Source organism: Heterodontus francisci, chromosome 11 (genome assembly GCF_036365525.1).
Source record: "Heterodontus francisci isolate sHetFra1 chromosome 11, sHetFra1.hap1, whole genome shotgun sequence".
NCBI lineage: Eukaryota > Metazoa > Chordata > Chondrichthyes > Heterodontiformes > Heterodontidae > Heterodontus > Heterodontus francisci.
In genome coordinates, this window is record NC_090381.1 from 95975647 (window position 1) to 96087281 (window position 111635).

Genomic DNA, 111635 nt, shown 5'->3' on the forward strand with positions numbered 1-111635 from the left:
TGCCATTTCTCTATTTCCCATTATAAATTCTCCTAACTCTGCCTGTAATGGACCCACATTCGTCTTAGCCAAACATTTCCTTTTTACGTACCTATAGAAGCTTTTACGGTCTGTTTTTATATTTTTTGCTAGTTTACATTCATATTCTATTCTCCCTTTCTTTATCAGTTTCTTAGTCCTCCTTTGCTGTATTCTAAAATCCTCCCAATCAGTGGTTTACTACTATTTCTGGCAACTTTATAGGCCTTTTCTTTTAATCTTATACAATCATTAACTTCCTTTTTTAGCCATGGTACGTTTACTTTTGCGGTTTTTGTGCCTTGGAGGAATGTATAGTTTCTGTAAACTATGTAATAATTCTTTGAAGACTATACATTGCCTATGTAATGTCATATCTTTTCATGTATTTTCCCAATCCACCTCAGCCACTTTGTCCCTCATACCTTCATAGTTTCCTTTGTTCAAATTTAACACCCTGACTTCAGATTGAACTACGTCACTTTCAAACATAATGTAAAATTCTATCATATTATGGTCACTTCTTCCTAAAGGTTCTTTTACAACAAGATTCTTAATTAGCACTTTCTCATTACATAATACTAGATCTAAAATAGCCTGTTCTCCAGTCGGTTCCTCAACACACTGCTCTAGAAAACCAACCATAACACAAGAAACTTGACCTCCACAGCATTAGTGCTCACTCGGTTTACTATGTGCAGATTGAAGTCACCCATAATTACTGTATTACCCATGCTAGATGCTTCTCTAATCTCCTGATTAATACCATGCCCCACACTACCACTGCTGTTTGGTGGCCTATAAACAACCTACCAATGTTTGCTGCCCTTTGCTGTTTCTTAGCTCCACCCAAACAGATTTGACATTTTGTTCTTCCGATCTGAGATCCTCCCTTACTAATGTACTGATCCCATCCCTTATTATCACCTTGGTGGGTTTGCATTCAGTCTTAGATTCAGGGTCACAAGCTGGTGAGAGCATCACATACATGCCTGAGCAGCTGACGGAGGCTGTGACAGATGAGGCTACTGACAGTCTGAGGACTGTGGGTGGCCAGGCCCATTCTGAACCTTCTGATGACGAGCCTCTGGTGTCAACACAGGACATGCTGGAGTTGCAGAGAGACTAAGGCAACATCTGGCGGAGATACCAGAGGCCATGCACAGCCATGAGTGGATGATGGAGGAGTCCATCCATGCCATGAGTACTGCTATGTCTGAGGCATGTGAGTGCATGGCTTTTTCCATCAAGAGTTTGACGACCCTCATGGAGAGCTAGATCCCACAGATGCACGCAGACCTGCACACCATCGCCTCGGCAATGAACTGAATGCAGCTGTGCAAGGTGAGAGAAGGCCAAGGTGCCTGGAGTCTTCTCCAGGTCTTCGCCGTTCTCTGGTCAGCAGGGAGGTTCAAGTGAGCCTTGAAAGGGAGGAGGAGAGGCTGACCCCTACAGCTGGGGGCTCTCCTCAGGGCACACTGAGTGTGGACAGTGACTCCTCAGCCCCTCAGCCTGTTGAGCCCAGCTGCAGTAGTCCTGACGACTGAGGAGTGTCCTGCACCTGTGAAGCAACCCTTCAGACAGCCAGGGCCATCCAGGCCCCAGGCAGCCAGAGGATGGCTGCCAAAGTCATCCCAGGCCAAGGGGCAGCCTGATCAGCTTGTCTCCAGCCCAGCAGTGAGCACAGGGATCAGACCTTGTAGAAGTACTCGTAAACATATAAAGAAGAGCACCTAGACGCACTTGGGGATTCACAGGTTTATTACTTCTGCCCTTTTATATTGTTCTCTGGACTTTTTTCAAACTGATCACATTCATTGTTGTCAAATGCCCATTCTGTCATGCCTGAATTGGGAGATTCTGCCATCAGCTTTACTCCCTCCATGGGCTGCCAATGTAGGCGTGGGCTGTGTTTGGTTAACGTCTCCGATGTGCCAGAGCGGGTGGTGCTGCTGGGTGTTAGGAACGGAATTGAGACATATTGAGAAAGGAGGCAACAGGCGGAAATACAGTGAGTTGTCTATTTATTGAGTCCACTTTGAGAGGCCATAATGATGGCAGGAATTGGGTATGTATCAGATTGTCCCTTGCACTCTCAATGGCCCTGCTCTCCGCTGCAAGGGAATCGTTACGCAGTGTTGCCTTCTCATTATCCTCATCCTCCTCATTGATGAGGACTGGTGGTCAATCATGTCATCCAGTGCTAGATTGTGCAGAGCACAGCAGACCACCGTAATACATAAGACCCTCGCAGGGACATGCTACAGGGCCCCACCGGATCAGTACATGCATCAGAATCTTATCTTCAGCCTGCTTGATAGTAGTTCGGGTGGAGCAGTGGCAATTGTTGTACCTCTCCTCTGCTGCAGTGTGAGGGTTCCTCACAGCTGTGAGTAGCCATGTCTTCAGTGGCTGGCTGCTGTCCCTGAGAATCCATCCTTGACAGCGAGTGGGGGGCCTCACAAGCTGTGGCACTTGGTACTGTGGAAGTATGTAGGCGTCGTGGCTGCTTCCTGGGAAGTGGCTACACACCCGCAGAAAACATTTTTGGTGGTCACAGACCAGTTGAACATTGATGGAATTGAAGCCCTTCCTGTTGATGAAGGCGGGTTGTTCGGTGGGATCCTTGATGGCCACATGCATGCAGTCGATCACACATTGCTCCGAACCCGATGGCCCTCTCGGCCTGACTGTCAGGGTCAGTCCAGTAGCACACACGGTTGCTGGCCCTCTTGAACAGGGCATTAGTTACCCTCTTGATGTAGTGGTGTGCTGCTGCCTGGGAGACCCCACACATGTCCCCAGTGGATCCCTGGAAAGATCCAAACATGTAAAAGTTGAGTGCCATAGTGATCTGCAGGGCCACAGGCATTGGGTGTCCACTGAAGCCCATAGATCACAACTCGTCCTGCTGCATGGCGCATAAAATGGTGACAGGGTCCCTGGACAACTGCATTAGCTGAGGTGAGTCCGGTATACGCTTTGGCACAGGTGGGCCCTTCTTGGTGTGGCCGACTGCTGCTGCTGCTCCCCTCTTGAGCTTCACGGGCAGGCGGAGTTGCATCCTGGCCCTCCCTCCATCTCAGCTGCAGCTGCGTGGTATGAGGGTCCACAAAGATGGTGTGTATGAGACCCATGCCAGCTGATCATTGGCTCTCCAGGGTTTGCTGCCTAGCAAAGATGAACTTGCCTTGGCATCTTTCCCTTTGTTACTCCCTTTGGAATACACACTGATGTCTTGTCAGTGGCTACCCGTGCAGAGTGCCCAGCACTGCCGGCTGACAATGGCCTCTGATCCCCCCCCCCCCCCCTTTTTCCCTATCCACTGCTCCCCATGGCTGCATTCCTGAGGCAACATTGAGGCCTCACCTCTGTGCCGCAACCTTTCAATGGCCAGGGATCAGAAGGCACGTGATCCCCGCCCATTGTTGACTAAATTACAAACCCCCCATTGAATTGTGATCACTTCAGTGCAAATATATTGAAACAACCTGTTCAGCAATTTAAATTGCTGTGTCCGGGCAGCAACGCCGCCTTGGAGCTTTCCCACCGTTGACAAAATCTGGAACCTACGTCGCTACATTAGGTTACCGGGCAAACACATCCCTCCCTATTCTTCAGGCACCCCACCACCATGTCTCCATTCCTGCTCCTGCTAAGCTCACAAAATTCCGCCTCTCGTGTGCATTGCAATTCCACTCTCTCTGTCAGCCTCCATTATCATGGGCCCAAGTTTCAACAAGATTTTATATTTGTAGGTGGGAACTGAATGAAAATAACTTCATAAATGTTATTTTTTTTAAAAATAAACTTACTCTAATTTGAAGAAAATAATTAAACAAGTGTCTGTGCAGGTTTTTCTCCCACAATTTTGCGTGTGAAAAGCCCAGTAAAATCATTCAGCCTCAATCCTAATTGTTGCATTGGAGACTGATTTTGCACAAGCTGAGAGTCCCAACTGAATCTGAAATATGTTCTCACTGTTTCCTAGCTTGAAAACTGCAACTATGCTGTTGAACTGGGTAAAACCAAGGCCAGCTTTTCCCTTGTGGGTATTGGTGGGAAAGACTTGAATGATGGCAATCCAACACTTACACTGGCACTAGTCTGGCAGCTCATGAGAAGGTAAGGGAAACTCTTGTTGATTCAGTCATGTAGATTTTTAGAAGACAAAAATTCTTCTGGCTGCTTTGGCAATATGGTCTTTCAAGGGTTGTGTATAGATTTGAGATTATACAGAAACATCTAAAGAGTTAATATTCTGAAAGCTAAGCTCATTTGTTTTGAGGAATGTTCTTTGGAAAGATGTTGGGATTCATGGAATAAATAAATTTGATGAATTTTTACTTGGAAAGAGATGGTTGTTATTGAACACATGATTACCACTTTTGCACTCCTGAATGAATGATATTTTTCTGTAGAATACTGAGGGCACAGATTTCTATCCTCCACAGTGGCGCGTTGGTTAGCACCGCAGCCTCACAGCTCCAGCGACCCGGGTTCAATTCTGGGTACTGCCTGTGTGGAGTTTGCAAGTTCTCCCTGTGTGTGCGTGGGTTTCCTCCGGGCGCTCCGGTTTCCTCCCACGTGCCAAAGACTTGCAGGGTGATAGGTTAATTGGCCATTATAAATTGCCCCTAGTGGTAGGTGGTAGGGAAATATAGGGACAGGTGGGGATGTGGTAGGAATATGGAATTAGGGTAGGATTAGTATAAGTGGGTGGTTGATGGTCGGCACAGACTCGGTGGGCCGAAGGGCCTGTTTCAGTGCTGTATCTCTAAACTAAACTAAACATATATAAGACTTAAGAGTTTTAACATCCCTGGAGTAGGTAGGTTGGTAATAAATGAGTAGTAATTATTAAGCCAGACGTATGAGATTCATTTCCAACTCAATGTGGTATCTTTTTCTCAAACTACTATTCAATGCAGTTTACATTGCATGCAGATTTGCATATCTACTATTGCTATCCCATTCACTAATGTGTGTTAAAACTAGTGTATAGCATTCTTAGCATCCATTTTTGTATGTGTATAGCTATTTTACAAATAAAACCTGCAATGACTATTTAAAAAGCAAAGGGTTCAGGAAACAAGCAGCCGTAATTAAGATTCTGATTGACTGTATCTTGCTCTTGAGAAAACCTTTGCATCATTTTTTTGTTGATTTTGAATGCTAGATTTTTTTTTTGTCCAGGGCCTGGAGCACATATGCACACCCACAAGTTTTGCTAGCATTTTCATCAGAGAGGTAGCTGAGGAGTAATTAGGCACTTAGTGAAAATGTAATCACAGGTTGGTTTTTTTTTAATTTTATTTTTATTCTTTTCAGGTCTCCACACACCATTCCCTAAGTAGTCAGTAGATTATTTGACATTGCAGGTTAGGCTGCTCTGGCCTCTGGGAAGTGTGGAAAAAGGGCCTATGGTGACGAGTTTGCCTTCTGCCTGCTGCATTTTCCCTCAGTCCCAAAGACAAAACACGTCTGGTGCCACCTCTTTCTCTCTGGATTTGAATGAAGTGCTGCCTAGTTATTGGTGGATTTTTATTACCATTCTATTGGATTATGGAAATCCGAATTTGCTTTTGTTCAGATGCAAATTATAAAAAGGCCACATCATGAAAGTGTTTAATCTTTTATCTTCCTCTTTTATTCTTTCAGGTATACTCTGAAGGTGCTGTCAGATCTTGGAGACGGATCTAAGGTGACAGATGAAATTATTATAAAATGGGTAAATGAGACCTTGGCAAATGCAAAGAAGAGCAGTTCAATTACTAGCTTCAAGGTAAATGCAGAATTTGAGATATTGTGGCTTACCCAATTTGGCTTTAGGTTTAAATCGGGAAATTGCTTACCTGCACTGCCTCCCATTGACATCACAAAGGCTGAAATATAAGTTAGCAACTAGCATATTTGTTACCTAGAATTTAACGGCTATTATAAAGGCACACAATAGAACTGAAGATAACTTCTGTTGTGCTCCTTCCTCTTGCTCTCACGTCTTTACAGCAATGTTTCTTGTCTGTCATGTACATCAAATTTGTTGAATGCATTATGACCGTTGAGCTATCTGCCAAATTTCAAACTTCTTCCTCATGTTTAGGTTTCCTTTTTTCTTCTTTGTAATTGATTTTTTCCCCTCTTTGCAATTGACTATTTTCTACTTCCATTGTTCATCAATCATTTAATGCAAGTGTGTTTTCCCAACTTCAATTTTCTGCCCAATTACAATCTAGTTGGAAGATTTGTCTGAGGCACAGTTCTCTAACCATCTGCTTATACATTTATATAAATTATAATTTATGCAAATAACCTTTATAATAAGTGTACAGTTCTGCCATTCAAGGAAATAAAATCACAAACTTAACCCATTCCATCTTCTAATCACAACAAATATTCATCCCCCGCACCATTCATAACATGATGCACCGAGCTGGGTCACATGGCCATACAGGGTTTGTGGAGGTGTGGATTCATTGCTGTTTATAATCCTTTGAAACCAGTTGTTTACCTAGGTCTTTTGTACTTTTGTTGGCAGTCTGTTCCAAATAATCTGCTGCAACCCTGAAATCTGACTTGCTTGAGAATTGTTAAGCAGTACTCCATTCTAAATGTCCCAGGCTATTTTCCCCTTGCTTAAATGGCAAATGGGAACAGTAAAGCAGTGGGCAAGATAATCATCCTTGGCAATGAATTCCATTGAAGTCAAGAGAATGAATTTTGTGCAGGTCGTTTTAACAGGCGGCCAATGCAGTACTGCCTGTTTTACACTGGCAAGATGAATTTCTACACCATTTATACATTTTTAAACTGTGTCCGTTTGACAACTATAATGTAATTGTGTAATTTGAGCTGCGGTGCATATTATATATGTACAGTTGGACACATTTATTTGCAACTCACTTAGTTGCAATTCCCATCTTAACATAAACATTTCTGAAGTTCTATTTTTCCCCTATACTTTCAATTGTGAAAAGTTGCTATATTACACTTTAATTTATTGTGATTCTCACTTAAGTGCAAGTCTGACGTGCAAAAATCCCACTTTAATGAGACTTGTCACCTTTGGACTTGAGGCTTTCACCTCTCAATCTGATCAATTCTTAAGCACATTGACCACTGAACCCAGATTGGAATATAGGTTGCATTACAACAAGACCCAGCTGTTCTGTTGTGCTCTTCCTTATCAAACCTGTGCAAAAATGAGTGAAAGTGAGAGAAAAGGAGTTTTACATAGTTGTTGTGCACTAACCAAATGGGCTTGAACAAGATGAAACCTCCTGTGATTCAGGAAAAATGCAAAATCTCACTGCTTTAAAAATGTGTAAACTTTTCCAATTGGTTACAAAAGCAGTGCTAGTGTTTAGATGACACTAACAATTCCAGAAAGTGGCTACAATCTTTGAATGCCAGGCGCCAGGCTGAGAAATCAGCGTAAGATTGTGGTGCTTTTCATGGATGCTGGTACTTGCCATGATGTGACTCTTAACCTTTCAAAGGAGATCCAATTTTTACAACAACTACTTGCATTTACATAGCACCTTTTACATAGTAAGTGTCCCAAGGCACATCACAGGAGTGTAATCAAACAAAAACTCATGCTGATACTGTGACTGGTGACTAAAAGCTTGGTGAAAGAGGTAAGTTTTAAGCAGCATCTAAAAGAGAGAGAGTTGGGGACACATGGAGGTTTAGGGAGGCAATTCCAGAACTTGGGGCGAGATGGTTGAAAGCACGGCTGTCAATCGTGGGGCGAGGAAGGTGGGGATGCATGAGGTCAGAACTGGAGGAACATAAAGTTCTCAGAGGGTTGTAGGGTTAAAGGAAATTACAAAGATAGGGAGGGACAATGCATTGTAGGGATTTGAACAGAAGGATGAGAAATTTAAATTGAAGCATTTGTGGAATGGGAGCCAATGTAAGTCATTGAACACAGGTGTAAATGGGCGAATGGAACCTGGTATAGTTTGGTATCTATAATGAAAGGATTCCCGATGGTTTGAATGAGGTTGAGTTTTATCTTTTTGTTTCAATAACAGTGACCTTTTTCATCTGTGGAAAGATGCCTGATGCAGAAATTTGTTGCTCTCTGAAAGACTCTGCATTCGTGGCTGCAGAGGATTTTAATAAAGATATGCCAGAGTTGGAAATTCACAAGTTAGAAAAGTTTATTTTGCACTGTGTGTTATCTCTCGATTCATTGAGTTAAAAGATGGCGAAACATTCGATGTATTTTTTTTACACTGGAAGAGCGAGTGCAGAGTTGGTGACTTCTGATCATCACCAATAAAAATATCACAGACCTCTTTACATAAACAAAAGCTCCTGCGATGTGAGCATTTATCTTTATATTTTAAGATGTTATACGGTATACACCCGTCTTGTAAAATGTTGTACAAAATTTAAGCAAATTAAGGTTGTTTTGCACCAGGCCAGCTTTTATTTTTATTGCTTCCCACTTTGTAGAAATTCACATTTTATCATAATTTGAAAAGCTATCTAGAGTGGTTGCAATTAAACAAGTTCCAGTGTATTATCCACTTGTTTAAAGGATTTATTTTTGTTGTTTATCCCCCAGGATAAATGCATTAGCACCAGTTTGCCTGTTATAGACTTGATAGATGCTATTCTACCTAATGCAATTCGCTATGACCTGGTGAAACAGACTGACTTCACAGATGTTGACAAGTTGAACAATGCTAAGTAAGTTTCATGTTCATGATCAGTAATTCTTAATGCTCTACCAATTAGTTAAAAAATGTAACTTCTGAATTGGGTTGGGAAATTCTTATTTTAAGTACTTTTGAGACTGTTGTTTTGGGCAATGTTAAAACTGCAAATTCTGGTCTCAAAATAATCTGTTTCACAAATTGAAAAAAAGACTTGCATTTATATGTCTCCTTTCACAACCAGTGGATCTCCCAAGGCACTTTACAGCAGTGAAGTATTTTTGAAGTGTTGTCACTGTTGTAATGTAGGAAACATGGCAGCCAATTTGTGCATAGAGAATTCCTACAAACAGCAATGTGATAACCAGATAATCTGTTTTTGTGTTTTGTGATTGTGTTTTTGATTGAGCGATAAATATTGGCCAAGACATTGAGGGTAACTCTCCTGCTCTTCTTTGAAATAGTGCCCTGGGATCTTTTATGTCTACCTGAGGGGGCAGATGGGGGCCTCAGTTAAATGTCTCATCCGAAAAACAGCATGTAATAGCTGAAACTAGCTGTTAGATATCCGTTTGATTCTTGTATTTTTATCTACCAGATTTGCTTGTATATTAGTAAACAAAAAAAATCAACTGAATTTATGTATTTCACCCAGCCTTTCTACTGATAAGTAAACAGGAGAAAATACTGCTTGAAATAAGATTTCCATCCCCTCTTTTCCCATCTCTCAAAGCCAATTAAGCGCAAACGGTCAGGTAAATAGACATCCTATTTTGAATTGCTTTTACTGTTTAAAGGAGGTCCAATTCCATTGTTGCTTAAGGAAGAGTAGGACTTATTGCTTTCCTCGTTATCCTTTGCGGCTAGTAGTCAGTAATACTAGCAATAACTGAAATGTCAGTGACAGAGATTTTATTGCTAAAATGTTGAAAGGCATCTTTAAAATGTTGGAGGCTGGGAAGACGTCAACAAAAATTAATGATGAACAAAATGTACTGCACCAAAGGTGGAATGGGCATAATAAAACTAGAAGCTGAAATGCAGGGCTGAGGAACAAAAGACACACTTTCCAGAAGTAGCACTCCTAACCTTAACTGAATACTCTTTTATGGTGTGCTTGTCTCTTTCAGATATGCCATTTCAGTAGCACGAAAGATAGGCACTCGTGTATATGCATTGCCTGAAGATCTGGTGGAAGTGAAGCCAAAGATGGTTATGACTGTATTTGCTTGCTTAATGGGAAAAGGATTGAAAAAGGTGTGAAGAGAACTGAGCACCTTGTTCACATTGATCCTGTCTGCCATATCAAACCAATTCAGCATCCTGCAATTTACGGAGTTTATCTGTCATTATATTTTTAAATCTGTTTTCAGCAGAGAATATGATATAATTGGGAACAATTTCAAAAACAAAAAGTAACTGGAAATTATTTTCATTCTTGAGCACTAAGTTAATTACAATCCTTGCATTTTAAATGTTCATGTATTGAATTTTCCATGTTGCTGTTAGATTAAAACTCTTACTTATTTCAGTTTATTTTTTATAACACATTATCCACCACACTTTTATCTCTTGTATTGCTTACAATGTACATGTGTCCAAAGTTCTTGTACTTAAGCATATTCATGATTGACCTGCTTTTTGAAAACAGCTGTTATTTTGTAAATTGCTTCTATTATAATTGAATTGCAAATATTTAAATTTGTACAATGGGTTCTGTGGAAGGAGTCAGAGTTATAATTCAATCTGTGGTTTTCATTAGGTTACATACAATCTAATCGTAACTTGAGTGGTTTGTGAATGCCTGCGGTGCCCTGAGATTGAATTACAGCTTTTAACTGCTGCCATAATTTCTGTTGTTGGATAACTACATAGTCATAGTTTAAATCTACAGGTATGCTTTGTTACTGAGAAGGTACAGTGGTGCCATCTGAACACATGGGTGCAAATACTGCTCCAACCGTGTTCACGAAATTATATAATGTTGATCACTATCTCCACAAAGCAGAATAATGTGCAATTCATATGTGACTATAAACTTTAATTCTAATAAACCTATAACTTATTTGGTAAGAAATTGCATGCTTGAATCAACATTTCTGTGAATTGTAGGCACTAATCTTTATATCTCAGTCTTATATTCATTATTATGATAAAGACTTTTGCACGAAAAATGATCGCATTTCTAAAAGTCACTGCTGCCCCTTGGTGAGATTTAGTAAAGATTTGACTACATAATGTGCTGATCTTTTAAAACTCATATAGTCCTAGAATGTTTTGTACTCAGTCAGACTCTGATTTTGTGTTCATATATTGTATTGTTCTTGTAGCAGGAATTGAAAACAATGAGTCATCAGAAAATGCATTGGTTTTATCGATGGTTTAGAATTGTGTTTGGCTCAGGATCTGTCTACTGTTGACTGCAGTAAGAGTACTCTATGCTGTTGCTTAGACAATAGTCATGTACTTGGTGTACATTACCATCTTATTAACTGCAGGAATTATATGCACAGATAGATGATATATCTTTATTATTGTTTGCAGTTCCGATTATAAGAAGCTCCTCTATGTAATCTGTTGCCTGAGTGTAACTGAATTGGAAATTTCATTAAATTCAGGGTTTCACAGCATATAGTTCCACAGATTTACAAGTAGCCTCTTTGTGTACGCCATTGCTTTAGATGATTTAAAAATTTTTTGGAGGGGTTGTTGCAAAACATTGTTCAAAATGCATGGTATTTGAATAGTTTACATAATCAATACCATTAGAGTAGCAACTAGTACAAGTAAAGTGAATCAATGTTAATTTAATATAGGGGGAAATGTTCCAACTTGCCACTCAGATAATAAATCACCCATTTCAGAAGAGCTGCAGTGTTGGAAACACTCGATTTTAAATAACCCTTGGCTGGTTTCTATAATGGATGATATTACGCAACATCAATTTTATGCTTGGGTAGCATGTTGAAAATCTACCCCCTTATCTGTCCTACAACTTCGTTCCATACGAGCAAGAGAGATAGTGTGGTGAAGGCAATGAAGGCTCTTTTTTTGTTTCCTGTTTGATGTATTAAAGCTGGAAATGGGAGCTGCCAGAGGTCACTATTTGGCCAGAGTGGCACAATTACCTTATTCTGATTAGATCATTGAAAAAGTAGCATATTCTGTTTTCAATACACCGTTAAAAACCTGATGAGAACATACCTGAGTGTGCCACTAATTTGGCATGTCATTTTTATTTTTATTATTTATCTCTTAGTGCAGTAGGGGACAAATCACTGCAATTGAATCAGTAAAGCTTATCACTGCCTGTTCTGAAAACAGACCAGCTTCAAGGTTAAATTTTAATATGTGAATTTATTAAGACCAAGTGGCCTGTAGAAGAGCTTCACTTTAGTTATAGCTCCATTTCAGTGATGGAATTTATTGTCTGATCTGTATAATGGAGCATTTAATGGTGAAAATCAGGCCGAGTAAACAGAGCTTTCATATGTAAATGTATGTAATTATATCGATATATATCAAAAATGAGTGATTTTCAAACACAAGGCTTAAATGACTCAACAAATAAAGAGATATCAATATATAACTGGCCTATTTATCTGTACCACAAACTCACTTTAGATTTTTATTAATTGTTCTGTTTTCTAGACCTTTGGAAAATTGTGTATACAGACACTTGGGCATGTAGGCACGTTCTAATGTTTTGGAGAGGATGCACAGGTTTTTTTGGATCACATACCAGATCCCTGGAACTGGCACTGCCTTTCTGTACCCTGGCATGGTTCCTGGTGTTGGTTTACCCAATTTGTTCCAATATCTGCAGAGCTACTAAAGACCTAGTGAGATGGGGCTAGGTGATTTTTGACAGTACCATCCTAGTCACGGAAACCTTTTTATAGTGTTACATTCTGCCATTATTCTTTTGCAGATATGATGTGCTTCTTGTCCCAGAAAGAAACACTCAGAAATTGGTTATCCGAGACTGACTTCCTCACTAGTGAATGAAGATCAAAGTCCAAAGGTCTAGGGCACACTTTGTGCTGATTTAATTGCAGTCTCTACAATCATCAACTGAGGAATTGTAAAGTTACAGATGGAAGTACATTTCAGACTGATACAAAGATAGAAACTAGATCTGTTAGCCTGAACTACCTCCAGAAGCTTATGCATACATTTCTTGAACCTAGCCTCATCATGGTGTATATGGCAACTGCCAGTGAACAGAAACTTCTTGAGAGCATTTCTATGATTTCTGAGATGAAAGAAACATGATATACTTAGTTGAATCTTTACCATTAGTCATGACATCAGTCATGTTCTGTACAAAATGATAGAAATGAACTTTGAACATGGAATTAATCTTTCTGCAATTAACAACATTAACTTTAGCTCTGATTTTTGCCTAAGAGTGTGGTGATTTAGCTTCCCAAGCCTCTAACTCATCACAGTTCCAATTCTCGACTCACTGATGCCTAACCAGGTGACAGAAAAGGATGTTTCACAATATGGGGATGCAAGAATACCCTGGTGATGTATGGGGAAACAACAAGGGCATGAAGGGTGCAAATTTCACCTCTGTAGTGCTGCCTTGCTGATACCCCTCCGGGGAGTGCATGTTGTGTCAGCAGCCACTTCTGGTGTGGCATGCTATCTTGAAAAGGGCATTTTTGCAAGTGTCCCCTGTGTGTGTGTGCGTGTGAGGGAAGCAGCTGAACCGATGATATCCCGACATCACACAACCATATTAGTTGAAATGTCCAAATTTGGACCATGCAGGTACATTGTACAAATTCAAATGTCACTCAACAAGGAACAGGCGCTCAGCTGCAAGAAGGGCTCAGCACTTGTGCTACTTAAAGGGCCAGGCACCCAATTGGCAGGTAAGGTGATTTTTAAGAACGTTTGCTATTGAAACGTGTCCAGAAGTACTGTGCAGTGTTTCTGGAGATGTTGTGATGAGTTTCTGGATTCGACAGGGAGTGTTGCTGCATCTTCACAGGGAGGGCTGAGGAAGCGTGTGGAGGCAGCAAGAGGTGGGTGTGAGGCTGACAGCATTGCTAAGGTGAAGTGGAGTATCTGATTGTGCATGAGAGTCCTGAGTGCCAGGGACTGCTAATGGGTGATTGATGGGATTGTGGTGCATTGAACAGTGTGAGGTTGGTGATGTGGTGGGTAGGACATATGACACTGGCCTTGACCACCCATGTGAAGTCATGAGACTTCTTGTGCCACTGCTGCCAGGTCCTTACTTGAGGAGGGATGTAGTTGCATTGGAGGCAGTTCAGAGGAGGTGCACTAGATTGATTCCAGAGATGAGGGGTTTGTCTTATGAAGAGAGATTGAGCAGTTTAGGCCTTCACTCTATAGTTTAGAAGAATGAGAGCAGATTTAATTGAGGTTTTTTTTTCTTTGGCCTCCTTGTCTCAAGAGACAATGGGTAAGCGCCTGGAGGTGGTCAGTGGTTTGTGAAGCAGCGCCTGGAGTGGCTATAAAGGCCAATTCGAGAGTGACAGACTCTTCCACAGGTGCTGTAGGTAAAATTGGTTGTCGGAGCTGTTACACATTTGGCTCTCTCCTTGCGCTTCTGTCTTTTTTCCTGCCAACAGCTAAGTCTCTTCTACTCGCCACGCTTTAGCCCCGCCTTTATGGCTGCCCACCAGCTCTGGCGATCGCTGGCAACTGACTCCCACGACTTGTGATCAATGTCACAGGACTTCATGTCGCGTTTGCAGACGTCTTTGAAGCGGAGACATGGACGGCCGGTGGGTCTGATACCAGTGATGAACTCGTTGTACAATGTGTCCTTGGGGATCCTGCCATCTTCCATGCGGCTCACATGGCCAAGCCATCTCAAGCACCGCTGGCTCAGTAGGGTGTATATGCTGGGGATGTTGGCCGCCTCGAGGACTTCTGCATTGGAGATACGGTCCTGCCACCTGATGCCAAGGAGGTATATAAGATGATTAAGGGGATTGACAAAGTAGACGTAGAGAGGATGTTTCCTCCTGTGGGGCATCTAAAACGAGAGGTCATAGTTTTAGGATATGGGGTAGCAGATTTAAAACAGAGATGAAGAGAAATTACTTCTCTCAAAGGGTCGTGAGTCTGTGGAATTCACTACCCCAGAGTGCGGTGGATGCCAGGACATTGAGTAAATTTGAGGAGATAAGACAGATTTTTTGATTAGTAATGAGTTAAAGGGTTATGGAGAACGGGCAGGAAACTGGAGTTGAGGCCGAGATGAGATCAGTTATGATCGTATTGAATGGTAGAACAGGCTCGAGGGACTGAATTGCCTACTCCTGCTCCTAGTTCTTATGTCCTTGGGTCCAGATGCCAGGTATTGACCTCCCTGGCCAACTGCTCCCAATCCCTTCTCAGCCTGATGGCCTCCTGACCCCTCTACCACCACCACCACCAACCCCCTTGGAACCATGGTGTTTCTTCTCCTGCCCACCTTCACCAAGGCCTCCAGTGCTGCATCCGTGACCGTCTGGCCCTCTCTCTGCCCTGGTCTTCCATTTTCCTTGTTTAGAATTGCAACATTAGCATTCAGCAGCAGCCTCCCGTCATTCAATGCAGCTTCCCTTTAAGATAGACTGCCTTTTAGAAAAGAATGCTGGTTGCACCATTTGCTATCCATGTTTTATGGCCTTCTCCTGACAGCATAGACAGAGGGCAGCACGGAAGCTATTTGGCCCCACACCACAATTGAGATGAATTCAATAAATTCAACAAGGGTTGGTCTTAATTTGCATTTGATCCCTATTGTTTACTTTTGCTGACTTCAACCAGTATTTTCCTCTGTAGAATAATTAGCATATCTTCACTACATTACAGGCAAGAAAATTTTGCAAAGCTGCACTCCAGCATTTCTTAGAGTATAGTTTGTACTGTTCCTACTATTGATATGAGCATACGAATTAGCAGGAATAGGCCACTTAGCTCCTCAAGCCCGATAACCTTCCATCCCCTTGCTTATCAAGAATCTATCTACCTCTGCCTTAAAAATATTCAAAGACTCTGCTAGCACTGCCTTTTGAGGAAGAGAATTCCAAAGACTCACGACCCTCAGAAAAAAATTCTCCTCATCTCTGTCTTAAATGGGCAACTCCTTACTTTTAAACAGTGACCCCTAGTTCTAGATTCTCCCACAAGGGGAAACATCCTTTCCACATCCACCCTGTCAAGACCCCTCAGGATCTTATATGTTTCAATCAAGTCACCTCTTACTCTTCTAAATTCCAGCAAATACAAGCCTAGCCTGTCCAATCTTTCCTCATAAGACAACCCGCCCATTCCAGGTATTAGTCTAGTAAACCTTCTCTGTACTGTCTCCAACGCATTTACATCCTTCCTTAAATAAGGAGACCAATACGGTACACAGTACTCCAGATGTGGTCTCACCAATACACTGTATTACTGAAGCATAACCTCCCTACTTTTGCATTCAATTCTCCTCTTAATAAATGAAAATAGTCTATTAGCTTTCCTAATTATTTGCTCTACCTGTATACTAACCTTATGCATTTCATGCACTAGGACACCAAGATCTCTCTGCACGTCAGAGCGCTGCAATCTCTCACCATTTAGATAATATGCTTTTTTAATTCTTCCTGCCAAAATGGACAATTTCACATTTTCCCACATCATACTCCATTTGCCAGAACTTTGCCCACTCACTTAACCTTTCTATATCCCTTTGTAGCCTCCTTATGTCCTCTTTACAACCTACTTTTCTATCTATCTTTGTGTCATCAGCAAATTTAGCAACCATACCTTCATTCCCTTCATCCAAATCATTTATATAAATTGTAAAAAGTTGAGGCCCCAGCACAGATCCCTGTGGCACATCTTGCCAACCAGAAAACGACCCATTTAGGCCTACTCTGTTTCCTGTTAGCTAGCCAATCTGCTACCCATGCTAATATGTTAACCCCCACACCATGACGTTTTATTTTCCGCAATAACCTTTGATGTGGGTGATATGTGGGGTACAATGAAAGCAAATTTACCAATTTTGTAGGTTGTGGCAAATCTCATCATCTTCTTTGGCCTCCTTGTCTCGAGAGCCAATGCGTAAGTACCTGTAGGTGGTCAGTGGTTTGTGAAGCAGCGCCTGGAATGGCTATAAAGGCCAATTCTAGAGTGACAGACACTTCCACAGGCGCTGCAGATAAAATTGGTTGGCGGGGCGGTTACACATTTTGCTCTCTCCTTGCGCTTCTGTCTTTTTTCCTGCCAACAGCCAAGTCTCTTCAACTCGCCACTCTTTAGTCCTACCTTTATGGCTGTCCACCAGCTCTGGCAATCACTGGCAACTGACTCCCACGACTTGTGATCAGTGTCACAGGACTTCATGTCGTGTTTGCAGATGTCTTGAAAGTGGAGACATGAACGGCCGATGGGTCTGATACCAGTGACAAGCTCGCTGTACAATGTGTCCTTGGGCATCCTGCCATCTTACGGGCGGCTCACATGGCCAAGCCGTCTATCCTGAGGCACAGTGTGGCTTTCGAGCAGAGAATTCCACCATTGACATGCTGTTCTCCCTTCACCAGCTACAGGAGAAATGCTGCGAACAACAGATGCCCCTCTACGTTGCTTTCATAGATCTCACCAAAGTCTTTGACCTCGTCAGCAGACATGGTCTCTTCAGACTACTAGCAAAGATAGGATGTCCACCAAAGCTACTAAGTATCATCACCTCATTCCATGACAATATGAAAGGCACAATTCAGCATAGCGGTGCCTCATCAGACCCCTTTCCTATCCTGAGTGGCATGAAACAGGGCTGTGTTCTCGCACCTACACTGTTTGGGATCATCTTCTCCCTGCTGCTCTCACGTGCGTTCAGGTCTTAAGGCATTTTCCTCCACACAAGATCAGATGGCAGGTTGTTCAACCTTGCTCGTCTAAAAGCGAAGACCAAAGTACGGAAAGTCCTCATCAGGGAACTCCTCTTTGCTGATGATGCATTAACATCCCACACAGAAGAGTGTCTGCAGAGACTCAGCGACAGGATTGTGGCTGCCTGCAACAAATCTGGCCTAACCATCAGCCTCAAGAAAACGAACATCATGGTAGAGGACGTCAGAAATGCCCCATCTAGCAATATCGGCGACCACGTTCTGGAAGTGGTTCAAGAGTTCACCTACCTAGGCTCAACTATCACCAGTAACCTGTCTCACGATGCAGAAATCAACAAGCGTATGGGAAAGGCATCCGCTGCTATGTCCAGACTAGCCAAGAGAGTGTGGGAAAATGGTGCACTGACACGGAACACAAAAGTCCGAGTGTATCAAGCCTGTGTCCTCAGTAGCTTGCTCTATGGCAGCGAGGCCTGGACAATGTATGTCAGCCAAGAACGACGTCTCAATTCATTCCATCTTTGCTGCCTCCGGAGAATCCTTGGCATCAGGTGGCAGGACCGTATCTCCAACTCAGAAGTCCTCGAGGCAGCCAACATCCCCAGCATATACACCCTACTGAGCCAGCGGCGCTTGAGATGGCAAATGTCATATTGGACCTAACATAGAAAGAGTTTACATTCAGATAGCACCTTTCATGATGGTCCAAATTGCTTTACAGCCAATAAAGTACTTTGAAGTGTAGTCACTGTTGTAGCATAGAAAACATGACAGCCAATTTGTGCACTGCAAACTCCCACAAACAGCAAGGAGATAATGACAGATAATCTGTTTTAGTGATGCTGGTTGAGGGATAACTAATGGCGTGGGCATTGTCAGGCGGGAAGCCAGCCAGCAGCATACTAATGAGGCTAGATAGTTAAAATTGCTGTGGCTTCATTCTGTCATGGATAGGTGGGAATCTAACTGAAACCAAAAGATTGTTAGCTGGAATGCTCATAGAATTAGAGGCAGCACCATGGCAGGGATAGGAAACAGGTCGAAACTTAGGTACCAGAGAGTTGAAATATTCTTGGATTGCAGGCAGTGTTATGACCAAGGCAGAAGTAATGCACTGTTAATTCAGTCCCACTACTCCACAGGTCATAGCATATTAGTAAAGTTTCCCACCTAACGGAAAGTAGCCAAATTAAACACTCTACTTGTCCCCCAGAATAAAGCACACCAAACCAGGTTTCTTTAAACAATAGCAAAATTAACTACTTATTAGTAAACTAAGTCTTTAACAATAATGAGATTACTCTATATGTGAAAAAGATTCTTTGAAAACTTCTTATTCTTCATAACCCTCATGCAGGGGATGGGCACAATCGAAATGTGGAGCTTATTCAGGGAGCAGCTACTGCGTGTCCTTGATAATTATGTACCTGTGAGGCAGGGAGGAAGTTGTCGAGCGAGGGAGCCATGGTTTACTAAACAAGTTGAAGCGCTTGTCAAAAGGAAGAAGAAGGCTTATGTTAGGATCAGACGTGAAGGCTCAGTTAGGGCACTTGAGAGTTACAAGCTAACCAGGAAGGATCTAAAGGGAGAGCTAAGAGCGAGGAGAGGACACGAGAAGTCATTGGCGGATAGGATCAAGGAAAACCCTAAGGCTTTCTATAGGTATATCAGGAATAAAAGAATGACTAGAGTTAGATTAGGGCCAATCAAGGATAGTAGTGGGAAGTTGTGTGTGGAATCAGAGGAGATAGGGGAAGCGTTAAATGAATATTTTTCGTCAGTATTTACAGTAGAGAAAGAAAATGTCGTCGAGGAGAATACTGAGATACAGACTACTAGGCTAGATGGGATTGAGGTTCACAAGGAGGAGGTGTTAGCAATTTTAGAAAGTGTGAAAATAGATAAGTCCCCTGGGCCAGATGGGATTTATCCTAGGATTCTCTGGGAAGCCAGGGAGGAGATTGCAGAGCCTTTGTCCTTGATCTTTATGTCGTCATTGTCGACAGGAATAGTGCCAGAAGACTGGAGGATAGCAAATGTTGTCCCCTTGTTCAAGAAGGGGAGTAGACACAGCCCTGGTAATTATAGACCTGTGAGCCTTACTTTGGTTGTGGGTAAAATGTTGGAAAAGGTTATAAGAGATGGGATTTATAATCATCTTGAAAAGAATACGTTCATTAGAGATAGCACGGTTTTGTGAAGGGTAGGTCGTGCCTTACAAACCTTATTGAGTTTTTTGAGAAGGTGACCAAACATGTGGATGAGGGTAAAGCCATGGATGTGGTGTATATGGATTTCAGTAAGGCGTTTGATAAGGTTCCCCACGGTAGGCTATTGCAGAAAATACGGAAGTATGGGATTGAAGGTGATTTAGTGCTTTGGATCAGAAATTGGTTAGCTGAAAGAGGACAGAAGGTGGTGGTTGATGGCAAATGTTCATCCTGGAGTTTAGTTATTAGTGGTGTACTGCAAGGATCTGTTTTGGGGCTACTGCTGTTTGTCATTTTTATAAATGACCTGGATGAGGGTGTAGAAGGGTGGGTTAGTAAATTTGCGGATGACACGAAGGTCGGTGGAGTTGTGGATAGTGCCGAAGGATATTGTAGGTTACAGAGGTACATAGATAGGCCGCAGAGCTGGGCTGAGAGATGGCAAATGGAGTTTAATGCGGAAAAGTGTGAGGTGATTCACTTTGGAAGGAGTAACAGGAATGCAGAGTACTGGGCTAATGGGAAGATTCTTGGTAGTGTAGATGAGCAGAGAGATCTTGGTGTCCAGGTACATAAATCCCTGAAAGTTGCCACCCAGGTTAATAGGGCTGTTAAGAAGGCATATGGTGTGTTAGCTTTTATTAGTAGGGGGATCGAGTTTCGGAGCCACGAGGTCATGCTGCAGCTGTACAAAACTCTGGTGCGGCCGCACCTGGAGTATTGCGTGCAGTTCTGGTGACCGCATTATAGGAAGGATGTGGAAGCTTTGGTAAGGGTGCAGAGGAGATTTACTAGGATGTTGCCTGGTATGGAGGGAAGGTCTTACGAGGAAAGGCTGAGGGACTTGAGGTTGTTTTCGTTGGAGAGGAGGAGGAGGAGAGGTGACTTAATAGAGATATATAAGATAATCAGAGGGTTAGATAGGGTGGATAGTGAGAGTCTTTTTCCTCGGATGGTGATGGCAAACACGAGGGGACATAGCTTTAAGTTGAGGGGTGATAGATATAGGACAGATGTCAGAGGTAGTTTCTTTACTCAGAGAGTAGTAGGGGCGTGGAACACCCTGCCTGCAACAGTAGTAGACTCGCCAACTTTAAGGGCATTTAAGTGGTCATTGGATAGACATATGGATGAAAATGGAATAGTGTAGGTCAGATGGTTTCACAGGTCGGCGCAACATCGAGGGCCGAAGGGCCTGTACTGCGCTGTAATGTTCTATGTAAAAACAAGAAATGCTGGAACCACTCAGCAGGTCTGGCAGCATCCGTGAAAAGAGAAGCAGAGTTAACGTTTCGGGTCAGTGACCCTTCTTCGGAAGAAGGGTCACTGACCCGAAACGTTAACTCTGCTTCTCTTTTCACAGATGCTGCCAGACCTGCTGAGTGGTTCCAGCATTTCTTGTTTTTATTTCAGATTTCCAGCATCCGTAGTATTTTGCTTTTAGTCTGGTAGGCTAAACTGTATTTACTTTAATGTAAGAAGCCTTACAGGTAAGGCAGATGAACTCAAGGTATATAAAATTATGACGGGCATAGATAGGGTAGATAGCCAGAGTGTGTTTCCCATGGTAGGGGTGACTAAAACTAGAGGGCATAGATTTAAGGTGAGAGGGAGGAGGTTTAAAGGGGATCAAAGGGGTAAATGTTTCACACAAAGAATAGTGGGTATTTGGAATGAGCTGCCTGAGGAGGTGGTGGAGGCAGGAACAGTAGCGACATTTAAGAGGCATCTGGACAGGTACTTGAATGAGCAAGGCATAGAGGGATATGGAATTAATGCAGGCAGGTGGGATTAGTATAGATAGGCATTATGGTCGGCATGGACGTGGTGGGCCGAAGGGCCTGTTTCTATTCTGTACGACTCTATGACTATGACTTCAATCAGTTTACACCACAACTAACTGAAAACAATGTTTAACCTCCAAACAGAGAGTCAACGTCCTGACCTCCATAAACCTTGACATGTGGTTGCTCCGTAGCCATTTTCTTCCCAGGTCACCAGGGGTTCTGCTGTTTCCTGAGCCCAAATCACAGGTGGCCTCCCATACAGCAGGCTTTCAAACAACATCTTGTCCTGTCGGTGAACTTGGTAAAAAAAAACACATCCATGGAATCTTTTCAGTTTTAATACAAGTCCTCAAAAAAAAAAAGAAATGGAAGCATTCTCGTAACACTATAGAAAGCTAAATAAGGATTTGTTACATTTTCTGCGGGTGGGTTCAATCAGGTCAAAGTATGGACAAGTGTACGGTAACTGCATCCCACTTTTTGCACTGCAGGAACACTGGGTGCAGCGGCTGCCTGCTGAAACCACATGTTCTGTGGCCCCTGGAAGTCAGCCAGGAAATCAATACCCAGCCAGGGATGTTTTACATGCACCACAGAGACAGCCTGCACCTAAATCATGCTGCAGGTGCTTCAAAACTCCACCCGCTATGGTGAGTGTCACAGATGGAACGTGCCTCCAATATTAGAGTGGATTCAAGGATGGAAACTCAGCTGTGGTCAATGCTGCATCTATGTGGCAGGCAAAATTCCCTCTCCCCACCCCAACTCCTACAGATGTTCTCTTGTCAGAGATAGGGTAAGAACGCCTTGGCCTGTTTGCCATGCCACTCTCTCCCTCACATGTCAATAACTTCATTGTTTGCATTTTCTAACTGGAAAACACAGGCGATATAATTAAAGGCTTTCTGTTTGCTTGAAAATTCAACATTTTCGAAAAATGAACACAAATTTGCTGAGAAAAGATCTTCTGTCTTAGCTTAATATGCTTTCTGATGGTTATAGAGAATAAAAGCTGCAACAGGTGTATAATCAATAGTGCCATTTTTCCTTTGTCTCTGTTGAATAAGCAACACAATGGTCTGGATTTTGCAGGCAGTGGTGAAGAAACAGCGCTTGCAGTTCACCTCACTGATAGTTGACCACAAACTTTTGTGGACTTGAGAGGGGAGAGTTGCTCTTATGCAGTGTCTGATCTACGGAAGCACCCTCCATTGGTGATTTGTGATGTCTGTGAGCAGGGCAAGGAACAGCAAGACTCTTCAACCAATCAGATTGAAGAATCTTCACCGAGACACACAGTATCTTAACTAGAAAGTATAAATTGGATTTACAACATGTGCAGGAATCAAAATAAAGATTGGGAAAGACAGATGGGATTAAAGGAGATCGATAAGAAAAAGTAAAAGAAAGATTATTTTAATTTAAAAAAAATCTCCAACACTCATTAACTTCTGAAGGAATGAGATGCCACACTTGTAAAATTGAATTTTCAAGGCCACCCTGGTTGATCAGTAGTAATTATCAATTATCAAACTGTTAAAAATTCACTTACTCCTGAATGCTCCAGCCTTAACTTGTTGTGGCATCTTTAATGGGGAAATAGCAGGGAAGTTCTATTGGTGAAGACTGTTAGAGAACACACAGTGGAGAATCTCTGACAGCAACTTCAGCATTTCTGCTTTAAACTGATCAAAATAGGAAGCTTTTCTCAGCAAACATCTTGAGTGGTTTATGGTTTAAAGAAATACATGGCCACCTAGTGGTAGAAGCTGGGTAACCCAAGAATATTGACTGGAATGTTGACTTTTGAATTTACAGTGGGAAAGGTTGACACAAAAGCGTGACCAAAAATGTGCTGACCAGAAGTAAAGTTTGTAGGCACGATGTGCATGCAAATCTGAGAATTTTAACACAATAGTTTTTATTTCTCTATAGCATGAAATGAAATAGTCATAATGGCACATAGGAGATAATTTGGCCCATCGAGTCCATGCCAGCTCACTGTCGAGCAATCCAATCATCTCTCGATTCCTGTAGCCCTGCAAATTTATTTCCCTTAAGTGCCCATCCAATTTCCTTTCAAAATCATTGATCATCTCTGCTTCCACTACACTCAGAGGCAGCGAGTTCCAGGTCCTCACATGCCCCGAACATCTCTTGTCCAAAACCTTAAATCTATGTCCCCTAGTCCTTGTACCATTTGCTAATGGGAACAGCTTTTCTTTGTCTACCTTATCTAAACCTGTCATCTTCCTGTACACCTCTATCAAATCTCCCCTCAATCTCTCTTGCTCCAGGGAGAACAATCCCAGTTTTTCCAATCTAAAATCCCTCATCCGTGGAACCATTCTGGTAAATCTCCTCTGCAACCTCTCAAGGACCCTCACATCCTTTCTGAAGTATGGTGACCAGAACTGGACGCAATACTCGAGTTGGGGCCTTTATAAATATTTAGCATAACTTCCCTGCATTTGTACTTCGTACCTCTATTTATGAAGCCAAAGATCCCAATGCTTTGCTGACCACTCTCTCAATATGTCCTGTCACCTTCAAGGATCTGTACACATGGACACTAAGGTCCCTCTGTCCCTGCACTCTCTTTAGAACTGTGCCATTAAGTCTATATTGCCTCTCCCTATCCCTTCTGCCAAAATGCATCACCTCACACTTCTCTGTATTAAATTTCATCTGCCATTTGTCTGTCCATTCTGCTAGCCTATCTATGTCCTGTTGCAGTCGATTTGTATCATCCTCATTGTTTGCCATACCTCCAAATTTGCTATCATTGGCAAATTTTGAAATTCTATTCTGCATTCCTATATCCAAGTCCTTTCTACATATATAAAAAGCAGTGGTCCTAGCACTGGCCCTTGGAGAATACCACTGTCTACCATCCTCCAGTCTGAAAAACGTCCATTTACCACGACTCACTGTTTTCTGTCCTTAAGCCAATTTTTTATCCAAGCTGACACTGACCCTCCTAGTCCATGAGCATCAATTTTGTTAACCAGCCTTTTATGTGGTACCTTGTCACATGCTTTCTTAAAATCCAGGTAGATAACATCCATTACATTCCCTTCAGCAACCTTCTCTGCTAATTCATCAAAAAATTAAATTATATGAATCAAGCATGGACTGCCTTTTACAAATTTGTGCTGGCTCTCCTTAATTAACTCAAATCTCTCCAAGTGTCTGTTGATTTTTTCCCCCGATTATAGTTTCTAAAATTTTAAACTGACCAGCCTGTAGTTACTAGGAATGCCTTTACACCCTTTCTTGAATAAAGGTGTCACATTTCCCACTCTCCAATACAGTGGCACCTCCCTTATATCTACGGAAGACTGGAAGATTATGGCAAGTCCTTCTGCTCTCTCCACCTCCCAACTTTCTTTAGCAACCTGGGATGCAAGCCATCAGGACAGAGCAAATTATCCACTCTAAGTACAGCCAGCCTTTCCAGTACATCCTGCATACCAATTTTCACCCCAACCATTACCTCTCCCATCTACGCTTCCACTGATATTTTATCAGCATCCTTTTCCTTAGTAAACACTGACACTCATTAAGTGTTCTGGCCTTGCCCTGCACCTCTAGGCATTTATCACGTTCTTTGTCCCTAATAGGCCTCATCCGCCTCTTATTACCCACTTACTCTTCACCCTTTTATGTTAACTGCCAATCTATTCTCATATTCTCTCTTTTCCAATCTTATATTCCTCTTCACTTCCCCTCCTCAACTTATTGTATTTGACATGGTTCTCACTTGAAGAATTCACCTGACATGCATCGTACACTCTATTTTTTTGTTCCATCATATTCTCTATCTCCCTTGTCATCCAAGGAACACTGACTTTGGTTCTCTTACATTTCGCCCTTGTTGTAATGTTCCTAGCCTGTACCTGAAACATCTCCTCTTTAAAGATTACCCATTGTTGCGTTACAGTTTTTCTTGTCAGTTTTTGGTTCCAATTTACTCTGGCTAGATCCTTTCTTATCCCATTGAAGTCACCCCTCTTCCAGTTTAGAATTTCTAATTTCGATTGTTCCTTTCTCTTCTCTATTACTAATCTAAACCTTAAGATGCAATGATCACTGTTAGCTAAGTGCTCCCCCACAGACACTTGGCCCACCTCATCCCCCAGCACCAGATCCAGCAATGCCTCTTTCCTAGTTGGACCAAGAACATGCCAAAAGACTTGCAGGTTGATAGGTTAATTGGCTGGGACTTTGCTGGAGAGAGAGAGAGAGACAGGGAGATAGCTTCCTTCTCTTTTGTCTTAAATTGCTGTCTGTTACCTTTCTGTGTGGCACAATTCAAAAAGTCCCCAGGTTGGCCAGCAGGTTCTTTGGGGGGGTCGGGGGGTGGGTGTTGCTGGACTTCAATGCTTACTAGACACACTCAGTGAGGAGTGGAGTGCTGACTGTTACACAGACAAGATGTGGATCATCACTGTTGCCCAGTCCAATCTTGTTAATTGAATCAGTGAGCACTTCCATTGAGTCTCTATTCAACTGTCTCTCAGAATTCAAATATGCAACCATGTTTTCAGCCACTCAGTTTTTTTTAAAACAAGTTCTGTGCAATGTTCAGTAGTGTCCCATATAACAAAATTAATATGTTTTCATTTGGCAGATGTGATTTCTATCACAAGAGATTGCAGAAACTGGGCCTGTATTCTCTAGAGTTTTGAAGAATAAGAGATGATCTCATTGAAACTTACAAAATTCTTTACGGGCGTGACAGGGTGGATGTGGATAGGATGTTCCCTCTGGCTGGTGAGTCCAGAACCAGGGGATACAGTCTGAGAATAAGGGGCAGGCCATTTAAGATTGAGATGAGGAGGGCGGTGAATCTGTGGAATTCTCTACCCCAGAGGGCTATGGAAGCTCAACCATTGAGCATGTTCAAGACAGAAAGCAATAGATTTCTGAATACTAATGACATCAAGGGATATGGAGTTAGTGGGGGAAAATGGCTTAGAGGTAGATGATCAGCCATGATCTCTTTGAATGTCTGAGCAGGCTCAATGGCCAAATGGCTGACTCCTGCTCCTATATTCCTAACACAAACCTTAAGCTGCTTTTCTTCTGTGCTACAATTAAGTGAAAGAGAGCAAAAAATTGTTTTAAACTAAATGATACATTTATAAGGAATACGATACAACCTTATGGTTCCTCTGATGTGGCTAATTTTCGAGTTTATATGATTGGAAATGCTTGAGTGAATTACTGACATATACTTCAACCATTGCGCCATCTGAAACATATTGGACATTTCACATGCCGGACTAATTAAAAAAAATCTGTTATGGGTCTACCCCTTCATTTTATAGGGTTTTATCTAAACATTAAAAAAGGGTTGGATTAACTGGAGGATCAGAACGAAGTGGAGCATTCATTCCACCGCCGTCTGATTAAAGACAACAAAAATTGAATAATGATGGTAATGTTTTAGTAACCCGAGGCAAGCCTTTGGGTTTTTAACAAAAATAATAATTTTGCTGCACCTACAGGCAGAGGAGAGGGAAAGAAAGAATGAAAGAAAGAGAAAAGGAGGGAGTAGAGGAAAAAAGTCAGAAAGAGATAGAGGGAGAAAGAACATATTCAAAGCAAGAAAGATGTAGAGAAATAAGAAAAGAATTCTTGGAGTGTATACGGGATGGTTTTCTGGACCAATACGTTAAGGTACCAACTGGAGAACAGGCCATCCTAGACTGGGTATTGTGTAATGAGAGAGGAATAATTGACAATCTAGTGGTGTGAGACCCCTTGGAGACGAGTGACCATAATATGATATAATTCTTCATCAAGATGGAGAGTGGCGTAGTTGATTCTGAGACAAGGCTCCTGAATCTTAGAAAAGGAAACAACGAAGGTATGAGGCGTGAGTTGGCCATGACGGATTGGGAAACGTTACTTAAAGGGATAACGGTGGATAGGCAATGGCAAACATTTAAAGAGCACATGGATGAACTGCAACAATTGTTTATCCCTGTCTGGCGCAAAAGTAAAACGGGAAAGGTAGCCAAACCATGGCTTACAAGGGAAATTAGAGATAGCATTAGATCCAAGGATGAGGCATATAAATTCGCCAGGTAAAACAACAGACCTGAGGATTGGAAGCAGTTTACAATTCAGCAAAGGAGGACCAAGAGATTGATTAAGAAGGGGAAAATAGAGTACGAGAGCAAGCTTGCGGGAACATAAAAACTGACTGTAAAAGTTTCTATAGGTATGTGAAAAGAAAAAGATTGGTGAAGACAAATGTAGGTCCCTTGCAGTCAGAAACAGGGGAATTTATTACAGGGAATAAAGAAAGGGCTGACCAACTAAATGCATACTTTGGTTCTGTCTTCACAAAGGAGGACACAAATATCATACCAGGAATGTTGGGGAACACAGGGCTTAGTGACAGACAGGAACTGAAAGAAATCAGTATTAGTAGAGAAATGGTGTTGGGGAAATTGATGGGATTGAAGGCCGATAAATCCCCAGGGCCTGATGGTATACATCCCAGAGTACATAAGGAAGTGGCCCTAGAAATAGTGGATGCATTGGTGGTCATCTTCCAAGATTCTATAGACTCTGGAACATTTCCTACAGATTGGAGGGTAGCTAATATAACCCCACTATTTAAAAAGGGAGGTAGAGAGAAAGCAGGGAATTATAGACCAGTCAGCCTGACGTCGGTAGTCGGGAAAATTCTAGAGTTCATTATCAAAGATTTTATAGCAGAACACTTAGAGAACAGTGGTAGAATCGGGCAGAGTCAGCATGGAATTACAAAAGGGAAATTATGCTTGACAAATCTACTAGAGTTCTTTGAGGATGTAACTAGTACAGTTGATGGGGGGAGCAAGTGGATGTGGTTTATTTGGACTTTCAGAAGACTTTCGACAAAGTCCCACATAAGAGATTAGCATGTAAATTTAAAGCACACGGGACTGGGGGTAGTGTATTGCGATGGGTAGAAAATTGGTTGGCGGACAGGAAACAAAGAGTAAGGATAAATGGGTCTTTTTCCGAATGGCAGGCAGTGACTGGTGAGGTACCGCAGGGATCGGTGCTAGGACCCCAGCTATTCACAATATACATTAATGATTTAGATGAGGGAACTAAATGTAATATCTCCAAATTTGCAGATGACACAAAACTGGGTGGGAGGGTGAATTGTGAGGAGGATGCAGAGAGGCTTCAGGGTGATTTGGACAAAATTAGTGAGTTGGCTAATGTATGGCAGATGTAATATAATGTGGATAAATGTGAGGTTATCCACTTTGGTAGCAAAAACAGGAAGGCAGATTATCTGAACGGCTATAAACTGAGAGAGGGGACTATGCAGCGACACCTGGGTGTTCTTGTACACCAGTCACTGAAGGCAAGCATGCAGGTGCAACAGGCGGTAAAAAAGGCAAATGGTATGTTGGCCTTCATAGCGAGAGGATTTGAGTACAGAAGCAGGGATGTCTTGCTGAAATTATACAGGGCCTTGGTGAGGCCACACCTGGAATATTGTGTGCAGTTTTGGTCTCCTTATCTGAGGAAGGATGTTCTTGCTATAGAGGGAGTGCAGCGAAGGTTTACCAGACTTATTCCTGGGATGGCGGGACTGACGTATGAGGAGAGATTGAGTCGGTTAGGATTATATTTGCTGGAGTTCAGAAGAGTGAAGGGAGATCTCATTGAAACCTATAAAATTCTAACAGGACTTGACAGGGTAGATGCAGGAAGGGTGTTCCCGATGGTGGGGGAGTCCAGAAGCAGGGGTCGTAGTCTAAGGATATGGGGTAAACCTTTCAGGACTGAGATGAGGAGAAATTTCTTCACCCAGAGAGTGGTGAGCCTGTGGAATTCGCTACCACAGAAAGCAGTTGAGGCCAAAACATTGTATGTTTTCAAGAAGGAGTTAGATATAGCTCTTGGGTCTAAAGGGATCAAAGGGTATGGGGCGAAAGCAGGAACAGGTTACTGAGTTGGATGATCAGCCATGATCATAATGAATGATGGTGGAGCAGGTTCGAAGGGCCGAATGGCCTGCTCCTGCTCCTATTTTCTATGTTTAGAGAGGAAAAGAGAAAAAAGGCAGAAAGAGTGATAAAGGGAGAAAGAGACAGTGAGGAAGAAAGAGAAAAGGGTAGGAAGAAAGAGTTGAGAGAGAAAAAGTGGGAGAAAAGGAGATGAAGGAAGAGAGGGAGAAAAGGAAAGGAGAAACAGTGAAAGGAAGACAGAGACAGTCGGAATGCTCATGCGCACACCCTGTGTCCGTCACCACTTGGCTCTGATAAGAAAAATAATAAACTGTGCTTCAAATTTTTTGTTGCTGGGAGACGTCTCCTCTGAGAGGCCGGACAAGAAAAAGAAAATACCATAAATGTGATGAATGCAAAATAGAAAGAAGAGAATGCGTGGTGGTGTGTAGCTCAGAGGGAGCATTGATTGCCGAGGAGCGGGAGGATGTGAGTGCGGACAGACGGCGCTCCGCTGCGAGGCACCGCGCTGGAGCTCATCATGGCCAGTTTGTACCAGAGCACCGAGTCCTCCTCTCCCAACAAATATCTCACCTTAAAAGACGTGCGGGAAGTCAAGGAGGAAACGACCATCGATGAAAAGCTCTTCTTGCTGGCGTGTGAGAAAGGTAATTGTGCTGCAGCTTGTGCCCGCGGGGGTGGGGAATATTTTCCCAGATCCTCTGTCTGGCGTCTGAGGTGCTGGGGCTGCCGTGGAACAAGCAGCCTCACTGACTTGACTGTCCCCTGGCTGGCACACAGGGAGGGGGTGGAGTTCCTCATTTAAGGAAAATTTGGGTGAAAGTCTGCTTTTTGTCTGTCATTAACGAACCATATCTGCGGTTTCCACATGTGTGATTTCTAAGAAATTAGGGAGAAAAACAAAAATTCTTGCATTTCCATCCCGAAGCGTATTCCCCCGCTCCCCATATAGTTTATTGCAGTATGTTTATTAGATTGCTGATCATAAACACGATAGGCAACAGCCCTGAAGATTAAAGCTCTGAACACCAGCTTTGAATTCTAGCCAGTGGTAACCAATGACAAATTGTGTATATAATAACATGGTGAACAGTTGGCGTGAAAGAACATTTTCTGTCTGTGTTTATGCAGTGACATTGATGAAAGGGTAGCATTAGAGTTATGTGCATTTTAGAAATGTTTTAGTTCACATTAGCTGAATCTCTCTCTCTTTGGCCTCCTTGTCTCGAGCGCCTGGAGGTGGTCAGTGGTTTGTGAAGCAGCACCTGGAGTGGCTATAAAGGCCAATTCTAGAGTAACAGACTCTTCCACAGGTGTTGCAGATAAAATTGGTTGTCGGGGCTGTTACACAGTTGGCTCTCTCCTTGCGCTTCTGTCTTTTTTCTGACCAACTGCTAAGTCTCTTCAACTCGCCACTCTTTAGCCCCGCCTTTATGGCTGTCTGCCAGCTCCGGCGATCACTGGCAACTGACTCCCACGACTTGCGGTCAGTGTCGCAGAACTCCATGTCACGTTTGCAGACGTCTTTAAAGCGGAGACATGGACAGCTGGTGGGTCTGATACCAGTGACAAACTTGCTGTACAATGTGTCCTTGGGGATCCTGCCATCTTCCATGCGGCTCACATGGGCAAGCCATCTCATGCGCCACTGGCTCAGTAGGGTGTATATGCTGGGGGTGTTGGCTGCCTTGAGGACTTCTGAGTTGGAGATACGGTCCTGCCACCTGATGCCAAGGATTCTGCAGAGGCAGTGAAGATGGAAGGAGTTGTGACGTCGCTTTTGGCTGACATATGTTGTCCAGGCCTTGCTGTCGTAGACCAAGGTACTGAGGAGACAGGCTTGATACACTCAGACTTCTGTGTTCCGTGTCAGTGCGCCATTTTCTCACACCCTCTTGGCCAGTCTGGACATAGCAGCGGATGCCTTTCCCATGCGCTTGTTGATTTCTGCATCGAGGGACCAGGTTACTGGTGATAGTTGAGCCTAGGTAGGTGAACTCTTGAACCATTTCCAGAGCGTGGGCACTGATATTGCTAGATGGAACATTTCTGACGTCCTGTCCCATGATCGTTTTCTTGAGGCTGATGGTTAGGCCAAATTTGTTGCAGGCAGCCACAATCCTGTCGATGAGTCTCTGCAGACACTCTTCTGTGTGGGATGTTAATGCAGCATCGTCAGCAAAGAGGAGTTCCCTGATGAGGACCTTCCGTACTTTGTTCTTCGCTCTAAGACAGGCACGGTTGAACAACCTGCCATCTGATCTTGTGTGGAGGAAAATTCCTTCTTCTGAAGACTTGAATGCATGTGAGAGCAGCAGTGAGAAGAAGATCCCAAACAGTGTAGGTGTGAGAACACAGCCCTATTTCATGCTACTCAGGATAAGAAAGGGGTCTGATGAGGCACGGCTATGCTGAATTGTGTCTTTCATATTGTCATGGAATGAGGTGATGATACTTAATAGCTTTAGTGGACATCCGATCTTTGCTAGTAGTCTGAAGAGAGCATGTCTACTGATGAGGTCAAAGACTTTGGTGGGATCTATGAAAGCATCGTAGAGGGGCATCTGTTGTTCGCGGCATTTCTCCTGTAGCTGGCGAAGGGAGAACAGCATGTCAATGGTGGATCTCTCTGCTCGAAAGCCACACTGTGCCTCAGGGTAGACACGCTCAGCCAGCTTCTGGAGCCTGTTTAAAACGACTCGAGTGAAAACTTTCCCCACTATGCTGAGCAGCGAGATTCCACGGTAATTGTTGCAGTCACCGCGGTCACCCTTGTTCTTACAGAGGGTGATAATATTGGCATCGCGCATGTCCTGTGGTACTGCTCCCTCATCCCAGCACAGGCAAAGCAGTTCATGGAGTGCTGAGAGTATAGCAGGCTTGGCACTCTTGATTATTTCAGGGGGTTTTCCACTGGCTAGAGAATCAATGGCATCACTGAGTTGCGATTTTGTTGGCTGTTCGTCCAACTAAACTGCTATCTATTGGATACTGGATGGCTCTGACCAAAAGGCACTACAGTAATCCAGTTGAAAGGTTCAGATGACATCATAAATTAGAAGAGCAAATCTTACCTGGTTTATTATCAGCTGCCTGTTATTCAGAAGGAGCTGACAGTAGTAACCAGATTATTCAGCTAGTGAATTGTTGACTTTTTTCCTAAATAAATTGACAGCTGGCACGTGTGATATGACAAGTTCTTCATGAAATTAGTATTGTATAGCCTGGTGTCACTCAGAGTATGGTTTACCTCCCAGGATATCTGGTTATTCCTTACAATGCATTGCTTATAATTGTGTCACATTCTATACACTTTATAAAGTGTAAATAGCTAGTTTTTCCCAATTTAATTCAATTTTTAACAAGGAAATAATTAACATTAAAGGCTTCCAATTATGTGATAATACAAGAGAATTGTAGTGCAACAATGTCGCGGTGAACATTATCATGGACATGTCTAGTTCTGAGGTGCTCTTTCCAGATCAACTGAACTGAAAGCCTCATTATAGTCCATCAAGTACTGCAACAAAATTCTATTTCTATTCTTTTTAAAGCACTATTTTTGTTACATTCCCTGCTCCCTTAAAGCTTTATTATTTTGATTATAATCACAGTTTGTTTGCTGTTTGTTTTTTTTTCTATCAACTGGGCTCCAGGCATACTTGGGTTTTAGTTATCAGCTGCATTATTCCACAGCCATGTATCTTACCTGAGCTGAAAAATTATTCTGCTAATCGTCCAACCATCCTTTACCCTCATCTCCTTCCTCTTCCTCCTCCCTCACACTACCTTGATCCTCCATCTCCTCTCCTTCTCATCTGCTTGCCTTTCTCCCCTTTCCTTCCTCAGTATTCCTGCCCCCTATTTTGTCCTTTCTCTTCCCCTCTTCTTCTTCCCTCTCTGTTCTCTTCCCTCCTCTCAGCTGGGTCTTTCTCCCCCTACCCCTCTACAATTGTTGTGGTGGTGGAGGCAGGGAGTTGAGTTTTTCGGCTGGAAAGCCTGGTCAATTGATCATTAATGAACAAGAGCATTGGCCAGAGTGGGATTCAAAAATATTTGGAGGACTTATCAAGCTTTTATCAGCAGCTGAGAGGCTGCTAAACTGTTACACTGAATGTGACCTCCATGTCCTACTGCTATTAAACTGTGCCTTCACTCTGGTCAGACTGTCTGGCCTCCATTTCGGAATCTGCCTACAATACAACAAAAACTTACATTGATGTACAAGTTCTGCATTAAATTAGCATCATATACCCTGGTATCTTCCTTTATAAAAGGCTTCTAAATATGTGATAATACAAGAGGATTAAAGTCATAGTCATTTATGGCATAGAAGGAGACCATTCAGCCCATTGAGTCCATGCTGGCTCTCCGTGGAGCAGTCCAGTCAGTCCCATTCCCCCGCTCAATCCCTGTAGCCCTACAAGTGCTTTCAAGTACCCATCCAATTTCCATGTGAAAATATTGATTGTCTCCGCTTCTACCACCCTCGTGGGCAGCGAGTTCCAGATCATTACCACCCGCTACATAAAAAAGTTAATCATACTCCCCCTGCATCTCTTGCCCAAAGCCTTCAATCCGTGGCCCCTAGTCCTTGTCCCATCAGTTAATGGGAGCAGTTTTTCCTTATAGTGTAGATTGTAGTCCAATAATGTCACGGTGAACTTCATGACAGACATGACTGGTTCTGAGGTGCTCATTCCAGATCAAACTGAACTGAAGGAATATAATGAGGCTGTCAGTTACTGCAGCAAAGTTCTATTTCTATTCTTAAGGATAAGTAAAATGACTCAAGGTGCTTCACAGGAGCATGATCAGACAAAAGTGTCAGCCGTGACTCAGTTGGTAGCACGCTTATCTCTGAGTCACAAGATTTTGTGTTCAAGTCCCACTCGAGGATTTGACACTCCAGTGTATGATTGAGGGAGTGCTGCATGGTCAGAGGTGCTCTCTTTTGGATTAGACATTAAACCGAGACCCCATCTGTGTGCTTGGGTGAATGTAAAAGATCCCATGGCACTATTTTGAAGAAGAGCAAGGGACTTATCCCTGGTGTCTTGGCCCATATTTATATTTATGTAGGGATGTTTTGCTACAGTTGTATAGGGTATTGGTGAGACCACATCTGGAGTACTTTGTACAGTTTTGGTCTTCTTATTTAAGAAAGGATATAAATGCGTTAGAGGCAGTGCAGGGAAGGTTCACTCGACTGATAACTGGGATGGAGAGGTTATCTTATGAGGAAAGGTTGGACATGTTGGATCTGTATCTATTGGAGTTTAGAAGGATGAGAGGTGATCTTATTGAAACATACAAGATCCTGAGGGGAGTGGACAGGGTGGATGCTGAAAGGATGTTTCCCCTTGTGGGAGAGACTAGAGCTAGGGGACACAGTTTAGAAATAAGGGATCGCCCATTTAAGACGGAGGTGAGGAGAAGTTTTTTCTCTAAGAGAATTAAGTGTCTTTGGAACTCTCTTCCTCAGAGAGTGGTGGAGGCAGGGTCATCGACAGGAAACATTTTAAACATACCAAATCCTGCTACAGTGCTATGTTTAATCATTGTATTATAAATTTTGCAATTTTTTTTTATTTCTGTAGTATATTTTTTCCAGTAATTAGTTTATCAATGTCAGTAGAATCTAAGATGGCAGCTGAAAGGATTTTCAAGAAATGTTTGGTTAATTGGTTTCCCTGTTTTGGTTGCATTTCCTCATGGTTTATTGCTTGATTTCATGTGTTCTAATTTGATTTTCATTGACAATTTATGTACCTGCTTTACCTGTTTACTATTAATATATTCCTTACCTGCTATTTATGAATATGATATTTTATCCAATCATTTGAAAGTGTGATACAGAAATTTGTATATACACAGGTGTTACGTGTGAAGTGTGATGGACAGAGTACATGTTAGGTTATGTAGAATTACACAAAAGGAACAGACAAGAGGAACAGGCAAATATGCCCACATGAGCCTGCTCCCACAGTACTTACTTAACAGCACCCTATCAACATATCCTTCTGTTCCTTTCTTCCTCATTGTTATGATCCTGGTGGGTTTTTTTTGGGAAGTATGCCGTGTGTCTTTAAGACAGCAAAGGATCAGTACTGCTTTAAGGCATCCTCAGAAGTTCCCTAGTGAAAGTGCCTCTTGGTTGCCCCGGATACAGCCATTTGGAGACCAAGGACAGGATATACAATGTTGCCGTTTAATTTTGAAACTAGTTGAAAAACTGGCTTTTGCAGTGACAGTTGAGACACAGACACAGACTGTCTGCCAGCATGTACTGAAGGACTTCAGGAGAACTCTCCCTCTGTCTGTTTAAACGCTATTTATTATACTCTCAGAATTTTAAAGAGTCAATCCAGATTAATTTCTTAAAAGAAAATAACTACTGAACTGTAATTGCTGAACTCATCGCTGGAAAAGAAGAGCATCACTTCAACTGCTGAACTAGACTACTGACTGTCCTACTGTTGAAGAACCTTTTTTTCCCCATCGGACAGCTGCGAGGACTTCAAGCAACCTTGGACTGTTCCACGTTGGAAGATTCCACTTCAGCAGGAGTGTAAATCTGCAAGGACTTTGTTACTTTTAAAAAAAAATGTTGTTTATATCTTAGTAGTGTTTAAGAATTTAGTTTTCTCTAATAAACAGTTAATTTGTTGATCTAAAGATACCTGGTTTGGTTTGCCTCATTTGGGGGCTAAAAGATGGTTCAATTCGGCTGTGGTTTTCTTTTAATTTGGAAAGTTTAAAGTGATATGTTAGGTAATCTGAATCAGAGTCATATATTTTGATTGGGGGCTTTGTCTTGAGCGGTCGGTCGTAACACTCATGTACTTATCTAGCTTCCCCTTAAAATGCATCTATGCTATTTGCTTCAATCACCCCCCTGTGATAATGAGTTCTGCATTCTCACCACTCCTTTACTACTTTCACTATTTATTTGTTCCTTTATTTATATATACTAGCATATTTCCTGGCATTACTCACAGTAAAAAGATACACTTTTTTTTATCAATAAGGGTGTTTTCTGCAAAGCGTGACTTAGAAAATGTACAGGAACTAAGTGTGACACTTGCATAAAGGGAATGCTGTCTGCAGACTTTAATAATGATGCAATCCATGTAGAGCTTGCTGCAGTCTGTGTGAACAATCATTGCTTTTGAGTTATAAACATAAATATAAATTAAAGGCAACTGATTTAATGATTTAGCAGACGTATATCACCACTGCAATTCCTGTCAGTGTTTGCCATTATATGTTCCTATGTCTATATTTAAATGGAAATTATGTGTGCAGACACTGTAGTTACACCCTCCTCCCTCCCATTATTGCTGGTGCTGTAGTAATTGTTTTGTGATGATGGTAGTTTTAAAAATGAGAGGGAAATTGCCTGAAGAGAGGAAACCATTTTTAATCTCAACTAGCACACCGGGAAGGAAGATTGATTCATGTATGTGTGTGTCTACAAGAAAGCTACTTCAGATATGTGTGTAGCTTTGTTGCTGGAAAAAACCTCACATCATAATATAAATCTGTTAACAATGGGTGGTCCAAGGAGCCTCCAATTCCCTGGAGCTAGCAGTAGTCTGAGGGTTTAATTTCGGGATAAACATTGATGATGGCATTAACTATATGAGCAAAATTTCAGTGCTCAGTGGGTGGTATTTGAATTTTGAAATTAAATGCCAGACTTTACCCCCTGTTAATTTTTATAACATAATATTAGTAAAATGAAAAATACTACTGCTGGATAAAAGCAGCACTGAGATGAAGTTAATGTGAGAAGGCGTTATGGCATTACCTCTGAATACTGCTGTCACAAGGTTTAAAGGTGGCTATGCTAAGGGATTTTTTTTCCAATGAGTAGTCAGGTTATAAACCCAATTGGAGCACATTCTACATAGAGAATGCACAATTGGGAGCAGTGGAAGAAATTGTTTAGTGCACATGTAAGGAAGACCTTGCAACCCTCTGGTTAACAGACACACATGAATTAAAAATGTGTGGAATAAAGTTTATTATTCACTGTTACCTATTGTGTTTCCCGTTTTGACTGCAAACATGCGGATAATTTCATTTATATTTTAAGGTATGTGCGCTACTGGTGCAGATGGTTGCTTAACTTTTCTCTTTTACTTCATTTGCCTTCATTTCAGACTAAACATCATCTGGAATAGCCATGACAAAAGTATTAAACATGTAGCTATCTTAGCACAAATTCTACTTCGCATGAGTTAGTCATAAAGCTGGTGCCACTATTCATCTCTCAAACTTCATGCACAATAACAACAACAACTTGCATTTATAGAATGCCTTCTAATGTAGCAAAACATTCCAAGGCACTTTACAGGAGGGAATTCCAGTGCTTGGGGACAAGACAACTGAAAGCACGGCTGCGACTTGTGGGGCGAAAGAAATTGGGGATGCACAAGAGGCTGGAATTGGAGGAGTGCAGAGTTCTCAGAGGGTTATAGGAGGTTACAGCGCCAGGGAACGGTGAAGCCATGGAGGGAGTTGAACACAGAATAAAAATTTTAAATCTGAGGCATTGCTGGACTGGGAGACAGTTTAGGTAAGTGAGCACAGGCGTGATCATTTTCAATCACTGTGTTAAAAAAGGGGCTGCTCTTGTTGCTTCAGTTCTGTACATTGACCATGAGTGTGGAACCAGCTTTCTGAAATACTCAAGTTCACGGCAGAAACCTGCCTTAATTAGCAACCTTGCTCAGAGAGGCCATAAGGACATGGCAACAACAGAAAATAAAGTTGGAAAAATAGAGATGCTCTTAGGGATGTGGTTAAATTACATTATTGAAGCAGAGCAGTGATTACTTTACTTTGGTTCTGACGTGTGTTATAACTGATTTAGGCGTTTGTGATGTTTGCACTGGTGTGTAAAGAGGAATGTGTTCCATGCTGTAGTACTTTTATGTCTCAACTTTGAGAGAGATCCTCGACCTTATACATCATAAATTATTTTATGTAGAACATTTGCATTTTAATACTGTGTTGAAAGTTTTTAATGCTTGTCGCTTTGAACATTTCAGGAGACAATTACATGGTCAAAAAGTTGCTTGATGAGAAGTTCAGTGAGCTGAATATAAACTGTGTGGATGTGCTGGGGAGGAATGCAGTTACCATTGCAATTGAAAATGAGAATCTGGATATCCTGCAGCTTCTCTTGGAACGTGGCTGTCAGGTGCCAAATTTACTATTGCCAAGTGTGTTTGTACAGTGGTTATTTTAAATATAAATTTTTAAATGTTGCATAACTGCTTTCCATTTGTTCTAGACTACAGATGCACTGCTGGTGGCAATTAACTCTGAGGTTGTTGGTGCTGTTGATATTCTTCTCAATCATCGTCCCAGGCGGTCGTCCAAACCAACTATAGCAGTTAGTGAATTTTGGTTACTTTTATGTTCCGTGTAATTTACTTTCCTCCTTTTGGTTCTGCTCTTTGATGCACCTTTTTCCAGCTCACAGGTGGCCAGGTGACCTTCCTTGGTGTCCCACAAGGATCTGCGTTGGGGCCTGAGCATTCACAACCTATATCAGTGACTTAGATGAGGTGATCGAGTGTAGTCTATATCCAGGTTTGCTGATGATACAAAGCTGGGTGGGAAAGTAAGCTCTGAGAAAGGTGCAAAGGGGCTGCAAAGATTGCTTAAGTAATTGGGCTAGAAGGTGACAGATGGAGTATCATCTGGAGAAATGTGACGTAATTCATTTTGGTAGGAAGAATATAAAAGCATACATTTTTCAAAAGGTGAGAGAGCCAGAGGAATTTGGGTATTGTTGTAAATGCATTACAGAAAGTTAGCATGCAGGTAAAGCAAACAATTAGTAAGGCAAATGGTATGTAATGTCTCTGAACCAGAGGCCCAGGCTAATGCTCTGGGGACATGGGTTCGAACCCCACCACAGCAGGTGGTGAAATTTGAATTCAATTAATAAAAATTTGGAATTAAAAGATAATCTAATGGTGACCATGAAACCATTGTCAATTGTTGTAAAATCCAATCTGGTTCAGTAATGTCCTTTAGGGAAGGAAATCTGCCGCCCTTACCTGGTCTGGCCTACGTGTGACTCCAGACCCACAGTAATGTGGTTGATTCTTAGATGCCCCCTGAAATAGCTTAGCAAGCCACCCAGTTGTATCAAAGTGCTACGAAGTCTAATAAAAGGAATGAAACTGGAAGGACCACCCGGCATTGACCTAGGCACTAGAAATGACAATGGCAAACCCAGCCCTGTCGACCCTGCAAAGTCCTCTTTAGTAACACCTGGGGTATTGTGCCAAAATTGAGAGAGCTGTCCACAGATTAGTCAAGCAACATACTCACGGAATCATACCTTACAGACAATGTCTCAGACACCACCATCACCATCCCTGGGTATGCCCTGTCCCACTGGCAGGACAGACGCAGCCGAGGTAGCGGCACAGTGGTATACAGTCGGGAGGGAGTTGCTCTGGAGTCCTCAACATTGGCTGTGGATCCCATGAAGTCTCATGGCATCAGGTCAAACATGGGCCAGGAAACCGCACGCTGGTTACCACCTTCTGCTACCCCTCGGCTGATGAATATGTGTTTCTCGATGTTAAACACCAATTGGAAGAAGCACTGAGGATGGCAAGGGCACAGAATGTACTCTGGATGGGGGACTTTAATGTCCATCACCAAGAGTGGCTCGGTAGCGCCACTACTGTCCGAGCTGGCTGAAGCCTAAAGGACATAGCTGCTAGACTGGTTCTATGGCAGGTGGTGAGGGAACCAACAGGAGGGAAAAGTTTACATGACTTTGTCCTCACCAATCTAACTGTTGCAGATGCATCTGTACATGACAGTATTGGTAGGAGTGACCACTGCACAGTCCTTGTGGAGACAAAGTTCCGTCCTCACACTGAGGATACCCTACATCGTGTTGTGTGGCACTACCACCGTGCTAAATGGGATAGATTTCAAACAGATCTAGAAACTCAAACCTGGGCATCCATGAAGCGCTGTGGGCAATCAGCAGCAGCAGAACTGTATTCAACCACAATCTGTAACCTAATGGCCAGGATATCCCCCACTCAGCCTTTACCATCAAGCCAGGGGACCAACCCTGGTTCAATGAAGAGTGCAAGAGGGCATGCCAGGAGCAGCACCAGGCATACCTCAAAATGAGGTGTCAACCTGGTGAAGCTACAACACAGGACTATTTGCTAAACAGTGGAAGCAGCATGCGATAGAGCTAAGCGATCCCACAGCCAATGGATCAGATCTAAGCTCTGTAGTCCTGCCACATCCAGTCGTGAATGGTGGTGGACAATTAAACAACTAACAGGAGGAGGAGGCTCCACAAATATCCCCATCCTGAACAATGGAGGAGCCCAGCACATGGGTGCAAAAGGCAAGGCTGAAGCATTTGCATCCATCTTCAGCCAGAAGTGCTGAGTGGATGATCCATCTCGGCCTCCACCTGAGGACTCCAGCATCACAGTTTGGCCGGTCTTTGGCCAATCCAATTCACTCCACATGATATCAAGAAACAGCTGAAGGCACTGGATACTGGAAAGGCTATGGGCCCTGACAACATTCTGGCAATAGTACAGAAGACTTGTGCTCCAGAACTAGCTGCACCCCTAGCCAAGCTCTTGATCATCAGCAAAGGCATGGAAGGGGTCGTCGACAGTGCAACAACAACACTTACTCAGCAATAACCTGCTCACTGACGCTCAGTTTGGGTTCCGCTAGGGCCACTCCTGACTTCATTTCAGCCTTGGTCCAAACATGGACAAAAGAGCTGAACTCCAGAGGTGAGGTGAGAGTGACTGCCCTTGACATCAAGGCAGCATTTGACCACGTATGGCATGAAGGATCCCTAGCAAAACTGGAGTCAATGGGAATCGGGGGGAAAACTCACCACTGGTTGGAGTCATACCTAGCACAAAGGAAGATGGTTGTGATTGTTGGAGGTCAATCATCTCAGTGCCAGGGCATCACTGCAGGAGTTCCTCAGAGTAATGTCCTAGGCACAACCATCTTCAGCTGCTTCGTCAATGACCTTCCTTCAATCATAAGGTCAGAGGTGGTGATGTTTGCTGATGATTGCACAATGTTCAGAACCATTCGTGACTCCTCAGATGCTGAAGCAGCCGTGTCCAGATGCAGCAAGACCTGACAACATCCAAACTTGGGCTAATAAGTGGCAAGTAACATTTGCGGCACACAAGTGCCCGGCAATGACCATCTCCAACAAGAGAGAATCTAACCATCTCCCCTTGACGTTCAATGGCATTACGATCGCTGAATCCCCCACTATCAACATCCTGGGGGTTACCACTGACCAGAAACTGACCTGGAGTAGCCATATAAATACCATGGCTACAAGGGCAGGTCAGAGTCTGGGAATTCTGTGGTGAGCAACTCCCCTCCTATCTCCTCAGTGCCACCCCTGCTGCTTTCGCCAATTCGGTAATTGTCCAGTATCCCCCCGGTTCCCTCCTCCACTCACCCCAGCCTAAATAATACAGGCATAGTAAATATCCGGTTGTGGGAATGACTGCTGCGGGGAACACTGAGCGGGGAGCGGGGAACACTGAGCAGGGACTGGGGAACAGTGAGTGGGGAACACTGAACGGGGAGTGGGGAACACTAGGCGGGGAGTGGGAACACAGCAGGGAACACGGGAGACACGATGGGTGGAGAGAGAGGGATGGAGAGAGGTGGGGTAGAGAGAGACAGCGAGGGACAGGGGGAGGGGGGGGGGTGAGGGAGGGAGAGAGGGGGGAGAGAGAGACAGAGATGGAGAGAGAGAGTGTCTTGGGCTGAATTTTATAGGCATGCCACACATTGCAGCGGTGCACTTTGAAGTGCGGATGTGCCATTGCCGAGCCCCCACAATATTTCATGTGGGGGCTCATTTAAGTGGAGGGGGCTGAGCGACTGCCCCCGATGATGTACAAGGGGCGGCCATTCCATCCCTGGCAATGGCGTCCAGTGCCAGGGCTTCAAACCCTCAATCTCATTTCAATAATTAAAGGTGCCGCTTCATTAGAACCTGCTGAACACTTTTATTTTAACTTAGAATCCCCTCTCCCACAGCCCCTCACTGAGTCCTCATGTCATACAGGGATGGTGGCGGGCTGCTCCTGCAAGTATTTTACGTGTCTTTTACTATCCTGCCCTTGCTGTGTAATTATTAACATATGACATAACTTTTATAGACCCCTTCCTCTAGCTTCATTGTGAAACTCTACATTTCAAATGGTTTATGCAATGTGTGGATGAGAAAATAAGCTAGCTAAATGCTCACAGCTCGCTAGAATATATTCTAGTAGACTGACCTTTGAATGGCAATCTGCTGCAAATGATAGAATATAGGCTAGTCGCCACGATTATTCAGTGGATTATTGATCTCAGACAGGCCCTTTAGGGGAAGCACAAAACAGAAGCTCTCCAATGGGGCGATGAGTTCTAGTTCTCTGGCTTTTCCGGTGTACTTCTTAGTTGCAATTCAAATAACAGCATAGATATAGGTGGGAGAGGTGGCCTGTTTACCCTTTTGATTGTGGAAGGCATGTGGGTTGGGAGAGCAAAGACAGTGATAGAAACATTTTTTTTTAAAGTAAAAGTTTTTGGTATATTGGTTGTGTTTCTTCAAAGGTATATCCCATTATAGTTAAAGAAGTATTTTCCAGAAAAAAAGGGCCTGCCCTTGTCAAAGGAAATGACACTTGCCAGTTTTTTAAACTAGCTTTAAACTAAAAGGGAAAACCTTCATCTCTGCCCTCGGCGGTGCCGCAGTGACCTATATGGCTAATAACACTTGCAACTGAACTAACAAACAGTGAAAGGTCTATTTGAAATGGTAACTAAATAAGTTCTTCTCCATCGCTTTCTTGTGCGATCACAACATAAATAAAAATGAGGTAGAATTCATGGAAAAATATAACTTATTTAATTTGGCTCAAGTTCCAGATGTTTACAGAAGAATCAATGTAGATTTTGTGTAACATTAGCAAGTACAGACCATTGATTGATCCTTCCCTTCTGGAACGAACAGCAACTCCATACAGTTAGCACAACAAATACTATCTCTAGCACTTGAACCCTTACTCTGCTGAATAAACAGGGTCCTGGACAGTTACACAACAAGTACTGTTTCTGCCACTTGCAGTGTTGACTAAACAGAAATTCTGTACAATTAATTACACCAGTAAATCTACATTGATTTTTCCAAAACAACTGTCCCTGCTGCTTATGCAATCATTTTGCTGAATAAACAGGGACTCCATACAGTTCCATATAATGTCACTTTTGTATTAACTGTAACCCCACTGAGCAACTAAGAGTTCCGTGAAGTTACACAATAAATGATGAACCTACTGCTTTCAACCTTACCTTGCTGAATAATTGCAAGTGCATCAATAGATTGACTCACCCTTTTAGAAAGAATATCTCATACTGGTAGGTTCTGCAAAATCTTTTCAAGAAAAACATCTCTTTTTAAATGAAGTGGTCATTTGTACTATTTAGCCAATTTTTCTATAAAACAGATTTACTGCAGATTTTCAAAACCAAGACTTGGTAAATATGCAGCATTCTGACTTAAATTAGAAGATGTATTAAGCCTAATTTCAGAATGTGTTTTAAGCCCATAGTTTTCCTGTGCTATGTCTGGAGCATTCAGCAAGCAATCCTTTAGGTGTGGTATTATTTTACTTTTAGCAAGGTTTGAAAGACTTCCTACTAAACTGCCTCATGATCTGTTTGTGAACCACTATTGTGTTGAATCACATGCATTAAAGATAGAATTTTCTTTAAAATTACATGTGGGTGATATATAAATATGTGTCATATAGTAAATTTGTGTGTGTGTAAGGGAGAGAGACAGGCAAACACAAGAATTACATCCAGGGAGAAATTTAACTTACAGCCTCTTGTTTCAAGCCTGTACGATGGGTGTTATGTCACCGAATTTCATGTGGTGGTCTCTTCTGTGATCTGCACTGGAAGTTTGCCTAATGTCATTTTGAGTCAGGCACATTTTATTCATCGTGGGGGCCTACTTACAACCGGTGAGGCCTAATGGATATATAAAGGGGGCCTATGCCTGTATAAAGGCCCTTCTGCTAAATTTAACTTCCTCAATGCTGGATTCTCCTGTTTTCAAATGAGTTAATACAGAAACATAAATATTGCCCACTGCCAAATACACAGAAAATTTTGAAAAAAAGAGCACTTTTTAAAGAGCAACATTTTAATAAATGATGAAACAACTTTGAAATGCTTTGATTGCAAGTTTCGCTCAATCAACCAAAATAATTAATATGAAATAGTCTGTTCAACTTAGCTTTCAAAACTTCTACTGGTAGAGATAGAAAGTAGTGTTTTACTAATGTATTCAATATTTCTTAATGGATCACTGCTAGAATGAAAAGTGTATGAATTTGAACATAATTTATTTTAAAAATCTAATTTGTTTTTTTTTATCTTTAGATTATCTTCAGATTTTAATGTTAAATTACACAAGCACCAATTACACATCTTTTTCAAGGATTTTATTCAGCCACATTTGCAATTGGAACAGATACAGATGTTTGCCATTCAACATTCTTTCCCCCCCCCCCCCCCCCCCCCACATTATAAAAGTTTCAATTATAGTCCTATTCTGTTGAGCATCCCACACTTACAAGACTCAGTGCTATAACACACTTTTTAAAAATTCGTTCCTGGGATGTGGGCGTCGCTGGCCAGGCCAGCATTTATTGCCCATCCCTAATTGCCCTTGAGAAGGTAGTGGTGAGCTGCCTTCTTGAACCACTGCAGTCCATGTGGGGTAGGTACACCCCACAGTGCTGTTGGAAAGGGAGTGCCAGGATTTTGACCCAGCGACCGTGAAGGAACGGCGATATAGTTCCAAGTCAGGATGGTGTGTGACTTGGAGGGGAACTTGGAGGTGGTGGTGTTCCCATGCATTTGCTGCCTTTGTCCTTCTAGTTGGTAGAGATCGCGGGTTTGGAAGGTGCTGTCTAAGGAGCCTTGGTACATTGCTACAGTGCATCTTGTAGATGGTACACACTGCTGCCACTGTGCGTCGGTGGTGGAGGAAGTGAATGTTTGTAGATGTGGTGCCAATCAAGCAGGCTGCTTTGTCCTGGATGGTGTCGAGCTTCTTGAGTGTTGTTGGAGCTGCACCCATCCAGGCAAGTGGAGAGTATTCCATCAAACTGCTGACTTGTGCCTTGTAGATGGTGGACAGGCTTTTGGGGAGTCAGGAGCTGAGTTACTTGCCGCAGGGTTCCCAGCCTCTGACCTGCTCTTGTAGTCATGGTATTTATATGGCTACTCCAGTTCAGTTTCTGGTCAATGGTATGAACATCTATAAAGATGTTCCCTGTGGCTCTTAACCTTTTCTTGTCACAATTTATGCAATTATGGAGCATTTAATCTATCACAAAATGCATTAAAAGTAATAAATACTGGACTCACATGGACTCTTACAATGATGCGCTTTATTCATTTTACTCTATCTTTTTGTTGGAACTTGTCTAAACAGAAATTAATGCAGAGAATTCAGAATCCTGAATACTCCACTACAATGGATGTGGCTCCTGTCATCCTTGCTGCTCATCGCAATAACTATGAGATCCTGACCATGTTGCTCAAACAGGACCTGTCTTTGCCAAGACCACATGCAGTCGGATGTGAATGCACACTGTGTAATGCAAAGAACAAAAAGGATAGCCTGCGCCATTCTAGGTAAGTAAAACAACATTGAAATATAACAAGTGTGTTTCTAAATGGTAATCATTACAGTCAGATTTATAAAGTTAAGCACATTAAAATCCACATGATGTGCATATAGGAGTTCTGACTAATTTGGGCCAAGATAAATGTAGGCACGGAGGACTGAATTTTATGGAGGCAGCAGGGGTCCTGATGCCAGGTCAGAAAGGTGGAGGGAGGTTCCCCCTCAGCCGTTTGGGAGACTCCCGGCCACATTTTATGGCTCCTCCGGCAGTTAACTGCCTGGTGCTGGGGTTCCGATACATTTAAGGATGGGGATCCCGCTTCCAAGAGTTGCCTGCCAATCAGTGGACTGGCAGCTCAGCAGTGCCACTGGGAGTGGTGGCCACTGCTGCAATGACACCCATTTAGAAGTGGCAACATGGACACCAGCCTCGGAAGTAGGTAAATGGGGGGCGGGTTTGCCGAGGCCAGTCAGGTAGGCTCTAGTGAGTGGGGGGTGGTGGCTGTGGTTGTTGAGGACAGGGGTGTGTTGGTACAGGTGTGGCCTTTGCTGCCAGGGAGTTTCTGTGGGCTACAGATTGCCCAAGTGGGAGGGCCCCTACCCCTAGCCCTCAGGGATGCCATCTGGTTCTACTGATCGGTCTTATCACGTGGTGGGGCTCCCACCAGCTGCTGGTAAAATACCAACGGTGGTGGGAAGAGCCATTGATAAAATTCAATGGCGTCAGGAAGGTGGCAGGCACTCCACACCCCACCTTCCCTCAACATTTTATGGCCCCCCCCCCCCCCATCCCTAGAGGGTTGATAAAATTCAGCCCGGAGCCTCTAAATCGTCAAGAACATACAATTTTTTTATGCAGACAGTTGCTGTGATCTTGAAAGCATTTTCTCAACGGGTTGTGGAAGCAGAATCAATCGTGACTTTCAAAAGATATCTGGATATATATTTAAAAAAGAAAAAAAACTGCAGAGCTATGGGAAGGAGCAGGCAATTCACTAAGACTTCTTAACCACCTCACAAACCCATGACCTCCACAGCTAGAGGGACAAGGGCAGCAGGTGCATGGAAACACCATCACTTCCAAGTTCCCCTCCAAGTCACACACCATCCCAACATGCAGAAATGTTGCTGGGTCAAAATCCTGGAACTGCATTGTGGGAGTAACTTCACCATGTGGACTCAAGCTGTTCAAGTGGGAAGCTCACACTCACTATTTCAAAGGCAACTAGGGATGGGCAATACATGTTGGCTTTGCCAGGAATCCCCACATCCTGAGAAGTAATACTTGAAAGTAGTGGTACAAATTGGATGGCTCTTTTACACAGGCATGATGGGCTAGATGGCCTCCTTCTGTGATGTAAGATTCTAAATAGACAAATATATGTTCACCTTTCCATCAGGCCATCTCTGAAGCTCATAAAAATGTAATTTAGAAAAGGTCTTTTATATTGTCTCTTTCTAAAGTGAGTACTATAAATAACTGGAAGGAAAATGGGAGGTTTCTCTCTTGTTCCTCAGTAATACCACATTTTGGGAACTGAATTGATCTGAAATAAGATGAAATGCAATACCTAATAGAGTCATAGAGTTATACAGCACAGAAATAGGCCCTTCGGCCAATGATGTCTGTGCTGGCCATCAAGCACCGATCTATTCTAATCCCGTTTTCCACCACTTGGCCCGTAGCCTTGTATGCTACGGCGTTTCAAGTGCTTATCTAAATACTTCTTTAAATGTTGTGAGGGTTCCTGCCTCCACCACCTCTTCAGGCAGTGTATTCCAGATTCCAACCACCCTCTGAGTGAAACCATTTTTCCTCAAATTCCCTCTAAACCTCCTGCCCCTTACTTTAAATCTATGCCCCTGGTTATTGACCCCTCTGCTAAGGGAAAAGGTTTCTTCCTATCTAACCTATCAATGCCCCTCATAATTTTGTATACCTCAATCATGTCCCCCCTCAGTCTTCTCTGCTCTATGGAAAACAACCCTAGTCTTTTCAGTCTCTCTTTATAGCTGAAATGCTCCAGCCCAGGCAACATCCTGGTGAATCTACTCTGCATCCTCTCCAGTGCAATCACATCCTTCTTATAGTGTGGCAACCAGAACTGTACACAGTACTCCAGCTGTGGCCTAACTCATGTTTTATACAGCTCCATCGTAACCTCCCTGCTCTTATATTCTATGCCTTGGCTAAAAAAGGCAAGTATCCCATAATGTAAGTGTAACCACTGGAAATTCTTCTTGAAATTGGGAAAATTAAAACTAAGCACACCAGCAGAAGCTGCTGCTTTATGTAGGATATGCTCAGCTTTTAATACCATGGTTTGTACAGATATGATTTATAGTTGCCCATGAAACAGAGAAAATTTACGGCAGAGAAGGAGGCTATTTCAGCCCGTCCTATCTGTGCTGGCTGAAAAATAATTATCCTACCACTTGCCTGTTTTCTGTCCACCTGACAGTCCGTTGATATCTTTCTCTAGTCTACAGCTTTTTTTCCTTGCTGTCAACCACTCGGCTAATTTTTGTGTCATCAGCAAACTTCTTAATCATACCCCTACATTTAAGTCTAAGCTTCATGGGAGATTGAAGTCGGGGATCGTTTGTGTGGTTCTTTCACAAGGTGTTTGTTTCTGACTTCTTGTGAATTCCATTTGGATTTCCAAGCTTCATCAGTTTGAAATCGAAGGTTAAGCATGTAGGTGGATGGGGAGATCAGGACCTAAACAATGTTTTGTGCAGTGATGTAGCAATAATCCACAATGTGTGGATTAGTATATGGAAAACCAGAATTTCTAAAATGCATTTTGGCAGGGAGAGCAGAGAGTATACTTGCCCAGACTGGATCTGTTCAGAATCTGAAAAATAGGGTCCCTGTATCTAGTCAAGTGTATCATTCACTTTGTTAATAATTGGACTATTATGCCAAACATAAAAATAAACTTATTTGACAATTACATATCAATGTTTACCAAATATCAGAGACATTTCCTCATGCAAAGTTTCTTTCACAACCTCAAAGTCTCAGGATGTTGTAAATAGCCAAGTATGTTCAAAATTGGAATAAAATTTAGGTTAAAACAATGTGCTGAATTGTGTGAAGGACAGAAGTTTCTTTTTGTAGGTTCCGCCTTGACATCTATCGGTGCTTGTCTAGTCCATCGCTGATAATGCTCACAGAGGAGGATCCTATCCTAAGGGCCTTTGAACTCAGTGCAGATCTGAAGGAACTGAGTCTCGTGGAGGTGGAATTTAGGTACAAATGTGCGAGAGAAGCATCACACAATAGCGAAGAGCAATTCACATAAGATGCAAAAATAAGCATTCAAGATGGGGAAGTCAACAAATGTATAATGAAAACAGGACTATAGTGTGAGACTCATTTTTTAAGTGGACACGCTTGATCTTTCCCCTGTCCCCCAAACATTAAGTCTAGTGTGATTTATTAAGTCATGACTCAATATTCCCTACTGCACCTATATTTCTGCCTTTTGTTCTGAATCCTGTCCTGATCTTTCAAAGAGCTAAGCAAGGAAGCAGACCACAAGCAAATGAAGAAAATTATTAACACTCAAATGGTCGTTTCAGAAAATTTCAGTGGCAGTACTCCTACACTGGAACGAGGCACGAGATCTTTCATTTAATCCCCCCACCCGACAATCAAAGTTCACATCACCATGCTCTTGCAGTCGTAGTATGACAGAGAGCACAATGGCTTGACATTTAAGCAATGCCTTGTTGTACCGAGAACATAGCGCCTCTTCAAACTTTTATAGTTTACTTACTCATTTATTTTTTCTTGTCTTGATTTTACATTTTTTCTACAATTTTTGTGTTTCAGTGATTTTATCACATTCGTTTTATCTTGTTGATTGTGGTTCTTCTGCACTGTTTATGTTTCTCTCTTGTTCTTTAATATCTCCCTTATGCTTACTGTCCATTATGCCAACTCACTTTTACTCTTACTGCATTTTTTAATCCAGCTGCTGTAGCTCCACTCTGTTCCATGTTCTACTTGCTGAGATCATTTGTTTCACTGCAATTCTCCCTCCATCGCCAACAAAGAGTAAAAGATCACTGTCAGCAGTTACCCCAATGTTCTTCTTTGGCCTCCTTGTCTCGAGTGACAATGGGTAAGCGCCTGGAGGTGGTCAGTGGTTTGTGAAGCAGCGCCTGGAGTGGCTATTAAGGCCAATCCTAGAGTGACAGACTCTTCCACAGGTGCTGCAGATAAAATTGGTTGTCGGGGCTCTTACACAGTTGGCTCCCTCCTTGCGCTTCTGTCTTTTTTCCTGCCAACAGCTAAGTCTCTTCGACTCGCCACTCTTTAGCCCCGCCTATGTGCTGAAGCACAAATTAAGAGATTCTGTTGGATATTGTGAACCTTTTATAGTTAGAGAAACTTTTCAGTAGTGCTGGGGAAATCTATGACTTGTTGTTGCTTGCACAGTTCAACTTCTCCAAGTGATCCCAGGAAACACCTGGCCCTTGTTACAGTTGTGTTTGGCAGTGCTCTGTTATTATTCCACTGTTTCCCAGTCACCATATTATACACGAGCTAGTCCACTCCCACACTGAGCTCACTATCTCCGAAGTGACCATATCATAGTACACTAACTCATGTATCATGGGGCACACAGTATTCTTCCACAGTAGTAACCTTTTTTTAAAAAAAAATGTACAATATGTACAATATCATCTATCAAGTTGTGGTAGGACAAAATTCATGATGGAACTGTGGCTTACTGAAAAATAAACCACCAGTGAGGCAGACCTTTGTAACTCCTATTACGTGCACTGGGATGGAAATTTGTCTTGGCTAGTAATGTAACAAGGCCGTATTGCGTCGGCCCTCCATTATACGACCTGCCTGATACACAGTTCCTTTGACTTCAATAGGACTGATTATCGGGCAGAGTGTATAAAGGGCATCTGATGCGATAGTGCCCGTTTTGTACTATCACCCAAATATTGGTAAAAATCCCAGAATTATACATATTTAAATGGAATTTGGATCATTTATTCACCATAAAGCAATGGTGCTGCCCATTAACGTGTGGCTTGGAGTTACATAAAGTATCTAGGAAATCAAGAACTTGTATTTTATAAAGCACCTTTCATGTTCTCAGAATGTTCCAAAGCAGTCTCAGCCTATGAGGTACTTTTGAAGTGTAGTTCCTTCAGCCATAGGTGCAGCAATGAGATACATGACCAGATAATTTGTTGTTTAATGGTGTTGGTTGAAGGATAAACGTTGGCTATTACAGTGGAACAACTATCCTACTCTTCGAGCAGCATCAGTATTTTACACCTATCTGAGTGGGCAGACATAGCATTGGTATAAAGGTCTCATCCAAAGAATGGCACCTCCAGCAATGCAGCACTCCCTCAGTACTACACTGAAGTACCAGTATATGCGCACATCGCTGGAGTGGGGCTTGAACACATAACATTGTGATTCAGAAGTGAAGCACCATTTGCCTGTCCAGCTAGATGTATAATACCCCATGGCATTATTTGAATAAGAGCTGTGAGTTCTGCCACAATTCTGGCCCACATTCCTCTCTCAACCAACAGCATCAAAATCAGGTCATCTCATCATTCATTCATTTGCTGTTTGTGGAACCTTGCTATACAAAAATTGGCGGCAGTATTTATCTTCATAAGTAATTTATAAGACAAAGTGCTTTGCGATTTCCTGAGGATGTGAAAAGCACTATTGAAATGCAAGTGCTTTCTTCCTTCTGACACTTCTGATGTCTCTTCCAGGATTAATGTAGCAGAAATATGTTTAACTAAAACAAGTTGTCTGTAAACATTTTCAGGAATGACTATGAGGAACTAGCACAGCAGTGTAAGACCTTTGCAAAAGATCTCCTAGCACAGGCCCGGAATTCCCGTGAACTGGAGGTTATCCTAAATCACACGTCTAGTGATGAACCGATTGATAAGAGAGGATTGCTTGAAGAGAGAATGAACCTAAGTCGACTTAAACTAGCAATTAAGTACAACCAAAAGGAGGTACATATTCTGACGAAATCTGTACAGCAGTGGTCCTCTTCTATTATATAGGGTATATATAAAAAAAAAACAGTAAGTGTAAGCAATGTACAACAATAAAAGGAAATAGACGGGTCCATTCAACCAGCCTTGGTAAAGGAGAGCATCTCCCAGCAAATTCCATGTCTGGCCCTGCAGAAGGAGGAGGTCAAGGAGGGGTCACATTATTATAATATTGCCATAGGCACCTGTGTCACTATAGTTGCTTCTTGGGTACTGACCAATAAAGGGAAAAGTGGAGAAGGGAGACGAGCAGTGCAGATTTTCTTTTTAGACCCCATCAGCCCTGTCTATATTTATATTGTGATCAGTCTTGGTGAGAATGGTACTGGGCCAAGAACATCCCAACCTGGGAATTCTCAACCCTACCCCCTCCTTCCAACCCAACCCCCCTAACATCATGGGCTGTGGATGGAGGCTCCATTCCAAACAGGGCCCACCAGAATCTTGCAACATTTCCAGAACCCAACTGATTTCCCACCTTTTCTGCTGCACTCCCAGGAAGTATACTGTATAATACAGGTCATGCACTCCAGTAAATGCGAATGGGTAATATCCAGTAAACCAGTGCAGTATTCCTGTGCACTCCCTGCTGGCCTCCCACATTCTACTCTCTGTAAACTTGTGGTCATCCAAAACTCTGCTGCCCGTGTCTTAACTCATACCAAATCCCATTCCCCTAGCACCCTTGTACTCTCTGACCTACATTGGCTCCTGGTCAAGCAACATCTTGATTTTAAAACTCTCATTCTTGTTTTCAAATCCCTCCATGGCCTCGCCCCTCCCTATCTCTGTAATCTTTTCCAGCCCCACAACCCTCCAAGACATCTGCGCTCCTCTAATTCTGGCCTCTTGTACTTCCCTGATTTTAATTGTTCCACCATTGGTGGCCGTGCTTTCAGTCGCCTAGGCCCCAAGCTCTCGAATACCCTCCCGACACCTCTCCACCTCACTTACCTCCTTTAAGGCACTCCTTAAAACCTACCTCTTTGACCAAGCTTTTGGTCATCTAACTGAATACCTTGTTTTGTGGCTCGGTGTCGTACTTTGTTTTATAATGCTCCTGTAAAGCGCTTTGGGATATTTTATCATGTTAAAGGCGCTGTATAAATATAAGTTGTTGTAAAGATACTGTATAAGTTAGGAAATCATGGTGTTGGAATGTAAACCTCGAGTTAACTGTACTCTCTTTCATTTTTCTATATATCCTGCAGTTTGTGGCTCAATCCAATTGCCAGCAGTTTCTGAACACTGTCTGGTTCGGCCAGATGGCAGGCTATAGACGGAAGCACACCTGTAAGAAGATACTGACTGTGCTGTCAGTTGCCACCCTGTGGCCGGTGTTGTCCCTTTGTTACCTTTTGGCACCAAAATCTCGAGTAGGACGAGTCATTCACACTCCTTTTATGAAATTCATCATTCACAGTGCATCCTATTTCACTTTTCTACTGTTACTGAATTTATACTCACTGGTCTACAATGAAGACAGAAAAAACACAATGGGCCCAGCTCTAGAGATGATCGACTACCTCCTGATTATATGGATAATTGGTAAATCAAGTTATAATAGATATATCTCTCTCTCTCTCTCTCTCGATCTCTATCTCTACCTAATGCCATACTAGATGGCTGTCAGTGAGCACAACTGTAACTCAGTTGAACAGTTCTGATGGTGTTTTAAACTAAGGGCAAAGTAATACTACATATGATAAAAGCAAAATATGCAGATGCTGGAAATCTGAAATAAAAACAAGAAATGCTGGAAATATTCAGCAGGTCTAGCAGCATCTGTAGAAAGAGAAGCAGAGTTAACGTTTCAGGTCAGTGACCCTTCATCAGAATACTACATATACTGGTTTGAAACTGAAAGAGGGCAGCAAATCTGAATTGTATTACTTATTCTGCGTCACTGGGAAGTCAAAATGGAGCTTCACACAAGCATCCTTACACCTCCCTGAATTGGCCTTACAATAACAGTCTCAGTTGAACTTTCTGAATTCATATCCAAGTTACACACGGAGTTTGTACTGATGCATAGTTGAAACTGGTTTGCATCAGGACAGACCAAATACTGTAACTGTAGACTGCAGGAAGATATTGATGGTCTGGTCAGATGGGCAGAAATGTGGCAAATAGAATTCAACCTGGAGAAGTGTGAGGTGATACATTTGTGGAGGTCAAAAAAGGCAAAGGAGTACACAATTAATGGGAAAATACTATGAGAAGGGTAGAGGAAGTGAGGGACCTTGGAGTGAATGCCCACAGATCCCTGAAGGTAGCAGGACAGGTCGATGAGGTAGCTAAGAAGGCATATGGAATCCTTTCCTTTATTAGCTGAGATATAGAATATAAGAGCAGGGAGGTTATGCTGAAAATGTATAACTCATTGGTTAGGCCACAACTTGAGTACTGTGTGCAGTTCTGGTCACCTCGATACAGAAAGGATGTAATTGCACTAGAGAGGTTAAAGGGAAGATTTACGAGGATGTTGCCAGGACTGGAAAAATGCGGCAATGAGGAAATATTAGATAGGCTGGGGTTGTTCTCCTTGGAACAGAGAAGGCTGAGGGGAGATTTGATTGAAATGTACAACATTTTGAGGGGCCTGGATAGAATGGAGGTGAAGGGTCTATTCACCTCAACAGAGAGGTCAGTGACTAGGAGGCATAGATTTAAAGTGATTGGTAAAAAAATTAAAGGGGAGATGAGGAAAAACTTTTTCACCAGGAGGGTGGTGATGGTCTGGAACTCGCTGCCTGTAAGGGTAGTTGAGACAGAAACCCTCAACTCATTCAAAAGGAGTCTGGATATGAGTATTAGATCACACTCCTGATTTGTACCTTCTAGATGGTGGACAGGCTTTGGGGAGTCAGGAGGTGAGTTACTCACCAAGATTTCCCAGCCTCTAACCCGCTTTTGTAGCCACAGTATTTAAATGGCTGTCCCAGTTAAGTTTCTGGTCAGTGGTAACATCACAAGATGTCGATGGTGGGGTTTCAGTGATAGTCATGCCGTTGAATGTTAAGGGCAGCTGGTTGGATTCTCTCTTGTTGAAAATGGTATTTACCTGGCACTTGGGTGGTGCAAATGTTACTTGCCACTTATAAGTCCAAGCCTGAATGTTGTCCAGGTCTTGCTGCATGTGGATACGGACTGCTTCAGTATCTGAGGAGTTGTGAATGGTGTTGATAAACTGTGCAATCATCAGCAAACATCATTACTTCTGGCCTAATGATGGAAGGAAGGTCATTGATGAAGCAGCTGAAGATGATTGGGCCTAGGACACTACCCTGAGGAACTCCTGCAGTATTGTCCTGGAGCTGAAATGATTGATCTTCAACAACCCAATCATCTTCCTTTTTGCTAGGTATGACTCCAACCTGTGGAGAGCTTCTTCCACCCATTGTGCACACCCACCCCACCCCACTGATTTCCTTTGACTTCAATTTTGCTAGTGCTCCTTGATGCCTCACTTGGTCAAATGCTGCCTTGATGTCAAGGGCAGTCATTCTCACCTCACCTCTGGAGTTCAGCTTTCGTTCATGTTTGAACCAAAGCTGTAATGAGGTCAGGATCCAAGTGGCTATGGTGGAACCCAAACCGAGCATCGATGAGCAGATTATTGCTGAGTAAGTGCCACTTGATAGCACTGTTGAAAACACATTCGATCACTATGCTTATGCTTGAGAGTACACTGATGAGGCGATAATTGGTCGGATTGGATTTGTTGTGCTTTTTATGGACAGGACATACCTAGGCAATTTTCCACATTGCTGGGTAGGTACCGGTGTTAGCTGTATTGGAACAGCTTGGCTAGGGGTATAGATGGTTCTAGAACACAACAGTACGACAGTCAGGGTATTCTGAGGGCTTGTAGCCTTTGCTGTATCAAATGTATTCAGTCATTTTTTGATATCACTTAGAGTGAATCCAGTTTTCTGAAGACCAGCATCTGTGATGCTGGGGACCTCAGGTGTAGGCTGAGATAGATCGTCCACTCAGCACTTCTGGCTGAAGATGGTTGCAAATGGTTCAGCCTTGTCTTTTGCTCTAACATGCTGGGCTCCGCTATAGTTGAGAATGGGGATGTTTGTGGGGCCTACTCCTCCCGTTAGTTGTTTAATAGTCCACCACCATTCAGCACTGGATGGATTGATTGGATCTGTTGGTTGTGGGATTGCTTAACTTAGCTCTGTCTATACCATGTTGTTTCTGCCTTAGAGCATGCATATAGTCCTGTATTGTAGTGCAGGTTCAATTGAAGCATTCAAGAGGAATTAGATTGTTATCTGAAAAGGAAGAATGTGCAATGTTACAGGGTGAAGGCAGGGGAATGGCACTGTGAATTGCTCATTGCGAGGGCTGATGCAGACATGATGGGCCAAATGGTGTGCTGTGCTGTAACAATTCTGTAATTCTGTGTGTAGCTTCACCAGGTTGGCACCTCATTTTTAGATATGCCTGATGCTGCTGCTGGTGTACTCTCCTGCACTCCTCATTAAACCAGGATTGGTTCCACAAGGAGTAGTTGAGGTGAATAGCATCGATGAATTTAAGGAGAAGCTGGATAGATAGAGAAAGGAATAGAGAATCTGCTGACAGGGCTAGAGGAATTAGTGTGGGAGAAGGCCCCTGTGGAGCATTAAAACTGGCATAGACCATTTGGTCCGAATAGCCTGTTTCTGTACTGTAAATTCTATGTTATCTCTACCAATGCAGCACTCCCTTGGTACTGCACTGAAATAGCAGCCTAGATTATGTGGTAAAGACCTGAAGTAGGACTGCAGCCCATAATCTTCTGAATCAGAGGCGAGTAAAGCCACTGAACCAAACTGAAACCTGTATGAGTACAAATACAATGTTTCGAGCAAAACTAATTCAAATTATAATTCCTTTCAAAAGTTCCCACTGACTTTACTGGAAATAAATATCACAAGAGAAGTATCGCATTGATCCAAAAGTGCTTATTTTACACTATTGCCCAAATTTACCTTCAGTGAATTTTGACTTTCTTCCTGATGCTCTATTTTATTATTCAATTGTGAACCTTTCGAAAAGGGAATTGGATAAACATTTGAAAACAAAACAAAGGGCAGGGGAATGGAAGTACATAGATAACTCTTCCAGACTTGACTGTAAACCTTTATGATTCTAAGATGAATGGTAGTTGTTTTTGCTTTAAAAATTTCAATGGTTTCAATTATACACTATTCATAAATTAATTTTAATGTCAAGATGATAGCTTTTTTAATGCACCTATCTTGCTTTGTGCTATTAAAAGGTTAATGTAGATTAGCACACATGTCAGGAATGGAATTGTGGGATCTGCCTAACTGAGGCTCCAAGCTCTTAACATTTTAGCAAGGGGATACTGGAGACACTGATCCAGAATTGTTCAAATTCCCTTCAGAAAAGTCTGTGTATTAACTGCCAACATTTCACATTCTGAAACAATTTCAAGAATCCACGTTAGAGAACTATTTTACAGCTCTGTTATTAGTCCCCAAGAAGTAACATAGACTAAGTATTTGATTTTTTTTTTATTGGATGAATATAGAACTTGAAGTTCACAGCCTTTGGGGTTATTAAGAGAAAAGTAGTAAGATAGAAAATTGTTACCATTTTTAACTTTACAACTTAAATGTTCTGTTGCTAGAGTTATAAATAACTTATAATTTGTCAAACTTCTGGTAATTAAATGGTCATCCACATTTTTTAAGAGAGATTTAAACTGTTCCATACAAACCTCTGCAAGGTTCCTCTGTATACAGGGATCGTTCCCTCTGCGACCCCCTGGTCCACTCCTCCATTACCCCCACCACCTCGTCCCCTTCCCACGGCACCTTCCCCTTCAAGTGCAGGAGGTGTAATACCTGCCCATTTACCTCCTCTCTCCTCACTATCCAAGGCCCCAAACACTCCTCTCAGGTGAAGTAGTGATTTACTTGTACTTCTTTCAATGTAGTATACTGTATTCGCTGCTCACAATGTGGTCTCCTCTACATTGGGGAGACCAAACGGAGACTGGGTGACTGCTTTGCGGAACACCTCTGCTCAGTCTGAAAGCATGACCCTGAGCTTCCGGTTGATTGCCATTTCAACCCCACCCCCCTTGCTCTCATGCTCACATCTCTGTCCTGGGATTGCTGCAGTGTTCCAGTGAACATCAACACAAGCTCGAGGAACAGCATCTCATTTACTGATTAGGCACGCTGCAGCTGCCGGACTGAACAGTGAGTTCAATAATTTCAGAGCATGATGCGGCTCCCCATTTTACATTTATCTTTAGTTATTTTTCTTCTTGTTTATTTTAGTTTGTTTCTACTGTGCCTACCTGCTTTTTTTCATGTTTGTGCTTGTGGCTGTTCAGTTTTCAGTCCATTAACACCCTATCTGTACTAATGCTTTGTCTTTCAGCACACCATTAATATACTGTTTGCCTTTGCTCCATGACCTTCTGGTCAGCTGTTCTGTGACCTTGTTATCTCTTGCCCCATCCTCGCTTTACTTGCTTAAACTCTTTTACATTTCTTATATCTGCCAGTTCTGAAGAAGGGTCACTGACAAAAGAACAAAGAACAGTACAGCACAGGAACAGGCCATTCGGCCCTCCAAGCCTGCGCCGATCTTGATGCCTGCCGAAACTAACACCTTCTGCACTTCCGGGGCTCATATCCCTCTATTCCCTTCCTATTCATATATTTGTCTAGATGTCTCTTAAATGTCACTATCATATCTGCCTCCACCACCTCCCCTGGCAGCAAGTTCCAGGCACTCACCACCCTGTGTGTAAAGAACTTGCCTCGCACATCCCCTCTAAACTTTGCCCCTCGCACCTTAAACCTATGTCCCCTACTAACTGACTGTTCCACCCTGGGAAAAAGCTTCTGACTATCCACTCTGTCCATGCCGCTCATAACTTTGTAAACCTCTATCATGTCACCCCTCCACCTCCGTCATTCCAGTGAAAACAATCCGAGTTTTTCCAACCTCTCCTCATAGCTAATGCCCTCCAGACCAGGCAACATCCTGGTAAACCTCCTCTGTACCCTCTCCAAAGCCTCCACGTCCTTCTGGTAGTGTGGCGACCAGAATTGCACACAATATTCTAAGTGTGGCCTAACTAAAGTTCTATACAGCTGCAACATGACTTGCCAATTTTTATACTCTATGCCCCAACCGATGAAGGCAAGCATGCCGAATGCCTTCTTGACCACCTTATCCACCTGCGTTGCCACTTTCAGTGACCTCTGGACCTGTACGCCCAGATCTCTCTGCCTGTCAATACTCCTAAGGGTTCTGCCATTTACTGTATACCGCCCACCTGCATTAGACCTTCCAAAATGCATTACCTCACATTTGTCCGGATTAAACTCCATCTGCCATTTCTCCGCCCAAGTCTCCAATCGATCTATATCCTGCTGTATCCTCTGACAATCCTCATCATTATCCGCAACTCCACCAACCTTTGCGTCGTCCGCAAACTTACTAATCAGACCAGCTACATTTTCCTCCAAATCATTTATATATACTACAAACAGCAAAGGTCCCAGCACTGATCCCTGCAGAACACCACTAGTCACATCCCTCCATTCAGAAAAGCACCCTTCCACTGTTACCCTCTGTCTTCTGTGACTGAGCCAGTTCTGTATCCATCTTGCCAGCTCACCTCTGATCCCGTGTGACTTCACCTTTTGCACCAGTCTGCCATGAGGGACCTTGTCAAAGGCTTTACTAAAGTCCATATAGACAACATCCACCGCCCTTCCCTCATCAATCATCTTCGTCACTTCCTCAAAAAACTCAATCAAATTAGTAAGACACGACCTCCCCTTCACAAAACCATGCTGTCTCTCGCTAATAAGTTTGTTTCTTTCCAAATGGGAGTAAATCCTGTCCCGAAGAATCCTCTCTAATAGTTTCCCTACCACTGACGTAAGGCTCACCGGCCTATAATTTCCTGGATTATCCTTGCCACCCTTCTTAAACAAAGGAACAACATTGGCTATTCTCCAGTCCTCTGGGACCTCACCTGTAGCCAGAGGATGCAAAGATTTCTGTCAAGGCCCCAGCAATTTCTTCCCTTGCCTCTCTCAGTATTCTAGGGTAGATCCCATCAGGCCCTGGGGACTTATCTACCTTAATGCTTTGCAAGACACCTAACACCACCTCCTTTTTGATAATGAGATGCCTGAGACTATCTGCACTCCCTTCCCTAGGCTCATCATCCACCAAGTCCTTCTCCTTGGTGAATACTGATGCAAAGTACTCATTTAGCACCTCGCCCATTTCCTCTGGCTCCACGCATAGATTCCCATCTCTGTCCTTGAGTGGGCCAACCCTTTCCCTGGTTACCCTCTTGCTCTTTATATTTACATAAAAAGCCTTGGGATTTTCCTTAATCCTGTTTGCCAATGACTTTTCATGACCCCTTTTAGCCCTCCTAACTCCTTGCTTAAGTTCCTTCCTACTGTCTTTATATTCCTCAAGTGCTTCATCTGTTCCTAGCCTTCCAGCCCTTACAAATGCTTCCTTTTTCTTTTTGACTAGGCTCACAATATCCCATGTAACCTGAAATGTTAACTCTGCTTCTCTCTCCACAGTTACTGCCAGACCTGCTGAGTTTTCCCAGCACTTTATGTTTTTATTTCCTCTGTATACATTTGCATGAGACTTCTGAGAACTTGAGTCAAGAGTTTGTGATGTATTTACATTTTCTTGCCTATTGAAAGCTCTGGGAATACAGAATCCAAGCAAATGGAGATGATTATGTGTATTTAGATACTGACACTTGGCAGTATTATTGGCCACCGTGGGTTCTTTTGTTTTAGGGGGCGGGTGGTGGTGAGAAGAAAAGGAAAGATTAAAAAGAGAGAAATAGCCAAGTAAAAAATAGAATGACTATTATATGATAGTTTGGCAGTACTCATTTGCTGTAATGTAATGGTGCCAATGCTTCACAAAGCTAACTCGCAGTCTAATGGTCGTTGGTTAGCAGATTTATACTGTTTGGGCGGAGAGCAGGCAGAAGGTCTTCCTATGAATCTCTGACTGGAATTTAAATATCTTGCCTAAACAGGGTGGAATTCCAGTGGAGCTGGGTTCCAGGCCATATTCTAGGCACCCTCAGTGTACATGAGAGTTACTCCTTTTCCCAAGTCAGGAACTTCAGGACCTCTCTGCCTGGATACATGTGTGAAAGAGATATGAAGAATGGTGATGACATGGTTCTGGATGTCTGTTGGCTTCCACCTCAGTGTCTATCCTGGGCTTTAGCAGGGAGTAAAGCAAAAGAAAGCAGATGAACTTTGTAAAACTATTTGTGAACCAGTAGGTCCTCACACAAACCATAAATCTTGATTTAGAGCCGCTGTATGAATTGACCACCAATGTAACTCGGGGCATAGAGTATAAAAATTGGCAAGTCATGCTGCAGCTGTACAGAACTTTAGTTAGGCCACACTTAGAATATTGCGTGCAATTCTGGTCGCCACACTACCAGAAGGACGTGGAGGCTTTGGAGAGGGTACAGAAGAGGTTTACCAGGATGTTGCCTGGTCTGGAGGGCATTAGCTATGAGGAGAGGTTGGATAAACTTGGATTGTTTTCACTGGAACGACGGAGGTGGAGGGGCGACATGATAGAGGTTTACAAAGTTATAAGCGGCATGGACAGAGTGGACAGTCAGAAGCTTTTTCCCAGGGTGGAAGAGTCAGTTACTAGGGGGCATAGGTTTAAGGTGCGAGGGGCAAAGTTTAAAGGGGATGTGTGAGGCAAGTTCTTTACACAGAGGGTGGTGAGTGCCTGGAACTTGCTGCCGGGGGAGGTGGTGGAGGCAGGTACGATAGCGATGTTTAAGAGGCATCTTGACAAATACATGAATAGGATGGGAATAGAGGGATACGGACCCCGGAAGTGCAGAAGGTTTTAGTTTAGGCAGGCATCAAGATCGGCGCAGGCTTGGAGGGCCGAATGGCCTGTTCTTTGTTTGTAATGTTTCCAAATGTTGTTAAACAAGTACCTATATTTAATTAGTGAATCAGGCTCCCTGTAGTGATTAATTCTAACCATGATGATCCAAGTAATATCCAAATCCACAAAGAAAAGTGTGATCACTGATGAACTGTTCCCTCAGGGTGGCAGAAACATGCACTCACTTCAAGAACTTGTTTATCTACGTCCAAAGAATACTGTTTGCCAAGCTTGTGCTACTGATTCAACAGATCCCTCTATGCCTTGCTCTTTTCTTGAATACAAGATAAACAGTACTATCACTTTCCAGCATTTCACACACTATGAATTTGGGGCAAGTGAGCACAAGCACCTGTGTGGTGCATCTCTGGCACCTGCCTGTCCCATCAGGCATGCCATGCCACTGGACGTAGGCGTTTCCTATGCCCCATCCCAGATCCCAGTAATGCCCGCTTCGGCCTTCTGTGTATGGGGACCAATCAACAAATCTTACCATACTTCAGGTGTCTCGGCCTGGAGCCCTCAGTGAGAAGCACTTCCAATTTTCTGGAGCTCAGTATGTCTCATCCCACTGGCCATACCACCCTCCAGTACTACAACAGGGCCCAAATGAGTCAGGGTAGAAGAAATTTCCAATGTCGAGAACCCTCACTCTCCATACTGCCCCAATGGCATTTACCTTGGAAAGGGCAAGATGGAAAATCCAAGATACAGTGGAGACCAGTTAAAACTGTGTCCTTGTGGTTTACTAGAGAGTTCCACTGGTCTCCTGCTAGAGTTACAACAAGACACCGGTGGAACTCTTACGAAATTTGGGGCTATGTAATTTTGGCATCACAAGAACACAAGAAATAGGAGCAGAAGTAGACCATATGGCCCATTGAGCCTGCTCCGCCAATCATTATGATCAAGGCTGATCTTGAGCTTCAATTCCACTTTCCTGCCCACTCCCCATATCCCTTGATTCATCGCGAGACCAAAAATCTATCTATCCCAGCCTTAAATGTATTCAACGATGGAGCATTCACAACCCTCTGGGATAGAGAATTCACAACCGTTTGAGTGTGATTTTAAGCTTCTTGATGGTGGTAATGTACTTTACTTCAGCCACAGTTTTATGAATAATTGGGAATTGTCAGTGAAATTTGATGCAGCATTTTCAGCCTGTAGAAATTGGAGATGCCAGATGTGCAGTAGGTTAGGGACAAGATTAAATTTCTGGTATTAGCCTCAGTTGCAGCACTGATGAGGATGAGAGGCAATCTAATTGAGAACGTACGAGATTCTGAAAGGGCTTGATAGGGTAGAAGCTGAGAGATTATTTCCACTGGTCGGGGAATCTAGAACTTGGGTGCACAGTCTCAGGATAAGGGGCTGATCATTCAGGACTGAGATGAGGAGAAGTTACTACACTAAAATGGTTGCGAATTCTCTATCCCAGAGGGTTGTGAATGTTCCATCGTTGAATACATTTAAGGCTGGGATCGATAGATTTTTGGTCTCGCAGGGAATCAAGGGATATGGGGAGTGGGCAGGAAAGTGGAATTGAAGCTCAAGATCAGCCTTGATCATAATGATTGGCGGAGCAGGCTCAATGGGCCATATGGTCTACTTCTGCTCCTATTTCTTGTGTTCTTGTGATGCCAAGTAGTACTTTGGAGCACCACGGTGTGAAAAAGGTGATTTTATCCTGCAACACAGTGCAGAATTAGGCATAGGATAAATGGGTGAATATTTAAATCCCAATTTTAATGCTTTGCTGCTCTACCATGATATTGATTTTGTTGTGCTGAAGTGATGAGGAAAAACAATAGCTCCTCAGTTTGGAATGTTTATCTTAACCAGAAAGAAATGAACCAAATATGGCACAAGTTCTATTCAGGACCTTGGTCCATTGTTTGTACCAGATAGGGGGAGCTCTTTAATATACCCTGGAAAGAATTGGTGGAATGGTAGTATTTTTCTGTATACTGCACAACATAACGATAGAAAGGCATATGTTTACTCGTGGAAGAGAACTAGCAACCAGGCACGACGCAAGTGGAGAAGGCAGAAGCTGGTTATAGGGAGCTGCCAGAAGTTGAGCACCCACAACAGGAGGCCTCAAGAGTTTGGCAGTCTTTGAATGAAGATTTTTTTTTTTCTGGAGGCCAACCCTTATGTTTATTTGGATATATATATTTTTTAAATTCTTAGTACTGCTGTTTATCAGGGAAAAACTAATGTGAAAAGTAAACAATAACAGAAAAGTTTACAGTAATGCATTGTATCGTTACTGAAACTAATAGAGAGGTGTTGCAAATTCAACGAGACGTAATGTTGTGCATTCTGTTTGTAGTGTGAGTACCAGATCACTGCGGACTTCCCACTCTGCTATTCCTTCGTAATCTACTACTGGGTGTACTATTATGCAGTGTCAGCCTTGACTCAGTTGGTAGTTCTCTCTCACCTCTGAGTTGTCAGGTTGTGGGTTCAAGCCCCATTCCAGAGACTTGAGCACAAAAATCTAGGCTAACACTCCAATGCACTACTGAGGGAGTGCTGCAGTGTTGAAGTCTCATCTGAAAGATGGCACCGTTAAATCAAGACCCGGTCTCCTGTCTCAGATGGATGTAAAAGATCCCATAGCACCATTTTTGAAGAGCAGGGGAGTTACCCCTAGTATCCTGGCTAATATTTATCCCTCAACATCACAGAAACAGATTATCTGGCCAGTATCACTTTGCTGTTTGCTCTGTGCAAAGTTGGCTGCCATGTTTCCTACACAACAACAATGATCATGCTTCAAAAGTACTTCCTTGGCTGTAAAGAGCTTTGTGACCTCATGAGGCATGAACAGTATTACATACAGTGCAGGTCTCTCTTACTGGATGGAGATAGTCTGCTAAGGATTTACTTGTGATTAGCAGATCACTTTCCTTGACATGTTGCAAGCCTAAGATAGTCCTGCCTGTGTGCCAGGAGATGCCGTCATATTTTGGCTGCATTATGGCCTGTTTGCTCTCACGGGCTTTTCCTGTCACTTGACCAGAGGCAGCTACAGGCAAGGAATTGGGAAAGATCTAAGCATCATGCACTTGGTCTTTTGCTTCTGTTCACAAACCTCTCTTGGAGGCTCGGACCTCATGTTGGTGACGTTCAGCTTGAGTGTAAACAATTTCATAGCCATGACTTGTTGGAATTCCTCATTCTTTGGACTCTGCTTCCAGACACATTGAAACTGACTATTACTGTGCAATAGAACATGGACCTCAGCTCAGCAACTGTGGCCCAAAGATGTTGCATGCTGTTCAATGGCAGTTTGCAGAGCAAATAAACTCTACAGGGTCCTGGTCCCCAACTAGTTTTGGTCCTGTTTCACATTAACTTGACCTAATTTCCACTAAACTGCTGACCATGCAACTTCTCCTCCAGGTCCCCTTGTTATCTGAGATTGTTAACAGTTCTCCCTCTTCAGGTGTTGTCCCTCTCTCCTTTAAATCTGCCATCATCACCCCTCTCCTCCAAAAAAAAAACCCTTGACCCCATCATCCTTGCAAACCACTGCCCCATCTCCAACCTCCCTTTCCTCTTCAAGTCCTTAAACATGTTGTTGTCCCCCAGATCCATGCCCATCTTTCTTGGAACTCAATGTTTGAATCTCTCCAATCAGGCTTCCGTCCCTGCCACAGTACCAAAATGGCCCTTATCCAAGTCCGTAATGACATCCTATGTGACTATAACAAAGGTAAACTATCCCTTCTCGTCCTTTTCAAAATTTCTGCAGCCATTGATACGTTTGACCACACCATCCTCCTCCAGCTTCTCTTCACCATTGTCCAGCTGGGTGGGAGTGCCCTCACCTGGTTCAATTCTTAACTAACTATTTGTAGCCAGAGTATCACTTGCAATGACTTCTCTTCCTGCTCACAAACTGTTACCCCCAAGCACCTATCCTTGGCCCCCCCCCTTTTAGTTTTCATATACATGCTGCCCCTCGGCGATGTCATCTGAAAGCACAGTTTTCATATGTACACTGATGACACCCAACTCTACCTCATCACCACCTCTCTCAACTCCTCCACCATTGCTAAGTTATCAGACTCCTTATCTGACATCCAGTACTGGATGAGCAGAAATTCCTCCACTTGGGAAGATTGAAGCCGTTGTTTTCCCAGACTGTTTGCAACCAATTGCCTGTTCCTGCTCCTAATTCTTGTGTTCTTGTATGGTGTCATATTTGACCCCTAGGTAAGCTTCCGACCACATATCCGTGCTGTCACTAAGACTACCTATCTCCTCCTCCGTAACATTGCTGGACTTTGCCTCTGCCTCAGTTCATCTGCTGCTGAAACCCTCATGCCTTGCTTGCCTCTAGACTATTCCAACACACTCCTGGATGGCCTCCCACATTCTACCCTCAGTAAACTTGAGGTCACCCAAAGCTCTGCTGCCCGTGTTCTTACTAGCGCCATGTCCTGTTCTCCTATCACCCCTGTGCTCGTTGACCTACATTGGCTCAAGCAACACCTTAATTTTAAAATTCTCATTCTTGTTTTAAATCCTTCCAAGCCCATGCCCCTTCCTATCTCTGCAATCTCCTCCAATCCCACAACCCTTTAGATAGCTGAGCCCATCTAATTCTGACTTCTTCAGCATGCCGATGTTAGTTGCTTCACCATTGATGGCCAGAACCTTCAGCTGCCTAGGCCCTGAGCTCTGACATTCCCTCCCAATACCGCTCTGACTCTCTACTTCTCTTTCTTCCATTAAGACGCTCCTTAAAACCTACTTCTTTGACCAAGTTTTTGGTCATCTGCCCTAATATCACTTTATGTGGCTCAGTGTCTAATTTTTCTTTATAACAATCCTGTGTAGGGCCTTAGGATGTTTTATTACATTAAAGATGCTATATATGTATGTTGTTTAGGTTAATGTTTTACTATGTTAATGTATATAAATGCAAAATGTTGTCATTGATGGCAGTCCTTGTCCATAGTGAAGAAATATGTGTTAAATAAGCAGACATTTAGAGGAGAGATTGGCCCTTGTCATGCCCAATGTCTGGATGCTAAATAAGTGTTTTGGGGGGTGAATTTTGGTTCGGAGTATTCGGCGCCTGATTTCCTCACCCCCTCACCGGAAGTACGCATCCTGCCAAATTTGAAGCCGCTGAATTCTGTGTCTGGGTTGCCCGTCTACACCTGTTGTTTGGCCCCTTGAGTATATTAATCGTGGTCTGTTTTAGGAACCCTGTTCTCAAATTCTGCAGAACCAGGGCGGAGCGAACGCCGTATATGCTCTGCTCAGTTTTTCTTGATCTACTGCGCTTATCCAGTGGATTGTAAAGGTACCGCTTGAGGTCACCAATGAAAAAGTAAGCCATTTAAAAAAATTTACTTGCCTTAATGTGGAACCAGGAGGATCAGGAGTACTCCTGTTTCTCCTGTCTCTCAAACAGTACTGCAGGCTGCTGGTGGCCTGGGCTGCCCCCACCTGCCTTCCCAGCACCTGCATGTGGCCCAGCTTGGGTGCCAAGCTAGCTGATTTTGTGAAGGCCTTGACTTGGCATCTGTAGCTTGCTGGTTTTCTGGAAATAAAGGCCCAATTTAGATGGAGCTTCAGGCCGATGTTTTCTGGCAAGTATGCCACCTGCTTCACGCCTTGAACTGTCGAGGACTCGAGCAGTGAGGCAATATGGACAGAACTCAGAAATAGGAAGGGTGCGGTAACAATGTTGGGGCTGTACTACAGGCCTCCCAACAGTGAGCGTGAGATAGAGGTACAAATATGTAAACAGATTATGGAAAGCTGTAGGAGCAACAGGGTGGTGGTGATAGGAGATTTTAATTTTCCCAACATTGACTGGGATTCCCTTAGTGTTAGAGGTCTAGATGGAGCAGAATTTGTAAGGAGCATCCAGGAGGGTTTTCTAGAGCAGTATGTAAATAGTCCAACTCGGGAAGGGGCCATACTGGACCTGGTGTTGGGGAATGAGCCCGGCCAGGTGTTTGAAGTTTCAGTAGGGGACTACTTTGGGAATAGTGATCACAATTCCGTAAGCTTTAAAATACTCATGGACAAAGACGAGAGTGGTCCTAAAGGAAGAGTGCTAAATTGGGGGAAGGCCAACTATACCAAAATTCGGCAGGAGCTGGGGAATGTAGATTGGGAGCAGCTGTTTGAACGTAAATCCACATGTGATATGTGGGAGGCTTTTAAAGAGAGGTTGATTAGCGTGCAGGAGAGACATGTTCCTGTGAAAATGAGGGATTGAAATGGCAAGATTAGGGAACCATGGATGACAGATGAAATTGTGAGACTAGCTGAGAGGAAAAAGGAAGCATACATAAGGTCTAGGCGGCTGATGAAAGACGAAGCTTTGAAAGAATATCGGGAATGTAGGACCAATCTGAAACGAGGAATTAAGAGGGCTAAAAGGGGTCATGCAATATCTTTAGCAAACAGGGTTAAAGAAAATCCCAAAGCCTTTTATTCATATATAAGGAGAAAGAGGGTAACTAGAGAAAGGATTGGCGCACTAAAGGACAAAGGAGGAATGTTATGCTTGGAGTCGGAGAAAATGGGTGAGATTCTAAACGAGTACTTTGCATCGGTATTCACCGAGGAGAGGGACATGACGGATGTTGAGGTTAGGAACAGATGTTTGATTACTCTAGGTCAAGTCGGCATAAGGAGGGAGGAAGTGTTGGGTATTCTAAAGGACATTAAGGTGGACAAGTCCCCAGGTCCGGATGGGATCTATCCCAGGTTACTGAGGGAAGCGAGAGAGGAAATAGCTGGGGCCTTAACAGATATCTTTGCAGCATCCTTAAACACGGGTGAGGTCCCGGAGGACTGGAGAATTGCTAATGTTGTCCCCTTGTTTAAGAAGGGTAGCAGGGATAATCCAGGTAATTATAGACCGGTGAGCCTGACGTCAGTGGTAGGGAAGCTGCTGGAGAAGATACTGAGGGATAGGATCTATTCCCATTTGGAAGAAAATGGGCTTATCAGTGATAGGCAACATGGTTTTGTGCAGGGAAGGTCATGTCTTACCAACTTAATAGAATTCTTTGAGGAAGTGACAACGTTGATTGATGAGGGAAGGGCTGTAGATGTCATATACATGGACTTCAGTAAGGCGTTTGATAAGGTTCCCCATGGCAGGCTGATGGAGAAAGTGAAGGCGCATGGGGTCCAAGGTGTACTAGCTAGATGGATAAAGAACTGGCTGGGCAACAGGAGACAGAGAGTAGCAGTGGAAGGGAGTTTCTCAAAATGGAGACGTGTGACCAGTGGTGTTCCACAGGGATCCGTGCTGGGACCACTGTTGTTTGTGATATACATTAATGATTTGGAGGAAAGTATAGGTGGACTGATTAGCAAGTTTGCAGACGACACTAAGATTGGTGGAGTAGCAGATAGTGAAGGGGACAGTCAGAGAATACAGCAGAATATAGATAGATTGGAGAGTTGGGCAGAGAAATGGCAGATGGAGTTCAATCAGGGCAAATGCGAGGTGATGCATTTTGGAAGATCCAATTCAAGAGTGAACTATACAGTAAATGGAAAAGTCCTGGGGAAAATTGATGTCCAGAGAGATTTGGGTGTTCAGGTCCACTGTTCCCTGAAGGTGGCAACGCAGGTAAATGGAGTGGTCAAGAAGGCATACGGCATGCTTTCCTTCATCGGACGGGGTGTTGCGTACAAGAGTTGGCAGGTCATGTTACAGTTGTATAGGACTTTGGTTCGGCCACATTTGGAATACTGCGTGCAGTTCTGGTCGCCACATTACCAAAAGGATGTGGATGCTTTGGAGAGGGTGCAGAGGAGGTTCACCAGGATGTTGCCTGGTATGGAGGGCGCTAGCTATGAAGAGAGGTTGAGTAGATTAGGATTATTTTCATTAGAAAGACGGAGGTTGAGGGGGGACCTGATTGAGGTGTACAAAATCATGAGAGGTATAGACAGGGTGGATAGCAAGAGGCTTTTTCCCAGAGTGGGGGATTCAATTACTAGAGGACACGAGTTCAAAGTGAAAGGGGAAAAGTTTAGGGGGGATATGCGTGGAAAGTTCTTTACGCAGAGGGTGGTGGGTGCCTGGAACGCGTTGCCAGCCGAGGTTGTAGATGCGGGCACGTCTTTTAAGATGTATCTAGACAGATACATGAATGGGCAGGAAGAAAAGAGATACAGACCCTTAGAAAATAGGCGACATGTTTAGATAGAGGATCTGGATCGGCGCAGGCTTGGAGGGCCGAAGGGCCTGTTCCTGTGCTGTAATTTTCTTTGTTCTTTGTTCTTTGTCACGAAACTAATTTCTCAGTCCCAATGTTCTGTACATTAGGCAACAGTATAGTTTCTTTTAAAAATTACACATTGCTTACCCAAACATAAAGTGCATTGGCTGCACAATGTTTGAGACCTTACTGAGTGTATTGTAATTGTCAGCTTTATATATGAATACATATAACCGGTCTTCTGACCTTCTCAGACAGCTCTTTCTCATCATCCCTTTTTGTCCTGCTCTAGAAAACTTCAACTATTTTCATTACATCCCTTTGAGCTGCTGTTCCAGCAGGTTATCGGACCATTTATTTCAGCAAACATATTTGCCATCTAGGATTTATTTAGATTGGCTTCGTACATTTTTGACTGCCTACATTTATGTATATTGATTCTTATTTCTTGCCATGGTAATTTTGTATGGGTCTGATACTTTCTTGATTAATGCTTTAGCCTCTGGGTATTGGTGGGTTGTTTCTCATGCCATTAGCTTTAAGTTGAAGACGGTTGTCAGTGAATCAGAGTTTGTCTTTGCTGACCCTACAGTTTTCCTACGAGCTGTATTTCCACAGGTGCCTTGGCTCACAGTGTACTGTTTATACCAATTATGTGTGTTAGTTGAGTGATATTCTGATGCAGATAACTCAGTTTGAGCTTCCAGAAAGCAAAATGAGCAAATGCACGTTCCTGGTAGTGCCTTTTGTAAAAAAATGTGCAAATATCAGGTCCCATTCAACACATTGCAAGCACTCTGAGAACTTTCAAACTCGTGTTTTTAGACCACAGTTTTGATACAGAATTTATAATACAATAACATTTTATAACATTTTTAATCAGTATTGTGTAATTATATCTTAATTTTAGTCTTTATATAAATGCAGAGAGCACTTTCATATCTCCGAAGTCTTTATGTGATGCGATTTTAGCCTCTCTGCGGAAAATTTTATTGAACATTTTGGAAGTCTCATTAGTTAAATTAGTTTTAGAAATTATGGACAGTTATTACATCTAGAGACACTCCAATTAAGAGCTTGTCCTCGGAGTAAGTTTAAATGTTTGGCTGTCTGAATTTTGATACTCACTATACTTCAAGATAAGCTACATTCTCAGCGCCAGAAGTTGCGTTAACACTACCTGTGGTAATCAGAAGCAGATTCCTTGTTTTGTTTCCTCTTCAAATTGTCAGTTTTACATTTCTAGTGACAAGCAGTCACTGTTTTAGAGTGATAGGATGGATTGCAAATCTGTGTGTGATGGGGTACAGTTTTAATTCCCTCCCATTGTTCGGGTGTGTTGATGTGGGAAGGCATCATACAGGGGACAGAAAACTCAGTGAGGGTACGGGGAGAAAAATTAAATAAGGAGCGTCCACAGGGATGACTTTAATACCCCTCCTGGTGGCTGACTGAGAGCGTCACTGGCAGTGGCTTGGGTGCGGTGGGGAGGTGTGGCAGCAGCAGCTTGTATTTACGTAGCATTCCTCTGAAAGTGCTCCACATGTGGAAAGATAGATTCCACAGAGGGAGAATTTAAAGGGGAGACAAGAGATTTTTTTTAGGAGACTTAGAGGGCAGGAAGGGTACTGCTTGGATGTAGATGGTGGATGACCAAGTAAGAACCAGTAAGAGGAGAAAATCATATGGGGCAGAAAATGGATGAGAAGATGGAGTGTAGTCTCATAGTTGATGAGCATACTCTTAAAAGCAGCTTATTTGGGTGGTGCATTATTGAGGCATTTCTGGAGGTTGAGCAAAGCAGGAAATTAGTCTCAGTCCCAATGCCTAAATGCATTTTGTAGACAGAAAAAAAATAGATTATTTGGCAGATTGTTATTATTCAATCAATAATTAGTGAATAAAATATACAATCATTACATCTACACAATAGTTAGGTTCAGTTTTAACTCCAAACTGAAAGCTGTGTAATTTGCATGAGCCCTGAAAAATAAGTTATCCAGACAACGTCATTTAATTTCAAAACAAATTATCCTTGTTTTGTGCATTTGTTTTTATTAAAAATGCAGTTTTCAAATTGAGAAATTTGCATTGCAGTGATAGTAATATTGCCAGTATTCAGTATTAACACTGAGAAACAGTCATTATTCTCTGCATGCGATGGGTAAACCCAGACATTGTCGACTCTGGTTTGAATGTATCATTTCTTCTCTGGAATGTGCTAATGTATAATTTGTCTCCAGGAATGGTGTGGTCAGATGTGAAGAGACTGTGGTATGATGGACTGGAAGATTTTATGGAGGAATCTCGAAATCAACTCAGTTTTGTCATGAACTCCTTGTATTTAGCAACTTTTGCTCTCAAAGTTGTGGCTCATAATAAGGTAAACGAGAGATGGGTAGAGAAAAGGGTGAGTCTGTGGTTTTGTTTGGATGTGAGAATTGCTTGCTCATATTAACTGGAAGGAACTGTTGCAAAAATGGGAAAAATAGAGGAGAATCTGATCAGGAAGCTAGCTGCACGAGATATGTTACTAACTTATCTATGCTCCATTTACAGTGCTATATAGTCTAAATGTGATATATACTGATAGACTAGTAGAAACATATTTTAAAAATGTATTGCTCACCCATTATGAAATTATTTTTCTTAGAACCCTGTCATTTCCCCTACAGTGAGTGTATTGTGTAACCAGCCACAGGAAGGAATGTGGTTGCAGCCTGGGTTGATTTGCGCTCCAATTTTCCCCTCTCTTGTGGGAAAGCACTTAAGTCACTGCTCAGGATTTCTCCAGAATGGCCTATGCAGATTTTTGATTCACCTTGTAAGAATTCCAGTCAATTATATTAATTATATTATTAGTCCAGCTTCTAAAAACCTTGTTTTGCCCTTTTTGCCCCCTTCTATCTCCTTGCATTGGACGCCTTCACTGGCTAGATGGTCAGCACATAGAATTGTTTCCAGACTTGCACCAATGCTGCCAATAACTACCAGATAGTGTGCAGAAAATGCAAGAATGGTTCTTTTAGATTTTCATTCCTTCACTGTTGGCAAGTGCTGGACTTTTACTCTGCAGCTCCCATTGTTCTACAGTTGAGACTGGCTAGTCCACATTTGGGGAAGTTTGAGTGGAAATCTATAAATTTTCAACTTTGTGACATATGCAGTGAGAAATTGGGATCATTTGCACCATTTTTAGGCACTATGAGTGCTCTTAGAATTCCAGAATGGTGTCCATGCAACACTGTTGGAGTGAATGGCGCTGGACACCATATTGGTGAGGCCATTAGTGTTCGCACAGTGAACAGCCAGTGGAAGTATACAGAGCCAGCAGGCCATTATGTCAATCAGCTGTGCCATTTTGGAGCTTAATGCTCCAGCTAATACCCTCTCTTAGCCTAGCACAGCTGAACACACATTCAGCAGCAGGAAGTAACCCTCACCTATACTATTTTAAAAAGATCATCAACTAATTTCAGGTTAGTTGCTGGTTGATTTCTTCTGGCTGTTGCTTCAATTCTACAAGTGTTTGGTGCTTTCTGTAGTTGTTTCACGGGCTTCCCTGAGGTGCAGAGCTCCATTGACTGCATGCACATCGCTTTGCAAGAGTGGTGTGACAGGTGTTGAAGAACTTTGTCCTGACTTCAAGGCTTCTGCACAAACCAGTTGCTCCCAGACATGGATGCACTAGTCGGTGTTCCCCTTGGAATACAGCATGACTTGGAGAATGAGCAGAGGCACGCAGAGCAGGACAAGCTGATGGAAGACGGAGGAGAAGGGGGATAAGCGCTCAGCAGACAGCTATATCTGCCCAGTGTGTTCAGGGAGCAATTCTCCTGGAGCTTAGCGAGGAACAATGTATGTGACGTCTGCACTTCAGTAAGGAAGTTCTCACTGAAATCTGCCACCTGCTTCAGCCACAACTGCAAGAGCAGGACAAGGACCACATGGCCAGTAGCTGTGAAAGTGACCATGGCCATTAACCTTTGAGTCTGGCTCCTTCCAGGTTGGAGCTGGAGATAAGTGCAGCATCCCACATTTTGCCATCCACTGTTGCATAAGGGAGATCACTGAATCTGTCTACTCAATGAGAGCTGACTACATTTAATTCTGTCTTCTCCGAGCGAAGCAGGCAGAGTTAGCATGCGACCACGCGAGGATTGCAGGCATCCCCGTGGTGCAGAGTGCCATTTACTGCATGCACATCACTTTGCAGGCACCACTTGTCAATTCTGCCATATACCAAAACTGAAAGAGATGCCACTTCCTTAATGTCCAGGTGGTGTGTGACCAAAGGCAGCAAACCATGCAGGTCAACGCCCGGTATCCTGGTAGCAGTCATGATGCCTTCATTGTGACAACTGCATTTGATCTACCATGATTACTGAGCAACAAGGGCTATGCACTGACCACATGGCTAATGACTCTGGTGTACAACCCCATGCATACACTGAAAACCATGCTGCCACATGAAGTGTGATAGAACAGAGCATTGGCATGCTGAAAAAATGCTTTCACTGCCTGGATCACTCTGGAGGAGACCTGCAGCACTCGGCAGAGTGGGTGTCAAGGCTTGTGTGATCTGCTGCATGGTGTACAAACTCACTATCATGAGTGGACAGCCCTTACCACTGGCTATATGGTGAGCAGCTGAGGAGCTGGAGCAGGAGTGTGAGGAAGAAGGGAGGAAGCAACCTAGAAAGCCCCTTTCCGGGCAGGCTGTCGATGACGAGTGTGATACCAGTAACCGCAATCCCAATTCCCCATTTACTAACTGTCCCAACCCTTACCTCCCCTCTGTCACTGAGCATCACAGCATCTGTTTGGCAAAAATAAAAGCTACCACAAAATAAACATTCCAAACCGAATTTATAAATGAAATCGTGCTATATTTGGTACAAAAGTCAACTAATCACCCTTGTGCATTTCCTTAGTGCTTGTCTTCCATGTGCCTTTGCCTGGTAGTGCTACCCCAGTGGCTGCAGCATGGCTGGTGGAAGGCTGCTGACTTTCACTGGGGGAGACTGCAGATGGCCTTGCAGGATGACCTCGAGCAGCTTTGGGTCTAGAAGGCCTGGTCGCAGATTGTACCATCTCAGCATGAGTAGCAGCAGTCTGGGCTGGCTAGTTGACATGCAACAGAAGGAGCACTGGTGGTGTGGCAGTTCTGGGAGGACAAATGCAGTCTTCCAGAGAGAGGTCTGCAGGTTCGTGCTCCTTGGAGACTTAGTACTTGCCCGGGGCAGGGCCTCAGCAATCCTGGTAATATGTTGGAGGACTGATTGCTGGATTGCTGTGAGATGATGCAAGCCCCTTTGCTCACTGCCATGAGGGCAGTGGTCTATGATTCCACTGCAATACTCAGATATTGGGTGGTTGCTGCTTTTGCTGCAATGGAAGCTGAGACATCGACCATCAGATGCTGCATCATGGTTGGGTCCACAAATGTTTGAACAGGGTTTAGTGGGTACAGTTGCATAGAGGCTATGTTACTGGATTAGTAATTCAGGGTCGTGGACTAGTAATCAGGAGATGTGAGTTCAAATCCCACCATGGTAGTTGGTGAATTTAAATTCAGTTAATTAAATAAATCTGGAATAAAACAAAAAAGCTAGTCTCAGTAATGGTGACCATGAAACTACCGGATTGTCATAAAAACCAATCTGGTTCACTTCATGGAAGGAAACCTGCCACCATCAACATCCTGGGGGTTACCATTGACCAGACACTTAACTGGACCAGCCATATAAATACTGTGGCTACAAGATAAGCTCAGAGGCTGGGAATTCTGCAGTGAGTAACTCACCTCTTGACTTCCCAAAGCCTGTCTACCATATACAAGGCACAAGTCAGGAATGTGATGGAATATTCTTCACTTGCCTGCATGGGTACAGCTCCAACAGCACTCAGGAAGCTCGACACCATCCAGGACAAAGCAGCCCACTTGATTAGCACCCCATTTACCACCTTAAACTTTCACTCCCTCCACCACCGACGCACAGTAGCTGCAGCATGTACTATATACAAGATGCACTGCAGGAACTCACCAAGGCTCCTTTGACAGCACCTTCCAAACCTGTAACCTCTATCACCTCGAAGAACAAGGGCAGCAGATGTGTGGAAACATCATCATCTGCAAGTTCCCCTCCAAGGCACACACTATCCAGACTTGGAACTATATTGCTGTTCCTTCGCTGTCACTGGGTCAAAATGCTGGAACTCCCTTCCTAATAGCACTGTGGGTGTACCTAGACCAGATGGACTACAGCAGGTCAAGAAGGCAGCTCACCACCACCGTCTCAAGGGCCATTAGGGATGGGCAACAAATGCTGGTCTAGGCAGCGCCACTCACATCCCATGAAAGAATTTAAAAAAAAATCTTTATCTGGTCTGGCCTATATGTAACTCCAGATCTGTAGCAATGTGGTTGACCCTTAACTGCCCTCAGAGGTGACCTAGCAAGCCACTGAGTTTAGGGATGGGCAATAAATGCCGGCCTTGTCAGTGACACCCACATCCCATGACTAAATAAAGAAAATGTTGGCCATCACTTCCGTGCTAGAAAGGATGGGCCCCAAGCTCTGCACAAACCCAAGTGCCAAGTTGGTCCCAAATCCCTCCATGCTTCTTGATATTGACTGCAGGTTTTTTGGCAGGCTTCCCAATGTCCCAGGCATTGTGCATACCCAACAATGTTCTTCTGTAGGCGGCCCTATTGATGTGCTCATCTGAGTCCTCTGCAGCAGAACCCATGTGTGTCCATGATCAGCATCGAGCTGACACCTGTGCTATTTTGCCCCCTGCCCCAGCTACAGGCTTATCGCATCCGTTGTCTTACCCCCTGCAGACACCACCTCTATGCTATCCTTTAAATTATGGGTTTTGTCAGAATTGGAACTGGTGGCTACCAATGTGAAATCGAGTGATGTTGCATCTTCATCATCACTGTCACTCTCTTTTTGCAGTTCCTCCACTGCCTTCTCAAGTTGCACATCTTATGTATCTGAAAGGAGAAACACACAGGGGTAAGATTGTGCTGGGGGTGGGGAGGCAAGTAAGAGTCTACATGCTTACACTATCCAGACCCTGTAAATCATTGGGAGGTGGGATGCGAGAAGGAGGATTAGGTATCAGGATACCATCATCTTTGATGGTTTCAGCCCTGCTGCTGGCCACGGCCTCAGCAATGGCTGTCCCAATAATGACCAGCACCTTCTCCATGGGGGTCAGGACATGCAGGCGTGCCTGTCCCCCTCATGTTAGCTGCTGCTGCATCTGGTTGTGCATCACGTTTTCCTGCAACAGAAAGTGAAATGTGTCAGTGAGTGTCATGCAATCTGTTTGGGTGATTTGGATGTTCTGGTTAAATAGCTAGCTGTGTGTCTAATCTGTGCGATGTGAGTATGAGGCTTGTGGAAGTGCTAAGTATGTGAGGATGTGGTGAAACATATGAATATCAGGCATGAGTCCTACCTAGTTGGTAGTTGATTGATGGGGGTGAGGTGAATTGAGCAACGTCTGAGGCTAGTGGTGCATTTGGTCGGACATGGCATTGGAATATGTATTCACTGACCATGACCACTCGTGAGGTCATTGAATTTCTTGCAGCCCTGCATCTAGGTCCTCAGGGCTTCGCTTCACATTGACCTCTGTGCTATCTACTCCCACTGGCTCCTGAGCATGTGTCTGGAGGGCCTCCCGGCCCCCTACAGATACAGTACTTCACTCCTGCATTCCCTCTCCTCCAACAAGGCCTCCTTTACAATGTCTGAAAACCTTGGAGCCTGCACTGTCCCAAGTTGTGCCATTCTTCAATGTTGATGATTACCAGCACCTGCTCCAGCCACAATGCACTTCCTCTTTATGAGGTTCAGGCTAGCTTTAAATGGTGCTAGCCACTCATGATATTGGCCCCCAGCTCCAGCATTCAGCTGGTCAACAGCGTGGTTAGCACTAGCTGGACACTGAAATCATTGAAATGAGCAGGCAGCACAAAGTTGGTGTGCTGCCTGCATTGCAATCAGTGGGCACAAATTAATTGAGCTTTCTGATCCCCACACCTGTTTACTTTTGCTATCAAATTTAGCCCCGAGCATGTTCGATCGCGAACACAGTGTTGCAGTATGTTGCCCTTTACGTCAAACTCTTTCAGTTCTGTGCTCCACTTGTGCTCTCCATCAATGACATCGTTATGTACCTGTACCTTTCAGCAACATAGTTTGGCAGTTTCATTGTAATGGTTTCATTACTGTTGTTTACAAAAAACTGTTGCTGGAGTCCTTTGTTCACTGTGCTGTACTGAGGAACAGGTCTCAATAGTAGTACTGAAAATGTGGTGCAGGCAATTAAATGCTATCCGTTTACAATAATACATTTTTTAACAGAATTTTGAAGATTGTTGATTTTTTAAAAATTAAGTCATCTTTATCACCTCTGAATTGAGAGAAAGCAACTGTGCCAGATGAGACCCGATTCAAGTGAATGTGATTGTTGGACAAAACTGGACCTAATTTTAGGTCGGCTGGGATCAGAAAACATTACTGCAGGAATTACAAAGCAATCACTTACTCCCAATATTGAAGAGCGCACATATTCTTCACTCAAGCTCAGGTGCTCACAAATTGATTGAAACAGGGTGGACAATAATGAAATGAGCACAGATCTAGTTTTGCACTTAAGGTAGATTCCACTGTTATTTGCTCATGTATGCCAAATCTAGTATGTAAAATGCAGGCATTACAGTTCTAGTTTTCTCACTGAAGGAGTGCTGCAACTTTAAGTTAAAATTTTCTATGTTTTCTATGTATAGTTTCTTCGTATTATTGAGTCATAAATTTATAGAGGAATATTAATTCAAGAATTCCAACTCTGCACTGTAGAGAGAGCTTTTGTTCACCTCCGATATATAAGTATATCAATGACCAGCCAAATTTTACAACAAATCCCTTTAAGTATTCTTTTGAGAATTAGCATGTCACAGAAGAGTACTTTGGATACATATATTATAATTTTTTTTTTAAAAGAGTCACCTCTAAATCATGTTATTCCTCATGCAAGCTATGAATTTTTCTAATGTCTCTCTAGTTTCATGCGATTGGAGACAGGAAGGATTGGGATGCTTTCCACCCCACTTTAGTGGCAGAGGGTCTGTTTGCTTTTGGCAACATTCTCAGTTACCTGCGACTTTTCTTTATGTACACGACTAGTTCCATCCTGGGACCACTGCAGGTACTGCGTTCATATTATCTAATTCTCCTACATCCAGATAGTAATTTTTTCAATGAATGCTGTCTCCTTTATCTTGCTAGCTATACAGAATACACAGTGCTTGCGATTGTGGGCAGGTGACCAGCTCCAGATCTCTGTTAATGGTACTCCTAAACCAGTTGTTGGGAAATGTGAGAGTAGCCCTAGGGTGATTTGTTTTCCTGTTGATTTGCCTTCTGTCTCTATGGGGCAGTGCCTGAACCGCCTTTGTTTGCTTCTCCCAGTAGCACAGCTGAGATACTATGTGTGAACCAACGTCTTACTATTTTGTGTGATAGCATGCTGCACCTCCAGTGCCATTGCATCCTCATTTCCACATTTTCTGATTATTGTTTATTATTTTCCCCATCCTTATCTTACATAATTAAAAGTTTTTTTAAAAAGATCTTTTTGTCACTTTTTCTTCTCTGCACCACACACTCTTGGCCAAGGGGATGGGCAGGAGACCTGATCTCAGTCATCTGCCAGTACTTCCTGGTTAGCAGCTGCCGGGAGGTCTGAAAGATTGGTGTACGGTAACGTGCATTCTGATTTCTCCTTCCCACCCTCCTAACAGCTGGAAATCTGCCATGCATAGTGTCTTCATTAGATTGCAGCAATAAGGGAGCTGTGTAGAATAAGAGATACGTGCTTTGTCGTACCACTTTGTTGTGCAGACCTTCAGATAATGCCATTCATCTGTATACGCTTCTGTTTGTCATTTTGATTTGCAAGAACCAGCCTGGCCTGAATTCTAAATCTCGGAAGGAAACAGTACAGACATTGTCCACTGGTACTCCTGCCATCACCTTTAGTCAACTTAAAGTCAACAGTTTATACAGCAAACACTGTTAACCTAAAAATATTTGCACTGCAAATATTTTGAGACTGGCTAAATTTCACACCTAAAGCCTCGATGATTTTGTGGTCTATTTGTGAGCATTACCATTTTTCTGTCTAAGGCGTTTCTGTAGCTATGTTACTGTGTATGACCTACAAAGTTTTGGCTCATAAATGAGACAGCAATGTATGTATAGTTTATATCTTAGTAACTAACTGCTAAAATAAGGTGACCACACTATATTGTGATGGAGGTGCAGAGGCCATATTAATCTTGCAATGCCATGTGCGGTCATCTTTATTTTCATTCACTTACACTATGCAGTTTGTACATTATATCCCTTTTCAGAAGCTGACTAATTTGTGACTGCATTCGTTTTGAATTTGGGTAAACATTGCTTTTAAATTCAATTGATTACAAGTATAATAGACACAAAAATAAACACATTCTAGACGGGCGGCGCAGTGGTTAGCACCGCAGCCTCACAGCTCCAGCAACCCAGGTTCAATTCTGGGTACTGCCATGCGGAGTTTGCAAGTTTTCCCTGTGACTGCATGGGTTTTCGCCGGGTGCTCCGGTTTCTTCCCACAGCCAAAGACTTGCAGGTTGATAGGTAAATTGGCCATTATAAATTGTCCCTAGTATAGGTAGGTGGTAGGGGAATTGAGGAAAGATGGGGTCGGAATATGGGATTAATGTAGGATTAGTATAAATGGGTGGTTGATGGTCGGCACAGACTCGAAGGGCCCGTTTCAGTGCTGTATCTCTAAATAGAACTAAATAGACTGTAACTCTTAAGCCATGCACCAACAAAATACAAAATGCTGGTAATGGAAAAGAAAGTCCAGGGTAAGCACTTTCTATTCAATATACTCCACCCCTTTTATGGAAACAAGAAATGTACTTTTAAGAATTTGATCGATCCTTTTGAAAAAGGTTAATCTTGCCTATATGGTGATCAACTTTGAGGAACATTCTCAGGTGGCTCCATAGGAAAGAGCAAAGACATGCACTGGTGGAGGTGCCTTCTTTCGAATAAGAACGGAGACTCTGTCTGCCTTCTCAGGTGGACATAAACGATCCATGGGACTATTTGAAGAAGAGCAGAGGAGTTTTCCCAGTGCCCTGGCCAACAATTTTCCCTCAACCAACATTCTGGAAGCAGATTATCTGGTATTTTATGCCATTGCTGTTTGTGGAACACTGCTGTGTGCAAATTTGCTGCAGTGTTCCCCCTACATTGCAACAGTGATCACGCCTCCAAAATACTTCATTGACTGTGAAGCACGTTGGGATGACCTCAGATTGCGAAATCTGCTATATAAATGCAAATTCTTTCTGTATTTTGACTCATTTTCAGCAGGCACAAATTAAGAAGATCATGCTATACAGAATTGTGTTACAAAAGTAAAAGATAAACTTTACCAGTCAAAACATACTGTAGTTTACACAATGTAAAGATAAAAATCAAACTAAACTGTAGTATTTACTATGTAAAGAATAACAAATTAGCCATCTCATTTATAGATGGCATTAGGAGAACTAGTGCAAGAAAATAAATATTCCACCAAAATAATACACATGCTATTCTGAGGCTAGGGCTAAGCATATTGGGATCCAAACTCCTTAGCTATAGCTCCAGCAGAATGGGATTTAAAGGCCAGAAGATATTCTGAGTCCTAGCCTACAGTGGGAGATCCTATGGTTTCTTGTCAAGGCGGAGCCTCCAAGCTAATGAAATGGAGAGGGAGTGGTCAGTGCCATGGACTCCCTACGTTGGCTGTTCTTGGCCTCGCAGAAGAGTGCATAATTTCCATAGCCTGGTACATCCAAAGAGAAGAGGCAAATCAGCCTCTTTCCTAGGTTTTGACCGTGATCTGTATCCTCACAGGTAAGAAATTTGAAGGGAAATATTTTCCCCCCTTATAAAGGAGCACTGTGCATGTTTCCGGAGCTTCCTGAGCACTTCATTCCCCTTCCATTAACTGTTGAACCCCAGCGGACTTTCTGACCTGTGGGAACAGGCCGGTGCCCGATATGAACCCCAGTGGCACAGGGTGCCTGCAGCTCCAATTCAGATTAGGTGACCTTCCACCGACCCCGCATACTCCAGCCTGACCTAGGAGTGCTAAAAGTAGAGAAGTGCCCCATTCCACAAGACTGACCTACCACACCTTCACAATAAGCAAAACATTTCACCAAATCAAACTGTCCAGAATTGCATTTCAAACCGTAGCTCAGCCTTGTGGTTTTAGTTAAATGTTTGTTCCTCATTCTGTTATTTTTCACCTTCCATCTCAACTTTTGAAAAGAGCTTTGCTTCCATTTAGTGCTACCTCTGACAACCTGTGTGAAGCTGCTCAATAACTTTTTATCAGGCACCACAATTCCAACCAATGCTTTGCACGAGGATTTCTTTCTGGAATGTTACAGCAGCAAAGTGAACAGGCCCAGATCTGTGCCTATGACTCCTCACATGGTGAGCTCATGGTTGTGATCACATCACTATGGGAAATTGTGAAGCAGCCAGGCACTATCCACAGAAAGAGAAAGAAAAAATAAAACTTGTGGTCCAATAGTTCTATTTTAATAGGGCTCCTTCACTTGGTCTATGGGAAAATGCCGACTCCTAACATACTTTGTGTAGTGAAGAATAAAAAGAACCAGTACTGAATCTATCCTGGATAACATGGGCAAGGCAGGTTGTGAATTAAGATCCCAAAATGTGAATCATCACATCTACTGAGGACTTGCAAGTGAAGGGGAGACAGGTCACAAGGCAATAAGTATCACAGAAATAGGGAATTGGAAATAGACCACGTACTTGTGCAGCAGATCAAACATTAGATATGTTCTATTGTCACACTCACACATCTCCCTTTTTAATTTACAAAAATACTGTGTTGGCAGCATTGTTTTGTTACTATGCATTTTCAGAGACTTCAATATTTAATAGTTTCATTTTGTATTAAGGGAGACAAAGATATGGCACACTCCTACAGATCTAATAAGATTCCAATACTCTTATAGTGCATTTCTAATTCACAAAGACTAAAATCACTAGGTGTACAGTCCATAATGAAGCTGAAGCACCGAACACACAAGACCACAGAATACTTGCTGCTTTTAGAATTCTAAAAATAAGCAGGCACCAGATAACTACTGGTTGTGTTCCAGTTGGACTGGGGACTTGTAAAAAAAATTCACAGACCTGAGTGTTTTATATGATTTCAAGCAACTTCTTTCACAGTCAAAACATCCCTTTTGAGATGTTATTAATTAAATGGTGACTGCTATTAAGGGACTTTAAAAAAAAAAATTCAACAGTGTCAAGAGTGTACAGTTAAGAGAGCACTATAGAAAGATTGGCACACATATTCATGTTTCACCATTGATTCAATTTAAATGTCAGTTGGGATTGAGTTAAGCCAAACCAGATCATCAGGATAGGTAATTAATAGTGAATGAGGGGTTTTGATAATTCTTTTGAAAAAAAAGTCAAATGTGCATCAGTACCTCTCTCCTCTGTGTGCTGTTTTTAATTCATCAATCATGCTGATGATTTAAAATGGTCCCGAATACAAATTGATTTGATGTATTTATGCCCAAATGCTGTGTTGGATTTCAGTGTGTTTGAGACTTAACCAAATTTTCTAGTTGATGAGGCTTTCTATTCTTAATTCTAATAAATTAGTGTTGCTCAGTTATAGCAGTGTGACACAGCTTATTAGTAATTTAATATCGCTTGTGTGTGTGTGTGTATATATATATATATATATATATATATATAAAGCAATATATAGGGTAGTCATTCTGCACTATAGCATCTTAAAATGAGATGAATGTTATTATCAACATGTTCTTAGATGGTATTGTTTGAGAGAGGAATGTTGTCCAGGACACTGGGAGAAATCCCCAAACCGTTTCAAATAATGCCATGGAATCGTTATGTCAACTGAATAATTGAACAAGCTGATGGGATCTCTGTTTAATATTTCTTTCAAAAGATGGCATCTCGAATAATGTAGTGCTTCCTGAATACTACTGTTGAGTCAGCTAGATTATGTACTCAAGCCATATTATGAGGTTTGCACCCTTAGGTTCTTCCTAACTCAGCCTTACTGTCAATGGAAGCAAAGAGCTTCACCTGAAAGAGGAAAGAAAGATCATTGCCTGCTGTCCCGCATTCTTGTATGTTTGGCTACAGAATGGTATTGGCCACTGCTTGCGAACAGATTAGTTGACCACCTTCTTGGTCAGGGAATGGAGCACAATGTAGGATAATTTAAGAAAAAGATGAAAGCATTATGGTGCTCAGCTGTTTTAATTACTTTTTATCCCCATTCTCTGCTCCTCTACTTTCTCTGTACTGGCTACTTTCAGTTGTCAGGGAGATAGCCCAGAGCTCTGTTCATTTATTTCCTACTAAGAGGTGCACAAGACTGGCACTCTGTCCCATTTTCAGTCAGAAGTTCTGGACTCAATTTGACACCTACATGCAATGACATGGGATTGGACACTCTCTGCGGATAGAATGGTGAGAACCCACATCCTATCGCTGCTTGGCATAGAGTTATCGTTCCAACACATTCTATTATGCAGATGTTAGATGCGCAATAATAACCCATTAGTTTGGAAAATGTTATTTTTTTCTATCTTGGGAGTATATCATTAAACAAGGTAGGTAAAATACATTTTAAATACAGATAGGTATTCTCTCACTGTACTGTTCTGAAATGTTGGCCAAGTTTTCATAAATGTTGACTGCTGTATGGTCCCAAAAGTGGAAGAGACATTTTCCTGAAAACATAACTAGTGTGTCAGAACGCTACACCGAGGAAAAAGCCACTCGCGTTTAAATTACCAATATCTCATCATGAGCCATTTAATTTAGAAAATAAACTGCTGCAGCCCCTTAATCAAGGACCTGATGAAAGATTCTTTTGGAGGGGAGTAAAAAGAATTGTGCAGGGTGAGCAATGTAGTGTGGAGGGGGGTGCAGTGATGATTCACCAGGATGTTGCCTGGGATGGAACATTTAAGCTATGAAGAGAGGTTGGATAGGCTTGGGTTGTTTTTGCTGGAGCAGGGAAGACTGAGGGTGACCTGATTGAGGTGTACAAGATTATGAGGGGCATGGACAGGGTGGAAAGGGAGCAGCTATTCCCCTTAGTTGAAGGGTCAGTTACGAGGGGTCACAAGTTTAAGGTGAGGGGCGGGAGGTTTAAGGGGGATTTGAGGAAGAACTTTTTTACCCAGAGGGTGGTGACGGTCTGGAATGCCCTGCCTGGGAGGGTGGTAGAGGCAGGTTGTCTCACATCCTTTAAAAAGTACCTGGATGAGCACTTGGCATGTCATAACATTCAAGGCTATGGGCCAAGTGCTGGCAAATTAGGTAGACAGGTCAGGTGTCTTTAATGCATCAGTGAAGACTCGATGGGCTGAAGGGCCTCTTCTGCACTGTATTATTCTGTGATTCTGTGAATGTCAAAACCTCTTTTGAGTCAGGGCTATTAAATGACACAAAAAAATCAGATTAAATAGCTTGTGGCACAGTGGCGCAGTGGTTAGTACCGCAGCCTCACAGCTCCAGGGACCCGGGTTCGATTCTGAGTACTGTCTGTGCGGAATTTGCAAGTTCTCCCTGTGACCGTGTGGGTTTTCGCTGGGTGCTCTGGTTTCTTGCCAAAGACTTGCAGGTGATAGGTAAATTGGCTGTTGTAAATTGCCCCGAGCATAGGTAAGTGGTAGGGAATATGGGATTACTGTCAGGTTAGTATAAATGGGTGGTTGTTGGTCGGCACAGACTCGGTGGGTCGAAGGGCCTGTTTCAGTGCTGTATCTATAAATAAATAAATGGCATTGTTGCAGGAAATATAGTCTTGGATATGGGCATGTACTTTGGTTTTTTTAAATGAAAGTTCTTATTTAAAAATTGACTTATAGGTTTTCCTGTATTATTGACATGTTCAAATAAAACCAAAACATTATGCAAATTCAATTAAAGGTATAAAGTTAATCTTATTGGAGGTCTGCAACAGTGATGTCTTTCAGGCCCTTCAGTTAATATATGGGAAATGTGGTTGGGATCTGGCTTGAAAACACGGGCAGTTTGTTACATTCTGCAGTATTTGCGTGAAACACAGACATGATAAAAATAAAACAAAATTAATGGAAAACCGGGCATCAGATTAACGTCAAAGCATTACTGTCCTCTACTTGCTTTTCAGAGTTAATGTTGGGTTGCTAAAATTTATATGATCTTCAGAATAATATCAAGATTTGTATTTGCACCTCCAGGCTGATCCTGATGATTCACAAGCTCAGTCAGTAGGATTTTAAATATAAAGTGCGGTGCTGTGTCACTGTGGTCATTGTGTCAACATAGTGAATGCAAATAGCAACACTGGTGGTTCTAGGGCTAAAGAAACAAAATCTATAAGTAAATAATAAAACTCTGTTTTTGAAAGCCTTTTAAGGTAAACCAGTTCTTTCCTAGAAAAAGGACAGAAACATGAATTGGCCTCACTGCAAAACTGTTTTATTTCGAATCTATTTTTCCTTTCAATATTGTACTCCAGAGGAATATTAGTTCTGGGAAATGGAAAATATTTTCTTTCCTACCCACTATCTCCCTCCCCCTTTAGTAGGCAAATTGAGTTTATGCTTTTCAAGTGTATCAATCAAGTAGAATTCCTGGTCATCCATTTTTGAATGTAGTGCTTCATTCATCAAAAATCATACCAGTCTAATTCTGTAGCTCAGTGGAAGAGGATCATATTCCCCACGAGACATCCAAAATCCATAAATTTCAGTTTCTGATCCACACACTGTTTATATTAGGACATGTCCACACACTGGTTCTATCATACTAGTTTCTCATTCTGAAGATCAACAAATCTGCAAGTGGACATGCCACACCCTCTATCAATATAAATACAGTATATTTTAAAGGCTAGAAAGTCTTTAGATGACTCAATGGTTACTGTCCTAAAAGTGCTCCCATTTATCTATTTTGGTCAATTTTTGGACTCATTGCTGGGGTACTTTCATTTCTGGCACCCAGTGTCAGCACTGAGCATTTCCAGATCACATTTACAATGGTTTGATGCAAAGTAAAGCTCTGTTCCTTTGCCAATAACTGCTTTCGCCCAATCTCTGAAGACCCAGATCTTAGTGTGTGATTGTGTAGCAGTGTGATTTTTTTTCCATATCCCGTCTTTCAATTAGCATTAAATTCTGGAGAAGTTCATGCTTTGGCCCTGTGCCCATTACAAAGTGAGCTAGACTTCAGAATCACATTTCTCTAGCTTTCTCTTTATTACATCTGAACTCTTTTATTAGATTATAGCATTTAAATCACTTCCTGGTAACCTTTATTCTCTAAAGATGACTATTTCCATGTTTTATCCATAACAGTTAATAATCTATCACCACCATTTTTGATCAGATTTCCATGGGACAAATGCTACAAGATTTTGGGAGGTTCTTGGGAATGTTTCTGCTTGTTCTGATCTCTTTCACCATCGGCCTGACTCAATTGTATGACAAGGAATTTTCGACAGTGGAAGGCAAGGACTGTTTAGGAATCTTCTGTGAGCAACAAAGCAAGAGCACCTTCCATTCGTAAGTTGATACGCAATTTTGTGGCAAATATTCAGTTAAGTGTTTAATTTTTGGCTCAACTCTTCACAATAGCATGTTACTATGCTGTATTGTTTTAATTAATTTGTTTTTCAAGCACTAATATCCAAACATTAGAAAACAAGTCTTTTTTGGTAATAAGATCCGTCTTCACTGTCTCTGAATTTTCTCAACTGAGCTTCTAATTCCTCAGTCAGAAGATGGGTTCACCATGTTGTCTCAAGGCACAGATTCTAGACCTGAGCAAGATTTCAGTTTTTACAGTTATTGTCATTTAAAGGCCTGAATGATGCTGTCATTTATTTTCCTTTGATGTTTTGACTCATTCAAACACATTATCTTTGATCTAGCTGTACTCAACAGCCTGCTTGCCATTCTCATGTTGTACCACAGTTGTGTATGTTTCATATTTAATTCTCTGGGTTAGCAAAGAGAGGTTTCAGGAGCTTGAGTTTCCTGCATCTCTTATGATACAGTTTCAGCTGTCCTGATGTGATGTCAACTTGCTCAGCATCCAGCCTTCACTGAGGCATGTGTGCAAGCAGGAGAGGGCAGAAACTAATGGGTGAGAAGAAGGGAATGAGAAGAAATCAAATGTAAATTATATTTGCTGCAATCTCAGTCATCAAGTAACATCCCCATTTCATGCTACCTCTAATAAAACATATGGAAAGCTTGTTTTAGAAAACGGGAAGGAATTGTTCTTTTAAAAATGTCAAACCTGGGTGGTGAGGTGGCATGGCTCATTAGAGCTGCAATATCATTCTTAGATATGCAATCTCTCGTAAACTGGATTGTCAGTCTCCATGTGTCACTCTAAAGATCTGCCAGAGGCTAACCACTTCCCCAGAGAAAGGGAGGGAATATCCTAAGGAGTCATTTCTGTGCTATTCTTATGCTAATGTACAGTTTCGAATGGCACTGACAGAGATCTCTCTGCGAACTGCAGATAGTGTGTGCCATAATAGAAATGAAAAATATTGTACTTTGCTGGTTTTGGTGCTCTAAGCATCAAGTTGACCAGTGTCCCTCTTCTCATCCTCTCGCATCAGTGTCCAGGATAGATTTCAAGTGCCAATTCAGTAGAGCTCCAACATCTAATCAGCTAATGTAAGTATTGCTGTGTCTTGTAGTCTCCTGTTCTTCGAGATGGCAGGCCTGTTGTAATTCACTGTCTCTTCTTCCACTAGGTTTTTTGGGACCTGCTATGCCCTGTTCTGGTACATTTTCTCCCTGGCACATGTGGCACTGTTTGTCACAAGGTTCACTTACACTGACGACCTCCAGTCTTTTGTTGGAGCACTCATCATTGGCACGTATAACGTGGTGGTTGTGATCGTCCTGACTAAACTACTAGTAGCCATGCTACACAAAAGCTTCCAGATGATAGCTGTAAGTCATGTGATTGGTGATCATTTTTTAAAAAATCACTGCAAGTTATATTCTTATCATAGAATTTACAATAGGTCCTTCCTCCCCCACCCCCCAAAACAGGTCTATGCTGGTGTTTATGCTCCACACAAGCCTCTTTCCACCTTACTTCCTCTCACCATATCACCAAATCCTACTATTTATTTCTTCCTCGTGTACCTATCCAGCTTCCCCTTAAATGGTTCTGTGCTGTTCATCTCAACCACGCCACATGGTTGCGAGTTCCGCATTCTCACAATTCTGAGTAAACATGTTTCTCTTGAATTCTATATTGGATTCATTAGTGACTATATATTTATGGCTCCTAGTCATTCAAGTTTTTAAGATAATATTGCTGTCTTTTACTGGCCGAGACTGAATGTAACTGTAAGGATTAATCCATTGAGTCTATGACCGTCATTTATATACTATGATCATTTTTACAAGGTTTCTTTTAGTCTTTCCCTAATATTATAGTGTAATACAAGCACAAACACTTCACTGCTACTAGTCCATAGCAGGAAATAGAAGTCCCTTTTACATTATGCACCAGAACACGTGCCAGTTTCTTAAGTTCTGGTCCTATCATAGGGCATCTGTATGGAAACTCAGGAACTGTCAAAATCTCAGAAATTGACCCTTACTATATATGAATGTGGCAGATATATTTGATAATTAACAAGTTTCAGTTGTGTGCTCATCCATGCGGCTTTCTAATCTTCTGTGTCACAGAGTTCTCTGTTATGTCAATCCACATGTTAACTATTGATTGCAGTCATGGGCTGCAAAATTTTGTTGTATCACATCGGTATTTTTAGCGTTATGGGTGCTATTTTGGTTCCAAATTGGCATTCGTGGCATAGGCACACACCTGGTGTGAGCTGCACCCGATGCCATCTTGGGTAGGACATTAGTGCGGGAGCAGGGACCGTGTGCTAGAAGTATGTAGAGTATGCAGGTCGTGACGTAAGTCAGTGAGTGACATTGATTTGATACCAGCATTGCCATTTTAAGAGTTCAAAACCCCGGCTAATGCCCTCTCTCAACCTCGCACAGCTGAACACGTATTCAGCAGCAGGAAGGACCCCCCACCAGCGCTATTAAAGAGAACATCAACTACTTTCAGGTCAGTTGCTGACTGATTTCGACAGGCTGTTGCTGAGTTTGTAAAGGTTGTTAGTGGTTTGTACTGTTACTTAAAGTTGCTGAAGACTACAGCGTGTGGTGTAGCCGGTGCTGAAGGATCTAGTCCTAACTTGAAGGATCCTGCTCAGACTACTTCCACCAAGTCTTAGTGCAGTAATTTGTACCCCCCTTGACCTGTAGCATGACAGGGAGAATGAGCAGAGGTGACACAAAGGAGGACAAGCTTCTCGATGAGTTACGAGGACGAAGGGGAGAAGGGCTCTCAGCAGGAAGCCATATCTGCCAAAGGTCTTCAGGGAGCAATTCTCCTACCTCCACCTTAGTGAGGAACAGTGTATCAAATGTCTTCTTTACTCAGGGTGTGCTCACTGAAATCTGACAGCTGTTACAACTACAACTGCAGCCTTAAAGCAGGGCGAGGACAGCATTGTCAGTAGCTGTGAAGGCAACTGTGGCCATGTACTTTAGTGTGTCAGGCTCCTTCCAGGCTGGAAAAGGCATCTCCCAGTTTGCCTTGTTGCATGAGGGAGGTCTCTGAGGCTCTGTATGCAAAGAGAGTTGAATACATTGCATTCACAAAAGTAAAATAATAAAGTTGCTGGAAATCTAAAATAAAAACAGAAAATGCTGAAACTACTCAGCAGTACAAGCAGTGTCTACGGAGAGAGAAACAGAGTTAATGTTTCAGGTTGATGAACTTTCATTAGGATTTGGTCACTTCAAGGATTCTGCTCAGACCACTAGCTCCCAGACATGGATGCAGTAGATGTCCTGCAGTATGACACAGAGAATGAGCAGAAGTGACATAGAGGAGGACATGCTGCTCAAAGAGAGAGGAAGAGGAGGGGTTCTGATGAAAGGCCATTGACTTGAAACATTAACTCTGTTTCTCTCTCCACAGATGCTGCTAGACCTGCTGAGTATTTCCATCATTTTCTGTTTTTATTTTACATTTCATTCTCTCTTGCAAGAGAGAAGCAGGAGGAACGAGAATTCACAAGGCTCCCCCATGGTGCAGGGTGCACACATGACGCTTTGTGGACTTTGCATGTCAATTCTGAGACGTACCTCGACCTGAAGGGATTCCACTCCCTCAATGTCCAGCTGGCGTCCGACCATACTCGGCGCATCATGCAGGTCAGTGCCCATTTTAGTGGCAGCAGTCATGATGCCTTCATTCTGCAGCAGTCCAGTGTACCATCTGCATTTGAGCCCCCATGACAAACTAGAGGGTGGCTACTGGATGATGAGGGATACCCGCTGACGGCCTGGCTAATGACTCCAGTGTGCAACCCACTCACACATGGGCAGCATGCATAAAACAAAAGCCATGCTGCCACACAAAATGTAATCAAGCAGACCATTGGGGTACTTAAATAATGCTTCAGCTGCTGGACTGCTCTGGAGGAGCTCTGCAGTACTTGGCAGAGGGAGTGGCAAGATTCATCGAGGTCTACTGTATGCTGCATAACCTCGACATCATGAGGGCGCAGCCCTAGCCACCAGGTATGTGGCAAACAGCTGAGGAGGAGGAAGGGAAGAGGCAACCAAAACATCCTCTTTCTGGCTGGGCTGTCTGTGATCTTGCTCATTGACTCATCGGACCGTGGTACCAGTGAATGCTACCCCAATTAGGACTCTGAGTGTACCTACACCACATAGACTACAATGGTTCAAGAAGGCAGCTCACCATCATCACCCCAAAGACAATTAGGGATGGGCAATAAATGCTGGCCATGTCAGCAATGCTCAAAACCCAAGAACAAATAAAAAAAAATCCCCATTCACCAATGGTTCCATATCTTACCTTCCCTCTGTTACTGATTATCACAGTGTCCTCTTGGTGACATTTGTTAAAATAAAAGCCACCGTAAAACAAACATTCCAAACCAAATTTATTAATCAAACCATATGAAAGTCAACTAATTCCCCTTGGGCATTCCCTTAATACGAACTAGGAGCAGGAGTAGGCCACTCGGCCTGGCCTAGTGCTCCTATACAATGCTACCCAGTGATTGCAGCATGGCTGGTGGAAGGGTGCTGACTTTCAATGGAGGATACTGCAGATGGCCTTGCAGGACAACTTCAAGCAGCTGTGGGCCTTGAGGGCTTGACTTCGGACTGCACTGCCTCAGCATGGGCAGCTCCAATCTGGCTGACAGACTGTTGGGCAACAACAAGTGTACGGGTCGTGTGGCAGTCCTGGGAGCACGGGTTCTGTCGTTCTGAGAGAGGACAGCAGATTTGTGCTCCATGGAGCCACTGCCTCACCCCCGGAGAGGCATCTCAGCAATCCTAGCAGTGTGTTGGAGGACATATTGCTGCACTGTTGTGATACCCTACAAGCCCTTTTGAACACTGGTATCTGCAGCAATGATAGCAGTAGACAGAGATTACGTGGCAGCAAGCTGAACTTGTATGTTGAGTGGCTTCTGCTTGTGCTGCAGTGGAGGCTGGGACATCAGCCATCAGATGCTGCACCATGGTCGGGTCCACAAGTGTTCTCATGGAGCTGGCCATGATTTCCACGCTGGAAAAGATGGGCTTCAAGTTCTGCACAAAGTCCTGTGCTAAGTTGGTGCCGGAAACCTCCATGCTCCTTGGCAGGCTTTCTGGCAAGTCAGCCAATAACCAAGCATTTTAGTTTGCATATCCATCAGCCTTCTTCTGTAGACGATCCCAGCAAAATTCTCACCTGAGTCCTCTGCAGCAGAACTCCGTATGTGACCTCACTCCTGGCTGAGCAGGTCCCTGTGTTACCCTTGTCCCCTACCTTGACTGCAGGCCACTTGTGCCCAGTGTATCATCACGGGCAGATCATCTGATGTTCGTACAGTGTCAGTATCTGAGCTTCCAGAATGAGAGCAAGTGACAATGTTTCTTCTTTATCAATGTCTTCCTGCACTTCCACCACTTTATCTTCCACCACTGCCTGGCCAGGTGGCAGTGCTTGGGTGTCTGAAAGGAAAAAAGAAAAAGGGTAGGGTTGTGGTGAGGGGAGGAAAGCAAGAGGTACATGTGTACACCATGTGAAGCTTTTATATCAGGTAAGGTTGTGGGTTGAGGAGGAAGTGGGATGTGAGGATTAAACATGAGAATATTGTCATCTTCAATGGATTCAGCCCCGCTGCTGACTACAGCCTCAATTACAGCCTGTCCAATAACTGTGAGCACTGTCTCCTCAATGGTTGAGAGGACATACAGCTGTCCCTGTGTCCCACCGGTTAGCTGCTGCTGGCTCCGGTTATGCGGCACATTGTCTTGCAAGAGAGAGGAAAGTGTGTCATGCAGCCTGTTTGGCTAATGTGGCTGTCATGGTTGAATAGCTGGCTGTGCGTGCAATCTGTGAGATGTGGGTTTGAGGCTTGCAGCAGTGTTAAGTGTGTGAGGATGACATGAAGCTATGAATGTTAGGTGTGAGTCGTGATTGTTAGACATTATTAGTAGGTGAGTGAAGGGGGTGTGGTTCATTGAGCAGTGTGTGAGACTATTAGCTCAGTTGGTTGGATATGGCATTTGAAGTTACATTCACTAACCTTGACTTTAAACTTCTTGCAGCAATGCATCGAGATCCTCAGCTACACTGCTGACATTGACCGTGTCAACTGTCTGATCCCACTGGCTTCATACTTTCGGTCTGGAGGGCCTCCTGGCTCCCTGTGGGTGGAGCATTCCTCTCCAACTCCTGAACCAAGGTCTCCAGTGTAGCATCTGAGAACCTTAGAGCATACTCTCTCCCTGTTGCACCATAATCACTGTTCTTGCATGTTTGAGACTCTACCCCAGCCACTTCCAGCATCTGCTGTGCCAGAATGTACTACCCCTTTAAGAAGTACAGGATGTCTTTAAGTGGTGCCAGTCTTGCACAAACTTGGCCCCTCTTGGTTGCAATCGTTGAAATGAGCAGGCTGCACAAAGTTTGCCTGCTGCCTGCTTTGGAAGCAACAGATGTAGATTAATCGTGCATAACGATCCCCGCCCCGATTTTTGAGGGTTGTTCAATTTCATCCCCATTATGTCACTATAGCATGCAAGAAGAAAGTAAAAATGCTGTAAATTTGATGTCAGCAGCATTGATTCATGCATTCTGGAGGCTGGATTTAACAGGCACCCCGGAGACAGGCTGGGAGGCGGGGGGGCCCCATAGAATTGTGATGGGAGGCAGGGGGCGGAGTGACCATTGCCCTCCTGTCACATCACAATTAAGTTGGGGGTGGGTAAGGCCGAAGATGGCATTCTGCACAGAGGCCTTTGAGGTCTTTAGGTGGCCAATTGTTAACCACTTAAAGGCGTCTTCCTACCGACGCTGGAATTAAACCAACAGTGTGGGGCCTCCGCCACGTGGGGAGATTACTCAGTGAAATGAGGCAGCATCCCTGTGGGCTTGGTGGGGGCTGGCCTCCTCTGTGGGCAATCTGTAGCCCGCAGAGGGCATCTGGCTGCAAACAACCCACCTCCTTAACATACTCCCTGCATTCATCGTCCACCCTACCAACCACACCCCCATCGTGGGGGACTGCGACTGGCCCCGACGACCCTGCCTCACTTACCTGGGGTCCGGGGCTCCAGCGCTGGGCCTGGTCCCAGGCCTGTTGTACTATCGGCAGTGGCCACGGCTTCCGGTGGCACTGCTGATACTACTGAGCTGTCGGTCCTGTGATTGAGCTTTTGGAGGCAGCATCTCCCAGTGCCCGGCTGTTAATTGCCTGAGTGCTGTTGAATTGCACTGGGGGGGGCTCCGATCGGCCAAGTTTGGGTTTACCTCACCATTTTGGCCTGGCGCCAGGAGCCCCACAAGCACGACTAAATCCAGCCCTGAGCTCCTGAATAAGCAACTTTGAGATATATATTGGCACCATTGAGGTCTGAGAGTAAATTTTCCATTATGGGTGCTGTTTACGCCCCAATGATCAGAAGTGGATGCTAAGTTTACCCAAATTGATCTATACTTTCTACACCCAATTTTCCATTCTCAGCCCAATGTCATGTGTAGCTTCAGGTGCAGATTTGGATGTATGCAGGGAGTACAATAGTGGTGAGAGAAGAAGTGTCGGAGTATAGAGACAAAATTCCTTCTGAAAAGCTGAAGGGCATTTCAACTCATTAGCAGTCTTTGCCTGTGCTGAAGAGGGCTAAACAGTGATCATCAAATATGAAGTGAAAGGAAGCCCCACGTGCAGGGATGAGCCTGTGAGCAGGTGATGGAGCGGCCCAGTGCCTGACCTACTGTTGATGGCCATTGTAGTGGAGGTGTCACTGCATGCACTAGTCATGAATAAATGGCACCTTAGAGAACCATCCCCATAGATCAATATTGAAGCATGTCAGCAAAGAGGTGGAGATGATATTCAGGCCACAGATGTCTAGTACTGTCACTGACTATGCCAGCTCTATGTACTGTTGGCTACTGTCATCCTTGCAGTAAGTTACATAGCTATGTATCTGCCCCTCTGCTGAGCTGGACTGTCTGAGGACACTTCCTCACAGCCATTTTCAGGTAGGTGCATCCGAATATGTTTGGGGCCAATCTGGCTTTTCAGCACCACATAAAAAATGGCTTACTGTGATTGCAATGTTCCCAACATTATCTTCTACAGACATTTGTACCTATGCCATGGATTTTCTGGTCCAGCCTCCCTTAGGAATAGGAGCCTTTGCACATACTGATTTTCTGCCAAAGCAAGTCTGTAGATATGGGTGAGGGGGCCACAAGACTGTGAACGCAGAACACCTCTGGTACAATCTCCTCTTCCTGGTATCCCGCTGATAGCTCTGTTTCCTCCATAAAGATCAAATAAGTGGAATTTCTAATTGAAAATCCATTGGTAGCGGTAATAGTGTTGGTGGCAATTAAAGTGAATTAGAATTGGCTCAGTGGCTCGAGAGAACTTTAATGTCAGCAGACAAAATAACAAATAAGAAAAAGAGTCAAGAAGTGACTGTAAATGCTAACCTTACTGTGTCCTTTATACAAATGACATACACTTATTATCTCGCAACTCAGGATGTCCATTTTACATGGGTATAAATATAAATGCACATCCCACATTAAGAATAGCAAAAAATAGTGTTTGGGATGTGCCCTTCCACATTTTGATATTTAAATGAAGCTATCGCTTGTTTTCAGCAGGTACTTTATGACTCAGGGTTTCAACAGCCAGAAATTTGCACATTTTTGAGCAAACCCCATTGGAAAATACTCCATCTTGTGTTACAAAAGTTGGAATCTTTGAGCTTCTACATCATGTAGGCACGTGAGCATTCAAAATTGACAGCCAAGAAAAGGCCAGCTGGTCCATCAAGCCTGCCCCATACCTTGTGATGCTTGAGCATCATGGCTAAACTCTTCCCCCTGCACCCACTCCCGCCATGTAATCTCCTTGTGGATGCAAAAAGCCAGAAAAACCCAAGGACAAGAAGGAAAAAAATGCTCTTGAAAATTCTTCTCTGACCCTCCTCCCTCAGGCAATCAAAACCAATCCAAGGGATCTTATGGACCAAGTGTTATCCATGAAGCCACTTACCTTCTAGAAATACTTTTATTAAGACACTCACGGTTCACTAATGTCGTTTAGGGAAGGAAATCTGCTGTCCTTACCTGGTCTGGCCTACATGTGACTCCAGATGTGACAGCAATGTGGTTGACTCTTACATACCCTCTGAAATGTCCTAGCAAGCCACTCAGTTGTATCGAACCGCCATGAAGTCAATAAAAAGGAATTAAACCGTACGGACCACCTGGCATTGACCTAGGCACCGGAAACGACAACAGCAAACCCAGCCCTGTCAACCCTGCAAAGTCCTCCTTACTAACATCTGGGGGCTTGTGCCAAAGTTGGGAGAGCTGTCCCACAGGCGAGTTAAGCAATAGCCTGGCATAGTCATACACACGGAATCATATCTGACAATGTTCCAGACACTGCCATCACCATCCCCGGGTATGTCCAGTGTGCAGGACAGACCCAGCAGAGGTGGTGGCACAGTGGTATACAGTAGGGAGGGAGTTGCCCTGGGAGTCCTGAACATCGACTCTGGACACTATGAAGTCTCATGGCATCAGGTCAAACATGGACAAGGAAACCTCCTGCTGATTACCACCTCCCGCCCTCCCTCAGCTGATGAGTCAGTACTCCTCCATGTTAAACACGACTTGGAGGAAGCACTGAGGATGGCAGGGGCACAGAATGTACTCTGGGTGGGGGACTTCAACGTCCATCACCAAGAGAGGCTCGGTAGCACCACTACTGACCGAGCTGGCCGAGTCCTAAAGGACATATATGCTAGACTGGGTATGCGGCAGGTGGTGAGAGAACCAACAAGAGGGGCAAACATACGACCTTGTCCTCACCAATCTGCCTGCCGCAGATGCATCTGTCCATGACAGTATTGGTAGGAGTGATCACCGCACAGTCGTTGTGGTGCCTTCACATTGAGGATACCATCTATCGTGTTGTGTGGCACTACCACCGTGCTAAATGGGATAGATTTCGAACAGATCCAGCAATGCAAAACTGTGCATCCATGATGAGCTGTGCGCCATCAGCAGCAGCAGAATTGTACTCAACCACAATCTGTAACCTCATGGCCCAGCATATCCCCCACTCTACCATTACCATCACCATCAAGCCAGGAGACCAAACCTGGTTCAATGAAGAGTCCAGGAGGGAATGCCAGGAGCAGCACCAGGCATACCTCAAAATGAGTTGTCAACCTGGTGAAGCCACAACACAGGACTATCTGCGTGCCCAACTGCTTAAGCAGCATGCGATAGACAGAGCTAAGTGATCCCATAACCAACTGATCAGATCTAAGCTCTGCAGTCCTGCCACATCCAGCCGTGAATGGTGGTGGACAATTAAACAACTAACTGGAGGAGGTGGCTCCACAAATATCCCCATCCTCAATGATGGGGGAGCCCAGCACATCAGTGCAAAAGATAAGGCTGAAGCATTTGCAACAATCTTCAGCCAGAAGTGCCGAGTTGATGATCCATCTCGGCCTCCTCCTGAAGTCGCCAGCATCACAGATGCCTGACTTCAGACAATTCAATTCACTCCGCGTGATATCAAGAAACGACTGAAGGCACTGGATACTGCAAAGGCTATGGGCCCTGACAATATTCCGGCAATAGTACTGAAGACCTGTGCTCCAGCACTTGCCGCGCCCCGAGCCAAGCTGTTCCAGTACAGCTACAACACTGGCATCTACCCTGCATTGTGGAAAATTGCCCAGGTATGTCCTGTACACAAAAAGCAGGACAAGTCCAACCCGGCCAATTACCGCTCCATCAGCGTACTCTCAATCATCAGTAAAGTGATGGAAGCTGTCATCAACAGTGCCATCAAGCAGCACTTGCTTAGCAATAACCTGCTCAGTGATGCTCAGCTTGTGTTCCGCCAGGGCCACTCAGCTTCTGACCTCATTACAGCCTTGGTTCAAATGTGGACAAAAGAGCTGAACTCAAGAAGGAGGTAAGAGTGACTGCCCTTGACATCAAGGCAGCATTTGACCGAGTTTGGCATCAAGTAGCCCGAGCAAAACTGAGGTCAATGGGAATCAGGGAGAAAACCCTCTGCTGGATGGAGTCATACCTAGTGCAAAGAAAGATGGTTGTGGTTGTTGGAGGTCAATCATCTGAGCTCCAAGACATCACTGCAGGAGTACCTCAGGGTAGTGTCCTCGGCCCAACCATCTTCAGCTGCTTCATCAATGACCTTCCTTCAATCATAAGATCAGAAGTGGGGATGTTCGCTGATGATTGCAGAATGTTCAGCATCATTCGTGACTCCTCAGATACTGAAGCAGTCCGTGTAGAAATGCAGCAAGACTTCGACAATATCCAGGCTTGGGCTGCTAAGTGGCAAGTAACATTCGTGCCAGGCAATGGTAGCCCCTAGGAATGACCATCTTCAACAAGAGAGAATCTAACCATCTCCCCTTGACATTCAATGGCATTACCATCGCTGAATCCCCCACTATGGAGTATTGCGTGCAGTTCTGGTCTACGCATTATAGGAAGGATGTGGAAGCTTTGGAAAGGGTGCAGAGGAGATTTACTAGGATGTTGCCTGGTATGGAGGGAAGGTCTTACGAGGAAAGGCTGAGGGACTTGAGGTTGTTTTCGTTGGAGAGAAGGAGGAGGAGAGGTGACTTAATAGAGACATATAAGATAATCAGAGGGTTAGATAGGGTGGATAGTGAGAGTCTTTTTCCTCGGATGGTGATGGCAAACACGAGGGGACATAGCTTTAAGTTGAGGGGTGATAGATATAGGACAGATGTTAGAGGTAGTTTCTTTACTCAGAGAGTAGTAGGGGCGTGGAACGCCCTGCCTGCAACAGTAGTAGACTCTCCAACTTTAAGGGCATTTAAATGGTCATTGGATAGACATATGGATGAAAATGGAATAGTGTAGGTCAGATGGTTTCACAGGTCGGCGCAACATCGAGGGCCAAAGGGCCTGTACTGCGCTGTAATGTTCTAATTCTAATTCTAAAATCAACATCCTAGGGGCTACCATTGACCAGAAACTGAACTGGAATAGCCATATAAATATCGTGGCTACAAGAGCAGGTCAGAGGCTAGGAATCCTGAGGCGAGTAACTCACCTCCTGACTCCCTAAAGCCTGTCCACCATCTACAAGGCATAAGTCAGGAGTGTGATGGAATACTCTCCACTTGCCTGGATGGGTGCATCTCCAACAACACTCAAGGAGCTTGACACCATCCAGGACAAAGCAGCCCGCTTGATTGGCACCCCATCTACAAACATTCACTCCCTCCACCACCGACGCACAGTGGCAGCAGTGTGTACCATCTACGAGATGCACTGCAGCAACGCACCAAGGCTCCTTAGACAGCACCTTCCAAACCCGTGACCTCTACCAACTAGAAGGACAAGGGCAGCAAATGCATGGGAACACCACCACCTGCAAGTTCCCCTCCAAATCACACACCGTCCTGAGTTCCTACCTCACAAGGACTGCAGCGGTTCAAGAAGGCAGCTCCCCACCACCTTCTCAAGGGCAATTAGGGATGGGCAATAACTGCTGGTCTGGCCATCGACGCCCACATCCCATGAATGAATTAAAAAAAACAGTAAAGTATACAAGCTCCATCAGAATGGAATGTACACTTGACATTATCAACTCCACATAATATGGTTGTCAATGACTTAAATCTATTCTCAGTTGTTCTGAAGATGAACTCACTCATAGGAAAAAAATGCGTAGAAGGAAAGAGTATCCGTTTGTCAAACGTACTGACTCCAGTGGAGATTGTTGAATTTTGACTGTTATTGGCTCGTCAAGTTAATTGTTCTCCTGAGGGGAAAAATTCTAAGAGGAGAAAACTTTATGGAATTTTTTCCGGAAATTAAGCAAAAGCCTCCAGGATCTCAGCTGAAAGCTGTAATCCACATTATTATCATTCAACTATGACCTATTGCATTCCACAGATGACGTTCAAATTATGTCAACAAACCTGGTGCTAAATTGTTCCATTAAGGATTTAATTATCTCTGCCTAAGCTTGCTCAGTCTCCTCAGTCTCCTGCATAAGCAATTAGTAGTGTTTTAGATCACATAAATGCCACAATTTGGTTATCAGTAGCCACCCAGCAAACTGTAAACACACCGCTTACATTTTAAAATTACATTTAGGGGTTTGAGTGCATCAATTTACTGTTGCTAAGTGTGGTAGGATGCAGATTTCTGACTCTGTTCTCTCTACACATTGAGTTTCCTATCTCACACTGGACCACCAGGCAGAGTTCAAGTGCTTCTACAGGGAGTAACATCAGAGGATTGGTCAGCAGAGACCATTTACTCTCACCCCTGGTAGACAGCTAAAGTGACATTGAAAGAAGCTTTACAGGACTCGTGCCCTCTTGACTATGAATTTGTGCATGCTTTATGGGGAGGATAAAAGAAAATATTTTCCCTTAGTCCAATAAGAAGGAATATTTTATACAGCTGCATTGATGAATGACAGTGCTTTATTTTGTTTTTTTCCTTTTATCCCCAAGAACCATGAAGACAAGGAGTGGAAATTTGCCCGTGCAAAGCTGTGGCTGAGCTATTTTGATGATAAATGCACTTTACCCCCACCATTCAATATCATCCCTTCCCCAAAAACTATTTGCTATCTGTTCACGAGTCTCAATAAATTGATCTGCTCTCACACCAGTGCTGGGAAGGTGAAACGCCAAAACAGCCTCAAAGTAAGAAAACATCTGCAAAATTGTAATTACAGAGTCTGAATCATACGGTGCTGAATGACAGAGAAGAGTGATATTTATAGATCTTAAGAAAGTACATGATCAGTAGTTATACTTGCCTAATAATGTGCTGCTCACCTCTGTAAAAAGCAAACGCCCAGTGATAGCAACACATCTGAAATGTTAGGCTTTTCCTATCTTATATTTGGATAATAATACAAAAAATGGGATCCACTTACTAGCATCCTATACAGGATCCAGTGACGGTAAGCTGCTAGCTTGCTTAGACCTTGTACAGTGTGAGCTGTGTGTGCCTCAGTGCCAGATCCTCGACACCCGTACTGTGCACTGGATGAAACCTAACAATAGACAACTGCAGATTTTATTTCACTCAACGCTTATATATCTCTCATTGACAACTGTTGTGCATGCACAGTACAGTAAGGGACCATGGCTCAAGAAAGAAAAGACTTGCATTTATATAAGAGCGTTTTATGCCCTAAAGAGATTCCAGAGCAGGTTGCAGCTAGTGAATTACTTTTGTTATCTATGCAGCTGCAGCAATTTGTACACAGCATTCCACAAATAGTAGATGATATAAATTAATAAATTAGTCTTTCAGTGATGTTGAGGGATAAATCTGACTAAAATACTAGGGGGATTTAAATAATGCCAGGGATCTTTTACATTTACTTAAACAGGCAGAGCAATCCTTAGTTTAATATCTCATTCAGATGGTGCCACTCCCTCAGTGCAACACTAACATGTCAGCTTAGATAATGTCCTGAAGTTCTAAAGTAGGGCTTGTACAACCTTTGGGCTCAAAGGCAAGAATAGTACCACTGAGCCAAACTGGGACCAAGACGAAGAAGATGGAAAGGCTGTGATCCTGGCAGTAACACTGGGATTATAACACAAGTGGGGTCAGTGTGAGAGCACCTCACTTACGTGGGGCTGATAGGAACTGTGCCAATACGGGTGTTAGTTAGATACCGCCTGCTGCCGCAGCCAGAAACATTGGTAACTGGCTGACATCAGGAGGGGTTTTCTGTTCACCCTCCCCCCTCCCACTGTAATCAATAAAATGAAGAAAAATCAATTGTTATCTTTCTTCAAGTTTCTGGCCTGCTTCTCCATCTTGGACGCCTCCCATTGGGCCACATACCCCCTTCTAGAGGCTGGTACACCTAATCGCCCTCTACATACTAGCCTCCAGTGTTATGTTTGGTCCCGAATGGGCTAGGGAAGCAGGAACTCCCAGCACAGGAACTAGATGTTCCTGTCTCTCTGAAAGTTGCCTTGTAAGGGACAGGCGAAGCCTCTACCCCTTACAAGTCCAAGCAGGAATTGCCAACTAATTTGGTATATCTGGGATTCAGTGTTTTACCAAGTCATTCTACAGGAACCCTGCCAGAGTTATGATGGAACAGCTGAGAGAGTTCTGCTCATGTCCACAACTCCTGTAGATTTATGGTACACACTAAGTAAAAGAAAGACTTGCATTTATGTAGCAACCTCAGGTCGTCCCAAAGTGCTTTTCAGCCAATTAAGTACTTTTGAAGTTTAGTCACAGTTGTAATGTAAGAAATGTGGCAGCCAATTTGTACACAGCAAATTCCCACAAACAGCAATGTGATCATGACAAGATCATCTGGGTTTTTTTCAATGTTGGATAAGGGATGAATATTGGCCAGGACAGGATGATTATTGATTTACATCTAATGCTATTTGACTTGCATGTGTCCAAGTCCACAATTGGAGATGTAGATTATAAATTTTCCCCATTTATACCCAATACATAACAGTCATTATTTGAGAGCAGGAAATGCTACGAAGATGATGAGAATCCTAGTTTCTGGTTGTCTGACTTCCCTCCTAAGTACAGAAGCCATATTAATGGTGGTATGTCCTGAACAAGTACTACATATCTTCTGTATGTATTGTGTAGAGTTGATTGTGAAAAATGCGTTAGATTTTATGTTCACCATAATAAGTAGTGTTGGGAATGTTTCCTATTCCCACATTTTAACTGGGAATTCTGTCAGTTGATGTTAATTCATTGAATGATTACTTTTAATAGTGTTGATAGTCTGTGTATTTTTAAAGATCTTGCCCTGTTCCAAACAAATTGAGTTACATTCTCAGCAGTGCTAATGGGGAGGATGCCAAGCCCCAGAAGAAGGGAGAGGAAACCAGAGGGAGAGTCACACTCATGCACTTATTGTTAACCCGTCACTGATATTTACTAAGTGAGCTTAATCAGCTGGGGTATAATGCATGGCAATGGAGATCTAGAAGCAGGGGTAATTAACCCCATCCACCTTTATAACTAATACAGTTGATAGCAAATATAACACATTATATTTATATAGTACCTTTAAATTAGCAAAATGTCCCAAAGCTCTTCACAGGAACAAAATCAGTCAACAATTGATATCGTGCCAGAGAAGGAAATATTAGGATGAGTAAGTAAAAGCTTGGTCAAAGAGTTAGACTTTAAGGAGCATCTTAAAGGAGTTCCTCCCTGTGATACATGTTGGTCTCCACTGCAAGATAAACCATTCTTTTATAATTTTTTTTTGTCTAACAAGGAATGGAAGATGCTCAAGCATAAGCGAGATCAAAATTATCAAAAGGTAATGTGTTGCTTGGTCCATCGTTACCTTACCGCTATGAGACAGAAGATGCATAGCACAGACCAGGCGACTGAAGAGAATCTAAATGAACTGCGCCAAGACCTCTCCAAATTCCGCAATGAAATGAGAGACCTTCTTGGTTTCAGGACAGCAAAATATGCCATGTTCTATTCGCGGAACTAAAAAGTATTCCAGGTTTCATGGGACTAGATGCTGACTTACGTGTTACCATTGTGTTCTGAGTATTACACTGAGGGAAAGGATTTCTTTGTCATCATATTTCATTGTCAGATGCTTATTATTTAATCAGTATTCTGTTTAATGCGATCTATGTTTGGAAATTCTGGAGCAGAAATATACAGTTACTATATATGTATGCAGTTTCTAATTTGTTGGAATACTGCAACACAAATAATTGTAAATAATTTGTTATAAATAGATAGTCATTTTGCCATCTAGGGAGAATGCTTCTGGTATTTATTTCCCTTAAAGAAACTACACATTCTTGTTTCTGCTGTTGATTCATCAGTGGTTAGACTGGACATTCTAAAAATGCATCAGAAACCCAAGAGGCAGATCAAAGATATGGGGGATGAAATCAGGCTTTATGAACACATTAACAAGTTCCCATAAATTCTTATGTAAGCTATTTTAACAAACCCAACAGTTCATTTGACATAAACATGTTAATATTTTCATTAAAATTGTAGACAAAGAAATTTCAAATGAATGTTTGAAAACTTCCATTTAAAAATCAGGCACTGTGCAATTTCAACCTTATAATCTTGTTTATAATCAAAACATCAGGGTTGCATATCTGTGTACACTAATAAGTATGGTGTGATCAATGTCAGTAAAATGGTTCTTTTGATTTAGCTTGCATTTAATTAAGGTTTGAAATATATTTTTCACCGTGCTTTCTTTGCTGTAAGGAATGTCGACCCGAGGGAACAGTACATTTTCAGAGGAAGCTTCATATGTGGCCTGTAACAGTCAAGTAAATATGAATCTTCAAAGTTGACCCAAGCAGTTGATCTCATGGCATTAATTTAGTATACTAGACACGGTTGATGACTGTCATAACATGCTGACATATAATAATTTATTGTGCATTGTATAAACAATTTATCTTAGACTGGGTTCCGAAGAAGGGTCACTGACCCGAAACGTTAACTCTGCTTCTCTTTCCACAGATGCTGCCAGACCTGCTGAGTGAATCCAGCATTTCTTGTTTTTGTTATCTTAGACTGGACCTGACAAAGTACTAATCTACTGTGAGACCTTATGGAAGTTTAGCTATGACTAGTGGCTAAGAGTAGCAGATCAACAGAAACCCTGGGATACTGGCATTTCAGCGCATCAGGGTTATAAGTGCTTTTGAAGGTAGTCGTTAAAGACATGGAACTTGTCTTTCTTCCTGTTTCTCAGGATATTTCAGTGACATGTCCGATATTAGCACTAATAAAGACATAAGAAATAGGAGTGGGAGTAGACCATACGGCCTCTTGAGCAAGCTCTGCCATTCAATATGATCATGGCATATCTTCTGCCTCAACTCCACTTTCTTGCCTGTTCTCCATATCCCTTGAATCCCTGAGACCAAAACTCTCTCTATCTCGCCTTAAATATATTCAACAATGGAGCATCCATGATCCTCTGGGGTAGAGAATGCCAAAGATTCACAACCCTTTAAGTGAAGAAGGTTCTCCGCATCTCAGTTCTAAATGATTGACCCCTTATCCTGAGACTGTGCTCCCATATTCTAGAGTCCCCAGTCGGGAAAACAACCTTTCAGTGTCTGCTCTGTTAAGCCCCTTCAGAATCTTCTAAGTTTCAATGAGATCAACTCTCATTCTTCTAAACGCCAGAGAGTATAGCCCAATTTATTCAGCCATTCATCATAGGACAACATTCTCATCCCAGGAACTAATCTAGTAAACCTTCGCCGTACCATTTCCAATGCAAGTATATCCTTAAATATGGAGACCAAAACTGAACACAATACTCCAGGTATGGTCTCACCAAAGCCCTGTACAATTGTAACAAGACTTATATTCCAATCCCCTTGCAATAAAAGTCAACATGCCATTTGCCTTCCTAATTGCTTGCATACCTATATGCTAACTTTGTGTTCCTTGTATGAGTACACCCAAGTCTCTCTGAGCATTAACATTTAGAAGTTTCATGCCTTTTAAAAAATATTTTGCTTTTCTGTTCTTACTACCAAAGTGAATAACCTCACACTTCCCACATTATACTCCATCTGCCACCTTGTTGTCCACTCACTTCACCTGTCTAAACCTCTTTGCAACCTCCTTGTGTCCTTTGCACAGTTTACATTCTGATCTAGCTTTGTATTGTCAGCAAACTCAGATACATTACTCTCAGTCTCTTTGTCTAAGTCATTAATATAGCTTGTAAATAGCTGAAGCCCCAGCACTGATCCTTGTGGCACTCCACTAGTTACAGCCTTCAAATGCCCCACTTATCCCTAATCTCTACTTCCTATCCATTAACCAATCCTCAATCTATGCTAATATATTACCCCTAACTCCATGCACCTTTTGAGTCAACTTTTTTTTGTGGCACCTTATTGAACACCTTGTGGAAATCCAAATATACTACATCTACTGGTTTCTTTTATCTACCCTACAAGTTACACCCTCAAAAACTCTAATAAACTTGTCAAACATGACTTCCATTTCGTAAAACCATGTTGACTTTGTCTGATCATGCTATAATTTTCTAAGCGCATTAAGGCTTCTTAATAATAGACTCCAGCATTTCCCGACAACTGATGTCAGGCTAACTGACTTGTAGTTCGCTGTTTTCTCTCTCCCTCCTTTCTTGAACAGCAGCATTGCATTTGCTAACTGCCAATTGCTGGGACTGTTCTAGAATCTAGGGAATTTTGGAAAATCATAGCCAGTGCATCCACTATCACTGCAGCTACCTCTTTTAGAACCCTAGGATGTAGGCCATCAAGTGCTGGAGAGCTGTTGGCTTTTAGTCCCTTAAGTTTCTCCTATACTTTTTCTCTGCTGATTTTAATTACCTTAAGTTCCACATTCTTATGAGCCCCTTGGTAATCCTCTATTTCTGATATGTAATTTATGTCTTCTGCTGTAAAGACAGACACACAAAATATTTATTCAACATCTCTACCATTTCCTCATTCCCCATAATAATTTCTCCTCTCTCTGCCCCTAAGGAACCAACAATTATTTTAGCCACTCTCCTTATATACGGTAAAGTTCTATTAGCTCTATTAGATCTAGTAGCAATAGGAGTTGAAATTGCACAGACGCAAAATGGGTGATTTTGCATCTGCCTCCGGTTACACGCTCCATCCAGTATTCAGTTCCACTGAAGTTTGGCACCGCTGCCCAAGTCGATTTTCACCCATATAGAATCTGATGGTGATATATTGATGCACAACAATCCAGAAGGGCGAGTTTCATAAGATAGTTAATATTCAAGCTAAAAGAGAATGTACCTAATGTGATTTGTGACTTTAGTAATTTAGAATTGTTCAGAAGAGTTTACTGCCTTGGCAGAATTCATATAGTGTACTCTGGGATATATTTCAACATTGACATTATATAAATGCAAATTCTATATTCTTCCAGCTTAGCAATGAAAAGGTTATCAACCCCTTTGGGTGATATTCCTGTCTTCACTAATTTAAGTAAAAGTAGATGTGGATATTAAGTGGTCAACACTTTATTCGTACGTCTACTATCTTGATATACTTAGCAAAATTAGGAGTTGCACTTGAGTCAGAGGGCTTAATTTTCACCACAGTGGCGGGAAACAGGATCCAGATTTATTTTTGGGTCAGAAACCCGCTTCTGGTGGGAAACTGATTAAAGTTAATATTTTCACGTGGATAGGCCCTTAATTAGTATAGAGACGGGTTTCCTGTCTACTTAGAGCAGTAGGGGTGAGAATGGAGGCGGGCCAGATGAAGTGTGGGACTCATTTAGACACCCCATGGCAGCCATCACTGAGACTGCTGGTTATCCTAAGAGAGAAATCTGTGGATTGTGCCAAAGCCTTCCACAACACCCGAGGGAAGCAGAATGTCACAAGAACCGGTGGCCTCGCGCCTGGGGCAGGGCTGCCCGTTGCTTCATCGATGCTGACCTGGATCTAATGCTGGAGGCTATGAGGAAGAGGAGGGAGGTCCTCTTCCTGGAGGGTGGCAGGAGGCGGCCAGCTCGTAATGCAGAAGGTCATCTCCTTCCAACTTCTCTTCCTCCTCCATTCTCACCTTCTGGATCTGCTCCACCCTGGATGAGCTGTCACCTTCCAGGACCTCACCATTCTCAAGGTCCACACCTCTTTGGAGGGCCATGTTATGTAGATTGCAGCAGAACATCACAATGCGCGAGGCCCTTGCTGGAGGATATTTGGAGGATGCCACCTGACTGGTCTAGGCACCAGAATCTCATCTTGAGAAGCCCAATGGCCTACTCCAGGGAGAAAGTGGCAATGGTTGTATTGCCTCTATCTGGGACTCCCGCAGAGGGGTCAGTGGCCATCTCTTCAGTGGGTATCCCTTGTCCCTAGGATTCATCTATTCTTGGGGGTTGGAGTGAAGATCTGAGGCAATCTGGATTGCCAGAGGATGAAGGAGTCATGGCAGCTTCCAGGAAAGCGAGCGCACACATGGAGGAAGCTCTAGTGGTCGCAGACCAGTAAAACATTTAGTGGAAGCCCTTCCTCTTGATGAGTCTGAGTGGGCAGTCACTGGGTGTCTTGATGGCCATATGGGTGTAATCGATGATGCCCTGCACCTGGGGGACTCCAGCGATGGTGCAGAAACCCAATGCCCCCTGTCCCTACAAGGCTGTGTCTGTCTTGACATGAATGTACTGGCCTGTCCTGGCAAAGAGGGCATCAGTGACCTGCGAGATGCAGTGGTGTGTAGCTGCTTGCACGATGGCACCAAGGTCCACAGCTGATTCTTGGATTGAGCCAGAAGTGAAGAAGTTCAAGGCCACGGTGACTTTGGTGGCTCCTGGCAGGGCATGGCGACCAGTGCTGCAAGTTCAAGGTCTTTGGCAATAAGGGCACAGATCTCTGTGACCATCTGTCTGGATAGGCGCAGTCTCCTGCAGCACAGGGTCTCAGTCGTCTCCAGGTAGCTGTGTCTTCGGCGGTAGATCCTACGTTGAGGGTATAGCCTTCCTGCCCCCTTTCTTTCCCGTGCCCTCCTGCTGCTCGAGATTCTGCCTTTCCTGTGGAGGGTGTTGCTCCTTAGCTCCACTGGGCCCAAAATCAGACAGTCGTGACCCCATTGCCAGTTACAGCCTTCCTTCTGGGCAGGTGGCCACCTAAATGTGATTGGTATCCTTGCTCCCTTCTCTTCTGCCCCAGCAATGCCAGGAGGGGTCCAATCCCTTCAATGCCCAGGTGCTGAGTGTCCACTCTTACTTACCAAGTGCCCAGTCTCTCTTTGCCCCGCTAACCCTCTTATGGGGCCAGCGTGATGTTCTGGGGCAGGCATGACTAGCTCCTGACTCTGTACCCACCTCTCTTCATCTGAGCCGTTTCAGAAGGCACATGTAACCCATGCAGCCCTTTAAAAATTCCAACATCCAACCTTGACAAGCTCTTAATGAGTTTTTAAACTGCTTTAATTGGCCTCAATTGGGAGGAGATAGGGGTTCCTGCCCTCCCCCTGACCTGGTGCACATTGTCGCCCCCGGGAACGGTGTCCTGAAACTGACACCGTTAAAAAAAAAAACATTTTTTAAATTAAAAATAAATAAATAAGTAAAAAACCAAAAAAAAGCTAGTCTAATGATGGCCATGAAACCATTGTCGATTGTTGTGAAAACCCATCTGGTTCACTAGTGTCCTTTAGGGAAGGAAATCTGCTGTTCTTACCTGGTCTGGCCGACATGTGACTCCAGACCCACAGCAATGTGGTTGACTCTTACATGCCCTCTGAAATGGCCTAGCAAGCCACTCAGTTGGCAGCTCACTGCCACCTTCTCAAGGGCAATTAGGGATGGGCAATAAATGCTGGCCTGGCCAGCGACACCCACATCCAATGAATGAATTTTTAAAAAACACACCGCCAAGAACCAGTATTTTCGGGCCTATGAATGTGTGATGAATCTGCAAAAAATTCCATTTGGACATGAAATGCCAATCTGTATAAAAGGTGTAAAATCATGGACGATATATTAACATTTAAGTTGCCATCTAGCAATGTCTTATCAGTAACTTTATCATGAAAAAAATACTTGAAGACAAAACATTTGAAAGCGGTAGGTCTATGCCATATTATTGCAGGCTGTACTTATTTTCTAGGGACAGGAATTAAATTATCATTCTAATTACACCTTTCTTATGTGTATTTTCATGTATCTCTCATGATCAATATTAGAATCATTAAATTATGCTGCACAAAAGGGAAGCCATTCTGCCCTTCATGCATGTGCCAGCTCTTCGAAAGAGCTTTTCAATAAGTCCCACTCCCCTGCACTTTCTCCGTAGCCCTGTAAATGTTTACCTTCCAAGTGTTTATCCAATTCCCTTTTGAAACTTACTACTGAATCTGCTTCCACCATCCTTTCAGGCAGCACATTCCAAATCACAATTCACTGCATAAATTTTTAAAAATCCTCATGGCACCTCTAGTTCTTTTTGCCTATCATTTTAAATCTGAGTCCTCTGGTTACTGGTATTATTCTAGTAAATCTCGTCTTGCTCTAAGGCTTGACATCCTTCCAAAAGTGTGGTGCTCAGGATTGAACACAGTACTACAGCGGAGGTCTAACCAGTGTTTCATAAAGATTTAGCATAACTTCCTTGCTTTTGTACTCTATGCCTCTATTAATAAAAGTAAGGATTGCATATGCTTTTTTTTTTTTACAGCTTTCTCAACTTGTCTTGCCACCTTCAATGACTTGTGTGTATACACCCGACA

At 43.1% G+C, this 111635-nt stretch overlaps 2 protein-coding genes across 12 annotated transcripts in view; both read left to right on the forward strand.

The window, feature by feature from the left end:
- Positions 1-12276, forward strand: part of LOC137375407 (plastin-1-like) — a 176399-nt gene extending 164123 nt beyond the window's left edge. For all 3 annotated transcript variants that reach the window (XM_068042586.1, XM_068042585.1, XM_068042587.1), the window contains exons 13-16: positions 4010-4143; positions 5680-5803; positions 8597-8721; positions 9818-12276. In XM_068042586.1, coding sequence (XP_067898687.1) covers positions 4010-4143; positions 5680-5803; positions 8597-8721; positions 9818-9950 — 516 coding nt within the window. In that variant the 3' untranslated portion in view covers positions 9951-12276. The remainder of the gene's footprint in view (positions 1-4009; positions 4144-5679; positions 5804-8596; positions 8722-9817) is intronic.
- Positions 12277-30056: 17780 nt separating this feature from the next.
- Positions 30057-104896, forward strand: trpc1 (transient receptor potential cation channel, subfamily C, member 1). 9 transcript variants are annotated; one of them, XM_068041543.1, is made up of 13 exons: positions 30057-30192; positions 38605-38756; positions 38850-38951; positions 46104-46306; positions 49423-49554; positions 52124-52319; positions 53573-53909; positions 72796-72935; positions 79637-79780; positions 88090-88265; positions 89474-89675; positions 101865-102059; positions 104648-104896. In XM_068041543.1, the coding sequence occupies exons 1-13, from the start codon at positions 30066-30068 to the stop codon at positions 104873-104875; spliced, it is 2334 nt and encodes a 777-aa protein (XP_067897644.1). In that variant the 5' UTR covers positions 30057-30065; the 3' UTR covers positions 104876-104896. The 9 variants fall into 9 exon arrangements, with proteins under 9 accessions (XP_067897644.1, XP_067897639.1, XP_067897642.1 ...); XM_068041538.1 differs by lacking the exon at positions 38850-38951 and having other exon boundaries at positions 30061-30192; XM_068041540.1 differs by lacking the exon at positions 38605-38756 and having other exon boundaries at positions 30083-30192.
- Positions 104897-111635: the final 6739 nt, after the last annotated feature.

Excerpts from the sequence above, each read along its gene's own strand:
- trpc1 (XM_068041543.1), top strand. The coding sequence starts at position 30,066 with ATGGCCAGTTTGTACCAGAGCACCGAGTCCTCCTCTCCCAACAAATAT. Across the intron at positions 30,193-38,604 it reads CTTGCTGGCGTGTGAGAAAG|GAGACAATTACATGGTCAAA; the intron begins GTAATTGTGCTG and ends TGAACATTTCAG. Across the intron at positions 38,952-46,103 it reads CGTCCAAACCAACTATAGCA|AAATTAATGCAGAGAATTCA; the intron begins GTTAGTGAATTT and ends TTGTCTAAACAG.